This window comes from Rutidosis leptorrhynchoides, chromosome 1 (genome assembly GCF_046630445.1).
Source record: "Rutidosis leptorrhynchoides isolate AG116_Rl617_1_P2 chromosome 1, CSIRO_AGI_Rlap_v1, whole genome shotgun sequence".
Classification (NCBI taxonomy): domain Eukaryota; kingdom Viridiplantae; phylum Streptophyta; class Magnoliopsida; order Asterales; family Asteraceae; genus Rutidosis; species Rutidosis leptorrhynchoides.
In genome coordinates, this window is record NC_092333.1 from 514,333,299 (window position 1) to 514,477,477 (window position 144,179).

Below are 144,179 nucleotides of genomic sequence, written 5' to 3' on the forward strand. Positions count from 1 at the left end.
CATAACACTAAGGTCCTTAGATATAAGGTTTCTATCGCTCTAGTAATAAACAACCTCGAGAAAATAAAACGTTGTGACGAATCGTCCCCTAACTATAATCAGGATCCATACGAGTCTCCATAACGATTTCTCTACCGCAAGTAAGTCCAAAGTTTTTCCTATTTGGGAACTTTTTCCTAAGTGTCCTGGATGTCTATATCTATAACAGATTTTTGGGTTATCAACTCTGCAATCAAGGCCCTTCTTGTATAGTATCTAGGCTAAGTGGTTTCCTCTAACAGACCATAATGCGTATACTCAAGTGGTTCCTGCCAAAATTTCCTTTGAATCACTTCATATTCCTTATATAGTAGCATTGGGACTTCTGCATGATTTACTTCAATATAATCATGCTGGCCTGGCGTCATTATATTGTACTAAATCGTACGTTCATTCCAATATCACTCCATATGGTCAATGTAACGTGATCACTCCAAGTTCTACTCAATTTCATCTAACGGTGCTTTATATATGCTATCTCAAAACAAAATCTACGAAATTAATCTCACGGTTTCTCGGTGTGGGTGCGTAAGTTCCGTAGGTCATGCATCAATGCCTAAATGTCCTGAAATTTCTTTAAAATGTTAGGGTTCGGGTAACATCGTTAGGTTCCTTTCTAGAAATTCAATATGGGTCTCGTGTCGAGCTGTACGTGTAACAAGTAGTAATACGATATGTTCTTGAGGCGACTCACAAGTCTTTGCGTATGGCTGGGCATCAGTGGAAGGCACTCTGACCTTGTGAAAGGAGATGTCCTCCCGACTTCTCCAATGCCTAAGAGTGTTAGGGACCTAAGTCCAGAAGTGTCGTTAGATTGTCGAGTAGTGGTGAAGAATTAAAGAGATAAGTGACGGTCATGAAAGCGTACGGGATACGAGTCAGCTTGCGGAAACTGAACAACCTTCTAATGTTCATACATCATACGTGGCTAACTAGGGTGAGCTTGGGGTGCGGTTACTCCGAAAAGTCCTCGCATATTTCCTCCTCCGAGGATTAACTTTAACGGGCGTGTAATCCGAGGGGTATTCCTTCTAGATTGCGTGAAGTAATGTTTTGACCTCTGGAACGGTGGAACAGTAGTAACAGGTGGATTAGATTACTAGTTCTTAGGGTTAGACGAGTGGGAAAGTAGTTCAGAAAAACATCTGAACTAGGAAGGATAAGTTCTCCAAGTCGGTACAGCGAAAAGCAGACGGGCAGCAAGCACGTGATCAAGCATAGTAACTACAGCAGCCTAGGTCGTCTACAGCAGTACATAGCATGACATAATAACAGTATTGAGCATGCAATCAAAAGCAGATAGTAGCATGCAGTAGCGAGAATAAGCAAAGCATACAGCGGGTTTACATAGCAGTAAAAGGAAACGGTAGCATGCAGCAAGTTCATACGGTAGTATAAGTAAGCAGTAACATGCAGCAGTAGTAAGCAGTAACACGCAGTAAAATAACACAGTAGCATGCTGCAGGTTCCTCAGAAACAAGTAAACAAGCAAGTTGTAGATTAGTCCTATTAGTGAATCCTACTCGGTCCGGTCTAGACTCACTAATGTAACCTAATTCCCTACAACCAATGCTCTGATACCAAATGTGACACCTCGTACAAAACCATCGTGTCCGGTTCATCAACAATAGGATCATTACAAGGTCAAACACTATATGCTGTTTGAAAACCAGTTTTCATTCATAAAAAGATAGCATTTTACAAAAGATAACGTGCTTCTTATGAATAGAAGCGTTAACATAAGTATGCGACCCAAAGGTCGATACAAAGCCATTGTTTGAAAAATAACGTAAGTTACGAATGCAAAAGAAAAGTTCCATGATTGAGACATCTCTAAGTAATGCAGCGGAAATCTAACACAGCAGGTCCGTAACAGAAAGTCTATAACACCAAGACAGCAAGTCTAATAGCGGAAGCAACAACGTCTAAGCACCTGAGAAATACATGCTTAAAAAGTCAACACGAATGTTGGTGAGCTATAGTTTGTAATCAGTAAAGTAATGTAGACCACAAGATTTCAGTGCTTCAACCAGCAGTTTAAGTCAGTATTTCAAATCAGTATGATAAAGTATATGCTTATCCGTGGGCACCCGATAACTAACTTAACGTAATAGTAATACCCCCTAAAAGTACACTTGGCTAGTGCGTATGTCCTCAAAGTATCAAACACCCATTAAATGCTAGCGCGACTAACCCGAGTGGGGATGTCAAACCCTACGGATCCATATCTAATATTCACGTTCACCGGTTCAAAACCAATGATTAAACGTTACCGTGCTAAGGGGAATGTTTATGCCGTTATATAACCCACACATACAATAAGTTTAAGTACTCGTGTCAAGTATCTAAAACATAAAAAGCGCATGTATTCTCAGTCCCAAAAATAGTATAAGTAAAGAGGGAAGCTATAACTCACAGTGAATAAGCAGTAAAAGTCGATACGAAACGTATGCAGGTAGTAAGTCGGTCCGAAAGGTCGTCAACCTAAGTCAAAGGTCACTAGGTCAGTATGTTGTCCCAAAAGGTTAAAAGTGAATAAATTAAGTTAAAGTGTCATCATCGACATCATCATTATCATCATCATTCATCAATACTAAGGTAAGTTTAACAAGAATAGAGATCGAAACAAAAGGCTGACTTCGGACAGCTGTTACGACCTCTATACAAATCGAAAAGATGCGTAGTCAGTGGCTCTGGCTCCATATGTGAGTCCTCTAACCGCTGACCAATTTTCAGAACCTGACTCATCTTCGTTTGACCGTGGGGACGGTTTAAGTGCGAGTAGGTCAGAAATTTCAGCACAACGTTACAAGGGCGTAGTGACTTTCGTAAGGTCATAAATCCTAAACCGTATATCGGATTAAGTCGAGGCCTAAACGAAAGGTCATATAATCGAAACGAACTATCTGAAAATCAATTTTCCAGAATCCCAGGAGTCTGATCAGACCCCGAAAAACAGCAAACAAGTGCTCCGGTGAGGTTCATGGTGCTTGATGCTCATCACGGTTCTCATCCTTGATGCTTGTAAGCTTTAAGTGTACAACTCTTTGATGTTTTAGCATCACTTTGACCAAGGTTCAACCATCAACACACAACTAAAAGTAAAATCTATCATTCTACAAGGTTTGAACATCAAGGTTGCCTCTTTATTGCATGAATCCAATAAAGCTTCAACCTTTGTCCATTTCACACAAGTTCATGCATCTATATCATATGTGATGATGAAGACTTGATCTTTATCATCACAACAAACACAAAAAGGTTCCAAGTAAGTGAGATCTACAATGATAACTTAGATCTCATGTATTAAGAAAACCCTAAGCTAGAAAGCTTGGATCTTTACAAGATTAATGAGACCATAAGCTAGAAAGCTAAGATCTTTAACAAAATAATGAAAGTAATGAGACCATAAGCTAAAAAGCTAAGATCTTTAACAAAATAATGAAATCCTAAGCTAAAAAGCTTGGATCTTTAGTGTTCTTGAAGATCTTGAAGCATAAAGCTTGGATCTTTAAGATACATGAAGATTACAAACACAAGTTTGAATCTTTATAACAAAATAACAAGATTAAAGCTAAAAAGATTTAGATCTACAAAATAAGTGAAGATTCAAAGCTAGAAAGCTTGAATCTTCCATGATCTTGAAGGATTCAAACCCAAGTTTGAATCTTTAAGATATAACAAGATCAAAAGCTAAAGGCTAGATCCATACATGATGATGATGATGATGTCGTGGGTGATGAAGGGAGAAGAAGAATAAAAATCTAATACTTACACTTTTTAGAGAGAGAAGAACTAGAGAAAGAATTAGAGAGTAAGTGTGTGTAAATTACAAATGAAATCAAGTGTGAAATGGGTGAAATAAGACTTGTATTTATAGGAGGATGGGGAGGTGGCAAGGTGATGGTGGCCGTGGGTTTCCAAGGGGACAAGGGGGCACCTTTTTCACTTTTTGGTTGGTGGTTGTCTAAAGTTGGTGCTTATGTTAGGATCCCATGCAACAATTGTGATTATGATTAACAAAAATGCTAGTATGTTCCCTCTAATAAATGGGCATTTGTCTTACATATTATTGGGTCACTAGTTATTAATAATTGGGCTAATTAAATAGTCCATTAGCTAGAGTAAGGTGGGCTAAAGTCCAACAAGGTAGAAAGTCCAACAAGACTAACTAGTGTGTTCTAGTAAATTACTAAGCGTAATTAAGCGTCCAAAAAACCCAAGTAATTGTTATTATAAAATAACAATTAGTATTATGTAGTCATAATATTCCGATTATGACCAAAGTTAAACGTGTACCAAGTACGTAGCTCGTTTCAAACGTCAAGTGAAACCAACGGTCGTAAAAGCATTCAGGGATCAAGATAAGTGATTACACACTTAATAGCATGTTGTAAGATATTAATGAAAGTAATTAATCATTAAATAAGATCCCAGAGCATAAACTTGATCAGTACGCACATATACGCAGTTTCGTGAAGGCACAAAGCACAAAAGCAAGTCGAAAAAGCCGGGTCATTACATTGTTCCATGTAAATCTCTTCTTCTAGATTTCCATTTAGGAAAGCGGTTTTCACATCCATTTGATGTACTTCCAAGTTTCTAATGGCGGGAATGGCAAGTACTAACCTGATTGAGGTTATTCGCGTTACCGGCAAATATGTATCAAAGTAATCTAGACCTTCTCGTTGTCTATAACCTTGCCTTAATCTAGACCGGCAAATATGTACCAACCTTGCCTTATACTTATCATTGGTACCATATGGCTTTAACTTCTTCTTGAAGATCCATCGATAACCTAGTGTTTTGCATCCCAGAGGAAGATCCACTATCTCCCAAGTATGATTTTGTAAAATAGAATCTATTTCACTTTTAATTGCCTCCTTCCATTGAGGTCCTTCCGAGGACGACACCGCTTCACGGTAAGTTGTAGGTTCATTTTCAACCATGTAAGTGTGAAAATCAGGACCGAACGATTTTTCTGTCCTTGCTCTTTTTCTTCATCTCAGCTCAAGCTCTTCTTCCTCAGATTCTAGTAGTTCATCTTGAACTCGTTCATGAGATGTCTCAACTTCAACACCTTCATCATCTATTCTAGACGAACTTCTATGTTCATTTGCAATGCATAGAAATACATTTTCAAAGAACGAAACATTTCTTGATTCCATGATCGAACCTTTGTGTATATCCGAAATCTTGGATTCATGCACAAGGAATCGATAAGCCGTACTGTGTTCAGCATATCCAATAAATATGCAGTCAACAGTCTTTGACCCTATCTTTTGTTCCTTAGGTAGTGGAACAGCTACCTTTGCTAGGCACCCCTACACTTTGAGGTACTCATAGGATGGTTTTCTTTTCCACCATAACTCGTATGAGGTTTCATCCCTTTTCTTTTGGGGTATCTTATTTAAAAGATAGTTTGCCGATAGGATGGCATCCCCCCACATTGACTGGCTTACACCCGAATTCACCAACATGGCATTCACCATTTCTTTCAAGGTTCTATTCTTTCTTTCAGCAGTGCCATTTGATTGAGGTGAGTAAGGTGCAATAAATTCATGTCTAATGCCATTTTGCGCACAAAAATCAGCAAAAGGTGCAACATATTCACCACCTCTATCACTGCGGAGAACCTTGATTTTCCGTTCAAGTTGATTCTCAACTTCATTTTTATAAGCAATAAATTTCTCAATTGCTTCATCTTTACTTTTCAATAAGTAAACATAACAGTACTTCGTGCTATCATCAATAAACGTAATGAAGTACTTGTTACCATTCCTTGTGGGAATGGATTTCAAATCACACACATCAGTGTGAATCATATCAAGGGGTTCGGTTATTCGTTCAACTGATTTGAAGGATAATCTTGTTAATTTGGCTTCAACACATGTTTTACGTTTATAGTTTGAGTCAATGTGTAAAGTTGGTATGCAATTCAATTTAATTAAGCGACGAATGGAATTAAAATTAACATGACCTAGTCTACCATGCCACACATTAGAAGACTCAAGCAAATAAACAGAACTAGTACTTGTTTTATTAGCTTCAGTGTTAATAACCATTGCATTTAGCTTAAACATGTCATTAAGGGCATAACCCTAAGGGCATAACCCTTACCAACATAAACACCATTTTTGGTCAACACAACCTTATCAGACTCAAACACTAGTCTAAAGCCAAACTTATTCAATAACCACCCAGACACAAGATTCTTACGAATCTCAGGAACATACAACACAATAGTTAAAGTAAGTTCCTTTCCAGAGGTCATCTTCAGGATCACATTTCCTTCACCCTTGATATCAGCTATAGCAGAGTTTCCCATAAACAACTTATCTCCACTAGTAACCTCTTTGAAAATGTTAAAGAAGCTCTTATCAGCACACACATGACGGGTAGCCCCAGTATCAACCCACCATTCTCTGGTATTAGAACCAACCAGATTAACCTCGGAAATCATAATAGTGAGGTCAGAAACCATAGCAACCATGTTTTCAGCATCATCAACCATGTTAGCTTGCCGAGTAGTCTCTTTCTTTTGCTTCTTGCACTCATCAGCACGATGACCAGGCTGGCTACAATTAAAGCATTCACCAAAGAAACCTTTCTTCTTGGCAACACCATCTTTAGGTCCAAGCTTGAACCATTTCCCCTTGTTACTTTTCTCAGTCTTTCCTTTACTTTTGCTACTTTTTGAGAAGTGACCATGTTCAACAATATTAACCTTTGCCGAACTAGGGGTAATGCTCTTTTTAAGAGCAACTTTGTTGTCTTCCTCAATGTGAAGACGGACCACCAGGTCTTCAACAGTCATCTCCTTTCGCTTATGTTTCAAGTAATTCTTGAAATTAAACCAGCTTGGTGGTAACTTCTCAATTATTGCTGCAACTTGGAAACTCTCACTGATTACCATTTTTTCAGCATGTATGTCATGAATAATAACTTGCAATTCTTGGACTTGACTCATACCAGTCTTTGAGTCAACCATTTTAAAATCCAAGAATTTAACCACTACCCATTTCTTGGTACCAACATCTTCAGTCTTGTACTTTTTCTCCAAAGACTCCCATAATTCTTTGGCAGTCTCTGTTGTGCAGTACACGTTATAGAAAGAATTCTCCAAACCATTCAAGACATAATTGTGGCACAGATAATCTGAATGTTTCCACGCCTCAACCGCGCTCACAGTTTGAGCATCCCCTTCAACAAGTTGGGGAGCGGTTTTAGTTAAGACCCTCGCAAGGTTCAACGTGGTCAGATAAAAACGCATCTTTTTCTGCCAACGTTTAAAGTCCACACCAGTGAACTTTTCAGGTTTCTCAGCATGAGAAACAACCGTATTAGGTAGCGGTGCAACAATTCCACCATTATTTGGGGTAGCATCCGACTGAGACATTCTGAAAAAGAGACCGAAAACATTAGTGAACTTAAATAATAATTAAAGTTCGTATACCAAACTTGTAAATATCATATCTCATTATAGAATGACATTAAAAATCCACAAAACATGAATACAAGATTATACGTGTAATCTCGAACAAGTTTAAAGATAGCAAATACAAGCAATCAATTAACCAATTTAATCGCCAAGAAAATATCTTAAGCAGTAGAACATCAATGCATCAATAACAAACGAATGCAAACACAATATCAATCAATTACAACATAAAAAGGCCCTACCATTACTTTGAACAAATTAATAAAGATATTTAATTTGATAAACACTACAAGGGATCCAAAGTCAGTGGATATAAAATCTCTACGAATAATGCATAAAGTCCATAAAGGAATATAACTACATTATAAAATTACTGGGTTCTCAAATAATGCATATACCTTTTATACTTCTTAATCAGTTTTAAAGCCATCCACTAATATTTGCCTAGACTTATCAAATAATTAGATGCATACATAACACAAGTTGAGGGACCCATCACATAGAAAATAAGGATTCCTTAGCTACTTTTCATTCATAATATATAGCATCCAAACCACCCGCATATTGAAAACAAACAATAGCAAAAACTACACAATTCAATATAAAAACAGAGTAGCATAATTGACCAATACACACAGGGGTCTTGATCAGAATTTCAAGGCGAACAAAATTTCAGAAACCGGCGGCTAACGTTGGCGGCCGGTGGTTATTGACAGAAGCAGACAGTTGTGAACGGCGACCGGCGATGGTGAGATTATAAGCATATTAGCAAAGGTTCTACTGTTTGAAGTTTAAAAAAAAAAATAGATGCATACACATATTCAACTCTATTTACCAGGTCAGTTTCGCAGAGAATCTGTTTAAGTTTGTAGGAAAAATATACATACGAAACTGAAAATTACAAGTAACATACAAACATGCTATGTAAAACGTAATCATAAATAGAAAATATGAATATAGATATGCAATATTTAAGGATAAACATAAGCGTAAAACGATCAAACCGAATAGAAAGGTTGAACCGGGCTTGTGTTCGACACAATTCTCTTAAACAGATTCGACGTCTGTTCCCAGGGTACACCGGTTCGAAGCAGCGTGTAGTGCCGGACGAGAGCACTTGCCTGAAAAAGAGACCGGAAGCGGGGTGGCCGAAGTTGTAAAAGAAGAAGCTGAAAAATCAATGTAAGAGGGTTATGATTTTTGTTTATGTGTTAGTTGATACTTATTTTCTCAATACCAAACTTTGGTATTTATCGTGCAAACAAGATCTCAAAAGGTAAGAAAACATTTACGAAATCACACATAATATATTTACAAAATCCTTGATTGATAAATCAAATCTTTTAGGATTTGAAAAGGAAAATATCACACCAAATATATTTACAAAATCCTTTGTTGATAAATCAAATCTTTTAGGATTTGAAAAGGATTTACAAAATCTTTTAATTTCTTACTTTGCACTTAAACTAACAACTGTGAGACGCGATATCTCATTCACCATTAACCCGTTTTGGACACGCTTTAGTTCGTTTTAAAGCTCTCATTAGTGGCTACAAATCCCACTAAATAGTCGTTAATATATATCACTTTATTATATTTAATTTGTTCCAAAAATTGGTGGAACATACTTTTCCAACCAAAATTTCCAACAATAAGGAACCGAAATATGAAAATTCTAACCAGTGGTTTTCTTGAATTAAACAAACTGTTTAGCAACTTTACATCCATAGGTACTTAACAAAAAAAAATCACTAAAATATATGCAGATGTTCTAAAAATTAACCAGACATGTTCGTCTTCCATCAAACAAAACACTCCTATCTGTAGGTGCTGAGCTCCTTCTTTTTCCTTAGCAGCAAACGCAAAATAGAATAAATTTAAAAAAAAAATTCAACAAACTAAAGAAAGAGATCAAAGCAAATAAAAAATCACGCTAAAAACTACATTAAGAGTAGGCACAGAAATAATAGTTATAAGGAAAGTTGAAAAAAATGGTTACTTGGCTGCTGTGGCCACACTTCTTCTTCCTGCAGTTTACAGCCCTTGGGGGCAAGCGAGCAAAACACCTAATTCAGCCATAAAAAGGCATTCATTAACTTTAACATAACAGATAATTTAGATAAATTATGGACCGCCTCAGTAACGAAATAGCATAAATAACAATAGAATTTAGATAAAACAAATCCAACTACATACAACACAATTCAACAAAATAAGCGAAGATCATGTAAACAAGTCTTCGAACAAAATAAAGGGCCATGAAACATTAGATGTACAATATGTAAAAGGTATATCCGACATACATCTGTTAGACGATGATAAGGCCCGAGTCCGTTGGGCTTAGGGTCCATTAGGGTTTACTCAGGTTTAAAGATGATTAAACTTGAGTAAACCCTAATGGACCCTAAGCCCAACGGACTCGGGCCTTATTATCGTCTAACAACATCAACACATATTGATGATGAATAAATAAACTTACTTGCGGCAAACTTTCTTGTCCTGATTGTATTTCCTGGCCAACTCCTTCAAATAGGGTTCAATACATATAAATCCTCCCCTCAGCCTCAACACTAAATGAAGAGTTGATTCTGAACAAAAAGCAGAACATTAATTTACTCTGTCTAAACTCAAATAATACTAGCATATTACATGAATTTCAATAAACATTATTTTCGTAAAACACAATCATAAGCGCATTAAGGTCACAATTCAGATCAAACCATTCTAAACTGATACTCGAATTTAATAACACATACTAATTCCTTTAAACTGCTGATTCTTTTATGCAATTAAATATACGGGCAAATTCACAAAAATAACTAATATGTACACAGAATCATGGTAATAAATGCACTAAATGCATAATAACTTTATAACGTTTATTTCGGCTAATATAATTAAACTAGTAGTTAAATAAACAAACACAAATTACATATGAAAAAACAAACCTTTCTAGATGTTGTAATCAGCAAGTGTTCGGCCATCTTCATGCTGCTTTCCGGCAAAGATTAAACGCTGCTGGTCCGGAGGAATACCTACAAAGTATACAAAATCTTATCCATACAAGTTACATAATTATATAGATATATGTGTATTTACGCAAAATTAAAATAAACCTATTAAAACTAAACATATATCAATTAGCATCGTAAAAGTATTTATACCTTCCTTGTCCTGAATCTTGGCCTTAACATTGACGATAGTATCGCTGCTTTCAACCTCTAGGGTTACGGTTTTACCGGTTAAGGTTTTCACGAAGATCTGCATGTTTTTCTTTTTGAGGACTCTGAAATTTTGAAAGGTTTTTTATTCTGTTTTATGCGATTATAAATTTATAATAAGGGTTTCGAGTATTCAGGCCTTTTGTTGGGAAATATAGCACTCACTTTCCAATTTCAACTTTCACCAAGTTTAACTTGGTCACCAAGTTCAACTCATATTGTCCTCCAAATTTATCTTGGTCTCTAAGTTTACCTAGGTGATAAGGCTAAAAAGGAACATATATTTCATAGCATTATCCCCCAAGAAAGACAGGATTTTAGTTGTAATTGTTCCATATTCAAGTAATATTCGTTTATATTTAATAAGTGCGAAGACAAAAGGCGAAAACAAAGAATTGAAGACGGAAAGGTCCAAAATGCTCAAATGTACAAGATACAATTAAAGTGGTTCAAATTATTGATGAAGAACGTCTAAAAATGACAAGAGTACAAGTTGCGGAACGCAAAGTACACGATATAAAATAATACGCGAAGACGTCCGAAAATCCGGAACCGGGACCCGAGCCAAGAAGAAACGCCCGACGCAACGGACCAAAAATATCTAGTCTACTATGCACAAGAATAAAATATAATATATAAATAATTATATTAATTATTTATATATTTATATTTATTTTAAATTATGTCGACGAACAAGAAAACAAAAATGATTGAGCTGGATTCTGATGGCCATGCGACTCGCATGGATTTATGCCTATTTCCCATGCGAGTCGCATGAGGATCAGAATCAGGCCTGGTCTATAAATTTGCCAGTTTTCGTTCGTTTTAAAAACACACCACACACAAATACATAATAATACTCCCTAGTATAATATAAATAAATATATATATGTATATATAGTATAGATTAGTGTTATATTAGATTAGTTCGGGTTATGTAAAGGTTATTTTACGGGTTTTAAAGTCGGAGCTCTGTCCGTGTAACACTACGCGATAAATAATCAATGTAAGCTATGTTCTTCTTTTTAAATTAATGTCTCGTACTTAAGTTGTTATTATGCTTATTTGAACCGAAGTAATCATGATGTTGGGCTAAAATACTAAAATTGGGTAATTGGGCTTTGTACCATAATTGGGGTTTGGACAAAAGAACGACACTTGTGGAAATTAGACTATGGGCTATTAATGGGCTTTATATTTGTTTAACTAAATGATAGTTTGTTAATGTTAATATAAAGATTTACAATTGGGCGTCCCTATAAATTACCATATACACTCGATCGAACACGATGGGCGGGGTATTTATATGTACGAATAATCGTTCATTTAACCGGACACGGGAATGGATTAATAGCCACTAGAATAATTAAAACAGGGGTGAAATTACATTCAAGGGTAATTGGTGTAATTGTTAACAAAGTAGTAAAACCTTGGTTTACACGCAGTCGATAACCTGGTGTATTCATTAAACAAAGTATTAAAACCTTGTTACAATTCGAATCCCCAATTAGTTGGAATATTTAACTTCGGGTATAATAATAATTTGACGAGGACACTCGCACTTTATATTTATGACTGATGGACTGTTATGGACAAAAACCAGACGGACAGATTAAATAATCCAGGACAAAGGACAATTAACCCATGGGCATAAAATTAAAATCGATACGCCAATATCATGATTATGGAAGTTTAAATAACCATAATAATTATTTTATTTTATTTATTTTACGCACTTTAATTTTTGTCATTTATATTTTTGCATTAGACTTTAATTGTGACTTTAAGATATAAAATCGACAAACCGGTCATTAAACGGTAAAACCCCCACTTTTATATATTATTATATATATATTTATATATTTTTGTACAAATATAATTATATAAAAATAAGTGTTTCATAAGCCCGTCTCCCTGTGGAACGAACCGGACTTACTAAAAACTATACTACTCCGCGACTAGGTACACTGCCTATTGTGTTGTAGCAAGGTTTTGGTATATCCATTTTGTAAATATTTAATTAAAACTTGTTAAATTTTGTAGCATTCTGTATTAAAAATATAGTATATTTCGTAACCCCACGCTACGACATCAAGTTTTTGGCGCCGCTGCCGGGGACTCGGCGAAACTATCTATTTTTCATTTTTGTATATATATATTTATTATTTTTAGAAAAACAATATAAAATCCTAAAAATTTAAAAATCTAAAAATTTAAAAAAATTAAAACCGAAAAGAAAAAAAAAATATATATGTTTATATAATTTTAAGATTTTTATTTATAAAATTATCAAATATTTCTATTTTTAGTTTTATAAAAATATTAAGTTTTTATTTAAATTATATATATATTTTATTTAATATATTAAAACAGAAAATATAATATAAATATAAAATAAAACGAATTGAACCTTTATTTGAACTATCATCTGAACTGGCCAAACAGGTCATGCGACTCGCATGACCCCCTGCCTAAACCCATGCGAGTCGCATGAGGTCAACTGACAGGCCAGGTTTTACCCTATTTTCGCATTTAATACGGTGTATTATATTATTATTATTTATAAACCCTAGTTTATTATTATTATTATATTTAAGTTTTAAGTTTATTTAATTTATATTTACTTATATTTAGTTTTATTATATATAAAACTTAAATATAATATAATATAAAAATAATATTTTTATAAAAATTATATTTTTATCAATTTTAAACTTATTTCTATTTTTGTACCTTTTAATCGTTTTTAGCGTAATTTTCGTATTTTTATCGTTCGTACTTAGTTTTTAGTCATAGTTTTTGCTGTTGTTATTTTTATTTTTAGATTTTTAGGCTTTGCCGTAAAATCTCTTAAGTGCTTTTTCTTTAGATTAAGATTTAGTTGCTTTAGAATTTTGCGACGCCGTTTTTCGCTTTAGTTTTAAATAGATTTTAGTGCCTAAATAACGTAATTGCCGTTTTTCCTTTAGAATTGCATTTACCTTTAAACTTTTAGGCGCAACTTTTTAGATTTAGTTTTTAGACTTTTAAGTTTCGACGTTTTTCTTTCTTATTTTTATTTTTCGACGTTTTTCGACGCGCAATCTATTTCTTTCTTATTTCTCGACGCTCTAGTTTTTAGGACCTAGAATTTTCTCTACTTCTTATCTAATTCTCAAAACGGAAAGAAAAATTATTTAAGCGGTTAAATTAATGGACGTTGACATTTTTCTGGTTCGTAGTAATAGTTGGATTTGTTAGTGGCTAGTTGTGGGCTTCCGATTTAAAGGGTCCTGGCTACCTGCTGCATCTTTTGGCTATTCGAAACGTGGGCAAAAGCAGAAAAGTCTATTAATTGGATAACTTATATAAGTTTTTCTAAATTTTATAACTAATAGGATAATTCGTGATTGTACCACATTGTAGCTAAAATTTGGCCATCGCAATAAAATGGAAAATTTTGAAAGCAAGGCCTTGGAAACTCTTTTTGAACTCCAAAATCAATTAAATCAATACTCTCAACCGAGTGTTGATGACAATTCATTCAGTCAATCTTGGATCGCGAACGATGAAACAATAACTGGTTGTGAAATCTGTGGAGATTATCACTCAACATGGGAATGTTACTATTACGTTCCTATGGAAAATTACGCACCCACAGAACCTGCATGGAACGATTATGAAGAACGCAATTCAAACTGGGATTATTCCCAAGAATATATCCAAACTCAACAACCAGAAGACGAGGAAAATTACGTGTCCGAAAATTCTTTAGACAATATGAAAATCAAACTCGAAGAACTTGATGCTCAAAAGGAACAAATGAGAGAGTTTGTAAACCGGCAAGCTGAAACTCTATCAGATTACACACCTGTTGATCTGAGGAGTCGTGTGCAAGAAAATCTCAAATCAACGAATTTTGATGAATTCGAGAGCTCCGAAATCACCAACTATCCCGATGATAATTCTTATTCAGCCTTACCAATTTCACAACATATCGACACATTAGCCTCTACCGACGAAGAAGATGTAAGGGTAACAAATTGGTACTCTTGGGAAAACGATAACGTTGAAAATTTTACCCCCGAGACCAAAACGAAATTCACCATTCCACAACCTTCCAACCCAATATTCTCAATAGACGAGTTATCTACCCAAGATGAACTACGAGCTGTAATAGATAATGACACTTCGGATATCACCCAATTGGGTAATAGAGGTGAAAACTTTGATCCCGAGAATAAAAGGAAGAAAATATTAGGAATTGTCCGCCCTATAGAATGTATGTCGGTGTATATCGATCCATTTGACCAAGAAACAGAAAAGAGACATATCCATTTACTAAAAGCTACACTTAAAAAAGAATTAAGTAGTGACGTTCGGGTGAGTCTAAACTTTAAACCCATTGATATATTATACACCACCCGAGATATAAATAACTGGCTCACTATTTTAATTCATGGAACTTATTCCACCGACTTCACATATCGTCAGCTAAAGTGTAGGGAAGTCTAACCCCACTTAACGTTAAATTAGGGGTTCGGGTTAGTGCATAACTCGTTAATAAACATGCATGATAAGTTAGGGTAAAATACGCATTTTCAAAAATTAGCAAACAGTTCAGAAAAGCAACCATTTTTGAAGAAAAACATGTATGATAATACAAGAAGGAATGAACGATGAGGCGCGCCATCTATCATTCGTCGAGCTTTGTAAGTACAAACTAGGTATTCTTAATCACTTTTCTACACTAATCACCCTCATGAATTTATAATTAGAGTCTGATTTCATGCAAATGAGGGCATTGCATGATCTCAAGTGTGGGGAAGGGTTATAAATTCTCTCGGGTTTACACTTGGTTTATTTGCCAAATTTTGTGAAAATTTGAAAAAAATTTCAACTAAATGAATTTAAAATCATGTTTATACATATTTATGAACGATGAAAACTAGGTGTTAATACCGAAATTATCGTTACCTTAAAAAGGACATAAATTGAGAAACAACCCAAAACGCTTGAATTCATTTAAGAATGGAATAGAAGAGAATAAAAAGGCAAAGAAATAAACTAAGTGTGGGGAGAATGTACCAAGTTATTCAATTAAAAATTATCTATCACATGTTTCTGTAAAGTTATTGCAGGTGCTTTTGTTTTGAACTAAATTAATAGTTTTACCCGGTTTATTGTGATACTTTTGAAAGAAAGATGGATCTACACGATGAATCAATTACATCATTAAAAGGAAGTAAAGTCTTCCGAAAAAGACACGCGCTTCTTGATTTAGGTCATGAAGTTGTCGTCCAGACCAGCTGTAGGTTGACGAAAAATCTAGAAAAGTCATCACTAAAATCGGCTGGAAATCCACGGACCTCAGCATCAAAAAGGGTCGCCATGTGGTCAGATTTATCCTAACCATGAGAAGGATTTATCTCGTACAATGGGGAGGCACCGTGCAAATTAGCTTGATAAGACTAATGAATCAGATCCCCAGAAAGGATAATCTCCTTAAAGATTAAAAATCAGCTTTTAAGACTGATATTACTCAATCCTTGAGATTGACCTTAAAGATTGAGAATTCAAACTCATGGAATTCAATGATATCTAAACTCGAGCATGAACGAGAAAATATTTTGATCAAAAATACAAACCGATTTGTTTTCTGAAAATCCATTTTCAATGCGTTCATTACCATTGAACGTAAAATCCTAGGAATTCACCTGGAATTCATTAGGTCACCTGAACCAAATCGGGTGTCAACCGTAAGAACGGTGGTTGCATAGCATGGTCAGAGACAGGACCTTGTGCCAGACCGAAAAATCATAAGATGATCTTTACTATTGCTCCTACCAAGGATAGTTCTAGCATCCGACACGTTTTTAGACCATGAACAAATGCATGTCATTAGACATTGCCTTAACAGTTTCTTGTTCATCGCTTTCCTTTACAACCGGACGGTAGTTTACCGAAAGGTAATATACGGAACAAGTAAACTGGATGTGTGCTTTCCGATACCAGGATAGCAGTGGATTACACGAACCTAAAAGTTTTAAGCCAAAATATTGATCCACAAATATATTTTGCAACACCAAAGAATGGATTAAATCAGAAAACTTGTCTAGGGTAAAATCTAGCTTGAATTTTCAAAAGATCAAATGTTTTCATAAAGATCCAATTTCCTTAAAGATCTACATTTTTATAGTCATGTGGGACTGTAAACCGCCTTTCAAATGTGCACTTTGCTTTGGAAACCGAAAGTAAATCGGCTATTTGATTGTAAGTGTCGTTGACCTAAACCCAAGGCAACTGTGGATGACACACCCACCTTTAACCATGGTTCTATCATTACTATCATTGTTTATACCGCTCTATCAAAATCACTGATGTACAAAGTGTGAAGAATAAAGAAGTGATTCATGTGATGTATTATATTATTTCAAGACTGTATTGCTTGAGGACAAGCAACGTTCAAGTGTGGGGATATTGATAAGGCTAAAAAGGAACATATATTTCATAGCATTATCCCCCAAGAAAGACAGGATTTTAGTTGTAATTGTTCCATATTCAAGTAATATTCGTTTATATTTAATAAGTGCGAAGACAAAAGGCGAAAACAAAGAATTGAAGACGGAAAGGTCCAAAATGCTCAAATGTACAAGATACAATTAAAGTGGTTCAAATTATAGGGTTATAAATTCTCTCGGGTTTACACTTGGTTTATTTGCCAAATTTTGTGAAAATTTGAAAAAAAATTTCAACTAAATGAATTTAAAATCATGTTTATACATATTTATGAACGATGAAAACTAGGTGTTAATACCGAAATTATCGTTACCTTAAAAAGGACATAAATTGAGAAACAACCCAAAACGCTTGAATTCATTTAAGAATGGAATAGAAGAGAATAAAAAGGCAAAGAAATAAACTAAGTGTGGGGAGAATGTACCAAGTTATTCAATTAAAAATTATCTATCACATGTTTCTGTAAAGTTATTGCAGGTGCTTTTGTTTTGAACTAAATTAATAGTTTTACCCGGTTTATTATGATACTTTTGAAAGAAAGATGGATCTACACGATGAATCAATTCCATCATTAAAAGGAAGTAAAGTCTTCCGAAAAAGACACGCGCTTCTTGATTTAGGTCATGAAGTTGTCGTCCAGACCAGCTGTAGGTTGACGAAAAATCTAGAAAAGTCATCACTAAAATCGGCTGGAAATCCACGGACCTCAGCATCAAAAAGGGTCGCCATGTGGTCAGATTTATCCTAACCATGAGAAGGATTTATCTCGTACAATGGGGAGGCACCGTGCAAATTAGCTTGATAAGACTAATGAATCAGATCCCCAGAAAGGATAATCTCCTTAAAGATTAAAAATCAGCTTTTAAGACTGATATTACTCAATCCTTGAGATTGACCTTAAAGATTGAGAATTCAAACTCATGGAATTCAATGATATCTAAACTCGAGCATGAACGAGAAAATATTTTGATCAAAAATACAAACCGATTTGTTTTCTGAAAATCCATTTTCAATGCGTTCATTACCATTGAACGTAAAATCCTAGGAATTCACCTGGAATTCATTAGGTCACCTGAACCAAATCGGGTGTCAACCGTAAGAACGGTGGTTGCATAGCATGGTCAGAGACAGGACCTTGTGCCAGACCGAAAAATCATAAGATGATCTTTACTATTGCTCCTACCAAGGATAGTTCTAGCATCCGACACGTTTTTAGACCATGAACAAATGCATGTCATTAGACATTGCCTTAACAGTTTCTTGTTCATCGCTTTCCTTTACAACCGGACGGTAGTTTACCGAAAGGTAATATACGGAACAAGTAAACTGGATGTGTGCTTTCCGATACCAGGATAGCAGTGGATTACACGAACCTAAAAGTTTTAAGCCAAAATATTGATCCACAAATATATTTTGCAACACCAAAGAATGGATTAAATCAGAAAACTTGTCTAGGGTAAAATCTAGCTTGAATTTTCAAAAGATCAAATGTTTTCATAAAGATCCAATTTCCTTAAAGATCTACATTTTTATAGTCATGTGGGACTGTAAACCGCCTTTCAAATGTGCACTTTGCTTTGGAAACCGAAAGTAAATCGGCTATTTGATTGTAAGTGTCGTTGACCTAAACCCAAGGTAACTGTGGATGACACACCCACCTTTAACCATGGTTCTATCATTACTATCATTGTTTATACCGCTCTATCAAAATCACTGATGTACAAAGTGTGAAGAATAAAGAAGTGATTCATGTGATGTATTATATTATTTCAAGACTGTATTGCTTGAGGACAAGCAACGTTCAAGTGTGGGGATATTGATAAGGCTAAAAAGGAACATATATTTCATAGCATTATCCCCCAAGAAAGACAGGATTTTAGTTGTAATTGTTCCATATTCAAGTAATATTCGTTTATATTTAATAAGTGCGAAGACAAAAGGCGAAAACAAAGAATTGAAGACGGAAAGGTCCAAAATGCTCAAATGTACAAGATACAATTAAAGTGGTTCAAATTATTGATGAAGAACGTCTAAAAATGACAAGAGTACAAGTTGCGGAACGCAAAGTACACGATATAAAATAATACGCGAAGACGTCCGAAAATCCGGAACCGGGACCCGAGCCAAGAAGAAACGCCCGACGCAACGGACCAAAAATATCTAGTCTACTATGCACAAGAATAAAATATAATATATAAATAATTATATTAATTATTTATATATTTATATTTATTTTAAATTATGTCGACGAACAAGAAAACAAAAATGATTGAGCTGGATTCTGATGGCCATGCGACTCGCATGGATTTATGCCTATTTCCCATGCGAGTCGCATGAGGATCAGAATCAGGCCTGGTCTATAAATTTGCCAGTTTTCGTTCGTTTTAAAAACACACCACACACAAATACATAATAATACTCCCTAGTATAATATAAATAAATATATATATGTATATATAGTATAGATTAGTGTTATATTAGATTAGTTCGGGTTATGTAAAGGTTATTTTACGGGTTTTAAAGTCGGAGCTCTGTCCGTGTAACACTACGCGATAAATAATCAATGTAAGCTATGTTCTTCTTTTTAAATTAATGTCTCGTACTTAAGTTGTTATTATGCTTATTTGAACCGAAGTAATCATGATGTTGGGCTAAAATACTAAAATTGGGTAATTGGGCTTTGTACCATAATTGGGGTTTGGACAAAAGAACGACACTTGTGGAAATTAGACTATGGGCTATTAATGGGCTTTATATTTGTTTAACTAAATGATAGTTTGTTAATGTTAATATAAAGATTTACAATTGGGCGTCCCTATAAATTACCATATACACTCGATCGGACACGATGGGCGGGGTATTTATATGTACGAATAATCGTTCATTTAACCGGACACGGGAATGGATTAATAGCCACTAGAATAATTAAAACAGGGGTGAAATTACATTCAAGGGTAATTGGTGTAATTGTTAATAAAGTAGTAAAACCTTGGTTTACACGCAGTCGATAACCTGGTGTATTCATTAAACAAAGTATTAAAACCTTGTTACAATTCGAATCCCCAATTAGTTGGAATATTTAACTTCGGGTATAATAATAATTTGACGAGGACACTCGCACTTTATATTTATGACTGATGGACTGTTATGGACAAAAACCAGACGGACAGATTAAATAATCCAGGACAAAGGACAATTAACCCATGGGCATAAAATTAAAATCGATATGCCAATATCATGATTATGGAAGTTTAAATAACCATAATAATTATTTTATTTTATTTATTTTACGCACTTTAATTTTTGTCATTTATATTTTTGCATTAGACTTTAATTGTGACTTTAAGATATAAAATCGACAAACCGGTCATTAAACGGTAAAACCCCCACTTTTATATATTATTATATATATATTTATATATTTTTGTACAAATATAATTATATAAAAATAAGTGTTTCATAAGCCCGTCTCCCTGTGGAACGAACCGGACTTACTAAAAACTATACTACTCCGCGACTAGGTACACTGCCTATTGTGTTGTAGCAAGGTTTTGGTATATCCATTTTGTAAATATTTAATTAAAACTTGTTAAATTTTGTAGCATTCTGTATTAAAAATATAGTATATTTCGTAACCCCACGCTACGACATCACTAGGTCTCCAAATTCACAATCTGAAACCTTCCACACAATTTAGAAAATTGGAGTTAATATCTAACAGCTTTTATTTCACATTCCGAAAATTAAAGAAAACGTTAATTTTTCAACAAAATATAATGATTTATTATTAAAAGAATGTAATTGTCAAAAATATCCCACAAGTTGCAAGGCTTCCTTGCGCCCTTGCGAAATACTTTTTTTTTTTTTTGAAAGGCAAGATATTTTATTAGAATAACTCAAAGTACAAAGTACAAATATCATTTGGGAATTTATCCCAATACACACGATGAAAACGCAATATGTACGATGAAAACGAAATACTAGTAACAGGTCAAAACTGATAAATTATAGATGGCGACCTAAAATTTATCGGTCATGACCGAAAACCTTCGGTCAAACACACCTTGAGACAGGCTCTGTCTGATCGAATGTTTTTGTTCATGATCGATAAATTTCAAGTCCAAATTATACTATTATAATATGGAGTACGATTTTTGTAGTATATGATTCAAAGGTACCAATCAAAAAACACATATCATGAACCATCACATAAACACAAGAAGTTGAATGTTACATGGACAAATTACATAAGAAAGATGATGATTAGAATGAGCACGTATTGGAATGTGATGATAATTTATAAATGGTTAAATTTTGTTCCGGTTATGCGAAGAAAGTAAGTTATTATTTTTACCCATATGTACATGTCTAACAAGATTATTAGCGTTTTACTCATATATATGTAGTCTACCATATCCTTTTTACCAGTGGTGAATGCAAAATGAAATCCCAATGGGGTCTCAAAAAAGTTTTCGAAACTAATTATATTTCAGTGGTACTTAATTTCCGTCAAAAAACCTTAATAAAATTTAAAATATATGGGGTCGTTTAATTTAGTTAAGTTTAGTGGTGTCATATATAATTTATATATAATTTGAAGTATACATCGCGTAAAAAAATTTTAGAAGTAATGGGGTCTTAGGGCTCCACGCCCCTAAGAGTGTAATAGCCACTGCTTTTTTACCCTTTCAATCTGTGTATAAATTATATAACTGTATCATATATGTTTTATAACTTGTATAGTTGATTTCTCGTATGGTATGGCTGGATCCTAGTGGACAGCAAATGTTGGAATGACTAAATCAGGAACTGGTCATGTGAGGCTTGATAGTGCTCCAAATGAACATATATTTAGTATCAATATCCCTCCGATATGTAAAGATTTCAGTTGCAATTGTTCCATTTTCATGTAATATTCATTTATATTAAATAAGTGCGAAGACAAAAGGCGAAAACAACGAATTGAAGACGCAAAGGTCCAAAAAGCTCAAAAGTACAAGATACAATTAAAAAGGTTCAATTTATTGATAAGGAACGTCTAAAAATGACAAGAGTACAAGTTACGAAACGCAAAGTACAAAATATCTCAGCGTACGCAAGGACGTTCGAAAATCCGGAACCGGTACATGAACCAACTCTCAACGCTCGACGCAACGGAAAAAAAAAATTACGAGTCTACTATGTATATAAATATAATATAATATATAAATAATTATAAAAATTATTTATATATTATATATATTTAAATAAAAACCGTCGGCAGCCTTGGATCTTGAACTTGTGGGCTGGTTTTGGAACCTCCGCGACTTGCGGAGCTGGAAGGCCAAAATGGCCGCGACTCGCGGAGCAGTGAATTTCAGTTCTGGCTATAAAAGCTCTCGAGTTCTGCATGTAAAATATATAAAAAATAAATAATAATAATAATACTCCCTAGTATAATATAAATAAATATATATATGTATATATAGTATAGATTAGTGTTATATTAGATTAGTTTGGGTTATGTAAAAGTTATTTTTACGGGTTTTTAAAGTCGAAGCTCTGTCCGTGTAACACTACGCGATAAATAATCAATGTAAGCTATGTTCTCCTTTTTAAATTAATGTCTCGTAGCTAAGTTATTATTATGCTTATTTAAAACGAAGTAATCATGATGTTAGGCTAATTACTAAAATTGGGTAATTGGGCTTTGTACCATAATTGGGGTTTGGACAAAAGAACGACACTTGTGGAAATTAGACTATGGGCTATTAATGGGCTTTATATTTGTTTAACTAAATGAAAGTTTGTTAATGTTAATATAAAGATTTACAATTGGGCGTCCCTATAAATTACCATATACACTCGATCGGACACGATGGGCGGGGTATTTATATGTACGAATAATCGTTCATTTAACCGGACACGGGAATGGATTAATAGCCACTAGAATAATTAAAACAGGGGTGAAATTACATTCAAGGGTAATTGGTGTAATTGTTAACAAAGTAGTAAAACCTTGGTTTACACGCAGTCGATAACCTGGTGTATTCATTAAACAAAGTATTAAAACCTTGTTACAATTCGAATCCCCAATTAGTTGGAATATTTATCTTCGGGTATAATAATAATTTGACAAGGACACTTGCAATTTATATTTATGACTGATGGACTGTTATGGACAAAAACCAGACGGACATATTAAATAATCCAGGACAAAGGACAATTAACCCATGGGCATAAAACTAAAATCAACACGTCAAACATCATGATTACGGAAGTTTAAATAAGCATAATTCTTTTATTTCATATTTAATTTCCTTTATTTTATATTTAATTGCACTTCTAATTATCGTACTTTTTAATTATCGCAATTTTATTTTATCGCATTTTTATTATTCGCAATTTCATTATCGTTATTTACTTTACGCTTTAATTTAAGTCTTGTATTTATTTTATATTTTACATTAGGTTTTAACTGCGACTAAAGTTTTAAAATCGACAAACCGGTCATTAAACGGTAAAAACCCCCCTTTATAATAATAATATTACTTATATATATATTTGTATTTTTATAAAAGTAAACTAATATAGCGTTGAGCTTTGTTTAAAGATTTCCCTGTGGAACGAACCGGACTTACTAAAAACTACACTACTGTACGATTAGGTACACTGCCTATAAGTGTTGTAGCAAGGTTTAAGTATATCCATTCTATAAATAAATAAATATCTTGTGTAAAATTGTATCGTATTTAATAGTATTTCCTTCTAAAAAAATAATACTATTTTATATACACCTCGCTTTGACATCAAGTATTTTTGGCGCCGCTGCCGGGGACTTGGCGAAACGCTATATTTGTAATATATATTTGTATAAATATATTTTTAGAAAAACAATATCAAATTTAAAAAATAAAAAATAAAAAATAAAAAATAAAAAAAAAACCGAAAAAAAAATAAAAAAATAAAAAATATATATAAATCTAGTTTTACGATTTTTATTTATAAAATTATAAAGTAGTTCTATTTTTATTTTAGTTTTTAAAATATAAGTTTTTATTATATAAATATTTAGATTTTAAAATATAAAAACAGAAAATAAAAATAAAAAAATAAAAAAAAAATAATAAAAACGTCAAATTTTGAACTGCACCCGAGTTGAAATTTGGAACCCCGCGACTCGCGGGGTTTGCTGCCTTGAATACCGCGACTCGCGGAGATACTCTGACACGGGTACACAGAACCCTAATCTGCATTAATTACGGAGTATTATTAATTATTATTAATTAATTTTTATTAGGGTTAAATATTTAATTAATTTAGTATTTAATTTAAGTTTTAATTAATTTGTATATTTAGTTTATTAAGTTTAATTAAATTGTAAAATTAATAGTTTTAATAAATAAATAATATAAAAATAATATTTTTATAAAAATTGTACTTTTTACAACTTTTTGTATATTTTTATATTTTGTCCCTTTTTAATCGTTTTAGCGTAATATTTGTATTTTTTTGCTCATATTTAGTTTTAAACTTAGTTTTTGCCATAGTTATTTTTACTTCTAGATTTTTAGGCTTTGCCGTAAAATCCCTTAAGTGCTATTTCTTTAGACTAAGATTTAGGTGCTTTAGAATTTTGCGACGATTTTAAAATTTTAGTGCCTTTTAAGTCACGACGCTCTATTTTCTTATTTTTATTTTTCGACGTTTTTCGACGCGCATTCTTTTTCTTTCTTATTTCTCGACGCTTTAGTTTTTAGGACTTAGAAATTTTCTCTATTTCTTATCTAATATCTCAAACGGAAAGAAAAATTATTTAAGTTGTTAAATTAATGGACGTTGACAATTTTCTGCTTCGTAGTAATAGTTGGATTTGTTAGTGGCTGAGTTGTGAGCTTCCGATTTAAAGGGTTCTGGCTCCCTGCTGCATCTTTTGGCTATTCGAAACGTGGACAAAAGCAGAAAAGTCTATTAATTGGACAACTTATATAAGTTTTTCTATTTTTATAACTAATAGGATAATTAGTAAATGCACCACATTGTAGCTAAAATTTGGCCATCGCAATAAAATGGAAAATTTTGAAAACAAGGCTATGGAAACTCTTTTTGATATCCGAAATCAATTAAATCAATACTCTCAAACGAGTGTTGATAAAAATTCATTCGGTCAATCTTGGATCACGAACGACGAAACAATAAATGGTTGTGAAATTTGTGGAGATTATCACTCAACATGGGAATGTTACTATTACGTTCCTATGAAAAATTACGCACCCACGGAACCTGAATGGAACGATTACGAAGAATACAATTCAAATTGGGATTATCCCCAAGAATATATCCAAACTCAACAACCAGAAGACGAGGAAAATTATGTGCCTGAAAATTCTTTAGATTATATGAAAATCAAACTCGAAGAACTCAATGCTCAAAATGAACAAATGAGAGAGTTTGTAAACCGGCAAGCTGAAACTCTATCAGACTACACACCTGTTGATCTGAGGAGTATTGTACAAGAAAATCTCATATCATCGAATTTTGATGAATTCGAGAGCTCCGAAATCACCAACTATCCCGATGATACTTTTTATTCAGCTTTACCAATTTCACAACATATTGACACATTAGCCTCTACCGACGAAATCATCAATCCATCAATGGATGATGAAGAAGAAGTAAGGGTGACAAATTGGTACTCTTGGGAATACGATAACGTTGAAAATTTTACCCCCGAGGCCAAACCTAACTTCACCATTCCACAACCTTCCAACCCAATATTCTCAATAGACGAGTCATCTACCAAAGATGAACTACAAGCTGTAATAGATAATGACACCTCGGATTTCACCCAATCGGGTAATAGAGGTGAAAACTTTAATCCCGAGAATAAAAGGAAGGAAATGTTAGGAATTGTCCACCCTATAATATGTATGTCGGTGTATATCGATCCATTTGACCAAGAACCAGAAAAGAGACATATCCATTTACTAAAAGCTACACTTAAAAAAGAATTAAGTAGTGACGATCGGGTGAGTCTAAACTTTAAACCCATTGATATATTATACACCACCCGAGATGTAAATAACTGGCTCACTATTCTAATTCGTGGAACTTATTCTACCGACTTCACATGTTGTCAGCTAAGTGTGGGGAAGTCTAACCCCACTTAACGTTAAATTAGAGGTTCGGGTTAGTGCATAACTCGTTAATAAACATGCATAATAAGTTAGGGTAAAAGACGCATTTTCAAAAATTATCAAACAGTTCAGAAAAGCAACCGTTTTTGAAGAAAAACATGTGTGATAAAACAAGAAGGAATGAAAGATGAGGCGCGCCATCTATCATTCGACGAGTTTTGTAATTACAAACTGGGTATTTTCAATCACTTTTCTACACTAATCACCCTCATGAATTTATAATTATAGTCTGATTTCATGCAAATGAGGGCATTGCATGATCTTAAGTGTGGGGAAGGGTTATAAATTCTCTCGGGTTTGCACTTAGTTTATTTGCCAAATTTTGTGAAAATTTTAAAAAAAATTTCAATTAAATGAATTCAAAATCATGTTTATACATATTTATGAACGATGAAAATTAGGTGTTAATACCGAAATTATCGTTACCTCGGAAAGGACATAAATTGAGAAACAACTAAAACGCTTGAATTTATTTATTAGGATATAAAAAGACGCATGAAAAAAGCCAAGTGTGGGGAGAATATACCAAGTTATTCAATAAAAAATTATCTATCACATGTTTCTGTAAAGTTTATTGCAGGTGCTTTTGTTTTGGACTAAATTAACTGTTTTACCCGATTTACTGTAATGAAAGATGGATCTACACGATGAATCAATTCCATCATTAAAAGGAAGTAAAGTCTTCCGAAAAAGACACGCGCTTCTTGATTTAGGTCATGAAGTTGTCGTCCAGACCAGCTGTAGGTTGACGAAAAATCTAGAAAAGTCATCTCTAAAATCAGCAGGAAATCCACGGACCTCAGCATCAAACAGGGTCGCCAAGTGGTTAGATTTATCCTAACCATGAGAAGGATTTATCTCGTAAAATGGGGAGGGCGCCGTGCAAATTAGCTTGATAAGACTAATGAATCAGACCCCCAGAAAGGATAATCTCCTTAAATATCAAAAATCAGCTTTTAAGCCTGATATTACTCAATCCTTGAGATTGACTTTAAAGATTGAGAATTACAACTCATGGAATTCGATGATATCTAAACTCGAGCTTGAACGAGAAAATATTTTGATCAAAAATAAAACCGATTTGTTTTCTAAAAACCCATTTTCAATGCGTTCATTGAACGTAAAATCCTAGGAATTCACCTGGAATTCATTAGGTCACCTGAACCAAATCGGGTGTCAAACGTAAGAACGGTGGTTGCATATTGGTCGAAGACAGGACCTTTTGCCAAGACCGAAAAACTATAGGGTGATCTTTACTATTGCTCCTACAAAGGATAGTATTGCATCCGACACGTTAAAGACCATAATCAAAAGCATGTCACGGGACATTGCCTTAACAGTTGCTTGTTCATCGCTTTCCTTTACAACCGGACGGTAGTTTACCGAAAGGTAATATACGGGACAAGTAAACTGGACGTGTTGCTTTCCTAATACAACGTTAGCAAGTGGGTGACACAAAACGATAAGTTTTGAGCTAAAATTTTCAAATCTGAAACCCACCAACCCACAAAAATATTTTGCAAACACCGGTGAAGGGTTATTCCGGAAAACCTGTCTAGGGTAAAATCTAGCATGAATTTTCAAAAGATCAAATGTTTTCATAAAGATCAAATTTCCTAACAGATCTAAATTTTCATAGTCATGTGGGACTGTAAACCACAAATGCTACTATCATTGTTTATACCGCCGTATCAAAATCACTGATGTACAAAGTGTGAAGAATAAAGAAGTGATTCTAGTGTGTTTTATTTCAAGACTGTATTGCTTGAGGACAAGCAACGTTCAAGTGTGGGGATATTTGATAGTGCTCCAAATGAACATATATTTAGTATCAATATCCCTCCGATATGTAAAGATTTCAGTTGCAATTGTTCCATTTTCATGTAATATTCATTTATATTAAATAAGTGCGAAGACAAAAGGCGAAAACAACGAATTGAAGACGCAAAGGTCCAAAAAGCTCAAAAGTACAAGATACAATTAAAAAGGTTCAATTTATTGATAAGGGACGTCTAAAAATGACAAGAGTACAAGTTACGAAACGCAAAGTACAAAATATCTCAGCGTACGCAAGGACGTTCGAAAATCCGGAACCGGTACATGAACCAACTCTCAATGCTCGACGCAACGGAAAAAAAAAATTACGAGTCTACTATGTATATAAATATAATATAATATATAAATAATTATAAAAATTATTTATATATTATATATATTTAAATAAAAACCGTCGGCAGCCTTGGATCTTGAACTTGTGGGCTGGTTTTGGAACCTCCGCGACTTGCGGAGCTGGAAGGCCAAAATGGCCGCGACTCGCGGAGCAGTGAATTTCAGTTCTGGCTATAAAAGCTCTCGAGTTCTGCATGTAAAATATATAAAAAATAAATAATAATAATAATACTCCCTAGTATAATATAAATAAATATATATATGTATATATAGTATAGATTAGTGTTATATTAGATTAGTTTGGGTTATGTAAAAGTTATTTTTACGGGTTTTTAAAGTCGAAGCTCTGTCCGTGTAACACTACGCGATAAATAATCAATGTAAGCTATGTTCTCCTTTTTAAATTAATGTCTCGTAGCTAAGTTATTATTATGCTTATTTAAAACGAAGTAATCATGATGTTAGGCTAATTACTAAAATTGGGTAATTGGGCTTTGTACCATAATTGGGGTTTGGACAAAAGAACGACACTTGTGGAAATTAGACTATGGGCTATTAATGGGCTTTATATTTGTTTAACTAAATGAAAGTTTGTTAATGTTAATATAAAGATTTACAATTGGGCGTCCCTATAAATTACCATATACACTCGATCGGACACGATGGGCGGGGTATTTATATGTACGAATAATCGTTCATTTAACCGGACACGGGAATGGATTAATAGCCACTAGAATAATTAAAACAGGGGTGAAATTACATTCAAGGGTAATTGGTGTAATTGTTAACAAAGTAGTAAAACCTTGGTTTACACGCAGTCGATAACCTGGTGTATTCATTAAACAAAGTATTAAAACCTTGTTACAATTCGAATCCCCAATTAGTTGGAATATTTATCTTCGGGTATAATAATAATTTGACAAGGACACTTGCAATTTATATTTATGACTGATGGACTGTTATGGACAAAAACCAGACGGACATATTAAATAATCCAGGACAAAGGACAATTAACCCATGGGCATAAAATTAAAATCAACACGTCAAACATCATGATTACGGAAGTTTAAATAAGCATAATTCTTTTATTTCATATTTAATTTCCTTTATTTTATATTTAATTGCACTTCTAATTATCGTACTTTTTAATTATCGCAATTTTATTTTATCGCATTTTTATTATTCACAATTTCATTATCGTTATTTACTTTACGCTTTAATTTAAGTCTTGTATTTATTTTATATTTTACATTAGGTTTTAACTGCGACTAAAGTTTTAAAATCGACAAACCGGTCATTAAACGGTAAAAACCCCCCTTTATAATAATAATATTACTTATATATATATTTGTATTTTTATAAAAGTAAACTAATATAGCGTTGAGCTTTGTTTAAAGATTTCCCTGTGGAACGAACCGGACTTACTAAAAACTACACTACTGTACGATTAGGTACACTGCCTATAAGTGTTGTAGCAAGGTTTAAGTATATCCATTCTATAAATAAATAAATATCTTGTGTAAAATTGTATCGTATTTAATAGTATTTCCTTCTAAAAAAATAATACTATTTTATATACACCTCGCTTTGACATCAAGGCTCAACAAGGGTGATGTGGTTGCGATCAAAGGAATTACTGTTGTACAGGTAGAGGCGATACACGTATATTGTAGCGAATCATAATTAAACTATATGCTAGATGATTGATTAAATCTGATTGATATGATACAGGCTGGTGTTGAAGTTACATTTAAGTTTGCTAATTTCGATAAGGCCGAAACTTTAGACCCCGATTTGTACCAATTGCCCTCAGAAAATCTCGCGATGAAGATTTGTGAGATAAAGGCCTCAAGGGTACTCAAGCAGGCGGTTTAGGACCTTTTGGTCTTTTAACTTTGACTTCAGCCAAGCTTGAAGAATACACACATGTTTTCTTTAGGGTGTTCAAGACTATTGACAACAACAAACATAAAGTCCTAATGTGCTCTGATGCTTCAACGTACTCCATCTATATATCTCTCAACTATTCAATGATGATTTTAATCATTACATATCCGTTATTATACGATTTTAATATTTTTCTCTATTTCTGAATACAGTTTATTTTTGGCTGTGGATGTTGATCATACCGAAATGAAGCTTTCACTTAGGAGCCTGATTGATCACTCATTTGTTGAAAGCTTCGGGGAGGGCGGACAGTTTATCCAACATTTGCAGCTTTCGAAGAATCACAATTATATCTATTGAACAATGGTACTGAGTGTTAAAATGTTAGTGCAAACTGCAAATAATCAAAGTTAAGTTGCTACACCAAATTGTCAAAAGAGAGCTTGAATTCTTTAGATTAATTTGTTCTATAATTGGTTTGTTAGCCAACTTTTATGTATTTTATTTGGTTTGCTTTTGTGATTTAATTGTTAATTTGCTTCACATCCGTTGTTTTTGTTGGTAACTTTGATCATTATGTTTCTACTTTAATCTTGTATTTAAACAAGGGTTGTAACCATTTGGAAATCAATCCAACACATTCTACTTTCACTTGTTCATTCTTTTAGTTTACTAAACTTACATTTCCACCAAGATATCTAGTTGTTTTATGGTATCTAGAGCTTGGTTTTAAAATTAATCTTTGTGTGCAAATACTCAAAGTTATAAAGCTAAATTCTTGCTATCAAAAATGGAAGTTTCAAATGTAAACAACGGTGGTATGATCAACGGCATGGAAAGACTTGTAGGCAACAACTACAAGTATTGGAAGATGTGTATGGAAGCTTATCTCCAAGGTCAAGACCTATGGGAACTTGTGGCCGGAAGTGATGCCATAATTTCCGTAGAAACTCTTGAGCAAGACGAGTCACGAAGAAAATGGAAGATCAAGTGTGGGAAGGCTCTCTTTGCATTGAGGACATCAATTAGCAAAGAGTTCATAGAACACGTTCGTGATCTTAACTCGCCAAAGGAGGTTTGGGATACTCTTGAGAGACTCTTTAGCAAGAAGAATACCACACGGTTACAATTCTTGGAAAATGAGTTAGCAATCTCAAGACAAGAAGGTATGTCAGTTTCTGAATATTTTTTTACGGGTCAAAAATCTTTGTTCTGAAATTTCAGAGATTGATACAAACGAGAAAATCAGTGAATCTCAGCTGCGAAGATATTTAATTCGCGGTTTGAAGAAAGAGTACCTTCCGTTCATAACCTCTATTCAGGGGTGGGCTACTCAACCTTCGGTTGAAGAATTGGAAAATTTACTCTCTAATCAAGAAGCTTTGGCCAAGCAAATGGCTAAAGGATTTGAAAATGATGCGGTATTATTTTCAAAAGGGAAGAACTTTAAGAAAGGTTCTTCTAGCAAAGAAAAAGAAGAAGAGCAAACTAGTTACAAAAGTAACTATGAGAAGAAACCTCCCACATGTTACAAGTGCGAGAAGGTTGGTCACATCAAGAGATATTGTCATTCTAAAGTCACAAAAGTAAACGTGGCTTGTTCAAGCAACGATGATGATGAAGTCAAATGGGAGCAATGTTTTACCGTTGATACGGTTGTTAAGAAGAATCAATGGATTGTTGATTCGGGTTGCTCTCATCACGTAACCGGTGATGGAACTCTTCTTCATGACGTTAGAGATCACAATCAAAATTGAGTTGTAATCATGGCTGACAACTCAACTCATCTGGTTAAAAAGGAAGGTAATGCTATTATTGATGTTAATAATAATACTTTTACTTTGGAAGATGTTTATCTTGTTCCTAAATTGACCAAGAATCTAGTTTCGGTACCTCAAATTACCGAATCTGGAAAACATGTTCTTTTTGGTCCAACGAATGTGAAAGTCCTTGAGAATGTCAAGGAGATTGTGGGTGATGTTCTTTTCACGGGAGAAAAGAAAGGTTCTTTGTTTGTGTTGTCCGCAGGTGAGGCTTATGTGAAGAAAACAAGTCAAACCAACAACGGAGCTATTTGGCATGCTAGACTAGGCCATGTGGGATATCAAATGTTGCAAAAGATATTCTCACATAAGCTAGTTGATGGAATTCCTCAATTAAAGAATGTTCGTGAGGAAGTAATATGCCAAGATGTCAATATGGAAAATCACACCGACTTCCATATAAGAAGTCAACAAATTGAAAACAAGGTTTGCTTGACTTAATTCATACGAACTTGATGTGGCCAACAAAAACACCAAGTTATAGTAGTCATTGCTATGTCATGGTGTTAATTGATGACTATTCTCAGTTTACTTGGGTGAAATTCCTAAAGGAGAAAAGTGAAGCCTTATCAAAGTTCATAGAGTTCAAAGAAGCGGTAGAATCAGAATTTGGGAGAAATGTAAAAGCTCTTAGGAGTGATAATGGTGGAGAATTCATGTCAAATGATTTCTTTACTTATTGTAAAACAAATGGTATTTCTCGCCAAATGACTTTTTCCGGATACTCCACAAAAAAATGGGGTTTCAGAAAGAAAGATTGCTTACCTTGTTTCAATATGCTTATCTTGGTTACATGACAAAAGGTTGCCTAGGGAGCTATGGGCAGAAACACTTCAATGTGCTTGTTATGTGTCTAATCGGTTACCATCTTGGTCAGGTACACAAAAATTAGCTTTTGAGCTAGCTTATGGTCAAAAGCCAAATGTAAGCTATTTTAGGGTGTTTGATTCTATTTGTTATGTTAATATTCCAAAAGCTAACCGAACCAAACTTGACCCAAAAGCTCGAAAGTGTATTTTTGTTGGTTATGATTCTCACAGGAAAGGTTGGAGGTGTATGGATCAAGAAACAAAGAAGTTTACCACTTCAAGAGATGTGGTATTTGATGAAGTGTCTTCTCAATTTTTTGAATCAAGCAAAAATGGTGAAGAAAATAGAGATTACAAATTTATGTTTCCTAGCTTCGACACTCAAGAAGAAAGTGAGAATGATGGTGTTTCTCAAACTCAAGAAGAGGTACCTAGTTAAGAAGTACCAACTCAAGTTAGAAGGTCAACAAGAGAAAAGAGACAACCAAGACATCTAAGTGACTATGAGGTGAACACAGTCACAACTTGTTTCTTTTCAGGTGGCTTAACTAAAGAACCAACATGTTATGAAGAAGCTAAAGATTCTTCGGATTGGAGAAAAGCAATGCAAGAGGAGATTGATGCATTGAAAAAGAATGAAACTTGGGAGCTTGTCAAGAAACCGGAAGCATGTAAACCGGTTACTTGCAAATGGGTCTACCGTTTGAAGAAGAACTCGGATGGAACCATTAATAGGTTCAAGGCTCGGACGGTGGCTCGTGACTTTTGTCAAAGTTATGGGCTTGATTATGAGGAAACTTTTAGCCCCGTGGCTAAAATGGTAACGGTGAGAACAATAATCTCACTAGCGGCTTAAAAATGGTGGAAATTATGGCAACTTGATGTGAAGAATGCTTTTCTATATGGAGAGCTTGATCGTGAGGTGTTCATGGAACAACCTATTAGGTTCATTTCAAATAAATTTCCAGAATATGTGTGCCGGTTGAAGAAAGCTCTTTATGGCTTGAAACAAGCTCCGAGAGCTTGGTATGGTAAGGTTGCACAATACCTTGTCTTTTGTGGTTTTAAGATTTCTGATGCAGATCCTAGTTTGTGTCACACCCCCAAATAGGGCCGGGGGTATTTGTGAGTAATTATATCAAATCAAGCAATTGTATAACGAGAACGACTCTATATGAGACGTTTTATATAACTTTTATTGTGTGTTTTTTGCAGCGGAAGATAAATAGTCATTACATTTTATTAAATGAACAAAGCATTAAATGTTTTTAAATGGAATGATAAGTAATGCATGAAGACTCCAAACATAGCAAGCAATCATCATTAAAGCAGCACATCAACAGTGTGACGACCCAGAAATTTCCGACCAAATTTAAACTTAAACTTTATATGATTTCGACACGATAAGCAAAGTCTGTTAGGTTGAGTCTCAAAAATTTTGAACTGTTTTATATGTTCAACTGACCTTCGACTGTTCCCAACGATTCACGAACAATTGTTTGTAAATAAATATGTATATATATGTATATGTAAATGTAAGGATATATGATAATTAGAAATAATAAAATATAATTTAAAAATAAATATGTAAAACAAGAATATAAAATAATTATGTTGTAATATATAGATATAATTTCTATGTATAATTATTATTAAATGAAGGTTGTAATATATATAAAATATAATGTATAAATAATAAACATTCAATAAAAGTTATCATATAATATATTATATGATTATGAACATATTTATTTATTATTAATATTTATTAGAAAATAATACATCTTATTAATATAAACATTAATAATATTATTATCATCTTTATTATTAATAGTATCATTATTATTTATTATTATTAATATAATTATTTTTATTACTAATATATTTAATAATTATTAGTATTAATTATATTAACCATAAAATTAATAAATTCGTAAGATCTTGTTACAAGTACCAATCAAACTGTATTACATTGTTGATTCTGTCTCCAATCTGAATTACATAACAAGAAGTGATTCAACAAGCAAACAAAATCAGTTGCACTTAGCTATCTGTTTTATTTTTTTTGATACATAATGCATGTACTATCTATATGCTAGTATCTGATTCCATCTAATGAATCAAACAGAACAATCCAAAAATCCGTTAGCCATCAGTTTCATCTTTTGTTTTTCTTCCAGTTCTTGATTGAATTGAATCAGACAACATCAATCAATCCTTGTTAAACTGAATCCATTGTATACTCACTTTATATAAGTTAACCACTGCAATACAAGAACGAAAAACCAAAAGAATCAGAAAAAGGATCAATTCTGTTTCACGTTTCCATCAAGCTTTATATATTTTGTCTCAATTTTGTTATACGTCCAAATCAATTTACAATACAAACAATCAAGTTTACTGCATCAAATATTCGATTACTATCTATATGTAATTCTATATTCACAATGCAATTCAAATAAATAAATAAAACAGAAAAACACATAAACAACTCACCACCCTTGCACTCTTTTAAATCATTTTGTGCTTCCTTCTTATTGTCCGAGAACCACTCATTGTCACCATAAAACCATCACCCAATATAAATGACATCGATCATTTAGGCAAATATACAGTTTCTTTCTTCAACAAGAGATCACCACCATAGAATCCCTATTATCGACCATCACACTCGAACACTTAGAACTCCATCATCACCTTTGGCCTTTATCACTACCCAAATTAAACTCAAACCGCCACCTTTATCATACACACTTGTAAAATATTATTTTCTGTAAGCCATCTGTTTTCCTATCGAGTTAAATAAATTGTCTGCTACAGCTTTTGTGATTTTATGTTGAAAACCGCCTGTTTTATTTTTTTCTTCTTCTACATGACAACCAAAACCGCCACCATCAAGGACCCATTTTACCACACCATCGTGAGCTAGTATTCGCTATAACTGTGTATGTGTTTCTTCTATTTTAAAATACTACAATGACAAGTTATAGAGAGTGATAATGAAGGCGATAAAGAGGTGATAATTTATGAACCGTCACTAGCTGTATTACTTCCTGTTTTGTTTATGTGGACCGAAAATAACCACTTGTTTATATATAATGATTTTATGCATGATATAAAAGGACCCATTGGAGAAAGTGGTAGACAAAAGAGGGTTGTTTTCTTGAAATCATACGAGTAATATATTCAATTTATCATCGTGATTTAGTAGCAAAAACCAAACAAATCACATTCCTTTGGTCCCCACTCCACTCTTTTGTTTTCTGCTTTTCCTTTTCTATCGTGAACCACCAACTAAAGTGAAGGAATACATCCAAGTTTAATCCAACCGTTCCAGATCATTTCATTTATTTAAAATGAATGGAAGGGTGAGATGGTGAATATGGATTACCATTTAAAGTTGGTCGATTGATTTCATATTATAATCATAATTAACGAATAATGGTGGGTCGATACTAAGGTTAAAGTTAAGAATGATAATGATGGATGATAATGATATCGATATGGATATGGTAAATATAATAAAGATGGCGATATTTTGATGATACAATGAGAGATTGAGATGTGACCATTTGCTGCTACACTTGTTGACGTCTCTTCTGCAATTGCCAAACCCCACTTGAATTCCTATTAGGTGATTAGATTCCAATTACACACATATAACTTGCCTTTTTTATTTGAGTTATGGCCGATAACTAAATCAAAGGTTCAGTAATTTAAGCTTTGCTGGATTCCACGATGTATACAGCAACTTAATAAACCTATTTGGTATAATTGATGTAACGGTTATGATATGTCGGGGAGGTCCACAGAGGCCATAAATAAGTGCTAGTGGATTAATATAATAATCGTGGGCTTCTAAATCATTGTTGGGCCTGTGTTTCATTTCTTTTAGTTGGGCCGTGATTCGATTAAATTGGGCTGGAAGGTGACAAACGATGATGAGCCACTGCTATCTAATTTTCGTTGTTCCTATTTTGGTTTTAAAAGAGGGACGGATTAAATAGATTAAATCTAAGAGTTTAATCAGAATTGAAGTAACAGAGGCTTGGTTAAGGGGTGTTATGTGTTAGCAAGAGGTCGGGGGTTCGAGCCTGGTCTAGTGCATTCTTTTTAGAAAAGCTTCTTAGAGGGTATACATTCTTATTTTACTTCTATTATTATTATTATTATTATTATTATTATTATTATTATTATTATTATTATTATTATTATTATTATTATCACTATGTTTATTATGTTTATTGATATCGTGATTTTTATTATTATTATTATTATTAACAAAGTTTACAATATTATCACTTATATAAGTATTATAAGTATTATTATTATCATCATAGTTATTATTATTATTAGTATTATTAATATGAATATTATTGTTACAAAATATTACAACACTTTATTCATTATTATTATTAATATTATTTTATCAAATAAATACTTATATAAAAAGTATATATATAAATATATAACAATTGAAATAATATATGTTATTAATATATAACCTGTTCGATTACGATTATATGTTTTAATATATATATATGAATGATATAGGTTCGTGAATCTGAGGCCAACCCTGCACTGTTCAATATCGTCATATGTATTTTTACTACAAAATACAGTATAGTGAGTTTCATTTGCTCCCTTTTTAAATGCTTTTGCAATATATATTTTTGGGACTGAGAATACATGCGCTTTTTAAATGTTTTACGAAATAGACACAAGTAATCGAAACTACATTCTATGGTTGAATGATCGAAGCCGAATATGCCCCTTTTTGCTTGGTAACCTAAGAATTAGTAAACCAGTCTACTAATTGACGCGAATCCTAAAGATAGATCTATTGGGCCTAACAAACCCCATCCGTTGTAGCGGATGCTTTAGTACTTCGATGTTGTTTTATCATGTCCGATGGATGTCCCGGAATGATAGGGGATATTCTTATATGCATCTTGTTAATGTCGGTTTCCAGGTGTTCAATCCATATGAATGATTTTTGTCTCTATGCATGGGACGTATATTTATGAGAAAAGAAAATGAAAATCTTGTGATCTATTAAAATGATGGAAATGATTATTTATGTTAAACTAATGAACTCACCAACCTTTTGGTTGACACTTTAAAGCATGTTTATTCTCAGGTATGAAAGAAATCTTTCGCTGTACATTTGCTCATTTTAGAGATATTACTTGGAGTCATTCATGACATATTTCAAAAGACGTTGCATTCGAGTCGTTGAGTTCACCAAGATTATTATTAAGTCAATTATAGTTGGATATATTATGAAATGGTATGCATGCCGTCAACTTTCGTTGTAAAGAAAGCTTGTCTTTTAAAAACGAATGCAATGTTTGTAAAATGTATCATATAGAGGTCAAATACCTCGCGATGTAATCAGCTATTATGAATCGTTTATAAAGTATATGAACGGGTCCTTTCAAACAGCTTCTAATTACCTGAGACAAACATGCTTAAAAAGTCAACACGAGGTTGAGTGAATAACATAGGTTTAATTTTGAGTAAGTTTGTTAGACCACAAGATTTTAATAAAGTCGATATATCATGTATATCAAAAGTGTGCCATGAGCGTATAATATCAAAACTAAATGATTTTACCCCGTAACAATACATATGTAATTGTCGAGATCATTATTATACCACCAATTGACCTAAGGTCAACAGTGCGGAACGTTACTCCCAATAGCGCTATCTATAATAATTTCGTTTGCACTTTAATTCATCTAGCAATTAATGATATTATAAAGCAGGGATTTGTATGTTTCAAATGAACATAATAAAATACTCATGTTGGTCGCATAATAAGTTTGTACTTGTGTCTAGCATGTCAAAGCATTTAAAATAAAGCATGTATCTCACCCCAATGTAAAAACATAAAAATGTAAAAACGGGGCTATGAAATTCACCTTAAATAGCAGTTGAAGTATTCCAAGCAAAAGGAAAGTAAAGCAAGTAAGTGATCTGGATATCAACCTAGAGTTATAACGTTTGATTAGTTAATGTCTAACTTGACATAAAGTATGTTTATAAATATAGCAACTATATTGACAGTGACGGTTTTCGAGAAAAGTTCTTATTTCTCAAAAGTTTCTATTTTTGGAAACCTACTATTTATGGAAAGCTTCCACTTATAGTAAGCTTCTAGTTTAAGAATGTTCGGGTTATAATTCTTAACAAAGATGTTGTACAATCTCGCCCAAACTTCGTTGCTAACATGCAAGTCACTCGAATGATCTATTGTTACCGAGCGGCCCAGGATCTCTTGACCAGAATCTAAGTCTTGGCATTCGAGATCCACAAGCGTTCCATAATGGTAACAAGGATCACCCTAGGCCACAAGTAGCGGTGATGTTTGTAGTCTTTATACGCTATCTTTAAGTATAACCTTCACGTTAGGTGCGTATATACATATATATATTCATTAATTCGATTTTAATTATAATTCCTATATATTAATTCATAAAAATACTTTTATAATTTTTAGTAACATATATTACTAATTATAACATGTTATTTATTTTAATTTTAATTGCATATAATTTATAACATTATTTACATGTTTCGGTAAAAAAATAATAAACCGAAGTAAATAGTAAAAAGTAAAAAGTAAAAAGTAAGAAAATAATACTTACTATTAGTAATTCTTCTAAGAGAGAATGAGAGAAATTTTGGTGTGAGTTTGAATAAGAAATGAGGTGTATTTATACTTGAAAAAATTAGGTAAAAAGAATAAAATAATTAAAAGAAAAAGAAATATTTTAATTTTTAATGGAATTTTAAAATTCAAAAGTATTAAATGTTAGGTTATGGGAAAATGCACAAAATAAAATAATAAAAGTAGTTTTCCATTATAATTTTTAATTAAAAAGTAATTTATTTATTTATTTATTTTTAAAAATTCATTTATTTTAAGGATTATATATATATATATATATATATATATATATATATATATATATATATATATATATATATATATATATATATATATATATATATTTTAAATAAACAAATTGATTTAGTACTTTTCTAAGAATATTTGTCAATATTTTTTTATTTAATTAATAAATACGAATTTTGCATAAAAATAATAAATAATTCGGTATTTTGTATTTTTAATAATAATTATGATTTTAATTATTAAACTATAGTTTTAGTAAGTTTGTAAATATTATTACATTTATATATAATTGGATTTATTATATAGTTAAATATATAATATATTAACTAAATAATAAAAGTGATACAAAGTTTATATACTTAGTTAAATTATGTCAAATTATATAAATTAATAATATATTATTTATTTAAGCGTACGTTGTTGACTAAAAATTACTATTCGATCAATATTTAATTGTATATAACAACCCTTAATACATATAGTCAGGCAGATAACCCTAGGGTTAATTCAGTAAATTTAGAAGTCGAAAAGTGAGGGTTGTTATAGTTTGTTTGTAAAGAAAGAATCAGGTTTTCATGTTTTGGTGTTATTATACGTTGATGACATGATTATCACCGGAGGAAACGTGTCAGAAATCTCTCGTTTAAGTGATGATCTTTTGGTTCATTTTGAAATGAAGAATCTGGGGGAGATTGGATGTTTTCTTGGCTTGAAAGTTGATAAATTAGAAAACGGGTACTTTATCTCTCAAAGGGTTATGCAAGAAGTCTCTTGGAATGTTTCAACATGGGGGAGTCAAAGCCTATGACTACTCCAATGGAACCAAACCTAAAAATGAAGAAAGATCAAGGAAAAGAGCTCAAGGATGTGAAGTTGTTTCAACAAATGGTTGGAAGTTTGATCTATCTAACCATCACAAGGCCGGAAATTGCTTACTCGGTTGGCATTGTTTCACAATTTATGCAATGTCCAACTAATGTTCATCTTGATGCAACAAAAAGAATCCTTCGTTATGTGAAAGGATCAATAGGCCACTGCTTGTGGTATAAGAAGTGTGACAATGTTTTGGTAGAATAACTTCGTTGATGCAGATTGGATGGGAAACCCAAATGATCGCCATTCAACTTCGGGTTACTGTTTTAACATGGGTTCCGCTGTTATTTCATGGTGTAGCAAGAAGCAAGAAGTTTTTGCTTTGTCTAGCACGGAAGCGGAATACATAGCTGCAACAATGGCGGCTCAAGAATGTACTTGGTTAAGAAGACTGATTGGTGACATACTTGAAAAGGTAGATTATGTTGTCAAATTGAAATGTGACAACGAAAGTGCAATCAAGCTTGCTTCGAATCCTGTGTTTCATGCCCGTACTAAACATATAGAAATGAGATATCATTTTATTCGTGAAAGGTTTCTTAGCGAGGAGATCGAGCTAGCAAATATAAAAATGGATGCTCAAGTAGCCGACATATTTACTAAAGCTTTGATGAAGACCAAGTTCATGGAGTTTCGAGAGGCATTGGGAGTGTTTGATAGAGAGTTTGCACTAAGCGGGAGTGTTAAAATGTTAGTGCAAACTGCAAATAATCAAAGTGAAGTTGCTACACAAATTGTCAAAAGAGAGCTTGAATTCTTTAGATTAATTTGTTCTATAATTGGTTTGTTAGCTAACTTTTATGTATTTTATTTGGTTTGCTTTTGTGATTTAGTTGTTGATATTGCTTTAAACATACATATATTTCGACGCAATATCATTTATATTTCATCGACTTTTACCGAAACGAAGACATTCAATTGTATATTTCACGAGAAAAACAACTAAAGTAAACACAAGAGTAAAGACCGAAGAAAAGAGAATAAACGTCGATTTAAACCAAATATTTATCGAGAAAACGTTTATCCGAATTTAAGAACGAAGAAGACCGAAGAAAAAGAGTTAAAACAAATGTTCAAGTCAGCATAAACGTCTACAAGGGATCAACAGAGAACAAAAATTAAAATAAAAATAAATAAAAACTACCGTTTATTCTTACGCGGATCGCGTAAATCATTACGCGAAACGCGTAATGTTGTAACAAAATTTCAGATTTCAGTTTACTCTTACGCGGACCGTGTGAAGAACTACGCGAAACGCGTAATGTTCTATCCAAATTCAGATTTAACTTTCACATGGGACGGCTGCTTTTGAAGTATATTAATACTTCTTTTATGCTGGAACAAACCTTTACACCAAGTGAGATGTGCTTTTGGAATATTACATCAAAAAGGAATACAGTTCAAGCTAAACACTCTACCTACTACCTACTACTTCATATATATGATAAATACGCATTACTATGCATTGAAAGAGGGTGGTCAACAGAGAGAGTTAGAAAACATCACACTCACAAATTAATTTCAAGATACTGTCATTATTTTCTATTTTACTCCGTATCAATTATTTTAAATTCCGTATTAATTTTCAAGTTCAAGATTTAGGATAGTTTCAATATTAAAGGTGTATTGTTCGTGTGTACGGGTGCTTTCATTTCCATTTTCTACCATTTGTAATCATTAAATTGAAGACCTTTTGTAAGTTTGTTACTTTCATTTTTATTATTGTCATTGTTACTTATTATTATGTTTATGTTTATGTATTATTATTTTTACTCCCGTATCATTATCATGATTAGTTAGTAAATTCCCATAATGTTTGCTTAGATGTAGAGCCCTAGTGAAAGGGATTGTTATCATTCGTAAATATTAAAATGTAACTTAAGTATTTTTAACATTGAGCCTAGCTAAAAGAACCATTGTTATATGAATAGATATTTAATCCTTATCACTTAATTTGTTAGATATAAATAGCGAAGGTTATTTCTATTGATATAAATTAAGCTTCAACACTACAAGTGATTTAGACGAACTTATGAATAAGTTATTAACGCTAATTTAGAAATAAGGTTCGGTGGTTTGGGTAATATCATTAGTTATATAATAGTGAAAATTGTAAAAAGGGAAACCGTTATGATTTGAGTTTTGGCGAAAGTCAAAACTAGGTTAGGTCTCAATTTAAATACTTGAGGAATAGTAAACTATCTAAATAAGATCAAATGAAAATTAGATTTAATTTAGTTAGTTGAAACTTTATATATTCGAAAGAAAATATAAAGTTGTATACTAAAACATTTTAATAGGACTTAAATTTAAAACAATCCATGGATCTAGAGGTGAAATATTTAAGTAAACACTCCCAATTATATATTGCAAATTATTATTATTATTTTTACGTATTATTATTCAGAAAAATTAAAATATAAATCAATCTCCTTCAGTCTTAATACGTACTGTTTTGTCACATCGAATATAACATACGCGGAACGCGTAAGTGTAGATACAGTACTGTATGATTATAGTCTAAATTTTAAGTTTTAATTAAATCTTTTAATATTACTTTAAATTCGTTTAATCCATAATTATTATAATATTGAAATCTCATTTGATTCACTATTAAACTTAATGAATTAATCTTGTAATGTTGTAATTTTTATTAATAAGTAGTTCAATTAATTTAAGATTAAGTTATATTTTATTATTATTTTGCTAAATATAAATTCTTAATCCAAAACCCCAATTTTTTAGTATAATTAATTGTTGTTAGATTCTTGAATACGCTTCTCCCTGTAGAACGAACTTGACTTGCCAGTATCTATTGCTGCACGATCTGGACCAGTTGCCCATAGTGTGATAATATGTATTAGTTAGTTTAGTTGTAAAATTTAAAGGTCGGTTTTATCACATCAGTTGTTAACCTGCTTCACATCCGTTGATTTAGTTGGTAACTTTAATCATTATGTTTCTACTTTAATCTTGTATTTAAACAAGGGTTGTAACCATTTGGAAATCAATCCAACACATTCTACTTTCACTTGTTCATTCTTTTAGTTTACTAAACTTACATTTCCAGCAAGATATCTAGTTGTTTTACTGAGAATGTCATTGTTGAGAGTTATGTCATTGTTGAGAGTTTGAATGCTTGGTCCATGAAGAATCCTCTTTTAATGAACTGATGTACAGGTTACTGAATCAGGGGAGCCTCATTTTTTCAATTCCTTGTTATTGTTGATTTTCTTAATCTATGAAATTTGTCTTTTTCGCTTTTTAAGATGTAATTAATTAATTTTAAATTCTGTTTCAATAATATGCTTTAAAAGAATCTTTTTCCTATATATTTTTTTTGTCTTAACTAAGAAATCTTCGTAAGTTATTTACCAAAATAGTTAAACCTAAACGTTCGTTACCTTCATTTGATGGGCAATCATACTTGATGGAAAATCGTGTGTACTTTTACCAAAACAGATTAACACAGCGGATAGTTAAAATAATAATCTTTTATTATTTTATGAATAAAATTTAACAAGATTAAATTTTCACTTATTTAATGAAACATGCACACGATTAATCTTTCCCAATGATCCAGTTACACCATAATAATTGTCATGAATATAAAACAACAAAGGAGGAGTTGACGATATACCTTTCTTGGAGAAATTGATGAGACGGAGAGAAACTTACGATCAAAAGTATGACCGTCTCTTTGGATAGTCCACACTACACTTCAAACGACCGTCAATGGATGCTAGTCCAAACCCAAGTAATATTAATCAACCTTTGGTTAATATTATGAAATCAAAATTTTTAGTTCATCGAAAGAAGAATGAGAGATCAATTACTCCGTAATATGGTACAATATATATAGATATTTTATTTTAATATTTTGCCCGTGAACCTTTTAAAAGAACCCGTGAATTCAAATTATGTATCATAAAGTCGTATTTCTCAAATACTTCAGGGGTATGTTATGTAACTTATAATTAATAATTTCTATCATGTCGCTTTCATGTGAATAGTAAATTAATTAATTTCTATTCATTTACTATTCATATGAATAGTAAATGAATTAATTTCGATTTACCATTTTGTTACTTGAGTAATATATATACATCATATATATATTTTATTTGACGTCTCGGTGTATATGTGTGTGACCCCGAAGGCTCAAATGATGTTGGCCATATAGTTATATGTTGTACCTTGCACATTAATCCTACAGACTCCCACTTGTGCATGGCACAACACCAAGTAACTATACAAACAATGGTAAGCGTCTAGCAACACGTCATTGTCCCCAAATTCATGTGAGGGTAGTTTCTCGAAACTGTTTATGGTAAGTTTTAAATGTCATTCATCCTTTTGTTCCAGATACTTTAGTTAAACTTGAGATATGGATCATCGGTCATTCTCATTTGTTTAACAATTTTGTTTCTCGATCTTAGAACTGAATTAGATCACCAAACTAATTAAGTATCATCTTAATTACATTTGGGTGCGGCCACACAAATATCTTATTCATTCATCGGGGAGCTCAAAAAGTATCTAACTCCAAACATTTTAGAGGAACAAATCCTATATTGCATACACGTGTCTATCACGAGCTTTACATTATACCCAATAATGACCTTTATAACAGCCTTATTCAGGACAGCGTTTAACCATATCAAAGTACAATGTTCCACACATCAAAACTGGCGTGCATCTCAAGTCTAAGGACATAAAGACATAATCACTAAAAGATTCACTACTGACAATGATCCATGTAGTGACATCTCGGATGGGTCATTCCAACATTCATCATCAATGAATACATATGAATTTTGGTCTCAACAAGTTAACTATTTATCATCAATAAATATAACCAAAACTTCATATTAATCTTAATTCATGTTATTCCCATAACATAACCGATTATGGAGATTTTGAATAATCAACAATTATTCATGGGTTAAACATGCTAATATAGAACACAGTGATATAAATGAAACTGATCATACCAACTATATATCAATTCATTAAGATAAAACTGCTTAATGTTTCAAAATATCCAAATACTAAATTACAAATTAAAAAGATCAGCAGCATAACGAAGTCCAATACTACTAGCATGATCATCATGCTTGTTGTGTGTCATGGGCTTCATGAACGGGTCAGCCACATTATCATCTGTATGAATCTTAAGAATACTAATATCATTCCTCTCAACGACTTCTTGAATGTAGTCAAACTTTCGAAGAATGTGTCTGCTACCTTTACGTACACGTGATTCTTTTGCAAGTATAATAGCACTTGAATTATCACAGTATATTTCCATAGGGGATTCAATGCTGGGAACTATTCTGAGTTCAGCAATAAACTTCCTAATCCAGACAGCTTCTTGAGCAGCTTCTGAGGCAGCAATGTATTCTGCTTTCGTTGTAGACTGTGCAACTGTGCTCTGCTTTGAGCTTCTCCAATCAACTGCTCCGCCATTCATGACAAAGACATACCCTGACTGGGATCGAGAATCATCTCGATCAGTTTGGAAACTAGCATCTGTATAATATCTAATACTCAACTCTTCTTTCAAACCACCGTAAACCAAGAACATATCTTTAGTTCTCCGCAAATATTTAAGAATGCTCTTAACAGCAATCCAATGTTCTTCACCTGGATTCTGTTGATAACGACCCGTCAAACTCAAAGCTAACGAGACATCAGGTCTAGTACATAACATGGCATACATAATGGATCCTATAACCGAAGCATACGGAACACATTTCATTCGTCTTATCTCATCAGGTGTGATAGGACTTTGAGACTTGCTCAAGGTTATGCCCTTTTGCATGGGCAATGCTCCGCGCTTGGAGTTTTGCATGTTAAATCTTCGCAAGATTTTGTCAATGTATATACTTTGACTCAAACCAATAAGCCTTTTGGATCTATTTCTATAGATCACGATTCCTAGAATATACTTAGCTTCTCCAAGATCTTTCATGGCAAAACATTTTCCAAGCCAAGATTTGACATCTTGCATAGTTGGAATGTCATTTCCAATAAGTAGTATGTCATCAATATACAAGATCAAGAAGACAACTTTGCTCCCACTAGCTCTAATGTAAACACAAGGCTCATCTTGGTTTTGAGAAAAACCAAACTCTTTGATTTTCTGATCAAACTTAAGATTCCAGCTCCTGGATGCTTGCTTTAATCCATAAATGGATTTTAGAAGCTTGCATACTTTAGTAGGATGCTTAGGATTCACAAACCCTTCCGGCTAAACCATATATACATCCTCGCTTAGGTCACCATTTAGGAAAGCGGTTTTGACATCCATTTGCCATATTTCATAATCATGAAAAGCAGCTATGGCAATAAGTATCCTAATTGATTTAATGCTCGCGACTGGTGAAAAAGTTTCCTCATAATCAATTCCTTGAGTTTGAGTATAACCTTTTACCACCAACCGAGCCTTAAAAGTTTTTACATTACCGTCCATATCAGCCTTCTTCTTAAAGACCCATTTACACCCCACTGTCTTGCAATTGGGTGGAAGATCAATCAAGTCCCATACTTGATTATCTTTCATGGATTGCATCTCTGCCTTCATAGCATCTCCCCATTTGTCAGATTGTGGATCTGACATGGCTTCACCATAGCTAGAGGGTTCATCATAATCCCCTAGATGAGGTTCATTTGAATTAATCGAAAGATTTAACCTCTCAGGTTGATGAAGAGTTCTATTAGATCTACGAAGTATAGGTGCAACACGTTCTGGCTCACCAACAGTATGTTCAGCTTCAACGTGTGGTTGGCTAGTGCCTTCATAAGGTATGTTACTTTGTGATTCTTAAATTTCTTCAAGATCTACTTTACTCCCACTGACTTCTTGTAAGATAAGATCTCTTTCAACGAATTCAGCAAACCGAGCAGTAAACACTTTGTTTTCAGCTTGGTAGTAAAAGTAGTAACCCATTGTTTCCTTTGGGTATCCCACAAAGTGACATTTGATACCTCTGGGTTCTAACTTGTTTGAAGTGTCACGTTTCACATACGCTTCACAACCCCAGACATTCAAATAAGACAACTTAGGACTCTTTCCATACCATAATTCATATGGTGTCTTTTCTACCTTCTTGGTTGGAACCATATTTAGTATGCGTGCAGCAGACTCTAATGCATAACCCCAAAAAGACATCGGCAGAGTAGTTAGACTCATCATAGATCGAACCATATCAAGTAAAGTTCGATTCCTCCGCTCCGACACACCATTGTGTTGTGGTGTGTAAGGTGGAGTGAACTGTGAGACAATTCCATGATTCTTTAGGTAGTCCAAAAACTCTTGACTCATATATTCCCCTCCCCGATCAGAGTGAAGGGCTTTAATGGTCTTTCCAAGTTGATTCTCTACTTCATTTTGGAAGATTTTGAATGTTTCAAAAACTTCATGTTTATGTTTCAGCAAGTAAACATAACCATATCTACTATAATCATCAGTAAATTTAATGAAGTATGATTCACCATTTCTAGACATAGTTCTAAAAGGGCCACATACATCAGTATGTATTAGTCCTAAAAGATCTTTAGCTCTTTCCCCTAAACCGGAGAAAGGAGCCTTTGTCATCTTTCCACATAAACATGACTCGCATACATCAAATGACTCAGAGCCAGTTGATTCCAAAAGCCCATCAGATTGGAGTTTTGAAATGCATTGTTTGTTTATATGACCAAGACGACAATGCCATAGATAGGTATTATTCAAGTCTTTCTTGACTCATTTGGCAGTACAGGTATATACAGAATTATTATTTGAAATCACACCATGCATATCAATTTCAAAAATACCATCATGTGGAATAGCATTAAAATAAAATACATTATTATTAGAAACTGAAATACCAAGGTGCGTAAAAGTAAGTTTAAAACCAACATCTTTCAAAAGAGAAACTGAAATTACATTGCTCGTAATACTAGGAGCATAATGACATTGTTCCAACAAAACAATAAGACCACTAGGTAGAGTAAGCGCATAGGTGCCAATAGCTTCGACGGCAGCTCGAGCCCCATTCCCCACTCTTAAGTCTAGTGTGTTGTTCTTCAGTCTCTTACTTCTTCTCATTCCCTGCATATTGTTACAGATGTGAGTACCACAACCAGTATCAAAAATCCAGGAATCACTAGAAAAAGTATATAACTGTATATGAAATATACCTGATTTGCTGGTCTGGCCAGCTTTGCCTTTTCTCAACTCAGATAGGTAGGAAGGACAGTTCCTCCTCCAGTGGCCAACTTTTTCACAGTGGAAACATTCGGCATCTTTCGCTGGGTTTTCTTTCTGGGGAGGTGGTGGAATCTTTTTCTTAGCAATTGACTTGCCTTTTCCTTTTCCCCAAGTTTTCGGCTTATTCTTTCTCACCTTACCATCCCTAATCATCAGGACACCTGGATTGGAAACCTTATATGGAATATCCTGTTTAGCAGTTTTGAGCATCGAGTGCACCTCTGCCAGAGATTTCTCTCAACCTTGCATATTGTAATTCATTACAAATTGGTGATACGATTTTGGTAGTGAAACCAAAACCGTGTTCACAGCCAAGTTAGGCGGCAAGGTAGTTCCAAGTTTTTCCAATCGGTCAATGTAGCTTTTCATTTTCAAGACATAAGAGCTCACTGATTGACCCTCCTCCATTTTGCATGTTTGAAGAAGCTTATAAGTTTCATATAACTCTTGACTAGCCTGTTTTTGAAACATATTTTTCAGCTCAGTCATCATATCATATGCTGTACGATCTTCCATTTCCTTTTGGAGGTCAGAAGTCATACTAGCAAGCATAATTAAAGCTATCTTCTCTTGCTCATCAAATAACTTCTGATAAGCATTCTTTTGAGTAGCAGTAGCTGTCTCAGGAGGAGCTTCGGGTAAGGGTTCTTCAATTTTGTTCAACTTCCCTTCATATTTGAGAACAATTCTCAGGTTGCGGTACCAATCGAGGAAGTTTGAACCATTGAGTTTCTCCTTCTCCAACAAAGAACGGAGGGTGTTTTGGTTTACGTTTTGATTGTTTGACATCTACAAAAGAACAAGGTTCAATTTTAGTATTTTCGATATAATACTTTAATAAGTTAATTACCCAAGTTTTAATATATTTAAAAACAATTAATTTACGAAAGCCTAAGATCCACATAGAGGTTCCATAACTACATCTGTTGATCAGCTAGCAGTTATAGAGTCTACTAGTAGGTAGCGAGTACCAATTACATCACAGGTGCAACTCTTAGATCTTTATGGGACCTTGAGATATGTGTAGTCTAACAAACCACTATTATCTATTGGCATGTTTGTCCCATCCTTGCCTCGAACTCATATCTCATCGTGAATACGATTAAGTCGTCCAATTTGGAAACAATGGAAATTCAGCCTAGTCTCACTCGTAACTAAAAATCCACCTCGTGGCTATAATTCGATTAGGTCTCACCGTAATCAAAAAATAACGAGGAGTGTTTGCAAGCTCATTGGATGGCATGACTTAAATTTGACGGGTATTTTGAAAATGTTTGTGTTAACGAATAATGCATGCACACAAGATTCGCTACACTATTTGTTAAAAAATTATTTTAACCAATTCTATATATGTCGATCGTGTTTATGCGTCTAGTTTGTTATTTTATTTTATATAAAAAAATAACAAATACACATTGCGTATCATTTTAAAACATTTTTAAAAGATGTCGCTCATATATATTATTTGAGTTTCAAAAAAAAATATTTAACTTTAAACTCGTTAGAGTTTAACTTTTTTTAAAATCATCAATTTTAACCTTTGAAACTCGTTACTAGTTTTATTTGATGTTTTCATCAAAAACATTTAGCATATATTATAATCAACAATTAAATATAAATGCATAAAAATAAAACACGACTCATACCATGCATCACACACACATAGCCTATCCCAAAAAATCCTATGCTTGATCCCATGAGCCGACATGGGATCAAGAGGTCAAACTAAGGGTAATATCGTAGCTCCTACTTGATTCAAGAATCAAGTGAAAACTTGACAAATGCCATCGTTGTCAACTTGACCTGTTCGCCATCTTCTAAGCCAAAAACACGTTGTATTTTATCTTCAATCTTCATCTTGTTACATTTATTTAAATTTAAAAATACAACTAAACTAGTACTTTTACAAATTGAAATAAACTTAAATACAATACTATGAAAATGAAAAATAAATATAATACAACTTTGGCTTCAAAATTGGCCTTTCTAATAATACAAATAATCAACATGACATAATATAGCCGTAATTAACAATCACAACAATCATACATAGGTCGGGACATTATGGGCTATGATTGCAATCACAATTTTAATAACTACATTATTAATACTTAAATATGGCTTGTCCATGGTTACAATGCATGTGTATAACCATGGAATAAAACAATCAACAATTATAATAAATATTCAAGCCATAACAATTAAATCTACAATTTAAAATAGTGATATTCTTTCAATCATATTTGTGCATCATGAGGTTAAGTTTAGATCAACCGAGTTGACTTTAAAAACTAAAAAGGTTTTGATTTTCACCAATATACCATAAAGCTAAATCTAAAGAATAATCACAAGACAATTAAGATGATGTAAAAGCGGCTCTGATACCACTGATGGAAAATCGTGTGTACTTTTACCAAAACAGATTAACGCAGCAGATAGTTAAAATAATAATCTTTTATTATTTTATGAACAAAATTTAACAAGATTAAATTTTCACTTATTTAATGAAACATGCACACGATTAATCTTTCCCAATGATCCAGTTACACCATAATAATTGTCATGAATATAAAACAACAAAGGAGGAGTTGACGATATACCTTTCTTGGAGAAATTGATGAGACTGAGAGAAACTTACGATCAAAAGTATGATCGTCTCTTTGGATAGTCCACACTACACTTCAAACGACCGTCAATGGATGCTAGTCCAAACCTAAGTAATAATAATCAACCTTTGGTTAATATTATGAAATCAAAATTTTTAGTTCATCGAAAGAAGAATGAGAGATAAATTACTCCGTAATATGGTACAATATATATAGATATTTTATTTTAATATTTCACCCGTGAACCTTTTAAAAGAACCCGTGAATTCAAATTACGTATCATAAAGTCGTATTTCTCAAATACTTCAGGGGTATGTTATGTAACTTATAATTAATAATTTCTATCATGTCGCTTTCATGCGAATAGTAAATTAATTAATTTCGATTCATTTACTATTCATATGAATAGTAAATTAATTAATTTCGATTTACTATTTTGTTACTTGAGTAATATATATACATCATATATATATTTTATTTGACATCTCGGTGTATATGTGTGTGACCCCGAAGGCTCAAATGATGTTGGCCATATAGTTATATGTTGTACCTTGCACATTAATTCTACAATACTGATACTAACCACAATTTGCGCTTGATGTACTGAAAACTGGTCAAGTGGTTTAGTTACTCACCTTCTCACTTCTGTACGCTACGCTGAAATTTTTGGATCACACACACATACACCCATTAATTAGTTTACGACGGGACTCGAACTCACAACCTCAATGCTGATGAGTTACCTCGATACCTCCAGGCATAAGCCCTTTGATGGATTGTACTATATTGTTCGAACTTTATGATTCTTTTGGTTTTTTTTTCTTATTTATGAAACTAGATTTCTGACATTATCCTCTGTTATGAGACAAATGCATGCTCTTAAGTTCATAACCAAAAGAATGATTGATTTGTAGCCACTGCACGATTATAAAACTTATTAAACCTGCTACATGCATAATTGCTTTAAAGGTTCATGTGTGTAGTAAATAAGGAAAAGATATGTATATGTGTATCGAATTCTGTGAAAACGAACAAACACAAGAAAAATATATTATGATAGTGTTGATCAAAAGAGACACCGAATTATAGCAAACCGCTAGTAATAATTGAAATAACAACAAAATAGGACACCGAGATTTAACGTGGAAAACCCCAAAAGGGTAAAAAATCACGGGCAAGGAAAGAAACTTTTCACTAATAAGAATAATAGGAATTACACTTCTCTCTAATTACAAGGATAAACATTAATCTTTATATCTCTTGTAATTAGGAGATTATTCACTAACTCTCTATTTATCTATTAGTATACAAGATTACATCTTGAATTTGGGATGCAATGAATGAACAATCTGATGGATCTATTTATAGAGAGAAGAATGTGGTTGGTGTAGTAGGAAACCAAAGACAAGTCTTCTCAAAAATGTAGGCACCAAACAATTATCAAATACCATAATAAACATGTGGTGTTTGACTATATCTTGCATCAGCCATCCACCAACCATCCTTTGTTCACATTATTATTTCAACAATCTCCCACTTGAAGATTCGATTGAAACTCAATCAATCTTCACACGATAATCCTTCCTTGCCTATGATATTGCTTACGTTTCCGCTAGGCCGCATGAGGAACGGCACCAAACAAACTTGTCACGGTTGATTGACTTTTTAGAAAATCGGCTACATTGTCGTCAGTATGTATTTTCTGCACATCCACGATTCCTTCTTCCACTTTCTCACGGACGAAGTGATACTGAACTCGTATATGCTTTGTCTTTGAATGAACATACCTTTTGACAATAAATTCCAGTTCCCCATAACATAATGCAACATCCGAGGTACCCTTAATGTATCTTAGGATCCTCTTTACCGCATTCCAATGCTCTTTACCAGGATTCGCCATGTACCGACTAACTACTCTCACTGCATGTGCAATATCTGGTCTTGTACATATCATTGCGAACATTAAACTTCCCACTTCTGATGCATACGGTACTCGAGACATCTCCTTCCTCTCATATTCACTGCTAGGACACATAACGGAGGATAACTTGAGATTAGTAGGAAGTGGGGTTGAGACTGGCTTACTATCTTGCATATTGAAACGCTCCAAGATTTTCTTCAAATAATTCTTTTGAGAAAGCCAAATCTTCCTATTATCTCTGTCTCGATGAATTTGCATCCCTAGAATCTTGTTTGCGGCACCCAAGTCTTTCATTTCAAACTCCCTAGCCAATTGAGCCTTCAGCTTATTAATACGATCTTTGTTGGGGCCTGCAACCAACATGTCGTCTACATATAACAGCAAAATGACAAAATCATTGTCCCCAAACCTCTTGAAATATGCACAAGGGTCTGTATAAAGTCTGTTATATTCAAGGCTCATTATGAAAGAATCAAATCTCTTGTACTAACATCTCGGCGCCTGTTTGAGACCATAAAGAGATTTCTTTAACCTGCAAACCAAGTTCCTTTTTTCTTGTAGTTCAAAACCTTCTGGTTGAAGCATATAAATTTCTTCTTCAAGATTTTCATGAAGAAATGCAGTTTTCACATCTAGCTGCTCTAGATGCAAATAAAATGTAGCACACATCACTAGAACTACTCGAATTGTTGTAAGTCGAACCACAGGAGAAAATATTTCATTAAAGTCTTTACCTTCTTTCTGAGCATATCCTTTAACCACCAGTCTTGCATGATACCGCTCCACTTGATCATCACCATTTCGCTTGATCTTATACACCCATTTATTTCCAATAGGTTTTCTACCTTTCGGCAATGGCACAAGTTTCCATGTTTGATTTTTATGAAGAGCTTCAATTTCTTCCTGCATAGCTGTCATCCACTGAGATGCATCTGAATGATTCAGGGCCTCGCGAAAAGTTGTTGGCTCTCCTTCCTCTGTTAGAAGACAATATGCAACATTGTTTTCCATAATATAATCTGAGTGCCACCCTGGACGTTTCCTTTCTCGATTAGAAATACGAGTCGCTGGAGCTTCATCAACGACTACTTGATTTTCATCGTGCTCTGGTACTGCTTCAGAAGAATCTTTATAAAATTCATTTATAACCTGTATCGGTGTAGTTTCTTTTGAAGTGCTAACATCTTTAAGATCTTTGTCTTCCGTAAAGACAACATCTCTGCTGATGACTACTTTGTGGGCAGTGGGGTCCCACAAGCGATACCCCTTAACTCCATCAGCATACCCCAAGAACAAACACTTTCTGGACTTCGGATCCAACTTTGTCATTTCTTGAGAATTGTACATTACGTACACAAGACTTCCAAATACATGAAGGTCAGAATAATTAACTGGTTTTCCAGTCCATATTTCCATCGGCGATTTCCACTCAATTACAGTTGATGGTGACCGATTTATCACGTAATCAGGCAGTACTTACTGCTTCTGCCCAGAATGATTTTCCCAAACTTGCAGTTGCTAACATCACCCTTGTTCTATCTAACAAGGTTCGGTTCTTTCGCTCTGCCACTCCGTTTTGTTGAGAAGTGTATGCTGTTGTGAACTTCCTTTTGATACCTTCTTGTTTGCAGAACTTATCAAATTCCTCACCAGTGTATTCTCGTCCATTATCTGTCCTGAAACACTTGATCTTTTTACCAGATTCAAGTTCAACCCGCGCTTTGTAAACTTTGAAAACTTCAAACACATCTGCCTTCCTCTTGATTGGGTACACCCAACATCTCCTAGTGTAATCATCAATAAATGATACAAAATACTTTGCTCCTCCTAGGGATTGAACTGGTGCTTGCCACACATCAGAGTGAACCAATTTCAGAACCAATTTACTTCTAGAATTTGATGCGTTAAACTTCAGGCGATGCTACTTGCTGATTACACAATGCTCACAGAAAGGTAGCGACACCTTTGTAAGACCAGGAATAAGATTTCTTTCAACAAGAATCTTCATACCTTGCTCAGACATGTTTTCAAGCTTTTGATGCCATGTCATAGTAACTTTATCACTTGAACTATTCGAAGCAACAGATGCTTCCGATTCCTGTACCATCTCGCCTTTCAGAATGTATAAATTAGCACCCACCTTTTCTCCTTTCATAAGTACAACCGCGCCGTTCTTCATTATCATGATCTTCTCATGTATCACCATCTTACAACCAAGATCATCCAATTGTCCTAAAGACAATAAGTTCTTCTTCAAACCCTCCACGTGTATCACACCTTGAATAGTACGAACTGTACCATCATGCATCTTCAAAACGATATCTCCAATTCCAATGATCTTTAGTTCATGATCATTGAAACTGTATACAGATCCTCCTGAGATACGTTCATATTGTTGGAACCATTCTCCTCTAGGGGTCATGTGAAAAGTAGCTCCCGAGTTAAATAACCAGACATCAACAAATGTCTTTCTGCCTTCATTTGCTACCACTGCCTCACTAACCAAAGCAGTCACATCATCTGAAGTGCTTGCAATATTTCCTTGAGGATTTGAGTTATTTAAACTTAGACAATCCTTCTTCAGGTGACCTTTCTTGCCACAATCGTAGCATGTATAGGTCTTCTTCTTTTTAGACTTCGGTTTACCATGATTGTGACTCCCACTTGGGCCACGTTCTGTTGATCTCCCTCCTGATACCACCAAGGCCTCCATTTGTCGTGAACCGGCCTGTTTGTCCTCCTTGTTATTGCACCGATTTTCTTCTTCTAGAATAGCAGCCGCAACTTCATCATAGACTAGATACTCCGAGAGAACATTATTGGTTAAGTTAATAATGAGTTGATCATACGAGTCAGGTAGACTCTGAAGTAAAAGTTCAGCACGTTCTTTTGGCTCTATATTGCAACTTAATGAAGCGAGTTGAGAAAATAGAGTATTCAAAGAATTAATGTGCTCATTAACTGAAGTAGATTCATTCATGCGTAGCGCATAAAGTTTCCTCTTAAGGAATATCTTTTTGTGGAGGGATTTGGTCTCGTACAATTTTACGAGGTGATCCCAAATCTCTTTCATCGTCTTCTTTTCTTCAATGCTAGACAAAACGCCATCTGCTAGTGCCAGATGAAGATTTGCGATAGCCTGTCCGTCCATCTCTTCCCATTTTTCATCAATGACTTCGGCGGAACGTCCACTGATGGCCGCCAAACACTTGTCCTTTCTCATGATAGCTTTCATCTTTAGTTTCCATAATGAGAAGTTACTCCCGTTGAACTTTTCAATTTCAAATTTCGTAGACATTGCTATAATCACAATCTTCTTTTCGACAATACTATTTTTTCGAGAAATAGTACCCGAGAACTTTTATCGAGTGAAATTAATCTTACTTATTTTCTGATGTGGACGATCCACTCCCGTGGCAACCACAGAGCATACGATAAGTAGATTAATACACACTAGATATTAGAACCTTAGTTCTTGATACCACTTGTTGAGAAAAGGCGACACCGAATTATAGCAAACCGCTAGTAATAATTGAAATAACAACAAAATAGGACACCGAGATTTAACGTGGAAAACCCCAAAAGGGTAAAAAACCACAGGCAAGGAAAGAAATATTTCACTAATAAGAATAATAGGAATTACACTTCTCTCTAATTACAAGGATAAACATTAGTCTTTATATCTCTTGTAATTAGGAGATTATTCACTAACTCTCTATTTATCTATTAGTATACAAGATTACATCTTAAATTTGGGATGCACTGAATGAACAATCTGATGGATCTATTTATAGAGAGAAGAATGTGGTTGGTGTAGTAGGAAACCAAAGACAAGTCTTCTCAAAAATGTGGGCACCAAACAATTATCAAATACCATAATAAACATGTGGTTTTTGACTATATCTTGCATCAGCCATCCACCAACCATCCTTTGTTCATATTATTATTTCAACAATCTCCCACTTGAAGATTCGATTGAAACTCAATCAATCTTCACACGATAATCCTTCCTTGCCTATGATGTTGCTTACGTTTTCGCTAGGCCGCATGAGGAACGGCACCAAACAAACTTGTCACGGTTGATTGACTTTTTAGAAAATTGGCTACATTGTTGTCAGTATGTATTTTCTGCACATCCACGATTCCTTCTTCCACTTTCTCACGGACGAAGTGATACTGAACTCGTATATGCTTTGTCTTTGAATGAACATACCTTTTGACAATAAATTCCAGTTCCCCATAACATAATGCAACATCCGAGGTACCCTTAATGTATCTTAGGATCCTCTTTACCGCATTCCAATGCTCTTTACCAGGATTCGCCATGTACCGACTAACTACTCTCACTGCATGTGCAATATCTGGTCTTGTACATATCATTGCGAACATTAAACTTCCCACTGCTGATGCATACGGTACTCGAGACATCTCCTTCCTCTCATATTCACTGCTAGGACACATAACGGAGGATAACTTGAGACTAGTAGGAAGTGGGGTTGAGACTGGCTTACTATCTTGCATATTGAAACGCTCCAAGATTTTCTTCAAATAATTCTTTTGAGAAAGCCAAATCTTCCTATTATCTCTGTCTCGGTGAATTTGCATCCCTAGAATCTTGTTTGCGGCACCCAAGTCTTTCATTTCAAACTCCCTAGCCAATTGAGCCTTCAACTTATTAATACGATCTTTGTTGGGGCCTGCAACCAACATGTCGTCTACATATAACAGCAAAATGACAAAATCAGTGTCCCCAAACCTCTTGAAATATGCACAAGGGTCTGTATAAAGTCTGTTATATTCAAGGCTCATTATGAAAGAATCAAATCTCTTGTACTAACATCTCGGCGCCTGTTTGAGACCATAAAGAGATTTCTTTAACCTGCAAACCAAGTTCCTTTTTTCTTGTAGTTCAAAACCTTCTGGTTGAAGCATATAAATTTCTTCTTCAAGATTTTCATGAAGAAATACAGTTTTCACATCTAGCTGCTCTAAATGCAAATAAAATGTAGCACACATCGCTAGAACTACTCGAATTGTTGTAAGTCGAACCACAGGAGAAAATATTTCATTAAAGTCTTTACCTTCTTTCTGAGCATATCCTTTAACCACCAGTCTTGCACGATACCGCTCCACTTGATCATCGCCATTTCACTTGATCTTATACACCCATTTATTTCTAATAGGTTTTCTACCTTTCGGCAATGGCACAAGTTCCCATGTTTGATTTTTATGAAGAGCTTCAATTTCTTCCTGCATAGCTGTCATCCACTGAGATGCATCTGAATGATTCAGTGCCTCACAAAAAGTTGTTGGCTCTCCTTCCTCTGTTAGAAGACAATATGCAACATTGTTTTCCATAATGTAATCTGAGTGCCACCCTGGACATTTCCTTTCTCGATTAGAAATACGAGTCGCTGGAGCTTCATCAACGACTACTTGATTTTCATCGTGCTCTGGAACTGCTTCAGAAGAATCTTTATAAAATTCATTTATAACCTGTATCGGTGTAGTTTCTTTTGAAGTGCTAACATCTTTAAGATCTTTGTCTTCCGTAAAGACAACATCTCTGCTGATGACTACTTTGTGGGTAGTGAGGTCCCACAAGCGATACCCCTTAACTCCATCAGCATACCCCAAGAACAAACACTTTCTGGACTTCGGATCCAACTTTGTCGTTTCTTGAGAATTGTACATTACGTACACAAGACTTCCAAATACATGAAGGTCAGAATAATTAACTGGTTTTCCAGTCCATATTTCCATCGGCGATTTTAACTCAATTGCAGTTGATGGTGACCGATTTATCATGTAACAGGCAGTACTTACTGCTTCTGCCCAGAATGATTTTCCCAAACTTGCAGTTGCTAACATCGCCCTTGTTCTATCTAACAAGGTTCGGTTCATCCGCTCTGCCACTCCATTTTGTTGAGGAGTGTATGCTGTTGTGAACTTCCTTTTGATACCTTCTTGTTTGCAGAACTTATCAAATTCCTCACCAGTGTATTCTTGTCCATTATCTGTCCTGAAACACTTGATCTTATTACCAGTTTCAAGTTCAACCCTCACTTTGTAAACTTTGAAAACTTCAAACACATCTGCCTTCCTCTTGATTGGGTACACCCAACATCTCCTAGTGTAATCATCAATAAATGATACAAAATACTTTGCTCCTCCTAGGGATTGAACTGATGCTTGCCACACATCAGAGTGAACCAATTCCAGAAGCAATTTACTTCTAGAATTTGATGCGTTAAACTTCAGGCGATGCTGCTTTCTGATTACACAATGCTCACAGAAAGGTAGCGACACCTTTGTAAGACCAGGAATAAGATTTCTTTCAACAAGAATCTTCATACCTTGCTCAGACATGTGTCCAAGCTTTTGATGCCATGTCATAGTAACTTTATCACTTGAACTATTCGAAGCAACAGATGCTTCCGATTCCTGTACCATCTCGCCTTTCAGAATGTATAAATTAGCACCCACCTTTTCTCCTTTCATAAGTACAACCGCGCCTTTCTTGATTATCATGATCTTCTCATGTATCACCATCTTACAACCAAGATCATCCAATTGTCCTAAAGACAATAAGTTCTTCTTCAAACCCTCCACGTGTCGCACACCTTGAATAGTACGAACTGTACCATCATGCATCTTCAAAACGATATCTCCAATTCCAATGATCTTTAGTTCATGATCATTGCAACTGTATACAGATCCTCCTGAGATACGTTCATATTGTTTGAACCATTCTCTTCTAGGAGTCATGTGAAAAGTAGCTCCCGAGTCAAATAACCAGACATCAACAAATGTCTTTCTGCCTTCATTTGCTACCACTGCCTCACTAACCAAAGCAGTCACATCATCTGAGGTGCTTGCAATATTTCCTTGAGGATTTGAGTTATTTAAACTTCGACAATCCTTCTTCAGGTGACCTTTCTTGCCACAATTGTAGCATGTATAGGTCTTCTTCTTTTTAGACTTCGGTTTACCATGATTGTGACTCCCACTTGGGCCACGTTCTGTTGATCTCCCTCCTGATACCACCAAGGCCTCCATTTGTCGTGAACCGGCCTGTTTGTCCTCCTTGTTATTGCACCGATTTTCTTCTTCTAGAATATCAGCCGCAACTTCATCATAGACTAGATACTCCGAGAGAACATTATTGGTTAAGTTAATAATGAGTTGATCATACGAGTCAGGTAGACTCTGAAGTAAAAGTTCAGCACGTTCTTGTGGCTCTATATTGCAACTTAATGAAGCGAGTTGAGAAAATAGAGTATTCAAAGAATTAATGTGCTCATTAACTGAAGTAGATTCATTCATACGTAGCGCATAAAGTTTCCTCTTAAGGAATATCTTGTTGTGGAGTAATTTGGTCTCGTACAATTTTACGAGGTGATCCCAAATCTCTTTCATCGTCTTCTTTTCTTCAATGCTAGACAAAACGCCATCTGCTAGTGCCAGATGAAGATTTGCGATAGCATGTCCGTCCATCTCTTCCCATTTTTCATCAGTGACTTCGGCGGAACGTCCACTGATGGCCGCCAAACACTTGTCCTTTCTCATGATAGCTTTCATCTTTAGTTTCCATAATGAGAAGTTACTCCCGTTGAACTTTTCAATTTCAAATTTAGTAGACATTGCTATAATCACAATCTTCTTTTCGACAATACTATTTTTTCGAGAAATAGTACCCGAGAACTTTTATCGAGTGAAATTAATCTTACTTATTTTCTGATGTGGACGATCCACTCCCGTGACAACCACAGAGCATACGATAAGTAGATTAATACACACTAGAAATTAGAACCTTAGTTCTTGATACCACTTGTTGAGAAAAGACGATACCGAATTATAGCAAACCGCTAGTAATAATTGAAATAACAACAAAATAGGACACCGAGATTTAACGTGGAAAACCCCAAAAGGGTAAAAAACCACGGGCAAGGAAAGAAACATTTCACTAATAAGAATAATAGGAATTACACTTCTCTCTAATTACAAGGATAAACATTAATCTTTATATCTCTTGTAATTAGGAGATTATTCACTAACTCTCTATTTATCTATTAGTATACAAGATTACATCTTGAATTTGGGATGCACTGAATGAACAATCTGATGGATCTATTTATAGAGAGAAGAATGTGGTTGGTGTAGTAGGAAACCAAAGACAAGTCTTCTCAAAAATGTAGGCACCAAACAATTATCAAATACCATAATAAACATGTGGTGTTTGACTATATCTTGCATCAGCCATCCACCAACCATCCTTTATTCACATTATTATTTCAACAGATAGGAAACTGAAAAGTGTTCACAATGACTGGTAATTTGATACTCTTTTATTGAGCGACAAACATCTGCAATAAAAGTTTAGCTGCTAATGTACTCGCTTTAGTATTTCGGCATTTCACCTAACTAGAACCAAAATATAAACTTTTGGACTATGCACTCTGTACATACCAGATATGCACTATGTATGACATTTCATACAGGTTTATAATTTTTTGTTCTTGCGAAGGCGATTTGATGGAGATTTGAAGGGAACTATACTTTGGAGAAACTGAACTGTAAAGCTCATGGTAATAGTGCAATCAGAGACCGATAATAATATTAAAGGAGACGAAAGGTTAATATGGTAACTGGTAAGTTCATCTAACCAACGGTTTTCTTGAATTAAACAAACAGTTTAGCAAGTTCACATTCATAGGTACTTAATAGCAAAAATCACTAAAAATAGATGCAGATATTCCAGAATTAACCAGACATGTTCCTTTTCCAACAAACAAAACACTTGTATGTCAATTGTACTTGCTTTTCTTTTTTTGCCTTAGCTGCAAACACAAAATAGGAAAAAGAAAAAAAAAAGTCAACAAACTGAAGAAAAAGATCAAATTAAGCAAATAAAAAATCACAATAGAAGGAAAAATATAAGGAAAGTTGAAAAAATGATTACTTGTTTGCTGTGGCCACACTTTTTCTTCCTGCAGTTTACAGCCCTTGGCGGCAAGCGAGCATAACACCTAATAATAACACAATTCAGCCATAAAAGGCATTAATTAACTTTAACATAACAGATAGTCTAGATAAATTTTAATTTCGACTGCCTTAATAAAGAAATAATATAAATAAAGATGGAATTCAGATAAGCTCAAGAACATATCCAACTACATACAACACATAATTCAACAAGATAAACAACATCAATGGCAAACAAGATCATGTAAACAAGTCTTTGAACAAAATAAAGGAGCATTAAACGTTAGATGTAAATAAAAACTTAGAAGTTTGATAGGCAATATGGTTGTGAAGCAGATTAGAATTTCTCAGTAGAAAAGAAAAACCGAATCCGCCGATCTTTTCAATGATTCAGTTACTGAGTAAAAGGTATATCTGACATACATCAACACATCTTGAAGATGAATAAATAAACTTACTTGCGGCAAACTTTCTTGTCCTGATTGTATTTCTGGGCCAACGCCTTCAAAGTGGGTTCGAAAATGTTAAGTCCTCCCCTCAGCCTCAACACTAAATGAAGAGTCGATTCTGAACAAAAAGCAGAACATTAATTAATACTCTGTCTAAACTCAAACAATAGTACAATACTAGCATTTTACATAAATTTCACTAAACATTATTTTCCTATAACACACTCATAAGTGCATTAATGTCACAATTTAGATCAAGCCATTTAAAATGGTAATCAATATCACATACTATCCTTAAATTAAATTATTAAATTATACAATCATTTAAAATCACGCCAAATTCACAAAATAACTAATATGAAAACAGTATCATGATAAGAAATAATAGTATTAAAAAGGCACGATCATAAACTTTATAACGTTCATTTCCACGAAAAGTAATAAAACTAGTTGTTAAATATATGCACAAATTCCATATGAAAAAAACGAACCTTTCTGTACGTTGTAATCAGCGAGAGTTCGGCCATCTTCAAGCTGCTTTCCGGCAAAGATTAAACGCTGCTGGTCCGGAGGAATACCTACAAGTTACATAATAGATATATATGTATCTATGAAAAGTTAAAATGAATCAATTACGTTTAAAATATTAATTAGCTTCGTAAAATTATTCATACCTTCCTTGTCCTGAATCTTGGCCTTAACATTGTCGATGGTATCGCTGCTTTCAACCTCTAGGGTTATGGTTTTACCGGTTAAGGTTTTCACGAAGATCTGCATGTTTTCTATTTTTAGGCCCGTTAAATTTTTAGACGTTCTTTATTCTGTTTTATACGATCATTATAAGGGTTTTGAATTGGGCCCAGTCAGGCTCAACTTTTACATCATATTCTGGATATTAACAAAAACTATAATTTTCCGAAAAAAAATATAACGATTCGACCTCAAAAGAACGTAATTGCCAAAATGCTTCCTTAATTACGTCCTTTTGAGGACAAATCGTAATATTTTGACATTTAAGTTATTTTGAGTGTGAATCGTTATATTTTGTTTGAAAAATGGGCGTTTTCGTTAATCAATTCATGGAATACTCAACCAGGTGGTGTTCAGGACCTTTTGGTGATTTGACTTTGGCTTCAACCAAGCTTGCAGTATACACACCTGTTTTCTTTTTGGGTGTTCAAGACTATTGATGACAACAAATATAAAGTCCTAATGTGCTCTGACGCTTCAACGTATCTATCTCTCTGTTGATTGTTTATTATTGTATTTGTTCTTATAAGACCATGATGTTTGTCTATCGTTTTTTATACAACAACAAAACCCACTACCACATAAGTGGTGTATGGAGGAGGTGAGATGTAGACAATCCTTCCCCTATCCGAGAATAAAGACAAGTCATTTCTCTACCCAGAGTAACTCAAAAGTAGAGAAAGTCATCTCTCTCTCTATTCGACGGATAGAGAGATTGCTTCCGAGTGGACCTCATTTTTTATGAATACAGTTAATCCTTGAACCAAGACGCGTACACACCATAACTTGCAGGCTTTGTGGATGTTGGTCTTATTAAAAAGAAGCTTGTAGTTGAAGTTGTGATGTGGTCCAGCGGTTGGTGGCCTGACTCCTTTAGGGGGAGGTCAGGAGTTCGACCCCCGTTAGTTACATATTAAAAACACAATTTTATCCCTGCCATGAAGTATCCACCGATGGCACCTTTCCCATATCGTTTGTGGGGTAAAGGGGAGGGGGGTTTTACTTGGTCGTGCCCTTGGATCGGTTTCAGGGTTTCCTCTCGGGCAGCGATGGGGGCGGGGTTATTATCGTTGCATTGGCATAGTCAAAACGGGAGATGATCGCAACGGGTGGTTTAGTCCTCCTCGGGTGATCCCAATCGTTGTTCAAAAAAAAAAGAAGCTTTTAGTTAGGAGCGTGTTTGATCACTCGGTTGTTGAATGCTTCAGGGAGGGCTGAACGGTAGTCATTAACGTCGAGAGTTTATCCAACATTTGCAGCTTTCGAAGAACCGCATTTATATCTGTTTAACAATGATATTGAGAATGTTGTTGAGAGTTTGAATGCTTGGTCCATGAAAAACGCTCTTTTAATGGACTAAAGTACAGCTTGGAGATTCATTAAGCAATTCCTCGTTATAATTGATTTTCTTATACTACGAAATTCCTTTTTCTTCTCTCTCTTTTTTATTTTTCTTTTTTTTTTTTTTGAAAAGCAAGATTCCCCCCCCCCCTCTGATGTGCGCAGAGGTGTATATGAAATAGCTTATATTTTACTAGAAAAACTATTAAATACGATACAATTTTACACAAGATATTTATTTATTTATAGAATGGATATACTTAAACCTTGCTACAACACTTATAGGCAGTGTACCTAATCGTACAGTAGTGTAGTTTTTAGTAAGTCCGGTTCATTCCACAGGGAATCTTTTAAACAAAGCTTAACGCTATATTAGTTTTAATTTATAAAAATACAAATATATATATAAGTAATATTATTATTATAAAGGGGGGATTTTTACCGTTTAATGACCGGTTTGTCGATTTTAAAACTTTAGTCGCAGTTAAAACCTAATGTAAAATATTAAAAATAAATACAACTTAATTTAAAGCGTAAAGTAAATAACGATAATGAAATTGCGATAAATAAAAGTGCGATAAAATAAACTTGCGATAATTAAAAAGTATGATAATTAAAAATGCAATTAATAACAATAAATAAAAGTGCGATAATTAAAAATGCAATTAAATATAAAATAAAGGAAATTAAATATGAAATAAAAGAATTATGCTTATTTAAACTTCCGTAATCATGATGTTTGACGTGTTGATTTTTAGTTTTATGCCTATGGGTTAATTGTCCTTTCTCCTGGATTATTCAATATGTCCGTCTGGTTTTTATCCATAACAGTCCATCAGTCATAAATATAAAGTGCGAGTATCCTCGTCAAATTATCCTTATACCCGAAGTTAAATATTCCAACTAATTGGGGACTTAAACTGTAACAAGATTTTAATACTTTGTTTAATAATTACACCAGGTTATCGACTGCGTGTAACCCAAGGTTTTAATACTTTGTTATCAATTATGCCAAGTGACCTTGTACATAATTTCACTCCTGTTTTAATAATTCCATAGACTATTAATCCATTCCCGTATCCAGTTAAATGAACGATTATTCGTACATATAAATATCCCGCCCATCGTGTCCGATCGAGTGTATATGGTTATTTATAGGGACGTCCAATTGCAAATCTTTATATTAAAATTAACAAACTATCATTTAGTTAAACAAATATAAAGCCCATTAATAGCCCATAGTCTAATTTCCACAAGTGTCGTTCTTTTGTCCAAATCCCAATTATGGTACAAAGCCCAATTACCCAATTTTAGTAATTAGTCCAACTTCATGATTACTTCGATTTAAATAAGCATAATAATAATTTAGCTACGAGACATTAAATTAAAAAGGTTGAACGTAACTTACAATGATTAAAAATAGCGTAGCGTTACACGGACAGAATTTCGACTTACACCCTTACAACATTTGCTAACATACCCTTATTATTAGGATTTAAAATTAAAATTAAAATTAAAATATAAATATATATATATATATATATATATATATATATATATATATATATATATATACACACACGTTTACGTAGGATGGAAAGAAAGATAGAATTAGGATATATAAAACGTTCAGAATGCGTTGCCTTTTATAGGCATTTTCGAATTTGGCTATTCCGCGAGTCGCGGCACTCTTGCTCTTCAAACTCCGTAAGTCACGGAGTTCGTAAATCCAGCTCACACAAGTTTGGATCCTAGTCTGCCGACGGATTTTAATAATATAAATATATAATTTATATAATTAATTATATATTATATTATATTTATATACATAATTAATTTGTAACTTTCGGTCCGTTGCGTCGAGCGTTGAGAGTTGACTCATGTCCCGGTTCCGGATTTTCGAACGTCCTTGCGTACAATTTAATATCTTGTACTTTGCGTTTTGAATCTTGTACTCTTGTAATTCTGAGACATTTCTTATCAACATGTCGTCTACATATAACAGCAAAATGACAAAATCAGTGTCCCCAAACCTCTTGAAATATGCACAAGGGTCTGTATAAAGTCTGTTATATTCAAGGCTCATTATGAAAGAATCAAATCTCTTGTACTAACATCTCGGCGCCTGTTTGAGACCATAAAGAGATTTCTTTAACCTGCAAACCAAGTTCCTTTTTTCTTGTAGTTCAAAACCTTCTGGTTGAAGCATATAAATTTCTTCTTCAAGATTTTCATGAAGAAATGCAGTTTTCACATCTAGCTGCTCTAGATGCAAATAAAATGTAGCACACATCACTAGAACTACTCGAATTGTTGTAAGTCGAACCACAGGAGAAAATATTTCATTAAAGTCTTTACCTTCTTTCTGAGCATATCCTTTAACCACCAGTCTTGCATGATACCGCTCCACTTGATCATCACCATTTCGCTTGATCTTATACACCCATTTATTTCCAATAGGTTTTCTACCTTTCGGCAATGGCACAAGTTTCCATGTTTGATTTTTATGAAGAGCTTCAATTTCTTCCTGCATAGCTGTCATCCACTGAGATGCATCTGAATAATTCAGGGCCTCGCGAAAAGTTGTTGGCTCTCCTTCCTCTGTTAGAAGACAATATGCAACATTGTTTTCCATAATATAATCTGAGTGCCACCCTGGACGTTTCCTTTCTCGATTAGAAATACGAGTCGCTGGAGCTTCATCAACGACTACTTGATTTTCATCGTGCTCTGGTACTGCTTCAGAAGAATCTTTATAAAATTCATTTATAACCTGTATCGGTGTAGTTTCTTTTGAAGTGCTAACATCTTTAAGATCTTTGTCTTCCGTAAAGACAACATCTCTGCTGATGACTACTTTGTGGGCAGTGGGGTCCCACAAGCGATACCCCTTAACTCCATCAGCATACCCCAAGAACAAACACTTTCTGGACTTCGGATCCAACTTTGTCATTTCTTGAGAATTGTACATTACGTACACAAGACTTCCAAATACATGAAGGTCAGAATAATTAACTGGTTTTCCAGTCCATATTTCCATCGGCGATTTCCACTCAATTACAGTTGATGGTGACCGATTTATCACGTAATCAGGCAGTACTTACTGCTTCTACCCAGAATGATTTTCCCAAACTTGCAGTTGCTAACATCACCCTTGTTCTATCTAACAAGGTTCGGTTCTTTCGCTCTGCCACTCCGTTTTGTTGAGAAGTGTATGCTGTTGTGAACTTCCTTTTGATACCTTCTTGTTTGCAGAACTTATCAAATTCCTCACCAGTGTATTCTCGTCCATTATCTGTCCTGAAACACTTGATCTTTTTACCAGATTCAAGTTCAACCCGCGCTTTGTAAACTTTGAAAACTTCAAACACATCTGCCTTCCTCTTGATTGGGTACACCCAACATCTCCTAGTGTAATCATCAATAAATGATACAAAATACTTTGCTCCTCCTAGGGATTGAACTGGTGCTTGCCACACATCAGAGTGAACCAATTTCAGAACCAATTTACTTCTAGAATTTGATGCGTTAAACTTCAGGCGATGCTGCTTGCTGATTACACAATGCTCACAGAAAGGTAGCGACACCTTTGTAAGACCAGGAATAAGATTTCTTTCAACAAGAATCTTCATACCTTGCTCAGACATGTTTTCAAGCTTTTGATGCCATGTCATAGTAACTTTATCACTTGAACTATTCGAAGCAACAGATGCTTCCGATTCCTGTACCATCTCGCCTTTCAGAATGTATAAATTAGCACCCACCTTTTCTCCTTTCATAAGTACAACCGCGCCTTTCTTGATTATCATGATCTTCTCATGTATCACCATCTTACAACCAAGATCATCCAATTGTCCTAAAGACAATAAGTTCTTCTTCAAACCCTCCACGTGTCGCACACCTTGAATAGTACGAACTGTACCATCATGCATCTTCAAAACGATATCTCCAATTCCAATGATCTTTAGTTCATGATCATTGAAACTGTATACAGATCCTCCTGAGATACGTTCATATTGTTTGAACCATTCTCCTCTAGGGGTCATGTGAAAAGTAGCTCCCGAGTCAAATAACCAGACATCAACAAATGTCTTTCTGCCTTTATTTGCTACCACTGCCTCACTAACCAAAGCAGTCACATCATCTGAAGTGCTTGCAATATTTCCTTGAGGATTTGAGTTATTTAAACTTCAACAATCCTTCTTCAGGTGACCTTTCTTGCCACAATTGTAGCATGTATAGGTCTTCTTCTTTTTAGACTTCGGTTTACCATGATTGTGACTCCCACTTGGGCCACGTTATGTTGATCTCCCTCCTGATACCACCAAGGCCTCCATTTGTCGTGAACCGGCCTGTTTGTCCTCCTTGTTATTGCACCGATTTTCTTCTTCTAGAATAGCAGCCGCAACTTCATCATAGACTAGATACTCCGAGAGAACATTATTGGTTAAGTTAATAATGAGTTGATCATACGAGTCAGGTAGACTCTGAAGTAAAAGTTCAGCACGTTCTTTTGGCTCTATATTGCAACTTAATGAAGCGAGTTGAGAAAATAGAGTATTCAAAGAATTAATGTGCTCATTAACTGAAGTAGATTCATTCATGCGTAGCGCATAAAGTTTCCTCTTAAGGAATATCTTTTTGTGGAGGGATTTGGTCTCGTACAATTTTACGAGGTGATCCCAAATCTCTTTCATCGTCTTCTTTTCTTCAATGCTAGACAAAACGCCATCTGCTAGTGCCAGATGAAGATTTGCGATAGCCTGTCCGTCCATCTCTTCCCATTTTTCATCAATGACTTCGGCGGAACGTCCACTGATGGCCGCCAAACACTTGTCCTTTCTCATGATAGCTTTCATCTTTAGTTTCCATAATGAGAAGTTACTCCCGTTGAACTTTTCAATTTCAAATTTCGTAGACATTGCTATAATCACAATCTTCTTTTCGACAATACTATTTTTTCGAGAAATAGTACCCGAGAACTTTTATCGAGTGAAATTAATCTTACTTATTTTCTGATGTGGACGATCCACTCCCGTGGCAACCACAGAGCATACGATAAGTAGATTAATACACACTAGATATTAGAACCTTAGTTCTTGATACCACTTGTTGAGAAAAGGCGACACCGAATTATAGCAAACCGCTAGTAATAATTGAAATAACAACAAAATAGGACACCGAGATTTAACGTGGAAAACCCCAAAAGGGTAAAAAACCACCGGCAAGGAAAGAAATATTTCACTAATAAGAATAATAGCAATTACACTTCTCTCTAATTACAAGGATAAACATTAGTCTTTATATCTCTTGTAATTAGGAGATTATTCACTAACTCTCTATTTATCTATTAGTATACAAGATTACATCTTAAATTTGGGATGCACTGAATGAACAATCTGATGGATCTATTTATAGAGAGAAGAATGTGGTTGGTGTAGTAGGAAACCAAAGACAAGTCTTCTCAAAAATGTGGGCACCAAACAATTATCAAATACCATAATAAACATGTGGTTTTTGACTATATCTTGCATCAGCCATCCACCAACCATCCTTTGTTCATATTATTATTTCAACAATCTCCCACTTGAAGATTCGATTGAAACTCAATCAATCTTCACACGATAATCCTTCCTTGCCTATGATGTTGCTTACGTTTTCGCTAGGCCGCATGAGGAACGGCACCAAACAAACTTGTCACGGTTGATTGACTTTTTAGAAAATTGGCTACATTGTTGTCAGTATGTATTTTCTGCACATCCACGATTCCTTCTTCCACTTTCTCACGGACGAAGTGATACTGAACTCGTATATGCTTTGTCTTTGAATGAACATACCTTTTGACAATAAATTCCAGTTCCCCATAACATAATGCAACATCCGAGGTACCCTTAATGTATCTTAGGATCCTCTTTACAGCATTCCAATGCTCTTTACCAGGATTCGCCATGTACCGACTAACTACTCTCACTGCATGTGCAATATCTGGTCTTGTACATATCATTGCGAACATTAAACTTCCCACTGCTGATGCATACGGTACTCGAGACATCTCCTTCCTCTCATATTCACTGCTAGGACACATAACGGAGGATAACTTGAGACTAGTAGGAAGTGGGGTTGAGACTGGCTTACTATCTTGCATATTGAAACGCTCCAAGATTTTCTTCAAATAATTCTTTTGAGAAAGCCAAATCTTCCTATTATCTCTGTCTCGGTGAATTTGCATCCCTAGAATCTTGTTTGCGGCACCCAAGTCTTTCATTTTAAACTCCCTAGCCAATTGAGCCTTCAACTTATTAATACGATCTTTGTTGGGGCCTGCAACCAACATGTCGTCTACATATAACAGCAAAATGACAAAATCAGTGTCCCCAAACTTCTTGAAATATGCACAAGGGTCTGTATAAAGTCTGTTATATTCAAGGCTCATTATGAAAGAATCAAATCTCTTGTACTAACATCTCGGCGCCTGTTTGAGACCATAAAGAGATTTCTTTAACCTGCAAACCAAGTTCCTTTTTTCTTGTAGTTCAAAACCTTCTGGTTGAAGCATATAAATTTCTTCTTCAAGATTTTCATGAAGAAATACAGTTTTCACATCTAGCTGCTCTAAATGCAAATAAAATGTAGCACACATCGCTAGAACTACTCGAATTGTTGTAAGTCGAACCACAGGAGAAAATATTTCATTAAAGTCTTTACCTTCTTTCTAAGCATATCCTTTAACCACCAGTCTTGCACGATACCGCTCCACTTGATCATCGCCATTTCGCTTGATCTTATACACCCATTTATTTCTAATAGGTTTTCTACCTTTCGGCAATGGCACAAGTTCCCATGTTTGATTTTTATGAAGAGCTTCAATTTCTTCCTGCATAGCTGTCATCCACTGAGATGCATCTGAATGATTCAGTGCCTCACAAAAAGTTGTTGGCTCTCCTTCCTCTGTTAGAAGACAATATGCAACATTGTTTTCCATAATGTAATCTGAGTGCCACCCTGGACATTTCCTTTCTCGATTAGAAATACGAGTCGCTGGAGCTTCATCAACGACTACTTGATTTTCATCGTGCTCTGTAACTGCTTCAGAAGAATCTTTATAAAATTCATTTATAACCTGTATCGGTGTAGTTTCTTTTGAAGTGCTAACATCTTTAAGATCTTTGTCTTCCGTAAAGACAACATCTCTGCTGATGACTACTTTGTGGGTAGTGGGGTCCCACAAGCGATACCCCTTAACTCCATCAGCATACCCCAAGAACAAACACTTTCTGGACTTCGGATCCAACTTTGTCGTTTCTTGAGAATTGTACATTACGTACACAAGACTTCCAAATACATGAAGGTCAGAATAATTAACTGGTTTTCCAGTCCATATTTCCATCGGCGATTTCAACTCAATTGCAGTTGATGGTGACCGATTTATCATGTAACAGGCAGTACTTACTGCTTCTGCCCAGAATGATTTTCCCAAACTTGCAGTTGCTAACATCGCCCTTGTTCTATCTAACAAGGTTCGGTTCATCCGCTCTGCCACTCCATTTTGTTGAGGAGTGTATGCTGTTGTGAACTTCCTTTTGATACCTTCTTGTTTGCAGAACTTATCAAATTCCTCACCAGTGTATTCTTGTCCATCATCTGTCCTGAAACACTTGATCTTATTACCAGTTTCAAGTTCAACCCTCACTTTGTAAACTTTGAAAACTTCAAACACATCTGCCTTCCTCTTGATTGGGTACACCCAACATCTCCTAGTGTAATCATCAATAAATGATACAAAATACTTTGCTCCTCCTAGGGATTGAACTGATGCTTGCCACACATCAGAGTGAACCAATTCCAGAAGCAATTTACTTCTAGAATTTGATGCGTTAAACTTCAGGCGATGCTGCTTTCTGATTACACAATGCTCACAGAAAGGTAGCGACACCTTTGTAAGACCAGGAATAAGATTTCTTTCAACAAGAATCTTCATACCTTGCTCAGACATGTGTCCAAGCTTTTGATGCCATGTCATAGTAACTTTATCACTTGAACTATTCGAAGCAACAGATGCTTCCGATTCCTGTACCATCTCGCCTTTCAGAATGTATAAATTAGCACCCACCTTTTCTCCTTTCATAAGTATAACCGCGCCTTTCTTGATTATCATGATCTTCTCATGTATCACCATCTTACAACCAAGATCATCCAATTGTCCTAAAGACAATAAGTTCTTCTTCAAACCCTCCACGTGTCGCACACCTTGAATAGTACGAACTGTACCATCATGTATCTTCAAAACGATATCTCCAATTCCAATGATCTTTAGTTCATGATCATTGCAACTGTATACAGATCCTCCTGAGATACGTTCATATTGTTTGAACCATTCTCTTCTAGGAGTCATGTGAAAAGTAGCTCCCGAGTCAAATAACCAGACATCAACAAATGTCTTTCTGCCTTCATTTGCTACCACTGCCTCACTAACCAAAGCAGTCACATCATCTGAGGTGCTTGCAATATTTCCTTGAGGATTTGAGTTATTTAAACTTCGACAATCCTTCTTCAGGTGACCTTTCTTGCCACAATTGTAGCATGTATAGGTCTTCTTCTTTTTAGACTTCGGTTTACCATGATTGTGACTCCCACTTGCGCCACGTTCTGTTGATCTCCCTCCTGATACCACCAAGGCCTCCATTTGTCGTGAACCGGCCTGTTTGTCCTCCTTGTTATTGCACCGATTTTCTTCTTCTAGAATATCAGCCGCAACTTCATCATAGACTAGATACTCCGAGAGAACATTATTGGTTAAGTTAATAATGAGTTGATCATACGAGTCAGGTAGACTCTGAAGTAAAAGTTCAGCACGTTCTTGTGGCTCTATATTGCAACTTAATGAAGCGAGTTGAGAAAATAGAGTATTCAAAGAATTAATGTGCTCATTAACTGAAGTAGATTCATTCATACGTAGCGCATAAAGTTTCCTCTTAAGGAATATCTTGTTGTGGAGTAATTTGGTCTCGTACAATTTTACGAGGTGATCCCAAATCTCTTTCATCGTCTTCTTTTCTTCAATGCTAGACAAAACGCCATCTGCTAGTGCCAGATGAAGATTTGCGATAGCATGTCCGTCCATCTCTTCCCATTTTTCATCAGTGACTTCGGCGGAACGTCCACTGATGGCCGCCAAACACTTGTCCTTTCTCATGATAGCTTTCATCTTTAGTTTCCATAATGAGAAGTTACTCCCGTTGAACTTTTCAATTTCAAATTTAGTAGACATTGCTATAATCACAATCTTCTTTTCGACAATACTATTTTTTCGAGAAATAGTACCCGAGAACTTTTATCGAGTGAAATTAATCTTACTTATTTTCTGATGTGGACGATCCACTCCCGTGACAACCACAGAGCATACGATAAGTAGATTAATACACACTAGAAATTAGAACCTTAGTTCTTGATACCACTTGTTGAGAAAAGACGATACCGAATTATAGCAAACCGCTAGTAATAATTGAAATAACAACAAAATAGGACACCGAGATTTAACGTGGAAAACCCCAAAAGGGTAAAAAACCACGGGCAAGGAAAGAAACATTTCACTAATAAGAATAATAGGAATTACACTTCTCTCTAATTACAAGGATAAACATTAATCTTTATATCTCTTGTAATTAGGAGATTATTCACTAACTCTCTATTTATCTATTAGTATACAAGATTACATCTTGAATTTGGGATGCACTGAATGAACAATCTGATGGATCTATTTATAGAGAGAAGAATGTGGTTGGTGTAGTAGGAAACCAAAGACAAGTCTTCTCAAAAATGTAGGCACCAAACAATTATCAAATACCATAATAAACATGTGGTGTTTGACTATATCTTGCATCAGCCATCCACCAACCATCCTTTATTCACATTATTATTTCAACAGATAGGAAACTGAAAAGTGTTCACAATGACTGGTAATTTGATACTCTTTTATTGAGCGACAAACATCTGCAATAAAAGTTTAGCTGCTAATGTACTCGCTTTAGTATTTCGGCATTTCACCTAACTAGAACCAAAATATAAACTTTTGGACTATGCACTCTGTACATACCAGATATGCACTATGTATGACATTTCATACAGGTTTATAATTTTTTGTTCTTGCGAAGGCGATTTGATGGAGATTTGAAGGGAACTATACTTTGGAGAAACTGAACTGTAAAGCTCATGGTAATAGTGCAATCAGAGACCGATAATAATATTAAAGGAGACGAAAGGTTAATATGGTAACTGGTAAGTTCATCTAACCAACGGTTTTCTTGAATTAAACAAACAGTTTAGCAAGTTCACATTCATAGGTACTTAATAGCAAAAATCACTAAAAATAGATGCAGATATTCCAGAATTAACCAGACATGTTCCTTTTCCAACAAACAAAACACTTGTATGTCAATTGTACTTGCTTTTCTTTTTTTGCCTTAGCTGCAAACACAAAATAGGAAAAAGAAAAAAAAAAAGTCAACAAACTGAAGAAAAAGATCAAATTAAGCAAATAAAAAATCACAATAGAAGGAAAAATATAAGGAAAGTTGAAAAAATGATTACTTGTTTGCTGTGGCCACACTTTTTCTTCCTGCAGTTTACAGCCCTTGGCGGCAAGCGAGCATAACACCTAATAATAACACAATTCAGCCATAAAAGGCATTAATTAACTTTAACATAACAGATAGTCTAGATAAATTTTAATTTCGACTGCCTTAATAAAGAAATAATATAAATAAAGATGGAATTCAGATAAGCTCAAGAACATATCCAACTACATACAACACATAATTCAACAAGATAAACAACATCAATGGCAAACAAGATCATGTAAACAAGTCTTTGAACAAAATAAAGGAGCATTAAACGTTAGATGTAAATAAAAACTTAGAAGTTTGATAGGCAATATGGTTGTGAAGCAGATTAGAATTTCTCAGTAGAAAAGAAAAACCGAATCCGCCGATCTTTTCAATGATTCAGTTACTGAGTAAAAGGTATATCTGACATACATCAACACATCTTGAAGATGAATAAATAAACTTACTTGCGGCAAACTTTCTTGTCCTGATTGTATTTCTGGGCCAACGCCTTCAAAGTGGGTTCGAAAATGTTAAGTCCTCCCCTCAGCCTCAACACTAAATGAAGAGTCGATTCTGAACAAAAAGCAGAACATTAATTAATACTCTGTCTAAACTCAAACAATAGTACAATACTAGCATTTTACATAAATTTCACTAAACATTATTTTCCTATAACACACTCATAAGTGCATTAATGTCACAATTTAGATCAAGCCATTTAAAATGGTAATCAATATCACATACTATCCTTAAATTAAATTATTAAATTATACAATCATTTAAAATCACGCCAAATTCACAAAATAACTAATATGAAAACAGTATCATGATAAGAAATAATAGTATTAAAAAGGCACGATCATAAACTTTATAACGTTCATTTCCACGAAAAGTAATAAAACTAGTTGTTAAATATATGCACAAATTCCATATGAAAAAAACGAACCTTTCTGTACGTTGTAATCAGCGAGAGTTCGGCCATCTTCAAGCTGCTTTCCGGCAAAGATTAAACGCTGCTGGTCCGGAGGAATACCTACAAGTTACATAATAGATATATATGTATCTATGAAAAGTTAAAATGAATCAATTACGTTTAAAATATTAATTAGCTTCGTAAAATTATTCATACCTTCCTTGTCCTGAATCTTGGCCTTAACATTGTCGATGGTATCGCTGCTTTCAACCTCTAGGGTTATGGTTTTACCGGTTAAGGTTTTCACGAAGATCTGCATGTTTTCTATTTTTAGGCCCGTTAAATTTTTAGACGTTCTTTATTCTGTTTTATACGATCATTATAAGGGTTTTGAATTGGGCCCAGTCAGGCTCAACTTTTACATCATATTCTGGATATTAACAAAAACTATAATTTTCCGAAAAAAAATATAACGATTCGACCTCAAAAGAACGTAATTGCCAAAATGCTTCCTTAATTACGTCCTTTTGAGGACAAATCGTAATATTTTGACATTTAAGTTATTTTGAGTGTGAATCGTTATATTTTGTTTGAAAAATGGGCGTTTTCGTTAATCAATTCATGGAATACTCAACCAGGTGGTGTTCAGGACCTTTTGGTGATTTGACTTTGGCTTCAACCAAGCTTGCAGTATACACACCTGTTTCCTTTTTGGGTGTTCAAGACTATTGATGACAACAAATATAAAGTCCTAATGTGCTCTGACGCTTCAACGTATCTATCTCTCTGTTGATTGTTTATTATTGTATTTGTTCTTATAAGACCATGATGTTTGTCTATCGTTTTTTATACAACAACAAAACCCACTACCACATAAGTGGTGTATGGAGGAGGTGAGATGTAGACAATCCTTCCCCTATCCGAGAATAAAGACAAGTCATTTCTCTACCCAGAGTAACTCAAAAGTAGAGAAAGTCATCTCTCTCTCTATTCGACGGATAGAGAGATTGCTTCCGAGTGGACCTCATTTTTTATGAATACAGTTAATCCTTGAACCAAGACGCGTACACACCATAACTTGCAGGCTTTGTGGATGTTGGTCTTATTAAAAAGAAGCTTGTAGTTGAAGTTGTGATGTGGTCCAGCGGTTGGTGGCCTGACTCCTTTAGGGGGAGGTCAGGAGTTCGACCCCCGTTAGTTACATATTAAAAACACAATTTTATCCCTGCCATGAAGTATCCACCGATGGCACCTTTCCCATATCGTTTGTGGGGTAAAGGGGAGGGGGGTTTTACTTGGTCGTGCCCTTGGATCGGTTTCAGGGTTTCCTCTCGGGCAGCGATGGGGGCGGGGTTATTATCGTTGCATTGGCATAGTCAAAACGGGAGATGATCGCAACGGGTGGTTTAGTCCTCCTCGGGTGATCCCAATCGTTGTTCAAAAAAAAAAGAAGCTTTTAGTTAGGAGCGTGTTTGATCACTCGGTTGTTGAATGCTTCAGGGAGGGCTGAACGGTAGTCATTAACGTCGAGAGTTTATCCAACATTTGCAGCTTTCGAAGAACCGCATTTATATCTGTTTAACAATGATATTGAGAATGTTGTTGAGAGTTTGAATGCTTGGTCCATGAAAAACGCTCTTTTAATGGACTAAAGTACAGCTTGGAGATTCATTAAGCAATTCCTCGTTATAATTGATTTTCTTATACTACGAAATTCCTTTTTCTTCTCTCTCTTTTTTATTTTTCTTTTTTTTTTTTTTTGAAAAGCAAGATTCCCCCCCCCCCTCTGATGTGCGCAGAGGTGTATATGAAATAGCTTATATTTTACTAGAAAAACTATTAAATACGATACAATTTTACACAAGATATTTATTTATTTATAGAATGGATATACTTAAACCTTGCTACAACACTTATAGGCAGTGTACCTAATCGTACAGTAGTGTAGTTTTTAGTAAGTCCGGTTCATTCCACAGGGAATCTTTTAAACAAAGCTTAACGCTATATTAGTTTTAATTTATAAAAATACAAATATATATATAAGTAATATTATTATTATAAAGGGGGGATTTTTACCGTTTAATGACCGGTTTGTCGATTTTAAAACTTTAGTCGCAGTTAAAACCTAATGTAAAATATTAAAAATAAATACAACTTAATTTAAAGCGTAAAGTAAATAACGATAATGAAATTGCGATAAATAAAAGTGCGATAAAATAAACTTGCGATAATTAAAAAGTATGATAATTAAAAATGCAATTAATAACAATAAATAAAAGTGCGATAATTAAAAATGCAATTAAATATAAAATAAAGGAAATTAAATATGAAATAAAAGAATTATGCTTATTTAAACTTCCGTAATCATGATGTTTGACGTGTTGATTTTTAGTTTTATGCCCATGGGTTAATTGTCCTTTCTCCTGGATTATTCAATATGTCCGTCTGGTTTTTATCCATAACAGTCCATCAGTCATAAATATAAAGTGCGAGTATCCTCGTCAAATTATCCTTATACCCAAAGTTAAATATTCCAACTAATTGGGGACTTAAACTGTAACAAGATTTTAATACTTTGTTTAATAATTACACCAGGTTATCGACTGCGTGTAACCCAAGGTTTTAATACTTTGTTATCAATTATGCCAAGTGACCTTGTACATAATTTCACTCTTGTTTTAATAATTCCATAGACTATTAATCCATTCCCGTATCCAGTTAAATGAACGATTATTCGTACATATAAATATCCCGCCCATCGTGTCCGATCGAGTGTATATGGTTATTTATAGGGACGTCCAATTGCAAATCTTTATATTAAAATTAACAAACTATCATTTAGTTAAACAAATATAAAGCCCATTAATAGCCCATAGTCTAATTTCCACAAGTGTCGTTCTTTTGTCCAAATCCCAATTATGGTACAAAGCCCAATTACCCAATTTTAGTAATTAGTCCAACTTCATGATTACTTCGATTTAAATAAGCATAATAATAATTTAGCTACGAGACATTAAATTAAAAAGGTTGAACGTAACTTACAAGGATTAAAAATAGCGTAGCGTTACACGGACAGAATTTCGACTTACACCCTTACAACATTTGCTAACATACCCTTATTATTAGGATTTAAAATTAAAATTAAAATTAAAATATAAATATATATATATATATATATATATATATATATATATATATATATATATATATATATACACACGTTTACGTAGGATGGAAAGAAAGATAGAATTAGGATATATAAAACGTTCAGAATGCGTTGCCTTTTATAGGCATTTTCGAATTTGGCTGTTCCGCGAGTCGCGGCACTCTTGCTCTTCAAACTCCGCAAGTCGCGGAGTTCGTAAATCCAGCTCACACAAGTTTGGATCCTAGTCTGCCGACGGATTTTAATAATATAAATATATAATTTATATAATTAATTATATATTATATTATATTTATATACATAATTAATTTGTAACTTTCGGTCCGTTGCGTCGAGCGTTGAGAGTTGACTCATGTCCCGGTTCCGGATTTTCGAACGTCCTTGCGTACAATTTAATATCTTGTACTTTGCGTTTTGAATCTTGTACTCTTGTAATTCTGAGACATTTCTTATCAATAATTGGAACCTCTTTGATTGTATTTTGTACTTTTGAGCTTTTTGGTCGTTTGCGTCTTCAATTCGTCGGATCTGACTTTTATCTTCACCTTTTATTATTTAAACGAATATCACTTGTAAATAGGACAATTGCAACTAAAATATTGTCTTTCTTGAGGGATAATGCTATGAAATATATGTTCGTTTTTAGCATTATCAAATATTCTCACACTTGAGCGTTGCTTGTCCTCAAGCAATATAGTCTTGAAATACTAGAATCACTTCTTTATTCTTCACACTTTGTACATCAGTGATTTCTATATGGCGGTATAAACAATGGTAGTAACGATATGGTTTACAGTCCCACATGACTATAAAAATTTAGATCCATTAAGGAAATTGGATCTTTATGAAAACATTTGATCTTTTTGAAAATTCAATCTAGTTTTGTTACCCTAGATAAGTTTTCCGGAAAAACCCTTCACCGGTGTTTGCAAAATATTTTTGTGGGTTTGGTGGGTTTCAGATTTGAAAATTTTAGCTCAAAACTTGTGGTTTTGTGTTACCCACTTGCTAACCTTGTATTAGGAAAGCAACACGTCCAGTATACTTGCCCCGTATATTACCTTCCGGTAAACTACCGTCCGGTTGTAAAGGAAAGCGTTGAACAAGCAACTGTTAAGGCAATGTCCCCTGACATACTTTTAATTATGGTCTATAACGTGTCGGACACAATTACTATCCTTTGTAGGAGCAATAGTAAAGCTCACCCTTATAATTTTCCGGTCTGGCACAAGGTCCTGTCTTTGACCATGCTATGCAACCACCGTTCTTACGGTTGACACCCGATTTGGTTCAGGTGACCTAATGAATTCCAGGTGAATTCCTAGGATTTTACGTTCAATGGTAATGAACGCATTGAAAATGGGTTTTTAGAAAACAAATCGGTTTAAAATTTTGATCAAAATATTTTCTCGTTCAAGCTCGAGTTTAGATATCATTGAATTCCATGAGTTTGTAATTCTCAATCTTTAAGGTCAATCTCTAGGATTGAGTAATATCAGTCTTAAAAGCTGATTTTTAATCTTCAAGGAGATTATCCTTTCTGGGGATCTAATTCATTAGTTTTATCAAGCTAATTTGCACGGCGTCCTCCCAATTTTACAAGACAGATCCTCTCATGGTTAGGATAAGTCTGACCACTTGGCGACCCTGTTTTATGCTGAGGTCCGTGGATTTCCTGCTGATTTTAGAGATGACTTTTCTAGGTTTTTCGTCAACCTACAGCTGGTCTGGACGACAACTTCATGACCTAAATCTAGAAGCGCGTTTCTTTTTCGGAAGACTTTACTTCCTTTTAATGATGGAATTGATTCATCGTGTAGATCCATCTTTTCTTTCAAATATATTACAGTAAATTAGGTAAAACTGTTTAGTTTAGTCCAAAACAAAAGTATCTTCAATTATTTGTTACAGAAATATGTGACTTATGTTTTAAATAACTTGGTAAATTTTCCCACACTTGGCTTTTATTTTCCTTTTTATTGTCCTCTATTCCATTTTAAATAAATTCTAACATTTTGGTTTGTTTCTCAATTTATGTCCTTTCCAAGGTAACAATAATTTCGGTGTTAACACCTAGTTTTATCGTTCATAAATATGTATAAACATGATTTTGAGTTCATTTAATTGAAAATTTTGAAAAATTTTACTAGAATTGGGTAGTCGGTATATAAGACTAGAGCTGTTCTTTATTATCAGAGAGCACTAGATTCTAATACAACTACTGCTTTACTAGTATTTTTAATGGTAACCAAGTGTTTAAATAAAAAAATTTTAAAATATGAAAGAATTTAACCCTTCCCACACTTAAGATCTTGCAATGCCGTCATTTGCAAGAAATCAGTAAAAATTTAAATTATTGAGGGTGATTAGCGTAGAAAAATGATTAAATTTTACCAAAGTTTCTAAACATATTGTTGTTTGTGTTGAATGGTAAATGGTGCATATCATTTGTTCATTCCGTCTTGTTGTTACATCACATTTATTTTTCATCTTGTCGTCAAAATTAGTTGCTTTTGCTGAACTTAATGCCAGTCTTTGAAAATGCGTTATTTTACCCTGTTGTGTACATAAGATAAACTGCAAACATATATACATATTTTTGAAGTTTGGTATATTACCCCACATTCAAAAATTATTAAAATCTAATAATAAAAGTTAAAAAATCATAAAAACTATTACAATATCAACATAAGTGTTAAATGTAGTAACATTACAAAAATAAAATAAATAAAACTAAATAAACTAGAGTTGATACTGATACCAGTAGGGGTTCCATGCATAACCGTATGTGTTATAAAATGCTTCAGCTGGGTTATAAGTAGGATACGGTGGTTGGATCTCTATAGACCAGGGAGGAAATACGGGCTTTGGAGTAGGAATATAGTTTCTACCTACATGTTGGCAATGAGCTATGATGTGGTTTTGATGAACTTTCCAATCTTCAAATGCTCGATGTCTAGCATTTTCATACTCTTGTGAAGCTATAAACCTTTGCATTTCTGTCATTTCATTTCCCCCTCCCACATTACCTGGCTGTTGATTTCTTTCAACCTGTGGATGTCTTCCATTATATTGTACTGCGGCGTTATTTCGCCTCTTCAAAACCTTAGCACCATGATATACATTTAAACCAATTGTATCGTGGGGTTCTGGTTCTTCGATTAATAATCCCCCCCCGACTTATATCCACATCGAGATACTCAGCAATTAATGTAATAAATATACCACCTCCTATTATACTGTGCGGTCTCATCCCCCTAACCATAGCCGATAAATAATAACCCACACAATAAGGTATACTTACAGCGCTTTGTGGGTCTCGAATACATATGTGGTAAAATAAATCTTGCTCATTTACCTTTTCCTTATTTTTACCTCGCTGTGTAATCGAGTTCGCTAGAAACCTATAGATTACTCTTAATTCAGCTCTATCAATATCAAAATAAGAGTAATTTCCCCCTTTAAATCGGTGATGGCTAGTCATTTGACTCCATACACCATGCGTATCAAAATTTTCATCAATCTTCCTACCATTTAATATCAACCCTTGACAATCGGCAGATGCTAGCTCCTCAGGCGTATATATACGTAAGGCCTGAGCCATGTCTAGTAGAGACATGTGGCGCATCGAACCTCCTAACAAAAATCTAATAAAAGTTCGATCGGTTAAAGTAGCTACCCGATCATTTATTTCTATACTACACAATAATTCTTCACAACATACTTTATATACAGGTCTACGCATGTTGAATAATCGTACCCAATCGTTAAAAGTAGAATTACCATACCTCTGTGTAAGTAATTCTCTAATTGGCTCGGCCAATTGCACTACCTCTAATGGTTCCCATTCTATTACCCTAGGTACTTCAACAGCTTTAGAATGAAGAGTGTGCAAGCCCCTTTGGTATTTTGGATAATCTATCCAACGTCTGTCTAATCTCAAGTTCGGGTGCAAATCTTCCACGTGCATATCTGAAAATGTCATAACTGGATGAGGTATATCTTGTTTGTAATAGTTATCAACATCCTGTTGTTCCGCATTCTCAGGAGGAGCAATGCGAGCTTGGGATGAAGATTCACCCCTTTCAGTCTGTAAAACACATCAAACACAATTTTTGTGCATCCAAATATGCATTAGTGTCAGCAAAATCATCAATTAAAATAATTACAATGACATGTTCAATTTATATCAAACTTATGCCCATTTTCATATTTTTATCAAATCTACACTTTTTCAAATAAGCATATACGAAAATGTTCCAAGTTCATAAGCATTCAACTCAAATAACATGTCAAAATAATCATTATTAGCAATTAAACAAGTTTCAAATGGCATTATCTCTTAAAAATCAAGTTCATCAATTTTAGACTTGAAAAAGTCCACTTTAATTCTCAAAAATCATGTTTAGGCTCAAAGTTTGGATCATTTAACTACCTAAACATGTTACACTACTTAATTTAGCAATAATTCATGACAAAAATCGGTCATAACCTGTTTATATCAAAAAGCCCCAAATTACTCAAGAACACAAACCCTAGATTATCAAAATTTGAAGTTTAAGGCTTCTAATCATGTTAAATAGCATCAATCTAGGTTATACAAGCATAATACATAAGCAATTTAAGCATAATTACACTAAAAAGCATCAAAATCGAATCGGGTATAAATTTACTCAAGAACACTAAATATTCGGATTAAAGGGTGTTTTGATGTAGAAATTTACCGTTTTTCTTGAGTAATTCCTTGATAGCATTCTTCTCAACATGATTTTGTGAAAGATTTGATGAAAAATGGTGAAAAAATTCGATTTTGTGTGTGTTTTTCGTGTTTGTTTTCGCAGTTTTGTGGGGTGTTTGTGTGGATACTGATCTGTTCGACCGTTTTTATTTTTTTCTGGATTTTGCAAACTCCGCGAGTCGCGGTGTTTACCCATTACAAACTCCGCGAGTCGCGGTATTTGTATTTTTTTTTTTTTAAAAAAACCTTAACTTATAAAACAATTAATTAATTAATTTTAAAATTTTGTTTCCCTTGTTATTTAGGACGAGGTCGTTTCGAAACGATGTCCTAGTCCGTCCCTCGACAAAATTTTAAAATTTGTCAATTTAAAGCGCGGTTTTAAAAGCAAAGATTTTTTTTGGGTTTTTTAATGTTTTTAGCATACTTTAATTCAATAAGATTAAAAAATAATAATAATAAAAGTTCTCGTCCCTCCCTTGGGTAAAGCAATTTCGGTTCAACGACCTAGTCTTCAACTCACGACGAATTTTAAAAATCATATTTTTAACTTAATGAGATAAAGTAAATTTTTGTTTTTAAATTCACACAACTTAAATTTAAAATGCATAAAATTCAAAATTAATATAAAAAATTCACACCAAACTTAAATTTAATTTTTGTTTTTATACATACAAACTTATATTAATTTTTCAAATATTTACAATTTTAAATAAGTTTACAATATTAAATTAATATTTATATATTAATTTTAAAAAAAAAAACATGGTAAAAATAAAATTAAAAATCTTTTTAGTCTTTTATCCCACTTTAATCAATCAAATATTATCAAAAATATACACCCCTCTTTTCGGTAAAGTAATTTCGGTTTCATGACCTAATTTAACTCATGACGAATTTTTAAAATATTTTGAGTTGATTGATCAAAGATATTTATACCTTAAGAATAAACGTTAAATTTCGCAGTGATGTAATAAATTTTTGTATGATATCAATAATTTCGGTTGCAAGACCTAATTTTATCGAAAATCAATTTAATACTTTATAGTGAACAAATTAGCGTTTATTATCAAAAGGTTAAAAATAAAAATAAAAATAAAAACTGTACAAACTTACCTGTGAAATAGATTTCTTAGTGATATGCTCTAGCCCACTCATAAGATAGTCGGACTAATTGATTTTCCATGGCTACATAGGCGTAACCTCGAGCATTCAATGTTTTTTCTTCTAAACATATGAACGGTCCATCTCTGCATAAAGTAACAAATTCGGTGTTTGAATAGGTTTGACTATTTGAACATTTACCTTCGTGTGACCATTTTCCGCATTTGTGACATCTTTCAAGGTGTCGTGCTCTTCTTTTCGCTGTGGATTTTGATTTTCCTTTACCAAATTGTAACTTATTATTTTCGCATCTGGATTCTTTTCTTACTCCGTCCAATTTTTCTCTGATTACTGATACCAGTTCACTCGGAAGTGTGTCATTATTACGTTTAGTAATCAAAGCGTGTAACATTAGACCATGGTTTAGTTCACAGGAAGTCTTCATTTCGTAAAAACCTAAAAAAATAAAAATTCAGAATGGGGGGAGAAGACTAGTTCTTTAGGGTCTGCTAGGGAAAGACCATTCGGGTTCCATTTTCGAGAACTACACGAAAACAGAAAATCTAACTCTAACAGAAATACATATTATCCTTTAAAGACTTGATTCTCCCCACACTTAGTTAGCTGTGGTGTTGAAATTGTGATTAACTTCGTTGTCAACTTCCATCGGACTATCTATGTAATGTTTAACTCTGTGACCATTAACCTTAAATTCAATCCCATTTGAATTTATTAACTCTACTGTTCCGTATGGGAAAACTCTTTTGACTATAAATGGTCCAGACCATCTTGATTTCAATTTTCCAGGAAATAGCTTGAATCGTGAATTGAAAAGAAGAACTCTGTCTCCTTCTTTAAATTCTTTTGAACTTCTGATTCTTTTATCATGCCATTTCTTTGTTCTTTCCTTATAGATTAACGAATTTTCGTATGCTTCTTGTCTTAATTCTTCTAATTCGTTTAGTTGACTTAATCGTAGACGTCCGGCTTCATGTAAATCAAGATTACATGTCTTCGAAGCCCAAAATGCTTTGTGTTCAATTTCTACTGGAAGATGACATGCTTTTCCATAAACGAGTCTGAAAGGTGTGGTTCCAATTGGAGTTTTGTAGGCTGTTCTAAAAGCCCAGAGTGCATCCTCCAACTTAATGGACCATTCCTTCGGATTTGATCCTACGGTTTTTTCTAGAATACGTTTTAAAGCTCGGTTGGTATTTTCAACTTGTCCACTCGTCTGTGGATGATAAGCGGTAGAGATTTTATGAGTTACTCCATATCTTTTGAGAACTTTCTCAAGTTGATTATTACAAAAATGAGTTCCCCGATCACTTATTAAAGCTTTCGGTGTTCCAAACCTTGCAAAAAGACGTTTTAAAAAGTTGACTACAACTCGTGCATCGTTAGTTGGGAGAGCTTGTGCTTCCGCCCATTTAGATACATAATCAATGGCTACGAGAATGTAGAGATTATTATGAGATTTCAGAAATGGACCCATAAAGTCAATACCCCAAATGTCAAATACTTCACATACTTGAATGACATTTTGTGGCATTTCATCACGTTGACTTATTTTTCCGGCCCTTTGACAAGCATCACAGGATTTACAAAGAAGGTGTGCGTCTTTGTAAATTGTAGGCCAATAGAATCCAGCATCATAAACTTTTCTTGCTGTTAGTTGAGGCCCATAATGCCCTCCTGTTGGTCCTGTGTGACAATGGTTTAAGATTTGATTGGCTTCATCTCCGAATACACATCGGCGTATTATTCCATCGGGATAACTTTTAAACAGATGTGGATCTTCCCAGAAATAGTGTTTTATATCACTGAAGAATTTTTTTCATTTTTGGTACGACAATCCTTTTTCAAGGAATCCACATACTAAGTAGTTTGCATAGTCTGCAAACCATGGTATTTCATTATAATCTATCTTCAATAGATATTCATCAGGAAAGTTTTCTTGTATGGCCGATTCATTTAGAACTTCTAATTCAGGATTTTCAAGACGAGAAAGATGATCAGCGGCGAGATTTTCTGCTCCTCTTTTATCTCGAATTTCAATATCAAACTCTTGTAAGAGTAAGATCCAACGGATTAATCTTGGTTTAGCATCTTGTTTCGAAAATAGGTATCTAAGAGCAGAATGGTCGGTATAGACCACCGTTTTAGCTAGAACGAGATATGAACGAAATTTGTCAAAAGCAAAAACAATAGCAAGAAGTTCTTTTTCAGTAGTTGTGTAGTTCGTTTGTGCTACTTGTAACGTCTTACTAGCATAATATATAGGTTGAAATCGTTTTTCAATCCTTTGTCCTAAAACGGCTCCCATTGCAAAATCACTTGCATCGCACATTAGTTCAAACGGTAGATTCCAATTTGGTGTTATCATGATCGGCGCATTAGTGAGTTTTTCTTTAAGAATATTAAAAGATTTGATACATTCATCTGAAAAGATGAATGGTGCATCCTTTTCTAGGAGTTTATTCATTGGAGTGGAAATTTTAGAAAAAACTTTAATGAAACGTCGGTAAAAACCGGCATGCCCTAGAAAACTCCTAACTCCTCTAACATTGGTGGGATGTGAAAGTTTAGCAATTACATCTACTTTAGCTCTATCCACTTCAATTCCTTCCTTTGAAATTTTATGACCAAGAACGATGCCTTCTTTAAACATGAAATGGCATTTCTCTCAATTAAATACTAGATTTGATTGTTCGCATCTAATAAGCATTCGTTCAAGATTAGCTAGACATGTTTCAAAAGTATCACCGAAGACTGAAAAGTCATCCATGAAAACTTCCATGCATTCTTCTATCATGTCGTGAAAAATCACCATCATGCACCTTTGAAAGGTTGCAGGGGCGTTGCAAAGTCCAAATGGCATGCGTTTGTAAGCAAAAGTACCATAAGGGCACGTGAATGTGGTTTTCTCTTGGTCTTCGGGTGCTATTGGAATTTGAAAATATCCGAAAAATCCATCAAGAAAACAATAGTAACTATTTCCGGCTAATCTTTCCAACATTTTATCAATGAAAGGTAAGGGAAAGTGATCTTTTCTGGTGGCGTCATTTAATTTTCTATAATCAATACATACACGCCATCATGTTACAGTCCTAGTCGGAATAAGCTCATTTTTCTCATTTGTAATGACAGTCATGCCACCCTTCTTAGGTACGCATTGAACTGGGCTTACCCATGGACTATCAGAAATTGGATAAATTAAACCTGCATCAAGCAGTTTAATAATTTCTTTCTTAACTACATCTTGCATATTAGGATTTAGTCTTCGTTGGCGTTGCACATACGTTTTATGACCTTCTTCCATAAGGATTTTATGTGTGCAATACGAAGGACTTATTCCTTTAATATCATGAATCTTCCATGCAATGGCTGGTTTATGAGCTTTCAACACAAAAATGAGTTGAGATTTTTCATTTTCAGTAAGAGAAGACGATATTATTACAGGTAATTCAGATTTACCATGTAAATAAGTGTATTCCAAATGGTTTGGAAGTGACTTTAACTCTAATGTCGGTGGTTCTTCTATCGATGATTTATATCGATATCTGTCTTCTTCTTTTAGCATTTGAATTTCTTCTGTTATTGATTCATATCTATTAGCTATTAGTGTAGCTAACATTTCAGTTTCATCAATTGGTTCAGTTTCTTCTCCTAAAGAACATTCTCCTGTTCCTTGTAATTCTGGAAATTCTTCTAATAATTCTGCATGTGAATCTATAGTTTGAATATAATAACATGTATCATCTGCAGATTGCGGTTGTTGCATTGCTTTATCAACTGAAAAGGTAACACTCTCATCCTCTATACTTAGGGTCAATTTCTTACCAAACACGTCTATCATTGCTTTAGCTGTATTTAAGAATGGTCTTCCTAATATGAGAGGAACTTGAGAATCTTCTTCCATATCCAGAACAACAAAATCTACTGGAAATACTAAAGTATCAACTTTAACTAGCATGTTCTCCATTAGCCTTCTAGGATATTTTATTGATCTATCGGCTAGTTGTATACTTATTCTTGTTGGTTTCAATTTTCTAAGGTCTAGTTTAGCGTATAGTGAATACGGCATTAGATTTATACTAGCACCTAAGTCTGCCAATGCTTCTATTGAACTAAGACTACCCAGAAAACATGGAATTGTGAAACTTCCTGGATCGGATAGTTTTTCTGGTATCTTATTCAACAGCACTGCTGAACAATTAGCATTCATAGTAACAGCCGAGAGTTCTTCCATTTTCTTTCTATTTGTGATTAGATCTTTCAGAAATTTAGCATATCTAGGCATTCCTGAAATTACATCAATGAAAGGAAGATTTACATTTATCTGTTTAAACATATCCAAGAATTTGGATTGCTCGGCTTCAAGTCTCTCTTTTTTCATTTTACTCGGGTAAGGAAGTGGTGGTTGGTATGGTTTAACATAAGGTTTAGTCTTAACCGTGTTATCTTCATTATCCTTTTCAACTACCGGTTCTTTTTCCTTATCTTGTTCAGGTTGTGGTTCTTGTGGAGTAGGAATAGCTTCATCAGAAATTACAGGTATTTTAGGTGGTTTAAGTGTTGTACCACTTCTTGTGGTAATGGCTTTAGCTGTTTCATTTCGGGGGTTAGCATTTGTATCACTAGGTAGACTTCCCGGTTTTCTTTCTCCTATTAACCTTGCTAGGTTACTTACTTCTTGTTCCAAATTTTGAATAGAAGCTTGTTGATTTCTAAATGCTTGAGCATTTTGTTCATTAGTTTGTTTCTGAGATGTGAAAAACTGCGTTTGAGTTTCAACTAGCTTCGTCATCATATCTTCTAAATTCGGCTTTTTATTATCGGTTTGTGGTGGTTTGTTTTGAAAATTAGGTCTTTGCTGGTTGTAAGTATTATTGGATACTTGTTGATTACTAGGACCTTGTTGATTGTTGTATGGAACATTTCGGTTATAATTCTGGTTTTGATTGTAAATCGGTCTTGGCGGTTGATAATTATTCTGATAATTATTTTCAGGCCTTTGGTTTATATATGAAATATTCTCTCTTTGTTCCATAGTTAGTTCAATACTGAGACAATCTTTTGTCAAATGTGGTCCTCCACACTGCTCACAACTAATTCGTATTGAGTGTATATCCTTAGTCATCTTTTCCATTCGTCTCTCGACAGCATCTATCTTTGCAGAAATGGAATCTAAGTCATGGCTAGAATCGGCTCTAGCTGCTTTAGATGATCTAACGATATCTTTTTCTTGGTGCCACTCATGTGAGTGGGAAGCAGTGTTATCAATAATTTTATAAGCATCAGTTTCGGTTTTCTTCATAATAGAACCACCAGCTGCTATATCGATGTCTTTCCTTGTAGTGATGTTGCATCCTTGGTAGAATATTTGTACTATTTGACAAGTGTCTAAACCATGTTGCGGACATCCTCTCAATAACTTTCCAAATCTTGTCCACGCCTCATATAGAGTTTCATTCGGTTTCTGTGTGAACGTAACAATTTCTCCTTGAAGTCTTACGGCTTTAGATGCCGGAAAGAATTGTTTAAGAAATTTTTCAACTAAAACGTCCCATGTATCAATCGCCCCTTCAGGTAACGATTCCAACCAAACTTTGGCTTCTCCCTTTAAAGTCCAGGGAAATAACATGAGATATATCTGTTCATCTTCAACTTCTCTTATTTTAAGTAGTGTGCAGATTCTATTAAAGGTACGAAGATGTTCATTTGGATCTTCCTTCGGCGCACCACTAAATTGGCATTGATTAGTCACCATATGTAGAATTTGTCCTTTGATTTCATAATCTGACGCATTAATGTCTGGATGAGTAATTGCGTGACCTTGGCCAGTGCATTTAGCTCTCATTCGGTCTTCCATACTTAAAGGTTCTAGATTCTCCATGATTGAATTTGTTGAATCTGAATCACTAGAGAATTCTGATTTAATGGTTCGTTCCTCAACAATCTCTGTTTGAATGATTGGTGGTTCCGGAGGAAAAATTAATGGTTCAGGATCTATGAATCGTCCCTGAATATTCTCCGGATTCTCAATTGTGAGGTCGGGTTCAAAAAATGGATTATCGAAAATTTGAATTGGAGTACTTGGTCGACTGGATGACGATTCTAAAGGAAAATCAACGGCGACAATATTTGCTAGATGTCTTGATCGAGTTACAGGTGGTGAACGTACAAAATGTGGTGAACGTCTTGCTCGGTGCATTCACTGAATATCCTATTAGTTTTTAAAAAGAAAGAAAAATTATATAAGTTATCCAATTAATAGACTTTTCTGATTTTGCCCACGTTTCGAATAGCCAAAAGATGCAGCAGAGGGGCAGGATTCATTTGGTCTCAATATAATTGAGTACTGTTTGGCTCCAATAACCCGGTCCACGTATAAATCCAACTATTACTACGAACCAGAAATTTTGATGTCTATCAATTTAAACACTTAAAATAAATTTTCGTAATTTTAAGAAGTTTTAGATAAGAAATAGAGAAAATTCTAAGTCCTAAAAACTAGAATGACGAGAAATAAGAAAGAAAAAGAGCGCGTCGAAAAAGGTCGAAAAAGAAAAGGGTTGAAAAAAAATAAATAAATAAAAGGCGTCGAAAAATAAGAAAGAAAAAGAGTGACTTATAAAACTTTAAAATACTCGACTAACCCAACCTTATTACTATCACTAACTTAAAATTAAAATTGCAAATTGAGATTACTAATTGGAGTGATAATTGATACATGGGTAAAAGGCGTCGAAAAATTCTAAAGCACCTAAATCTTAGTCTAAAGAAAAAGCACTTAAGGGATTTTACGGCAAAACCTAAAAATCTAGAAATAAAAATAACTATGGCAAAAACTATATTTAAAACTAAATACGAGCGAAAAATACAAAAAATTACGCTAAAACAATTAAAAAGAACAAAATATAAAAATAAACTAAAAGTTGTAAAAATTACAATTTTTATAAAAATATTATTTTTATATTATTTATTTTATAAAACTATTAAGTTTATATAAATTAAATAACTAATTAAAACTAAATAATACAAAATAATAATAAAAACTAAATTAAAAATTAAATTAAAACACTAACCTAATTAGGGTTATAATTAAAAAAATAAAAATAATAATTACTCCGTATTTAATGCAGAATAGGGTTTCTGTTCGTGTCAGGGTGGCTCCGCGAGTTGCGGTGCCACGTACCAGAAAAACTCCGTGAGTTGCGGGGTTTGAAAATTCAAATGAGGTGCAGGTATAAATTCGATAGTTTCAGTTTTTTTTATATTTTTTTCTTTTCTGTTTTTAATTTAATTAAAATATTTATATAAATTAAATAAAAGTTATATTTTAAAAACTAAAATAGAAATAAAATACTTTATAATTTTAAAAATCTTAAAAATAAATTTATATATTTATTTTTTTTATTCGGTTTTTTTTTATATTTTTGATATTTAAAAAAATGTATTTTTACAAAAACTAAATAAAACTTAATAAAAATCTTTTTTTTTATGTGTGTGGCGTTTCGTTTCGGCGTTCCCCAGCAGCGGCGCCAAAAATACTTGATGTGCGCAGAGGTGTATATGAAATAGCTTATATTTTACTAGAAAAAACTATTAAATACGATACAATTTTACACAAGATATTTATTTATTTATAGAATGGATATACTTAAACCTTGCTACAACACTTATAGGCAGTGTACCTAATCGTACAGTAGTGTAGTTTTTAGTAAGTCCGGTTCGTTCCACAGGGAATCTTTTAAACAAAGCTTAACGCTATATTAGTTTTAATTTATAAAAATACAAATATATATATAAGTAATATTATTATTATAAAGGGGGGATTTTTACCGTTTAATGACCGGTTTGTCGATTTTAAAACTTTAGTCGCAGTTAAAACCTAATGTAAAATATTAAAAATAAATACAACTTAATTTAAAGCGTAAAGTAAATAACGATAATGAAATTGCGATAAATAAAAGTGCGATAAAATAAACTTGCGATAATTAAAAAGTATGATAATTAAAAATGCAATTAATAACAATAAATAAAAGTGCGATAATTAAAAGTGCAATTAAATATAAAATAAAGGAAATTAAATATGAAATAAAAGAATTATGCTTATTTAAACTTCCGTAATCATGATGTTTGACGTGTTGATTTTTAGTTTTATGCCCATGGGTTAATTGTCCTTTGTCCTGGATTATTCAATATGTCCGTCTGGTTTTTGTCCATAACAGTCCATCAGTCATAAATATAAAGTGCGAGTATCCTCGTCAAATTATCCTTATACCCGAAGTTAAATATTCCAACTAATTGGAGACTTAAACTGTAACAAGATTTTAATACTTTGTTTAATAATTACACCGGGTTATCGACTGCGTGTAACCCAAGGTTTTAATACTTTGTTATCAATTATGCCAAGTGTCCTTGTACATAATTTCACCCCTGTTTTAATAATTCCATAGACTATTAATCCATTCCCGTGTCCGGTTAAATGAACAATTATTCGTACATATAAATATCCCGCCCATCGTGTCCGATCGAGTGTATATGGTTATTTATAGGGACGTCCAATTGCAAATCTTTATATTAAAATTAACAAACTATCATTTAGTTAAAAAAAATATAAAGCCCATTAATAGCCCATAGTCTAATTTCCACAAGTGTCGTTCTTTTGTCCAAACCTCAATTATGGTACAAAGCCCAATTACTCAATTTTAGTAATTAGTCCAACATCATGATTACTTCGATTTAAATAAGCATAATAATAATTTAGCTACGAGACATTAAATTAAAAAGGTTGAACATAACTTACAATGATTAAAAATAGCGTAGCGTTACACGGACAGAATTTCGGCTTACACCCTTACAACATTTGCTAACATACCCTTATTATTAGGATTTAAAATTAAAATTAAAATTAAAATATAAATATATATATATATACGTTTACGTAGGATGGAAAGAAAGATAGAATTAGGATATATAAAACGTTCAGAATGCGTTGCCTTTTATAGGCATTTTCGAATTTGGCTGCTCCGCGAGTCGCGGCACTCTTGCTCTTCAAACTCCGCAAGTCGCGGAGTTCGTAAATCCAGCTCACACAAGTTTGGATCCTAGTCTGCCGACGGATTTTAATAATATAAATATAATATAAATATATAATTTATATAATTAATTATATATTATATTATATTTATATACATAATTAATGTAACACCGGCCTCTTTTTTTTTTTTTTTTTTTTAAATACACAGCGGAAGACTTTATTAACAAACACAATATAAGTCACGTCATTACATTTAAGTTTACACAACGGTGTTACGTTATCACAAAACATTATTTATACAAAAGTCCACATCTGAGTTGGGTTGTCAAACATGTCTTCTGCAATAGCACCCTTCCCGACTAGCAGTACCTAAACCTGCAAGGGGAGAATATGTGGGGGATTAGCGCACCGCTAAGTGAATGGAATCTATCTAACAGATATAGCTTAAGTCACACACAAGCTATATACTAACAACAACACATGCTAACTATCAACTAGCATACAATAAGACAATACGAGGATCGGCGGCTTGTACGAGCACACGACTCCCAGCTGATCGGGCCTGAGTCTACCGATAGTCCCTGCTACTCAATTAACAGTATAGTTATCCAGATGCAGGGGATGCATCATTCACACTATACTCCACAATTAGTAGCCTATGGACCCAACCTCCCCTAGGCACGGTTGACCTCATACGGACTCTAACCTCTCCTAGGCGCGGTCTCGAGTCCCCAGTCTCCCTAGGCCCGACTGGTGCCATTCACACAGTGTACACATATTTCACATACAGCATCAGGCAAACGATATTATTCTATCATGGCAATTCCTACACTATGCATGGTAAAAGAGTCAACCACAGTAGCATGATATGCTACTTAAACTCTATCCGTAGATAGACCCACTCACCAATTACCAGCCACTGCTCAGTTACTATTTCTGAGCTTCTTCCTTGTCCTTATCTCCTGAGAACAACAAAAACCAAGTTAGAATAGTGTTCCCATCAAGATTAGACACACTGACAGCGAATTATAGCAAATTCATAAAAAAAAAATGCGTCCGCTAAAATTTTCATGCTTAACACTTATGCACTTTCAAAATTTACATCCTGAACACCAAAATATAAACGGGCAGCATAACGGCTAGAAAAAGGCACTTTGGTAAAACATTCTGCCCTGTACACACAGTCGGTCGACTGTCTCCTCAATCGGTCGACTGACATAGACAGTCGGTCGACTTTTGACACAACCGTTCGACTGACTTTCCCAATCGGTCGACTTATTTGGTATCACCACAATCGGCCGAAAGTCGAACTCAGTCGGTCGGTTCACTAGACAGTCGGTCGACTGTCAACCGACAGTCGGCCGACTGTGTTCATCATCTGCAGATTCTGAACACAACCTACGGACTTCAAGCTAAATTCACCAAAACTCGATCTAGAGCTCGTTTTCGACACCAAAACTTACCACAACTCAATTACTACATGTTATAGACTATAAACCCATAAAGTTTTGACCATAACAACATCAAATCCATGGATTTTGACACAAAATCAAGCTTATGAACAAATACACTTAAAAACACCATTTTAACACTAAATTGATCATGAAAGCTCATGATTCATACCTTAAAAGAATCAGTAGAGTGTAAAGAACGTGATTTCAAGACCAATTCGAGCTCAAGATCAACAATGGAGAATTAGGGTTTGGTTAGGTGGGAGGGATGAAGGTACGGGTGTGTGTGGGAAAATTCTAGAAATGGAAAGAAGAAGGCAGTACACTAGTCACATATTTGGGATTAATTCCCACACTGTGCAACACACGGGTATTTACCAGTTATCAGATATCTTTCGCACAAGATTAGGTAACCCAAACGAGGTCCAAATAAAATAAACAAACCTGTTCTGGGACCCTTGTCACAAACTGGACACAACACAAATATAATAAAACACTAATTAAATAATTAAAATAAAAGCACTTAAGACTAAGCACAAACCCTTAGGGAAAAAATGGACAACTTACAACTAGCCCGGGTGTCAGTCTGTTACAATTAATTTGTAACTTTCGGTCCGTTGAGTCGAGCGTTGAGAGTTGACTCATGTCCCGGTTCTGGATTTTCGAACGTCCTTGCATACAATTTAATATCTTGTACTTTGCGTTTTGAATCTTGTACTCTTGTAATTCTGAGACGTTTCTTATCAATAATTGGAACCTCTTTGATTGTATTTTGTACTTTTGAGCTTTTTGGTCGTTTGCGTCTTCAATTCGTCGAATCTGTCTTTTGTCTTCACCTTTTATTATTTAAACGAATATCACTTGTAAATAGGACAATTGCAACTAAAAGCTTGTCTTTCTCGAGGGATAATGCTATGAAATATATGTTCATTTTTAGCATTATCACCCCCCTCCCCCTTTTTAAGATGTACTTAATTTATTTTAAATTCTGTTTCAATAATGCATGAAATAAATCTTTTACCTCTTTTTTTGTCTTAACTAAGAAACCTTCGTAACATATTTACCCAAATAGTTACACTTCATCGTTCGTTGCCTTCATTTGATGGGCAATCATACTGAGAATAACCACAATTTGCGCCTGATTCACTAAAAACTGGGCAAGTGGTTTAGCTACGCTGAAATTTTTGGATTGTACTATGTTTTTTCAGAACGGCAAACACACATGCATTAATTAGTCCATAATGTGTATGACAACCCGGATATTTCCGGCAAAAATTTAAACAAAATCTTTAACTTCGAACTAATTCCGACGATTCACGAACCATTATTTGTAAATAATTATGTATTAATATTAATTTATTATATTAATATTATTATTATCACTCATCATTATCATTTACTAGTATTACAACTATTACTAATGTTATTATTATTAATAAATAACATTAATATTATTAGTATTATCACTTTTACTAAAAATGATAAGATTACTATAAATATCATTATTATTAATACAACTTATTATTAATAATATTATTATTATTAATAGTATTATCATTATTATGATTAAATAACATTAAGTATCATTATTATTAATATTAGTATTAGAATTATTATTTAACATTAATTTTAGTGTTATTATTAATAAGATTATTGAAATTACTATTAACCTATCATTTTTATTAAAATTAACATTTTTATTATTACTATTATTATTTTATTTTTATTATTATTATCATAACTATAATTACAATTATGATTATTATAATTATTATTATTATTATTATTATTATTATTATTATTGTTATTACTAATATTATTATTATAAGTATTATTATTTATATTATAATGAGTATTATTATTATGTAATTACTAAAATCATTATCATAACTAACATTAATAGTAAAATTAATATTTTTACAATTATTATTATTAATATCATTATTTTTATCACTAATAGATTTATTAACATTGTTATCATAAACATTAAGTATTATCATTGTTATTTTTATCATTACTAATATTATTTTAGTATTATTACAATTACTATTTTAACAAACAAATGATATATATATATATATATATATATATATATATATATATATATATATATATATATATATATATATATATATATATATATATATATATATATATATTTTACACATAACATAATAAAATTTATATTCTTAAATATATAAAATGAATATGAGAAACTTATATATAAAACTGGCATAACTAATAAATTTATATATATATATATATATATATATATATATATATATATATATACATAAACTTATTCGATTACAAGTATATGTGTTAATATATACTTGATATAGGTTCGTGATTTCGAGGACAACTCTGCACTTGTTTAGTGCCATCATACACATGTTTACTACAAACTATCGTATCGTGAGTTTTCATAGCTCCCTTTATATATATTTTTGGGCTGAGAATACATGCGCAACTTTTATAACTGATTTATACGTTAGACACAAGTACCAACTATTAAACTGTGTTATATCTGGCTATGTCCTGCAAGTCCCCACTGTGATATTTTTAATTGCTTTTACATAACGCATTCTTAATTATTGGGGGTAGGCCTATCGGGAGTAACGTCCCCGATACATTTGACCAAGTCATTGTATTACTTAATAATGATTCAAACCGACAAGGACAGTACAACTTATCACGGGGCAAACTTTGAAACTGTTTAGTCTAAATATCACAAACTTGACACTACTCTTAGATCCCTGCGAGATCTACTTTTTAAAAATCTTGTGGTCTATATCTATTACTGAAATCATTATTTATGACAAACCTATGAACTCACTCAACCTCGTGTTGACTTTTTAAAGCATGTTTATTCTCATGTACTTAAATATTGTTTTCGCTGTATATCTGCTGCTTTGATGATGATTTCTTGCAATGCTTGGAGTCTTCATGCATACTTACCAATTCATTTAAAAACATTTAATGCTCTAAATACAATGTAATCTATTTATCTTCCGCTGCAAAACTCAATAGAACGTCTTATATAGAGTCGTTCTCGTTTATACAAATGTGATTTGATATAATTAGTCACAAATACCCCAGGCCCTATTTGGGGGTGTGACAATGTGACTCTAACTCACCACCTCAGGTCGATGAGTTACTTACGGCCACACAATAAGCCCTTTGGTGGATTGTACTATGTTGTTCAAAACTTTTTGTTTTATAAAACTAGATTTCTGACATTTGACTATTTTTTTGAAAGGCAACAGTCGGCATCGAATACTCTCATTTGCCACGCACGCACAGACTTTCGAAATTTACACCCGAATCGCATTGCAGGAACCCGATCCTTAAACCATCCCGAGGGACAGGCAGACCGGGTTTGAATCCTGAATGGATCCGGTAGAAAACCTCCCCGAGGTCAATCTGGAGCTCCATGCTAATGTACTCGCTTTACTATTTCGGCATTTCGCCTAACTAGAACCAAAATATAAACTTTTGGACTATGCACTCTGTACAGACAAGATATGTATATTCAAATCAGAAAGCTAACAGTTCTTATCAGATTGCATATGACATACATGTTTATAAGTTTTGTTCTTGCGAAGGCGATTGATGGAGATTTGAAAGGAATTATATTTTAGAGAAATTGAACTGTAAAGCTCATGGTAATAGTGAAATCAGAGAGAGATAAAAAAAATTATAGAAGCCACAAGGTTAATATGGTAACTGGTAAATTCATCTAACCAACGATTTTCTTGAATTAAACAAACACTTTAGGAAGTTCATATTCATAGGTACTTAACAACAAAAATCACTAGAATAGATGCAGATATTCTAAAATTAACCAGACATGTTCCTCTTCCAACAAACAAAACACTCCTATTTCACCAACAGTACCTGCCTTTCTTCTTTTGCCTTAGCTGCAAACACAAAATAGAAAAATAAAAATAAAAAATTAACAAACTAAAGAGAAAGATCAAAGCAAATAAAAAATCACGATAGAACACGTAAAAACTATCCTAAGAGTAGGCACATAAATGATAGTTATATAGAAAAGTTGAAAAAATGATTACTTGATTGCTGTGACCACACTTCTTCTTCCTGCAATTCATAGCCCTTGGGGGCAAGCGAGCATAACACCTAACGAAACACAATTTAGCAATAAAAAGGCACTAATTAACTTTAACATAGCATAAAATTTAGATAAATTATGGACCGCCTCAATAAAGTGGAATTCAGATAAGCTCAAGAAAAAGCCCAACTACATACAACAGATAATTCAACAATATAAACCAAGATCATGTAAACAAGACTTTTTACAAAATAAAGGGTCATGAAATGTTAGATGTAAATTAAAACTTAGAAGTTTGAAAGGCCTCCCAGTAGAGAAGAAAAACCGAACCCGCTAATCTTTTCAACAAAAAAGCTAATGTCAAGGAACCAATTCAAGTAGCACAAAATGCAATCTCCATCCACAATGAGTAAAAGGTACAGTATATCCGACATCAACACATAATGATGATGAATAAATAAACTTACTTGCGGCAAACTTTCTTGTCCTGATTGTATTTCCTGGCCAATGTTATCATAGAGGCTTCGAATCTCATAAATCCTCCCCTCAGCCTCAATACTAAATGAAGAGTTGATTCTGAACAAAAAGCAGAATATTAATTAATACTCTGTCTAATCTCAAACAATACGAGCATTTTACATGAATTTCACTAAACATTATTTTCCTAAAACACAATCATAAGTGCATTAAGGTCACAATTCAAATCAAGCCATTTCCAAATTGGTACTGTATTTAATTTAATAACACGTACTAACCTTAAAAGCTGCTGACTCTTTTATGCAATTAAATTATACAATCATTTAAAATCACTCCAAATTAACAAAAATAACTAACATGATACAGAATCATGGTATGAAATTCCTTAATAATACTATTAAAAAGGCACGATTATGAACTTCATAACAATTTAATTCCGCTAAAATAATTAAACTACTAGTTGTTATATAAACAAACACAAATTCCATATAAAAAACGAACCTTTCTGGATATTGTAATCAGCAAGTGTTCGGCCATCTTCGAGCTGTTTTCCGGCAAAGATTAAACGCTGCTGGTCCGGAGGAATACCCACAAATTATACAGCATCTTATTCGTACGGAGCATGTATCTATGTAAAATTAAAGCGTTTTATTTTGTTTAAACACATTAATTAGCATCGTAAAAGTATTTATACCAACCTTGTCCTGAATCTTGGCCTTAACATTGTCGATAGTATCGCTGCTTTCGACCTCTAGGGTTATGGTTTTACCGGTTAGGGTTTTCACGAATATCTGCATGTTTTTCGTTTTGAGGCCGGGTTGATTTTGAGAGGTTCTAGATTCTTCTGTTTTTATACGATTATTATAAGGGTTTCAAGTTGGGCCGAGGCCCAGACCCAACTTTGACATCGTATATTCTGAAGGGAAATTATTCAAAATACATTTTTTTTTAAGGCTTCAAACAAAATACAATTTTTTAAAAAAAATTGTCTTTTTACACCATTCGATAGACGGAATTTCTGTCTACTACCTTTATCTGTCGTCTACTACCATTTTTACAAAGTAGCAGACAGTAACAACAAGGTAGTAGACAGTGAGAACAAAGCAGTAGACAACCAATTACAAGGTAGCTGACCGTCTACTGCCTTGTTGTTATTGTCTACTACCTTGTTGTAGGTGTCGACACCAATAATACATATCAGTCGACACCTACAACAAGTTAGTAGACAGTAACAACAAGGCAGTAGACGGTCAGCTACCTTGAAATTGGCTGTCTACTGCTTTGTTCTCACTGTCTACTACCTTATTGTTACTGTCTACTACTTTGTAAAAATGGTAGTAGACGACAGATAAAGGTGGTAGACAGAAATCCCGTCTACCGAATGGTGTAAAAAGGCAATTTTTTTTAAAAAAAAATGTATTTTGTTTGAAGCCTTAAAAAAAGTGTATTTTCATCAATTTCCTATTCTGAATATATTAACAAAAACCAAAGACGTTAATTTTCCAACAAAATATAACGATTCATCCTCAAAATAATATAATTGTCAAAATGAGTCCCTGATGTGCAAAAGTGTATACAGTTGAGGTGTTTATTTGCAATAACTTGTATACTTATAAATTATAAGTTACTATTGACTGAAGCACACTATCGAGCAACAAAACTTGATAAATGTAGTATAGTAAACAGTAAGTCAGGTATCGTCCCAAAAGAGAGGTGTTTTCAATTTAATTATTATTAGAGATTTTTGAGTTTGTTTATGTAAACCAAATAAAGACAATAATAATATTAATCACAAAAGATAGAAGTAACTAAGAACAATAAATAGCAATGATATAATAGCGAAATAAACAATGATAATTAAATTAACATACTTAAATGTTTTCATACCCTATTTCAAATTGCATTTTTATAGTCTATATTAACTTCGATAAATGGACTTCACAATATCTTAAATTGAGACTAAGTGATCAGGTTAATTATAAATAAGATGTCTAAATTAACAATCTTAAGGCTTAAGACTCAATAAATAGTTTAAACCTAATTATGGTGATTAACTATAATTCTCACCATTATTTCAATTGTATTTAAGTACTAATTTATCCTTTTAACATGGCTAATTAAGTCATATCAATCAATAATTCAGTTCTAATTAAATAATAAGAGTGTTCCAAGTGATGTGATATTCAAAACTCTAATTACATAATTAATTATAAATTCAATTGATCAAACATTGGTAAATAATTAAGCTTAAGACCTTAATAGTATCCAAAATCTAACTCAACAGCTAAGTCAGAAATTTTGTCGAATTTCATTTTTGTAATCACAATAGTCGGTGGCTACTTTTACTACAGCCGGCGGCTGTAACAAACAAAATACACCGAATACGTTTTAAATTCAAATTATCAATATTGATTAATAAACTGTTATAATTTAAAGATAAAACCGGCGGCTTTAGTCTTCATAGCCGGCGACTATGAATACCAAAAAACGAATCTGATTTCAGTTAAAGTCAGTTTTTTAAGGTTATTTGCAATTATCATCAGGGTATTACATTGTTCAAGGATTCCTTTTTAAGTTTTAGCCCATTATTAAGCAATTAAAACTAAATAAAATAGATGAAAGTAATAAATAAACATACCTTTAAAAATTAAATAACACAAAGTAAAGAATTGTATCGATAAATCTTGAATAGACTTGAAAACAAAGTAGACTAATCTTCAATCTTAAACTAATATTAAACCTAACTAAAATAATAGAAAGGTTAAGAAAACGAATTCGTTTTAAGCTGTAACTCTCTTTTTTCTCTCTCTTTCTCTGCCAAAATACAAATAAAACTCGTCTTTAAATAGTATGGGTTAGTCGGTTGGATAGCTAGCAGCTGTTATTGACATAGTCGGCAGCTCTGGTGCCTTCTGGATAAATTTTGATCTTCTAAGAATTGCAACCTTGTGGTGTTATTCTTAGAAAAGAGTTTCTCAAGAGTATCACATACTTTTTTTTGGAGAAGTAATATCACGAGCGTGTTCTATGAACTATTTAATTTGCTAATTGAAGTTCTTAATGCCAAGAGAGCCTTTCCACACCTACCTTCCATTTTCTTCTTGACTCTACATTCTCTAGAGTTTCTTCGGGAATTATGGCATCACCTCCCGTCACAAGTTCTCACAGATCATGACCTTGAAGAAAAGCCTCCATACACATCTTCCAATACTTGTAGTTGTTGCCTACAGGTTTCTTCATTCTATTGATCATACCACCATTGTTTCCATTTGTGTCTTCCATTTTTAATAGCAAGATAACTAGTTTGGAACTCTGAGTGAACTTTGAGTATTTGCACACAAGGGTTTAACTTAGAACCAAACTCTGGATACCATAAAACAACAAGTTATTTGCTATGAATGAAAGGTTAAGAAAATAATATGAACAAGAATATGAAAAACCAAATGTGTTGGATTGATTTCAAATGGTTACAATCAAATACTTATATAGAGGATTAAAGCAAAACATAATCATAACACACCAACTAGACCCACTAGTAAAGCTAGATGACAACTAGCATACATGTGAACACACCAACAACAAGACCTAATAAAACAAGATAAAAGACAACTTAATTATGCAAGTATGTCATAAAAGATAATGTCAAGTTGGCCACTAAACACCTTAACCATTAATTCGGTCAATAATATCATAAACTCATTTGGACAAGTTGAGCAACTTGAGCGAAAAAGTCCGGAATCAAGTTGAGCAAGTTGAGCAACTTGAGTTGTGCACTAATATTTTAACACAAGTTACATTTAAGTTTTGCTGGTTTGGATAAGGCCGAAACTTTAGACCCCAAGTGGTAGAAATTGCCCTCGGAAAATCTTGCGATAGAGATGTGTGATCAAGGGTACTCAAGCAAGCGGTTTAGGAGCTTTTGGTGTTTTAATTTTGGCTTCAAACATAAAATCCTAATGTGCTCTGATGCTTCAACGTAATTTTCTCTCACTCAATTTATCTACACATTTTATTTTTAGCTTTAGTTCTTATATGATTTTTATATTTTTTTACCCTTTTATGGATACAGTTCATTCTTAAACCAAGACGCGTACAAGCCATGATTTGCAAGCTTTATGGATGTTGGTCTCACTAAAATGAAAGCTTTAACTTAGGAGCCTTATATTAATAAGTAGAACCAAAATATAAACCTTCGGAGAATAGCCTTATATCACACTACTATGTACTCAATTAGTTAAAAGGATGGGACTCAATTCCCTGATAGTAGACAACAACGACAGACCAAATATGTATATTGAAATCAGAAAGCTATCTCTGTTCTTATCAGATTTTATGACTTATTATACAGATTTGTAAATTTTCATGCATACTTACCAATTCATTTAAAAACATTTAATGCTCTAAATACAATGTAATCTATTTATCTTCCGCTGCAAAACTCAATAGAACGTCTTATATAGAGTCGTTCTCATTTATACAACTGTGATTTGATATAATTAGTCACAAATACCCCAGGCCCTATTTGGGGGTGTGAAAATGTGACTCTAACTCACCACCTCAGGTCGATGAGTTGCTTACGGCCACACAATAAGCCTTTTGGTGGATTGTACTATGTTGTTCAAAACTTTTTGTTTTATAAAACTAGATTTCTGACATTTGACTATTTTTTTGAAAGGCAACAGTCGGCATCGAATACTCTCATTTGCCACGCACGCACAGACTTTCGAGAGGAAACCCGAATCGCATTGTAGGAACCCGATCCTTAAACCATCCCGAGGGACAGGCAGACCGGGTTTGAATCCTGAATGGATCCGGTAGAAAACCTCCCCGAGGTCAATCTGGAGCTCCATGCTAATGTACTCGCTTTACTATTTCGGCATTTCGCCTAACTAGAACCAAAATATAAACTTTTGGACTATGCACTCTGTACTGTTGAGAAAAGCGATACCGAATTATAGCAAACCGCTAGTAATACTCGAAATAATGACAATAATAGGACACCGAGATTTAACGTGGAAAACCCCAAAAGGATAAAAACCACGGGCAAGGAAAAAAACGTTTCACTAATAAGAATAATAGGAATTACACTTCTCTCTAATTACAAGGATAAGTACAAATCTTTTATATCTCTTGTAATTAGGAGACTAAACTCACAAACTCTCTATTTAACTCTTTTAGTATACAAGTAAACTTGTAATTTTGGGATGATTAAATGAGCATAAGTTGAGCTCTATTTATACTACTCAAATGAAGGTTGGTGAGATTGTGAATGCATGATCCAAAAGTCTAATTTGTATTCCTCAAATTGTAGGCACCAAACACATAGCAAATTGATTCAAACTTGGTTGGTGTAGTTGCTAAATAAAAGTCTTCACAAGTTAGCTACCTACCATCCACCACTTGCTCACTTGAATATTTCAACAATCTCCCACTTGAAGATTCGATTGAAGCTTAATCAATCTTCACACGATAATCCTTCGTTGCCAATGATGTTGCTTACGTTTCCGCTAGGCCGCATGAGGAACGGCACCAAATAAACTTGTCACGGTTGATTGACTTTGTTAGAAAATCGGCCACATTGTCGTCAGTATGAATTTTCTGCATATCCACGGTTCCTTCTTCCACTTTCTCACGAATGAAGTGATACTGAACTCGTATATGCTTTGTCTTTGAATGAAATGCCGGATTCCTTGCAAGATGCAAGGCACTCTGGTTGTCACAAAATAGAGTGATATTCTTTTGTTTGTGTCCGAGTTCCTCCAACAACATCTTCAACCATACTGCCTGTTTAGTAGCTTGAGTAGCTGCTACATATTCTGCCTCTGTTGTTGACGTCGCCACAACTGACTGCAGTTTTGAAACCCAGCTTACTATTCCACCACAAAGTGTGAAAACATATGCAGTGGTAGATTTACTTTTATCGATATCACCTGCATAATCTGAATCAACATACCCTTTGACAATAAATTTCGGTTCCCCATAACATAATGCAACATCTAAGGTTCCCTTGATATATTTAAGGATCCTTTTTACCGCATTCCAATGCTCTTTACCAGGATTCGCCATGTACCGACTAACTACTCCCACTGCATGTGCAATGTCTGGTCTTGTACATATCATTGCGAACATTAAACTTCCCACTGCTGATGCATACGGTACGCGAGACATCTCTTTCCTCTCGTATTCACTGCTAGGACACATAACGGAGGATAACTTGAGATTAATAGGAAGTGGGGTTGAGATTGGCTTACTATCTTGCATATTGAAGCGCTGCAAGACTTTCTTCAAATAATTCTTTTGAGAAAGCCAAATCTTCCTATTATCTATGTCTCGGTGAGTTTGCATCCCTAGAATCTTGTTTGCGGCACCCAAGTCTTTCATTTCAAACTCCCTAGCCAATTGAGCCTTCAGCTTATTAATACGATCTTTGTTGGGGCCTGCAACCAACATGTCGTCTACATATAACAGCAAAATGACAAAATCATTGTCCCCAAACCTCTTGAAATATGCACAAGGGTCTGCATAAAGTCTGTTATATTCAAGGCTCATTATGAAAGAATCAAATCTCTTGTACCAACATCTCGGCGCCTGTTTGAGACCATACAGAGATTTCTTTAACCTGCAAACCAAGTTCTTTTTTCCTTGTAGTTCAAAACCTTCTGGTTGAAGCATATAAATTTCTTCATCAAGATTTCCATGAAGAAATGCAGTTTTCACATCTAGCTGCTCTAGATGCAAATCAAATGTAGCACACATCGCTAGAACTACTCGAATTGTTGTAAGTCGAACCACGGGAGAAAATATTTCATTAAAGTCCGTACCTTCTTTCTGAGCATATCCTTTAACCACCAGTCTTGCACGATACCGCTCCACTTGATCATCGCCATTTCGCTTGATCTTATATACCCATTTATTTCCAATAGGTTTTCTACCTTTCGGCAATGGCACAAGTTCCCATGTTTTATTTTTATGAAGAGCTTCAATTTCTTCCTGCATAGCCGTCATCCACTGAGATCCATCTGAATGATTCAGTGCCTCGCGAAGAGTTGTTGGCTCTCCTTCCTCTGTTAGAAGACAATATGCAACATTGCTTTCCATAATATAATTCGAGTGCCACCCTGGACGTTTCCGTTCCCGATTAGAAATACGAGTCGCTGGAGTTTCATCAACGACTACTTGATTTTCATCGTGCTCTGGTACTGCTTCAGAAGAATCTTTATGAAATTCATTTCCAACCTGTATAGGTATAGTTTCTTTTGAAGTGCTAACATCTTCAAGATCTTTGTCTTCTGTAAAGACAACATCTCTGCTGATGACTACTTTGTAGGCAGTGGGGTCCCACAAGCGATACCCCTTAACTCCATCAGCATACCTCAAGAACAAACACTTTCTGGACTTCGGATCCAACTTTGTCGTTTCTTGAGAATTGTACATTGCGTACACAGGACTTCCAAATATATGAAGGTCAGAATAATTAACTGGTTTTCCAGTCCACATTTCCATCGGCGATTTCAACTCAATTGCAGTTGATGGTGACCGATTTATCACGTAACAGGCAGTACTTACTGCTTCTGCCCAGAATGATTTTCCCAAGCTTGCAGTTGCCAACATTGCCCTTGTTCTATCTAATAAGGTTCTGTTCATCCGCTCTGCCACTCCGTTTTGTTGAGGAGTGTATGCCGTCGTGAACTGCCTTTTGATACCTTCTTGTTTGCAGAACTTATTAAATTCATCACCAGTGTATTCTCCTCCATTATCAGTCCTTAAACACTTGATCTTTTTACCAGATTCAATTTCAACCCGCGCTTTGTAAATTTTGAAAACTTCAAACACATCCGCCTTTCTCTTGATTGGGTACACCCAACATCTCCTAGTGTAATCATCAATACATGATACAAAATACTTTGCTCCTCCTAGGGATTGAACTGGTGCTTGCCACACATCAGAGTGAACCAATTCTAGAATCAATTTACTTCTAGAATTTGATGTGTTAAACTTCAGGCGATGCTGCTTGCTGATTACACAATGCTCACAGAAAGGTAGTGATACCTTTGTAAGACCAGGAATAAGATTTCTTTCAACAAGAATCTTCATACCTTGTTCAGACATGTGTCCAAGCTTTTGATGCCATGTCATAGCAACTTTATCACTTGAACTATTCGAAGCAACAGATGCTTCCGATTCCTGTACCGTCTCGCCTTTCAGAATGTATAAATTAGCACCCACCTTTTCTCCTTTCATAAGTACAACCGCGCCTTTCTTGATTATCATGATCTTCTCATGTATCACCATCTTACAACCAAGATCATCCAATTGTCCTAAAGACAATAAGTTCTTCTTCAAACCCTCCACGTGTCGCACACCTTGAATGGTACGAACTGTACCATCATGCATTTTCAAAACGATATCTCCAATTCCAATGATCTTTAGTTCATGATCATTGCAACTGTATACAGATCCTCCTGAGATACGTTCATATTGTTTGAACCATTCTCTTCTAGGGGTCATGTGAAAAGTAGCTCCTGAGTCAAATAACCAGACATCAACAAATGTCTTTCTGCCTTCATTTGCTACCACTGCCTCACTAACCAAAGCAGTCCCATCATCTGAAGTGCTTGCAATATTTCCTTGAGGATTTGAGTTATTTAAACTCCGACAATCCTTCTTCAGGTGACCTTTCTTGCCACAATTGTAGCATGTATAGGTCTTCTTCTTTTTAGACTTTGGTTTACCGTGATTGTCACTCCCACTTGGGCCACGTTCCGTTGATCTCCCTCCTGACACCAATAAGGCCTCCACTTGTCGTGAACCGGCCTGTTTGTCCTCCTTGTTATTGCGTCGATTTTCTTCTTCTAGAATAGCAGCCGCAACTTCATCATAGACTAGATACTCCGAGAGAACATTATTGGTTAAGTTAATAATGAGTTGATCATACGAATCAGGTAAACTCTGAAGTAAAAGTTCAGCACGTTCTTTTGGCTCTATATTGCAACTTAATGATGCGAGTTGAGAAAATAGAGTATTCAAAGAATTAATATGCTCATTAACTGAAGTAGATTCATTCATGAGTAGCGCATAAAGTTTTCTCTTAAGGAATATCTTGTTGTGGAGTGATTTGGTCTCGTACAATTTTACGAGGTGATTCCAAATCTCTTTCGCCGTCTTCTTTTCTTCTATGCTAGACAAAACGCCATCTGCTAGTGCCAGATGAAGATTTGCGATAGTCTGGACGTCCATCTCTTCCCATTTTTCATCAGTGACTTCGGCGGAACGTCCACTGATGGCCGCCAAACACTTATCATTTCTCAGGATAGCTTTCATCTTTAGTTTCCATAACGAGAAGTTACTCCCGTTGAACTTTTCAATTTCGAATTTTGTAGACATTGCTATAATTACAATCTTCTTTTCGACAATACTACTTTTCGAGAAATAGTACTTGAGAACTTTTATCGAGTGAAAATAACCTTACTTATTTTCTGATGTGAAAGTCCACCAGTGTGGAAACCACAGAGCATACGATAAGTAGATTAATACACACAAGATATTAGACCTTAGCTCTGATACCACTTGTTGAGAAAAGCGATACCGAATTATAGCAAACCGCTAGTAATACTCGAAATAATGACAATAATAGGACACTGAGATTTAACGTGGAAAACCCCAAAAGGGTAAAAACTACGGGCAAGGAAAAAAACGTTTCACTAATAAGAATAATAATAATTACACTTCTCTCTAATTACAAGGATAAGTACAAATCTTTTATATCTCTTGTAATTAGGAGACTAAACTCACAAACTCTCTATTTAACTCTTTTAGTATACAAGTAAACTTGTAATTTTGGGATGATTAAATGAGCATAAGTTGAGCTCTATTTATACTACTCAAATGAAGGTTGGTGAGATTGTGAATGCATGATCCAAAAGTCTAATTTGTATTCCTCAAATTGTAGGCACCAAACACATAGCAAATTGATTCAAACTTGGTTAGTGTAGTTGCCAAATAAAAGTCTTCACAAGTTAGCCACCTACCATCCACCACTTGTTCACTTGAATATTTCAACATGTACAGACAAGATATGTATATTCAAATCAGAAAGCTAACAGTTCTTATCAGATTGCATATGACATACATGTTTATAAGTTTTGTTCTTGCGAAGGCGATTGATGGAGATTTGAAAGGAATTATATTTTAGAGAAATTGAACTGTAAAGCTCATGGTAATAGTGAAATCAGAGAGAGATAAAAAAAATTATAGAAGCCACAAGGTTAATATGGTAACTGGTAAATTCATCTAACCAACGGTTTTCTTGAATTAAACAAACACTTTAGGAAGTTCATATTCATAGGTACTTAACAACAAAAATCACTAGAATAGATGCAGATATTCTAAAATTAACCAGACATGTTCCTCTTCCAACAAACAAAACACTCCTATTTCACCAACAGTACCTGCCTTTCTTCTTTTGCCTTAGCTGCAAACACAAAATAGAAAAATAAAAATAAAAAATTAACAAACTAAAGAGAAAGATCAAAGCAAATAAAAAATCACGATAGAACACGTAAAAACTATCCTAAGAGTAGGCACATAAATGATAGTTATATAGAAAAGTTGAAAAAATGATTACTTGATTGCTGTGACCACACTTCTTCTTCCTGCAATTCATAGCCCTTGGGGGCAAGCGAGCATAACACCTAACGAAACACAATTTAGCAATAAAAAGGCACTAATTAACTTTAACATAGCATAAAATTTAGATAAATTATGGACCGCCTCAATAAAGTGGAATTCAGATAAGCTCAAGAAAAAGCCCAACTACATACAACAGATAATTCAACAATATAAACCAAGATCATGTAAACAAGACTTTTTACAAAATAAAGGGTCATGAAATGTTAGATGTAAATTAAAACTTAGAAGTTTGAAAGGCCTCCCAGTAGAGAAGAAAAACCGAACCCGCTAATCTTTTCAACAAAAAAGCTAATGTCAAGGAACCAATTCAAGTAGCACAAAATGCAATCTCCATCCACAATGAGTAAAAGGTACAGTATATCCGACATCAACACATAATGATGATGAATAAATAAACTTACTTGCGGCAAACTTTCTTGTCCTGATTGTATTTCCTGGCCAATGTTATCATAGAGGCTTCGAATCTCATAAATCCTCCCCTCAGCCTCAATACTAAATGAAGAGTTGATTCTGAACAAAAAGCAGAATATTAATTAATACTCTGTCTAATCTCAAACAATACGAGCATTTTACATGAATTTCACTAAACATTATTTTCCTAAAACACAATCATAAGTGCATTAAGGTCACAATTCAAATCAAGCCATTTCCAAATTGGTACTGTATTTAATTTAATAACACGTACTAACCTTAAAAGCTGCTGACTCTTTTATGCAATTAAATTATACAATCATTTAAAATCACTCCAAATTAACAAAAATAACTAACATGATACAGAATCATGGTATGAAATTCCTTAATAATACTATTAAAAAGGCACGATTATGAACTTCATAACAATTTAATTCCGCTAAAATAATTAAACTACTAGTTGTTATATAAACAAACACAAATTCCATATAAAAAACGAACCTTTCTGGATATTGTAATCAGCAAGTGTTCGGCCATCTTCGAGCTGTTTTCCGGCAAAGATTAAACGCTGCTGGTCCGGAGGAATACCCACAAATTATACAGCATCTTATTCGTACGGAGCATGTATCTATGTAAAATTAAAGCGTTTTATTTTGTTTAAACACATTAATTAGCATCGTAAAAGTATTTATACCTTCCTTGTCCTGAATCTTGGCCTTAACATTGTCGATAGTATCGCTGCTTTCGACCTCTAGGGTTATGGTTTTACCGGTTAGGGTTTTCACGAAGATCTGCATGTTTTTCGTTTTGAGGCCGGGTTGATTTTGAGAGGTTCTAGATTCTTCTGTTTTTATACGATTATTATAAGGGTTTCAAGTTGGGCCGAGGCCCAGACCCAACTTTGACATCGTATATTCTGAAGGGAAATTGTTCAAAATACACTTTTTTTTTAAGGCTTCAAACAAAATACAATTTTTAAAAAAAAATTGTCTTTTTACACCATTCGATAGACGGAATTTCTGTCTACTACCTTTATCTGTCGTCTACTACCATTTTTACAAAGTAGCAGACAGTAACAACAAGGTAGTAGACAGTGAGAACAAAGCAGTAGACAACCAATTACAAGGTAGCTGACCGTCTACTGCCTTGTTGTTATTGTCTACTACCTTGTTGTAGGTGTCGACACCAATAATACATATCAGTCGACACCTACAACAAGTTAGTAGACAGTAACAACAAGGCAGTAGACGGTCAGCTACCTTGAAATTGGCTGTCTACTGCTTTGTTCTCACTGTCTACTACCTTATTGTTACTGTCTACTACTTTGTAAAAATGGTAGTAGACGACAGATAAAGGTGGTAGACAGAAATCCCGTCTACCGAATGGTGTAAAAAGGCAATTTTTTTAAAAAAAAGTGTATTTTGTTTGAAGCCTTAAAAAAAGTGTATTTTCATCAATTTCCCTATTCCGAATATATTAACAAAAACCAAAGACGTTAATTTTCCAACAAAATATAACGATTCATCCTCAAAATAATATAATTGTCAAAATGAGTCCCTGATGTGCAAAAGTGTATACAGTTGAGGTGTTTATTTGCAATAACTTGTATAATTATAAATTATAAGTTACTATTGACTGAAGCACACTATCGAGCAACAAAACTTGATAAATGTAGTATAGTAAACAGTAAGTCAGGTATCGTCCCAAAAGAGAGGTGTTTTCAATTTAATTATTATTAGAGATTTTTGAGTTTGTTTACGTAAACCAAATAAAGACAATAATAATATTAATCACAAAAGATAGAAGTGACTAAGAACAATAAATAGCAATGATATAATAGCGAAATAAACAATGATAATTAAATTAACATACTTAAATGTTTTCATACCCTATTTCAAATTGCATTTTTATAGTCTATATTAACTTCGATAAATGGACTTCACAATATCTTAAATTGAGACTAAGTGATCAGGTTAATTATAAATAAGATGTCTAAATTAACAATCTTAAGGCTTATGACTCAATAAATAGTTTAGATCAAGGGTAGAAATTGCACTCGGAAAATCTTGCGAGAGATATGTGTGATCAAGGGTACTCAAGCAGGCGGTTTAGGAGCTTTTGGTGTTTTAACTTTGGCTTTAAACATAAAATCCTAATGTGCTCTGATGCTTCAACGTAATTTTCTCTCACTCAATTTATCTACACATTTTATTTTTAGCTTTAGTTCTTATATGATATTTATATTTTTTTACCCTTCCATGGATACAGTTCATTCTTGAACCAAGACGCGTACAAGCCATCATTTGCAAGCTTTATGGATGTTGGTCTCACTAAAATGAAAGCTTTAACTTAGGAGCCTTATATTACTTAATAAGTAGAACCAAAATATAAACCTTTGGAGAATAGCCTTATATCACACTACTATGTACTCAATTAGTTGAATAGGATGGGACTCAATTCCCTGATAGTAGACAACAACGACAGACCAAATATGTATTTTGAAATCAGAAAGCTCTCTCTGTTCTTATCAGATTTTATGACTTATTATACAGATTTGTAAATTTTTGCTCTTGCGAAGGCGATTGACGGAGAATTGAAAGGAATTATACTTTGGCGAAATTGAACAGTAAAACTCATGAAAATAGTGCAATCAGGTACCTGAAAGTGTCAAGTGGTGCAATTACTGAAGCACGAGTTTGGACCGGTAGAGTCTGATTTAGCTAACAAAGCCGATGTTGATGATCCGTTTCAACAGCAGAAATTTCATTAGGTCAACGAAACTCTTCTACTATAGTATTCTGCATTGTATGATGCGTGGTTTTTTAAGCATGAAGTTGTAATGCATGACCATGTCAGTATCAGTATGAATTTTGTTTCTGAGAATGAACAGTGGATGGTGATTCAAGAATAAGCTGGTGTTTAATACAAGCAGACTTAGACTTGAAGCAGATGATAATGGTAGGCATAAGTGAATTGGAAAGTAGGTTTGGTAACATATTTCGGCGGATAAAATTACAGCAAACCTATGTGATTATGCTAATACAGATTATGCATATAGTATTGAGATCAGCTAAAGGAATGAAAGGCTAAAAAAAACATCTGTAAAACATTCAAGGGTTGCATATATGTCGAAACCCCATGTCAAAAGCTAGTGCACACACGTGACAATTGAATTTGCAAGAACATCTGTTTCAATGGTACAAAAGATATGTCTGATTAATGGTAGACGGTAGTTGTTGAAATAAACAAACAGTACAACAAGTTTACACTCATAAGTACTTAACAGAAATCACTAAAATAGACAAAGATGTTCTAAAAATAACGATACGAGTTCCTCTTACAACAAACAACACACTCATAGGTCTTCACTTGATCTTCTTCTTTGGCCTTAGCTGCAAACGCAAAATTGAAAAATATATTAAAAACAAACTTAAAAAAAGAACAGGCAAATAAAGAATCATGATAGAACTTGTAAAACAATTCTAACAGCAGGCAACATAAATGACAGTTACAAGGAAAGTTGAAAAAATGATTACTTGGTTGCTGTGGCCACACTTCTTCTTCCTGCAGTTTACAGCCCTTGGGTGCAAGCGAGCATAACACCTAACAAAATACAATGTGGCCATAAAAGCCATTGATTAACTTTAACATAACAGATAATTCAGTTAATATATCGACCACCTCACTAAAAAAATAGCATAAATAACGATGGTACTCAAATATACTTGAGAACAAAACGGTCAAAACCAACAGCATACAAAACATAATTAAATAATAAACAACAATAATCGCAAGCAAAATTTTGAAAATTCATGTAAACCTGCCTTTAAGGTGTACTCATTGAAGAAAATTTTGGAAATACAAATTCAGGAAATAGACATCAACATATAGTGATGAGTGATAATGAACATATAAACTTAAGCTTACTTGCGGCAAATGGTCTTGTCCTGATTGTATTTCCTGGCCAACGCCATCAAAGAGGGTTCGATGATTCCTCCCCTCAGTCTCAACACCAAATGAAGAGTTGATTCTGAACAAAAAAAAAACATAAAATTTAAAACTCTATCTAAGCTCAAACAAAACTAGCATTTCACACAAATTTCATTACGCATTATTTTTTCTAAAACAAAACCACAACTGATTTTAGTTTACAGTAATAGTAATGCTGATAAAAAAAATTACTGAAAAATTAACAGCAGTCACAGTTCACATCAACCAAATCTAAAATGGTACTACGTATTTTTAACACCTACTAATCTTAACAATAAAAAAAAAAATTATGCTAATTAAACTATAAAATCATTTTAAATCGCGCCTAATAAACAACTATAAAAAATATAAACCCAGAATCATGGTAAAAAAATCCCTAAATACTGTACATTTAAAAGGCACGATTTTTAACTTTATAACGTTCATTTCTACTGAAATACAGTAAATCTAGTTAAAAATTACACAAATTTCATATGAAAAAAACGAACCTTTCTGGATGTTGTAATCAGCAAGAGTTCGGCCATCTTCAAGCTGCTTTCCGGCAAAGATTAGTCGCTGCTGGTCCGGAGGAATACCTACAAGTTACATAATTGATATATATGTATTTGTGTAAAATTAAAATGAATCAATTAAGTTTAAACATATTAATTAGCATCGTAAAAGTATTTATACCTTCCTTGTCCTGAATCTTGGCCTTAACATTGTCGATAGTATCGCTGCTTTCAACCTCTAAGGTTATGGTTTTACCGGTTAAGGTTTTCACGAAGATCTGCATCTTTCTTTAGCGGCCGGCGAAGATTTGAGAGGATCTATTTTCAGGAACATCTGCATCTTTCTGTTTTATACGAGCGATTATTAGGGTTGTGAGTTGGGCCAGGCCCAACTCTTTTTTACATACTCAAAATCGAATCATGGAAGTCCAAATGTGATGATACTAAAAGTCTAAAACACGTTTTGTAAAGTAGTTGATGTATGTAAAGGTTGAATAGTATATGCATGTTTTTCGGTTAAAGAAGGGAAAAATAATAAAAATTGAGAGTGAAAAATCACACAGAGTAAAGTGTGTAAATCAGTAAATGAATGAGATTTTTCTTTTTTAGGCTACGCAAGAAAAAGTAGTGTACTTTTATTCAAATTTACGTGACTTAAGCAGGTTATTCCATTATTATTTTCGACCCTTTTCTCAAACACGTCACAACATACTGCTAATGAAATTTGAACCATTAAACTTTTGTGAAGTAAATTGTTGAATAATACAAATTATGTGAGCATTCATCATCTTGGACATATCTTTTAATACGGATAATGATTTAATTGATTCTAAAGTTCAAATAACTGTAACTCAAAAGTATGTAAATTCTCTACTTACGCAAGTTTTAAGAGGTGGGGGTAGGACCCCTCTTAGCCCTAAATCCCTAATTAGGGATAGGTATGTGTTAAAGAACCATGGGGTGTTGGTGAAGTGGTTAGGGTCTACCATTTTAAAGTGGATGTCATGGGTTCGAATTTATGGAGTTGAAAAAATTAGTTCTCCTTGTGGCCACGGTGGCTCACCTTGTTGACTCCGGGTGACACGTAAAACAGGTAGTGGTCCAGAGATTAACCGGCTCACAAAACCCAAGTATACCAAATAGAATACGTGTTGAAGCAAAATCGTAAGAATTGTAGAGGAAATCAACAATAGATAGACTATATAACTTTTTTTTTTTTTTATAGCAGCAGTTCGAGATCTTCTACAAAGGATTATAAAATCATATTTCAGGCATAAATTGATTATTAATTTAAGATCAACATTTTTTATACAACCAAATAAACCATCACGATAAGAGGGAAGGGTGGTTTTTGGTTGGGGGATGTGTGTGGAGAGTTGACGACAACGATCTTATACCAATCAAAACACACAGCGTGTTGTCTAATCGTTAAACGGACACTTACATATGAAAAGTGACGATATGAATGAGCATGTTTTTTTCTTTTTTGAGCATGTATTGGAATGTATGAACAAATGGGTTTCCACTGTTCAGATTACTCAAAAAGGCAAGTACTTTTACTCGAATGTATGCAATTTAACAATGTTATTTCGCGACAATTTTCGAACCTTTACCCAGCTACCCAAGATGTGCTATCCGAGACATCTCGTGATCTTCTGATTTGGTAAAACATCTTCATTCATAAGTCATAACAAGTTAATGCACAACAATGGAATATATAATATCTTTTGTAGTTCGAAAAATGTACATCATATATCAAATTTTATGTACCGACAGTTTAATCAACAATTCATTACGGAGAACTACTTATAATTGTAAGGAGTATATAATTACGAAAGATTCAACATAGTGAGTACACAACTTCTGTTCATCTCTAATTATTTTATCTGAAATTTTCAAAATGAAATACAACCATGACAATAAATCAATAATAAGTGTTAATTGTTACGTATACACAAGCCACTTTGGTTTTTAATTAACTAAGGGAAGCCATTTTGGGTGTCACAATCTCCAAAAGTCCCTTTGGGTTGTCCACATGAACCCAATGCCCAGATTTTGGAAGAACCACATACGAAAACTTACCCTCAGACTCATCAGCTATCCGATTGTCAAGACTTTCAAGCTTCTCAATTATATGGGGGTCCCACCTGTCACTATCTTCTGCTCGAACAATCACTATCTCCGTCCCCTTAGGTGGGTGTTCTAGAAGCGGCCAATAATCCATCTTCCTGTATGAATCAAACATCTGAACAATTCCGTCAAGATCAAACGCCCATGTCTGGTGTTCTCCTGAACTTTTAAGATTAGTTCCTATCCATTCTGACAATGAACTTGTAAATCCTTGATTAATCAAGTTATCCACGAGCCACCTGAAGCCAAACAACATGAGTCGTTCACAAGGGCATGTATATAAATCGAGTGCACTAAAACATGGAATAAATTAAGAGAAACTTACTTGCGTGATGGGATTGTTTTTGGTAAACTTTGCAAGGTTTCCAAAACTTTTTCGACCTCCCCGCTAGTTTCTTCAGGGTTGACTATGCCAGGTACAGAATCCAGTACCCACAACTGTTCTGCATCATGTTTACTTCTTGATGAGTTATTTTTACATTATAATAATAATAAAGCGATTTGTTAGAAACATTAAGAAAAAACTCTATATCGGAGTAGTGAAACCTAACTAACTACAAAAAACACATCTAATCCCGCAGACCTTTTTAAGAATGTAAAAGCATAAAACCATGAATAACAGATGGCTGATGTATCTATTCAGACTTATTACAAGTTCAACCCCGATGATATCTGGGTGAGAATACATTGGTGATGGGCGTATATCATGCATTCATGCTCTATAAATTTTACACAAAATTAGAGGGTAGAGTTTTTTCTGATAAACAGAACATAACAATTTACCCATTTACCCATCTTCAACAAATTATACAATTTAAGAAGCAAAATACTGAATGTATGCGTGATTAATTATCACATAAAATGCTATAACAATGAGAGATCTAAACTAAACATGACGAATTGCTCATTGGAAATTTTCAGCCAGGTAATCATTTACTGAACCACGCAAAGACGACTATTTTATCTTGAAGAAAATATAAATAAAATCAAGCAACGACAACAGCTCTGAAGCACTAGATTGATGCCAAAAGATCGCATAGACAGGACTGATGACAACAAATCAAGATGCCTAAGAAGAAACGGAAAATTTAACTAGAAAATAATGAAGAATTATATCAGGTGATATCATAATTAGCCAAATCCTTGATGAGAGACGCACAACAATCCTGCTCACTGATAGATTTTGCTAAAGTTTTTGCCTAACATTTCAAGGTTGCACTTTTCTTTACTTTGGGTGTACATTTCATGCAACTAACAAATAGTCCAAATTCTTTTAACTGTTTAACATTATTTATACAAATTAAGATTTCTTTAATCTTCAATCAAACAAATTCAATCATATCATATAACACCCAACAGAAACGACTTACAGTGTTAAGCATAATGGTTTTGGCAATAACTCATGAACATTATTCAAGGGGTACATCGTACGAATTATACGGTAGGTTGCACCAAAGAGCTAACTAAAAGAAACCTAACCTACCCCTTCGTATCGGATTCACGGAACCTAGCGAATCCGATCTGCGTTTTTGAATCAAAGTGCACCCCGGTTCGGGCAACTATGCCTCATACCACCAAGACAACATGGTATCTCCACTTTAATTTCCATCCAAAGAAAATTAATGGGAACTAACCAACCATCAAAAGATCTTGCAAATAGGAGGATATTTGTAAACAGCTTGAACCACATAACTTCAGCGTATATTATTAAGAAGACAAGAGATGGATATAAAGGTTTATTACTACCTTCGTCCCAAAATAACTCTACTGTCAAAAAACTTATCAAGTTTCCCAATTCTCATTATACTTTTAGTAATACATTTTCAGAGATATACATTCCAAAATATGTGTATCATATAAGTGTAAAATTGACATTTGACTACCCAAAAATCCAATGATTGTATACTTCAAAACTGCGAGTCGTTTCTATAGTTCAAACATAATGTAACAAGTGAAAATGAATACAAACTTTGTATCTAACAAGTGAAAAAAATTAGAAGCACAAGATAAAATATCATTATAGCTTAATCATACATCAACTACAAATTCAAACTGCATTTCATACATTAATTAATGAAAGTTTTGTATGAAAATACAAACCTGTTTAGGCAACTTAGCTGAAGTTCCATAATCACCACTTGCACAGCTCATGGCATACTGTAATGCCACCTTACCTCCCATTGAATGCCCTAAAACGACATCAGGCCAATTCCAATCTTTTGATTTAACTAAATTAGCAACATCATTAGCAGCATTAATCATGTCATGAGGTGGTTGTAAACCAGATACACCCGCTGATCTTCCATGGTTCCTCAAATCCAAAAGAGTCATCTTCCAATCTAAAAATTAATAAAAAAAAGTTTTTAGGGTTTGAAATGAGAGTCAAAATTAAGGATTTTGGAATAGATACCTGAAGATGGAGAGAGCGAAGAAGCCAAATTGCGAGAAAATGATCTCCAATTTCGTGCAGACCCCATTAATCCATGAAGAACAAATGCGGAATGATCGGGTGTGGGTTTGTGAGAAGGAGATCGGATCTCTTCAAAAGCTAGGGTTTCGACTGACCTTCTAGACGTAGTAATACATGGCTGAATAATGGATGAGGGCGAATAATTAAATTGGGTAGATAATAATCTGGTTGTCTTCTTCATTATTGACGCCATTGTTAGGGTTATACGTAACTAGTTAGGTCGTCTTTGGCTATATACATAAAAGTCGCTTTTTTCAAGCAATCGGCTACAAAAAGAAATCAGGGGACCTAGGGATCATGCAATTTAAACCGGAGGTATAGGCAGTGTTGCAAACACGGATTAATTCCGATTAATTATTTTTAAGAGCAATTCATTTCGATTTTATAAAATCCGTTTAATTAATCGGTGAATGTCAATTGATGGATCAAAATCGAATTTGGTAATCAAAGTCAGTCAAACTCAAAATTGATCAGAATTTTAACATGTATTTATGCTAGAAATGTATAGTTTTTGAACAAAATGAACAAATTTAGACAATTATGTTGAATTTTATGTTTATGTTTATGATTTTTATCTGTATTTCACATATAGTTTCTGAATTTTAATATAAAAATACATAAAGTGCAATCCGATTAAATCCCTGAATTGCCGATTAATCCTTTCAAAGTGCTGACCGATTAATCCCCGAATAACGAATTTTGCAACCTTGGGTATAGGTATGGCCAAAAATGGGTACCCGTCTCGCGGACGGATCGCAATACAATATCCGTCACGGTAATACACACGCAATTATTAAATGGGTAATGAGCAATTAACTTTTCCTTTTCTTTTATTTTTGGCAAAAAGAAAAAATAAATAAAACTTTAACTTCAAAAAAACTCGGGGCATTCATTGAAAAGACGAACCACGAAACTAATACAACTCAAAGTCATCAAAGGCCAAACAAAGGAAACGAGTAACTACAAAAGAAACAACATTAAAAAATGAACTGAAATAACGACAAACAACAAACCAAACGATACACCAAAAACCAATAGAGAAACTCGGATCACAAACGAACGTACACGCCATCACCAATTTCCCTCGACTTTAAACTTCCTCAACTCCTCCATACGAACATTACGGACTCTAGGTTTTTTCTTTACTTTTTTCCTGCTTTTGTTTTGAAACCGCACTTGAGCCAATAAACCCAGATATCCTTTAACTCGTTCCTAACCTCATTGAAAAAGTTAGCATTGTTGCTCGACGAAGAAGCGTCAACATATGAACTTTTACAACCCATCGCAGACTAAACTAAACAAGCACTCGAACTCGATTCACCTTCCCAAACAGCAATAGCCTTCGATGGATCACATCTTCCTGAATGGGCCTTCAGACCCATAACTACACTCACATACATCATATCCAATTTTTGAAGGCTCCACAAATAGAACTGTATGGGCTGAGTTTGCAACATTAAGTCCTAACCTCAAACCTAACTCAATATCCGATGGATTAGTCTCCCAACCATCGTCATCTTAACAACTTTGCAAAACCAACGAATGAACCCCAATGTCAGTATTATCGACCTTAAAAACTAGTCCCTTCAAACCATTATGATAAGTCGTGTAATGTTTATCATATTTTGCATCTGAAAAGGTAAGAATAGAGGGAACAATTGGCTTCTCCACTTGAAAAGATTAACATTAGCGGCATCAACCGAAACAAAACCAGAGGGGTCACTCGGTTCCACCTCATCAAAACTAGAAGGGACACCCAGTTCCACCTGCATTAATATTGTTAGCCTCAACATCGACAAATTACTTGAGGACAAAATCATTCGATAAAAAAACGAAGTCTGATTGAAAAGCTTCCGCCTTCAATCTCTCAACAACCGCCACATCTGAAACCTCATTAACCCATATGTGCACGTGACTAATGGAGTCGGAGATCAACATCGCCGAAAATAACTCGTGTAAATGTTTTACAGATTTGGTTTCAACGAACCCAAATGCTAATTAACTAATTTGTCCAAATTTTTTGAAGTTAATTGTTGGTGATTTTAGTGTCATCAGCCATTTTGTGTGATAATGTGATTTACTCGAGACAAATGGATTTCTAGTTAAGCTTTATAACAAGTTAGGAGAGTGTGGAGTACACGCTTGTTTAAGCTAAGTAGAGTCATTTAATTGAAAGGTTGTGTTTGTTAGTTGGTGTCTTTTTTGCCAAAAAACATAACTCTTCATGAATTGGTGACACTTTTAATGAAATGGTGTAACTTCATGAAATGGTGTAACCATGGTACCTTTACACCAAGAGGTGTGACATTTCATTGAAAGTTTTACATCAAAAGATGCAATTTTTCATGGTGACCTTTCATATTCTATAAATAAGAGTATTTGTCTCACTTTTCAAGAGGATGGAAAAAAAAATTGATCATTCACAATATACAAATTATCTATGTTCTTGACTTCCAATTTTAATTGCCTATATTGGAGTTGTGCCTTTGTCTTATCCCGAATAAAGATTTCGTGTAACCCTAAGGCAGTATATGTATAGAGTCGAAATACTTTATCGCGAAAGTGACTACACGATTCAAAGATTTATCCGGTATTCAAACCCTATCATCCAACAAAGCAATAAAGTATTTTCGTGTGATAAACCTTTGATGGAATCGGTTAGAGAATTATGAGATTTGACGTGGAGTTCAAAAGTTGAAAACTTTTGATGATTTTGGTGGATGTACAAGTTTGTGGGCTATCATAAATCACGTGTCATCTCTGATGGATAGAGAACAAAGGAACATTAGGGGTCGGTAGTGATCATTTGACATATCATATGGTTTGGTTTCAATAATAAGTGGGATAAGTTTGCGGATTCTTTGATACAAGAAGATACAATTACTGGAATAATCAACGTACGAGTACGCAATTTCTATTCATCTTATTTAATTTTATGTTATAATTGACATTAGTTTGGTTCCACAATTATATATGTGCGATGATCCAAACGGTTGGATATGAGAAACAAGGAAAAAGAAACGTTAATCAACATTCGTGTTTATTACTGTATATGGGGTGTGATATTATATATAATAATAAAATAATACTCCGTGATATTTGTTTCTTTTCATGTTGGTGTCTTTCGTAAAGGCACAAAAACAAAGAAATAAGTTTATTTCGTGCTTTGAATGTTGGCGAATGAAAGAGGCAAATTCAAATTTGTCATAACGTTTGACTTTTTCTTTTTTGTTCCAAACGTTTAATTAAAATTTTATAACCATGACTACAAAATTTTGTGTTTTGCCACAACATTCAATTTAATTCAACCTTTGACTGTTGTAGCCATGATACAACGTGTAATCAAATTCGCAAATATTGGTTCAGTATTTGACTTTTGGTTATAAACTAAAATGATACCAACTTTGGTTCAGTGTATGAAACTTTGAACCAAGTTAACCGTCCATTTTCTTTATCAATGGAAAGCTTCAGTTATTTTCATTGAAGTTTGGGTTTTATTAATGGGTATTTGATGAAATGAAAGTGAAAAATATTTCATTTGTGTCTCATTAAGTTCTTTAAATCCCCATGAAAATTACTGAGTTTAATACCCATTATGTCAGTGATATATGGATTATGTATATGTATTAATATATGTTTTCAACATTCGTAAATTATTTATTTATGTTTTCAAAATAAAATGGATTGGTATTTCTGTTTTCAAGAGAAAAGAAGACGGGTATGGCAGTTCAAACGAATATGTCAGTTAATGAATACACATATCACATATGTGTTGTTGTCTTTAATTATTTTGGTATCTTAAAAGTTTTTCTTGATTTGAATAAAACAGTACCATGATATGTTTTTTATTTTGGCCATGGAATCCCCTGATATATGGGATATAAATACATCGCTGAAATTTTGTCATGGAGTTGATATCTGTAGTGCCTAGCATTGGGATCGGGGAGGCCATTGTTTACATGGTGCACCCATGTACGATTCGGCTAGTGTGTGGGTTGTATAAATAAAAAGGAGTGTGTTTACATATTCTTTTTGCAATTTCACGTGTACATTCCCTTGCTTTCATGTTGTTCAACAACTACAATATAAAACTTATTTTGGTAGTAATCCAAAATGTGTTGAACCTTCTGTGATGGCAAATGGTAAGAGATTCTTGTGTAATTGATTAAACTTTCTATCAAGAAGATAATCATGTTAGAAATATGTTCTCGGGTTGGCTACGGTTCGATCGTGGTTTGACCGTGGTACATATATTCCGAAGATATGCCCATGACATTAAATAATAAAAGTCCATTTATCCTATTCGGTCACACACAAAGGCCAATCGTAAATTGTTTGATATACCTTCTAATTGGAAATTAATTTATTAATCATTAGTTAATGGTTTAATAAATTAAGTAAGTTTTTTTTATGTGTGTACATATACTTACAAATCTAAATATATAAGATTTGATTTGATATAAATAAGATTTGATTTGATTTGTAAATCTTATTTTATATAAAGATTTGTACTATAATCATATTTTATATAATATATAAGATTTGATTTGATATAAATAAGATTTGATTTGATTTGTAAATCTTATTTTATATAAAGATTTGTACTATAATCATATTTTATATAATATATAAGATTTGATTTGATATAAATAAGATTTGATTTGATTTGTAAATCTTATTTTATATAAAGATTTGATTTTGTAAATCTTTTAAAATCTTTCCAAATCTTTATATTTGTATTATATGTATCAATTTTATTCTATATAATATCAAGTCTTGGTATTGAAAATATATATGTAACTTGAGATACAAAAACACACATACAAAATGCTATTTCTCTTTCTCATTTTCAAGTAACCAAAATACTTTATAATTGGGTTCGGGTTTTGGTGGAAATAAGGAAAAGAAAAGATCCGTTAAGTAGAAGGTATAGATCGAAGCAAGGTTGGAACTTTGGGTGTCTACCGTTTAGAGGAACTCTTCTTTGGGTTTTCAAATTCGATCTTCAAAAGGGCTACAAAGGTTGTATTATAATCTTCTCTTGTTCAGTTTCGTTAATTTGTTTTGTTTACTAAAGTTTTGTACAATGATCCGTGGAAGAGTATGATTTTGTAAAGTTTTAAAAATGCTTCCGCTCGCTTTGAATTTGTATCATACTCCAACAGTGATATCCGAGCCATCTTGTACAAGTTTTAGCAAACTTTTCTTATGATATTTAGTTTTGATGGATGCGTTGTGCATGATTCTTGGAGATGATCATGCATAACAAACATGCAAAACAAGTATCATGATTTATGTTTTATGTTTCCTAAATACTAATTTAATCTTAGATTTTGGCAAAATGTAAAATGGGTTAAATTCATTTTTTTTCATTTAAGAATTTTTTTTCAGCCTGGACAGTCCGTATTTGATGGACTGTTTCGGGGCTTTAAACTCAATATTATTGTATGAGACCAATTGCATTTGAAAGCTAACTGAAAGAACTTAAATTTGAAAAAAAAAAATTCATCGAAAACGGATTAGAAATGAGTAAGATATGACCATTTAAAGTTACATGTATGAATCTGCCAAAATCCGAAAATTTTAATGGTAACTTGCATGTTGACTATTAAAGATTCAATGTTTAGGAAAATAAAGTACATGAATTCTTTTCTTGTTTTACATGAAATGAGAAAATTAAAATTATTAATTTTAGACTTTATGCTTTGGTAAAGTGAATAAATCTTCAACATGTTTTGATTCACTTAATATGTTTATTTGGATGGTTTTGGCATGAAAACCATACTTACAAAATATGAAGTGAGTTTACATACATATGTTATGTAAACAAGGATTGAATATTATAAGTGCCATTAAGTGTTGTTTAAATCAATCCTTATCGAAACATGTTATATGAAAATGGACGGTTGGCACTACATTTGTTATGTATGTGATTGTTGTATGAAATCGGTAGTATTTGCCTCAATAAGACCCTTGTGTGGATGTTTGGTTGTATGATTTAATTTATTATTTATTCGGGATGAATGTAATAATTTATTAAACGACTTGCATGTCGTCTTTCTATTTATATTGTATTTGTAATAGTATAGAAAATAGAATAGTTATTTTGTAAGATAATGCAACCAAGATTGAAATCAAGAAGGCGATGTTCACAAGGCGGCTCATCCGAGCATATAATGGAGATGGCGGTTTTAGTGAGAGCCAATTCTCACACAAGGTTATGTCCCTAGTTGACCATGTTTTTCCGTGTGTTGGCTCACCGAAAAAACGCATAGGACTCGAGGCATACTACCGATAATTGCGTGTCATGATTATTATTGTTTTATTATTTGTCTAAGCCATGCTAGCTAGAAAATGTTTATAAAAAAAAACAAAAGGGACAATAATCATATAAAACGGTTTGGTTAAAATTAGTTTAACAAACGCAACACGCAATACATAATTAGCAAATGTTTTAAAATGGTGTAAACTACTTTTGCTAAAAGAAAACAAAAACCCGTTTTAAATGTAAACTTTACGCTATCCATGAGTAGTACACACATCCGAACCTTCTACCTGTTAGAGTTCGCGATACCCGAGAGTCTTGGGCCGGACTTTAATTGGGTGTTGGGAAGGGTGAGGTGAATTTCGCGATACCCGAGAGTCTTGGGCCGGATTTCACGTGTATCTATCACGGACGGTTTACAATCTGAAATCGTGGTTTGCGGCAAACCCGCCACGAGGAAGGATTAGCGTAGAAGGGATTAAACATGCCAAGTGAAATAATTGATTATCACTAAATCCCGCAGAACCTAAGAATTTCATAATGGATGAAATTGGTAATATAGTTACCTACCTAAATAGCTTATGGTTGGCGATCCGCGGCGAACCCGTCGTTAACATAAGTGAAATATGGATCTTAGCCTTGTTAATTATAATTGTTTGAATATTAAACACACTTGGGTAATTATCTTAACAAGGTTTAAACATATCAAACTAACTAATACAACTTACTTTAAAAATAAAATATGACAGATGTCTGCAACAAACACAAATCCTACTCCGTCATCAATCACTAATTTCTGCCTTAAAGGGCTCCTCGAAAAGGACAAGCTTACGGGCTTGAACTACATGGAATGGCTTCGCAACCTAAGAATTGCTCTTAGGATGGAAGGAAAGATCAGGGCAATTGAGGAACCCTTACCGGCAGAACCCGGATCGAGAGCTACTCAAGCGGCTAGGGACGAGTTTGAAAAACGGCGTTCCGAGTCTAATGAGGTAGCATGCTTGATGTTGGCGACCATGTCTCCAGAGCTCCAAAAGGGCATGGGGAGCTTAGGGTCGTATGACATGCTTAACCAACTCAAGGACATGTTCCAACAACAACCAAAGCAAGAAAGGTTTGACACCGTGAAAGCTCTCGTATCTTGCAAAATGGCAACGGGAAGTAGCGTTAGTGTCCATGTACTACAAATGAAAGGGTACATAGACCGGTTGGAGCACCTTGGTTTTTCCATAAGTCAGGAGCTTGCAACGGATTTTATCCTGAACTCGCTGACTAGTGCATATGAAGGATTCATTATGAACTATAATATGAACAATATGGAGAAAACAATCATGGAGCTCCATGGCATGTTGAAAACCGCTGAGGCTAACATGGCCAAAGCTAAACCCGCAACTACCGTTCTAGCCATTCGTGAAGGTGGGATTAAGAAGAAGAAAAACAAAGCAAAGGGCAAGAACAAGAACAAGGGCAAGGGTAAGGTTGGCACGTCCAACTTCAAACCTAAACCTAAGGGCATTGCTAACTCTTCTACTTCAAAGATCCCGCAAACCAAGTCTTCTGAAGAAGCAATATGCTTTCATTGTGGGGATAAAGGACATTGGAGGCGCAATTTGAAATGTCCCGTTCTTATTGATTAAAAACGTTCCATATTAATTGATTTCGTTGCGAGGTTTTGACCTCTATATGAGACGTTTTTCAAAGACTGCATTCATTTTTTAAAAAAATCATAACCTTTATTTCATAAATAAAGGTTTAAAAAGCTTTACGTAGATTATCAAATAATGATAATCTAAAATATCCTGTTTACACACGACCATTACATAATGGTTTACAATACAAATATGTTACATCGAAATCAGTTTCTTGAATGCAGTTTTTACACAATATCATACAAACATGGACTCCAAATCTTGTCCTTATTTTAGTATGCAACAGCGGAAGCTCTTAATATTCACCTGAGAATAAACATGCTTTAAACGTCAACAAAAATGTTGGTGAGTTATAGGTTTAACCTATATATATCAAATCGTAACAATAGACCACAAGATTTCATATTTCAATACACATCCCATACATAGAGATAAAAATCATTCATATGGTGAACACCTGGTAACCGACATTAACAAGATGCATATATAAGAATATCCCCATCATTCCGGGACACCCTTCGGATATGATATAAATTTCGAAGTACTAAAGCATCCGGTACTTTGGATAGGGTTTGTTAGACCCAATAGATCTATCTTTAGGATTCGCGTCAATTAGGGTGTCTGTTCCCTAATTCTTAGATTACCAGACTTAATAAAAAGGGTCATATTCGATTTCGATAATTCAACCATAGAATGTAGTTTCACGTACTTGTGTCTATTTTGTAAATCATTTATAAAACCTGCATGTATTCTCATCCCAAAAATATTAGATTTTAAAAGTGGGACTATAACTCACTTTCACAGATTTTTACTTCGTCGGAAAGTAAGACTTGGCCACTGGTTGATTCACGAACCTATAACAATATATACATATATATCAAAGTATGTTCAAAATATATTTACAACACTTTTAATATATTTTGATGTTTTAAGTTTATTAAGTCAGCTGTCCTCGTTAGTAACCTACAACTAGTTGTCCACAGTTAGATATACAGAAATAAATCGATAAATATTATCTTGAATCAATCCACGACCCAGTGTATACGTATCTCAGTATTGATCACAACTCAAACTATACATATTTTGGAATCAACCTCAATCCTGTATAGCTAACTCCAACATTCACATATAGAGTGTCTATGGTTGTTCCGAAATATATATAGATGTGTCGACATGATAGGTTGAAATATTGTATACGTGTCTATGGTATCTCAAGATTATATAATATACAATACAAGTTGATTAAGTTATGGTTGGAATAGATTTGTTACCAATTTTCACGTAGCTAAAATGAGAAAAATTATCCAATCTTGTTTTACCCATAACTTCTTCATTTTAAATCCGTTTTGAGTGAATCAAATTGCTATGGTTTCATATTGAACTCTATTTTATGAATATAAACATAAAAAGTATAGGTTTATAGTCGGAAAAATAAGTTACAAGTCGTTTCTGTAAAGGTAGTCATTTCAGTCGAAAGAACGACGTCTAGATGACCATTTTAGAAAACATACTTTCACTTTGAGTTTAACCATAATTTTTGGATATAGTTTCATGTTCATAATAAAAATCATTTTCTCAGAATAAAAACTTTTAAATCAAAGTTTATCATAGTTTTTAATTAACTAACCCAAAACAGCCCGCGGTGTTACTACGACGGCGTAAATCCGGTTTTACGGTGTTTTTCGTGTTTCCAGGTTTTAAATCATTAAGTTAGCATATAATATATATATAGAACATGTGTTTAGTTGATTTTAAAAGTCAAGTTAGAAGGATTAACTTTTGTTTGCGAACAAGTTTAGAATTAACTAAACTATGTTCTAGTAATTACGAGTTTAAACCTTCGAATAAGATAGTTTTATATATATGAATCGAATGATGTTATGAACATCATTACTACCTCAATTTTAGTAGGTAAACCTACTGGAAGTGACAAGAAATGATCTAGCTTCAAAGGATCTTGGATGGCTTGAAAGTTCTTGAAGTAGGATCATGACACAAAAACAAGTTCAAGTAAGATTTTTACTCGAATTAAGATAGTTTATAGTTATAGAAATTGAATCAAAGTTTGAATATGAATATTACCTTGAATAAGAAAGATAACCTAATGTATATAACAAAGGTTTCTTGATCTTAGATGATTACTTGGAATGGATTAGAAAGCTTGGAAGTAAATTAGTAAACTTAAAGGGATTTTTGAAGTGTTCTTGAAGTGTTCTTCCTATGATGATTATAGCTTGATGCTTGAAGTGATTTTTGATGAAGATGATGATTAACTACTGGAAAAATACGTTCATAATAGTGTGGGTGTGTTGAGAGAGAATTAGAAAGAGAATTGGAAGTGAAATGGAGTGAATGATGAGTGGTAATTGGTGAGTGGTGAGTGGGGTTAAAAGGAGTTCTAGTTAGTTGACTAGCTCATGGTAGAAGTTAAAATTGATTAGTCATACATGACATAATCAAGAGTGGAATCCCATGCTAGTTCCTATTGGTATATACCCATAGTAAGTACGTTTTGAAGCTGTGTATAATACGGGTAAGAATACGACTAGAATTCTTGATGAAAGAAAAGAATGGGAAAGTAACTGTAACCATTTTCGTTAGGTATGAGTGTTTTGATATATGTCTTGAAGTCTTCCAAAAGTATTTTAATACATCTAAATACACTACATGTATATACATTTTAACTGAGTCGTTAAGTCATCGTTAGTCATTACATGTAAGTGTTGTTTTGAAACCTTTAAGTTAACGATCTCAATTAATGTTGTTAACCCGTTGTTTATTATATCTAATGAGATGTTAAATTATTATATTATCATGATATTATGATATATTAATATATCTTAATATGATATATATACATTTAAATGTCGTTACAACGATAATCGTTACATATATGTCTCGTTTCGAAATCCTTAAGTTAGTAGTCTTGTTTATATGTATATAACTCATTGTTAATATACTTATGGAGATACTTACTTATCATAATCTCATGTTAACCATATGTATATCCATATATATATCTTCATGTCATTCTTACAAGTTTTAACGTTCGTGAATCGCCGGTCAACTTGGGTGGTCAATTGTCTATATGAAACATATTTTAATTAATCAAGCCTTAACAAGTTTGATTGCTTAACATGTTGGAAACATTTAATCATGTAAATATCAATCTCAATTAATATATATAAACATGGAAAAGTTCGGGTCACTACAGTACCTACCCGTTAAATAAATTTCGTCCCGAAATTTTAAGTTGTTGAAGGTGTTGACGAATCTTCTGGAAATAGATGCGGGTATTTCTTCTTCATCTGATCTTCACGCTCCCAGGTGAACTCGGGTCCTCTACGAGCATTCCATCGAACCTTAACAATTGGTATCTTGTTTTGCTTAAGTCTTTTAACCTCACGATCCATTATTTCGACGGGTTCTTCGATGAATTGGAGTTTTTCGTTGATTTGGATTTCATCTAACGGAATAGTGAGATCTTCTTTAGTAAAACATTTCTTCAAATTTGAGACGTGGAAAGTGTTATGTACAGTCGCGAGTTGTTGAGGTAACTCAAGTCGGTAAGCTACTGGTCCGACACGATCAATAATCTTGAATGGTCCAATATACCTTGGATTTAATTTCCCTCGTTTACCAAATTGAACAACGCCTTTCCAAGGTGCAACTTTAAGCATGACCATCTCTCCAATTTCAAATTCTATATCTTTTCTTTTAATGTCAGCATAGCTCTTTTGTCGACTTTGGGCGGTTTTCAACCGTTGTTGAATTTGGATGATCTTCTCGGTAGTTTCTTGTATAATCTCCGGACCCGTAATCTGTCTATCCCCCACTTCACTCCAACAAATTGGAGACCTGCACTTTCTACCATAAAGTGCTTCAAACGGCGCCATCTCAATGCTTGAATGGTAGCTGTTGTTGTAGGAAAATTCTGCTAATGGTAGATGTCGATCCCAACTGTTTCCGAAATCAATAACACATGCTCGTAGCATGTATTCAAGCGTTTGTATCGTCCTTTCGCTCTGCCCATCAGTTTGTGGATGATAGGCAGTACTCATGTCTAGACGAGTTCCTAATGCTTGCTGTAATGTCTGCCAGAATCTTGAAATAAATCTGCCGTCCCTATCAGAGATAATAGAGATTGGTATTCCATGTCTGGAGATGACTTCCTTCAAATACAGTCGTGCTAACTTCTCCATCTTGTCATCTTCTCTTATTGGCAGGAAGTGTGCTGATTTGGTGAGACGATCAACTATTACCCAAATAGTATCAAAACCACTTGCAGTCCTTGGCAATTTAGTGATGAAATCCATGGTAATGTTTTCCCATTTCCATTCTGGGATTTCGGGTTGTTGAAGTAGACCTGATGGTTTCTGATGCTCAGCTTTGACCTTAGAACACGTCAAACATTCTCCTACGTATTTAGCAACATCGGCTTTCATACCCGGCCACCAAAAATGTTTCTTGAGATCCTTGTACATCTTCCCCGTTCCAGGATGTATTGAGTATCTAGTTTTATGAGCTTCTCTAAGTACCATTTCTCTCATATCTCCAAATTTTGGTACCCAAATCCTTTCAGCCCTATACCGGGTTCCGTCTTCCCGAATATTAAGATGCTTCTCCGATCCTTTGGGTATTTCATCCTTTAAATTTTCTTCTTTTAAAACTCCTTGTTGCGCCTCCTTTATTTGAGTAGTAAGGTTATTATGAATCATTATATTCATAGATTTTACTCGAATGGGTTCTCTGTCCTTCCTGCTCAAGGCATCGGCTACCACATTTGCCTTCCCCGGGTGGTAACGAATATCAAAGTCGTAATCATTCAATAATTCAATCCACCTACGCTGCCTCATATTCAGTTGTTTCTGATTAAATATGTGTTGAAGACTTTTGTGGTCGGTATATATAATACTTTTGACCCCATATAAGTAGTGCCTCCAAGTCTTTAATGCAAAAACAACCGCGCCTAATTCCAAATCATGCGTCGTATAATTTTGTTCGTGAATCTTCAATTGTCTAGACGCATAAGCAATCACCTTCGTTCGTTGCATTAATACACAACCGAGACCTTGCTTTGATGCGTCACAATAAATCACAAAATCATCATTCCCTTCAGGCAATGACAATATAGGTGCCGTGGTTAGCTTTTTCTTCAATAACTGAAACGCTTTCTCTTGTTCATCATTCCATTCAAATTTCTTCCCTTTATGCGTTAATGCAGTCAAGGGTTTTGCTATTCTGGAAAAGTCTTGGATGAACCTTCTGTAGTAACCAGCTAGTCCTAAAAACTGGCGTATGTGTTTCGGAGTTTTCGGGGTTTCCCACTTTTCAACAGTTTCTATCTTTGCCGGATCCACCTTAATACCTTCTTTGTTCACTATGTGACCGAGGAATTGAACTTCTTCCAACCAAAATGCACACTTTGAAAACTTAGCGTACAATTCTTCCTTCCTCAATACTTCTAACACCTTTCTCAAATGTTCACCGTGTTCTTGGTCATTCTTTGAGTAAATAAGTATGTCATCAATGAAAACAATGACAAACTTGTCAAGGTATGGTCCACACACTCGGTTCATAAGGTCCATGAACACAGCTGGTGCATTAGTTAAACCAAACGGCATGACCATAAACTCGTAATGACCGTAACGTGTTCTGAAAGCAGTCTTTGGAATATCATCTTCTTTCACCCGCATTTGATGATACCCGGAACGTAAGTCAATCTTTGAATAAATAAACGAGCCTTGTAGTTGATCAAATAAGTCGTCGATTCTCGGTAGTGGGTAGCGGTTCTTGATGGTAAGTTTGTTCAACTCTCGGTAGTCGATACACAACCTGAATGTACCATCTTTCTTCTTGACAAACAAAACAGGAGCTCCCCACGGTGATGTGCTTGGTCGAATGAAACCACGCTCTAAAAGTTCTTGTAATTGGCTTTGCAGTTCTTTCATCTCGCTGGGTGCGAGTCTGTAAGGAGCACGAGCTATTGGTGCAGCTCCTGGTACAAGATCTATTTGAAATTCAACGGATCGCTGTGGGGGTAATCCCGGTAATTCTTTCGGAAATACATCGGGAAATTCTTTTGCAATGGGAACATCATTGATGCTCTTTTATTCAGTTTGTACTTTCTCGACGTGTGCTAGAACAGCATAGCAACCTTTTCTTATTAGTTTTTATGCCTTCAAATTACTAATAAGATGTAGCTTCGTGTTGCCCTTTTCTACGTACACCATTAATGGTTTTCCTTTTTCTAGTATAATGCGAATTGCATTTTTGTAACAAACGATCTCTGCTTTCACTTCTTTCAACCAGTCCATACCGATTATCACATCAAAACTCCCTAACTCTATAGGTATCAAATCAATCTTAAATGTTTCGCTAACCAGTTTAATTTCTCGATTCCGACATATATTATCTGCTGAAATTAATTTACCATTTGCTAATTCGAGTAAAAATTTACTATCCAAAGGCATCAATGGACAACTTAATTTAGCACAAAAATCTCTACTCATATAGCTTCTATCCGCACCCGAATCAAATAAAACGTAAGCAGATTTATTGTCAATAAGAAACGTACCCGTAACAAGCTCCGGGTCTTCCTGTACCTCTGCCGCATTAATATTGAAAACTCTACCGCAGCCTTGTCCATTCGTGTTCTCCTGGTTCGGGAAATTTCTAATAATGTGGCCCGGTTTTCCACATTTATAACAAACTACATTGGCATAACTTGCTCCGACACTACTTGCTCCGCCATTACTCGTTCCGACACCATTTGTTCCTTTCGTTCTATTAACCCCTGGTCCATAGACCTCACACTTCACCGCGCTATGACCATTTCTTTTACACTTGTTGCAAAATTTGGTGCAGAACCCCGAGTGATACTTTTCACACCTTTGGCATAGTTGTTTCTGATTGTTGTTGTTGTTGCGGTTATTATTGTTGTTGGGATGATTGTTGTAGTTGCTGCTATTGTTGTTGTTGGGCCGTTTGTTGTAGTTGTGATTGATGTTGCGATTGTTGGGATAATTGTTGCGATTATTGTTGTAATTGCTGTTGTTGTTGTATTGGTGATTCTTATCACCGTTTTCCTCCCACTTTCTTTTGACTTGCTTCACATTGGCCTCTTCAGCAGTCTGTTCTTTAATTCTTTCTTCAATCTGGTTCACTAGTTTGTGAGCCATTCTACATGCCTGTTGTATGGAGGCGGGCTCGTGTGAACTTATATCTTCTTGGATTCTTTCCGGTAATCCTTTCACAAACGCGTCGATCTTCTCTTCCTCATCTTCGAATGCTCCCGGACACAATAGGCACAATTCTGTGAATCGTCTTTCGTACGTGGTAATATCAAATCCTTGGGTTCGTAACCCTCTAAGTTCTGTCTTGAGCTTATTGACCTCGGTTCTGGGACGGTACTTCTCGTTCATCAAGTGCTTGAATACTGACCACGGTAGTGCGTACGCATCATCTTGTCCCACTTGCTCTAGATAGGTATTCCACCATGTTAACGCAGAACCTGTGAAGGTATGTGTAGCGTACTTCACTTTGTCCTCTTCAGTACACTTACTTATGGCAAACACCGATTCGACCTTCTCGGTCCACCGTTTCAATCCGATCGGTCCTTCGGTTCCATCAAATTCCAAAGGTTTGCAGGCAGTGAATTCTTTGTAGGTGCATCCTACACGATTTCCTGTACTGCTAGATCCAAGGTTATTGTTGGTATGTAGCGCAGCCTGTACTGCGGCTATGTTTGAAGCTAGAAAAGTACGGAATTCCTCTTCATTCATATTCACGGTGTGTCGAGTAGTCGGTGCCATTTCCTTCAAAATAGTCAAATGGAACAAGTTAATCATACAGAATATTAAGAGTAGTTAATAGTATTTCGTAGCATAATATGAACTCATTTATAAAAGCTTTTTCTTCATATTAGCGTTTTATAAGTTTAAATTCGGGTAGTACCTACCCGTTAAGTTCATACTTAGTAGCTAATATACAATTCAACTACTACAATTCTATATGAAAAACTGATTATAATAATATTTCGCGTTCAAACTTTTATACAATATTTTACAAACTTACAATACCGCTTATTTTACATAAAGCATGAAATATAGCACACAATAACTTTGATACAAGATAGTTGTGAAGATAATTCTAGCTAGTACACAAGTCGTTCAGCAAAGGCAATAAAGACACGTAATTCATACGTCCAGAAACAAGTCATGCATTCTGGTTTTACTAGGACTACTTCCCATCCTTGGTCTTGTGGAACATAACCGTTATGGCCGTTGATAAGACAGCGTGTTGTAACGTCGTCAAAGGGATGAGGGTTACGTAATGTCCAACAGTCCCGTAACAATCTAAAAACCTCATTTCTTACCCCAATTACCGACTCCGTCACTTGTGGGAACGTTTTGTTTAATAGTTGTAGGCCGATGTTCTTGTTCTCACTTTGGTGAGAAGCGAACATTACTAATCCGTAAGCATAACATGCTTCTCTATGTTGCATGTTAGCCGCTTTTTCCAAATCACGAAGTCCAATATTCGGATATATTGAGTCAAAATAATTTCTTAACCCATTGCGTAAAATAGCATTTGGATTCCCCGCAATATATGCGTCAAAGTAAACACATCGTAACTTATGGATTTCCCAATGTGATATCCCCCATCTTTTGAACGAAAGCCTTTTATAAACCAAGGCATTCTTGGAACGTTCTTCGAATGTCTTACAAACTGATCTCGCCTTAAATAGTTGTGCCGAAGAATTCTGACCGACTCTAGACAAGATTTCATCAATCATGTCTCCGGGTAGGTCTCTTAAAATATTGGGTTGTCTATCCATTTTGTGTTTTTATACTGTAAAATAGACAAGAGTTAGATTCATAAAAAAATACTTATTAATACAAGCAATTTTTACATATATCATAAAGCATAAGCACACTATATTACATATATTACACCACACGAATACAACTATCTTATTCCGACTCGCTTGTTTCTTCTTCTTCGGTTTTGGTTCGTTTTGCCAAGTTTCTAGGGATATATGATGTTCCCCTAATACGAGCCGTCGTTATCCACATTGGTTTAGAAAAACCCGGTGGTTTAGAGGTTCCCGGGTCATTGTTACAACTTAAGGACTTCGGGGGTTGACGATACATATAAAGTTCATCGGGGTTGGAATTAGATTTCTCTATTTTTATGCCCTTTCCCTTATTATTTTCTTTTGCCTTTTTAAATTCAGTTGGGGTAATTTCTATAACATCATCGGAATTCTCGTCAGAATCCGATTCATCGGAGAATTGGTAATCCTCCCAATATTTTGCTTCCTTAGCGGAAACACCATTGACCATAATTAACCTTGGTCGGTTGGTTGAGGATTTTCTTTTACTTAACCGTTTTATTATTTCCCCCACCGGTTCTATTTCTTCATCCGGTTCCGATTCTTCTTCCGGTTCCGATTCTTCTTCCGGTTCCGACTCTTCTTCCGGTTCCTCTTCGGGAACTTGTGAATCAGTCCACGAATCATTCCAATTTACATTTGACTCTTCATTATTATTAGGTGAGTCAATGGGACTTGTTCTAGAGGTAGACATCTATCATATAATATCAAACGCATTAAGAGATTAATATATCACATAATATTCACATGTTAAAAATATATGGTTTCCAACAAAATTTGTTAAGCAATCATTTTTCAAGTAAACACGGTCGAAGTCCAGACTCACTAATGCATCCTAACAAACTAGATAAGGCACACTAATGCAAAATTCTGGTTCTCTAAGACCAACGCTCGGATACCAACTGAAATGTCCCGTTCTTATTGATAAAAACGTTCCATATTAATTGATTTCGTTGCGAGGTTTTGACCTCTATATGAGACGTTTTTCAAAGACTGCATTCATTTTTAAAAAAAACCATAACCTTTATTTCATAAATAAAGGTTTAAAAAGCTTTACGTAGATTATCAAATAATGATAATCTAAAATATCCTGTTTACACACGACCATTACATAATGGTTTACAATACAAATATGTTACATCGAAATCAGTTTCTTGAATGCAGTTTTTACACAATATCATACAAACATGGACTCCAAATCTTGTCCTTATTTTAGTATGCAACAGCGGAAGCTCTTAATATTCACCTGAGAATAAACATGCTTTAAATGTCAACAAAAATGTTGGTGAGTTATAGGTTTAACCTATATATATCAAATCGTAACAATAGCCCACAAGATTTCATATTTCAATACACATCCCATACATAGAGATAAAAATCATTCATATGGTGAACACCTGGTAACCGACATTAACAAGATGCATATATAAGAATATCCCCATCATTCCGGGACACCCTTCGGATATGATATAAATTTCGAAGTACTAAAGCATCCGGTACTTTGGATGGGGTTTGTTAGACCCAATAGATCTATCTTTAGGATTCGCATCAATTAGGGTGTCTGTTCCCTAATTCTTAGATTACCAGACTTAATAAAAAGGGGCATATTCGATTTCGATAATTCAACCATAGAATGTAGTTTCACGTACTTGTGTCTATTTTGTAAATCATTTATAAAACCTGCATGTATTCTCATCCAAAAAATATTAGATTTTAAAAGTGGGACTATAACTCACTTTCACAGATTTTTACTTCGTCAGGAAGTAAGACTTGGCCACTGGTTGATTCACGAACCTATAACAATATATACATATATATCAAAGTATGTTCAAAATATATTTACAACACTTTTAATATATTTTGATGTTTTAAGTTTATTAAGTCAGCTGTCCTCGTTAGTAACCTACAACTAGTTGTCCACAGTTAGATATACAGAAATAAATCGATAAATATTATCTTGAATCAATCCACGACCCAGTGTATACGTATCTCAGTATTGATCACAACTCAAACTATACATATTTTGGAATCAACCTCAACCCTGTATAGCTAACTCCAACATTCACATATAGAGTGTCTATGGTTGTTCCGAAATATATATAGATGTGTCGACATGATAGGTCGAAACATTGTATACGTGTCTATGGTATCTCAAGATTATATAATATACAATACAAGTTGATTAAGTTATGGTTGGAATAGATTTGTTACCAATTTTCACGTAGCTAAAATGAGAAAAATTATCCAATCTTGTTTTACCCATAACTTCTTCATTTTAAATCCGTTTTGAGTGAATCAAATTGCTATGGTTTCATATTGAACTCTACTTTATGAATCTAAACAGAAAAAGTATAGGTTTATAGTCGAAAAAATAAGTTACAAGTCGTTTTTGTAAAGGTAGTCATTTCAGTCGAAAGAACGACGTCTAGATGACCATTTTAGAAAACATACTTTCACTTTGAGTTTAACCATAATTTTTGGATATAGTTTCATGTTCATAATAAAAATCATTTTCTCAGAATAACAACTTTTAAATCAAAGTTTATCATAGTTTTTAATTAACTAACACAAAACAGCCCGCGGTGTTACGACGGCGTAAATTCGGTTTTACGGTGTTTTTCGTGTTTCCAGATTTTAAATCATTAAGTTAGCATATCATATAGATATATAACATGTTTTTAGTTGATTTTAAAAGTCAAGTTATAAGGATTAACTTTTGTTTGCGAACAAGTTTAGAATTAACTAAACTATGTTCTAGTGATTACGAGTTTAAACCTTCGAATAAGATAGTTTTATATATATGAATCGAATGATTTTATGAACATCATTACTACCTCAAGTTTAGTAGGTAAACCTACTGGAAGTGACAAAAAATGATCTAGCTTCAAAGGATCTTGGATGGCTTGAAAGTTCTTGAAGTAGGATCATGACACAAAAACAAGTTCAAGTAAGATTTTTACTCGAATTAAGATAGTTTATAGTTATAGAAATTGAATCAAAGTTTGAATATGAATATTACCTTGAATAAGAAAGATAACCTACTGTATATAACAAAGGTTTCTTGATCTTAGATGATTACTTGGAATGGATTAGAAAGCTTGGAAGTAAATTAGTAAACTTGAAGGGATTTTTGAAGTGTTCTTGAAGTGTTCTTCCTATGATGATTATAGCTTGATGTTTGAAGTGATTTTTGATGAAGATGATGATTAACTACTGGAAAAATACGTTCATAATAGTGTGGGTGTGTTGAGAGAGAATTAGAAAGAGAATTAGAAGTGAAATGGAGTGAATGATGAGTGGTAATTGGTGAGTGGTGAGTGGGGTTAAAAGGAGTTCTAGTTAGTTGACTAGCTCATGGTAGAAGTTAAAATTGATTAGTCATACATGACATAATCAAGAGTGGAATCCCATGCTAGTTCCTATTGGTATATACCCATAGTAAGTACGTTTTGAAGCTGTGTATAATACGGGTAAGAATACGACTAGAATTCTTGATGAAAGAAAAGAATGGGAAAGTAACTGTAACCATTTTCGTTAGGTATGAGTGTTTTGATATATGTCTTGAATTCTTCCAAAAGTATTTTAATACATCTAAATACACTACATGTATATACATTTTAACTGAGTCGTTAAGTCATCGTTAGTCGTTACATGTAAGTGTTGTTTTGAAACCTTTAAGTTAACGATCTCAATTAATGTTGTTAACCCATTGTTTATTATATCTAATGAGATGTTAAATTATTATATTATCATGATATTATGATATATTAATATATCTTAATATGATATATATATACATTTAAATGTCGTTACAACGATAATCGTTACATATATGTCTCGTTTCGAAATCCTTAAGTTAGTAGTCTTGTTTATATGTATATAACTCATTGTTAATATACTTATGGAGATACTTACTTATCATAATCTCATGTTAACCATATGTATATCCATATATATATCGTCATGTCGTTTTTACAAGTTTTAACGTTCGTGAATCGCCGGTCAACTTGGGTGGTCAATTGTCTATATGAAACATATTTCAATTAATCAAGCCTTAACAAGTTTGATTGCTTAACATGTTGGAAACATTTAATCATGTAAATATCAATCTCAATTAATATATATATAAACATGGAAAAGTTCGGGTCACTACACAATTGTACTAAGTACTTGAAGGAACTTAATGAACTACGGGCTAAGGGAGTCGCCGTACCTTCAGGTTTGTTCATGATTGAACTAAACAATACTACTATTTCTAATTCCTGGGTATTGGACACGGGATGTGGTACTCACATTTGTACAAATGTGCAGGGACTCACAAGAAGTAGGAAGCTGAAGACCGGGGAGCTTAATCTAATCATGGGGAATAAGAATGTTGCCTCTGTTGACATGATTAGAGAATACAAGCTTTCTTTTAATTCTGGTTTATGTATTGTTTTATCTAATGTTTGCTACAGTGCCGAAATGGCAAGAAACATTATATCTTTTGATGCTTTATTTAATGATGGTTTTAATTTTAGTTTTGATAATGGATCAATACTTGTTCACAAAAATGGGATGTTTTATTTCAAGGCTAGTCCTTGTAAAGGCATCTTAGAAACCACATCAAAGCTAAATGATAGTTCAATCTACAATGTTGATTCATCCAAAGATGTTTTGGATAAAACGTATCTATGGCATTGTCGTTTAGGCCACATAAAGAAGAAACGCATAGCCAAACTCCAGTCAGATGGAATTCTAGAATCATTTGATATAATATCGTATGATGAATGCGAATCTTGCTTATTAGGAAAAATGACAAAGGCACCTTTCACAGGAAACTGTGAACGGGCAAAGGATCTGTTGGGGTTGGTACACACTGATGTGTGCGGTCCGTTCAGATCGCCTACTAGACACCAGGAACGATACTTCGTTACATTTACTGATGACTTCAGTAGATATGGCTATGTTTATTTAATTAAACAAAAGTCTGAAACTTTTGGAGTGTTCAAGGCTGATGTTTTAGCAGATATTTATTTATTTATAAATGGGATATACCTAAACCTTGCTACAACACTATAGGCAGTGTACCTAATCGTAGAGTAGTATAGTTTTTAGTAAGTCCGGTTCGTTCCACAGGGAGCGGGCTTATTGCACACTATATTTTTAAACAACTATATTTGTACAAAATATATATAATTATATATAATAATATATAAAAGGGGAGTTTACCGTTTAATGACCGGTTTGTCGATTTTATATTTTAAGCGAAGCGTAAAGTAAATGACGATATTTAACTAACAATATAAAATAAATAACAATAATTAAAATGACAATAAATAAAAGTACGAGGAAAAATGAAATAAAATATATTATGCTTATTTAAACTTCCGTAATTATGATGTTTGACGTGTTGATTTTTAGTTTATTCCCATGTGTTAATTGTTCTTTGTCCTGGATTATTTAATATGCCCGTCTGGTTTTTGTCCATAACAGTCCATCAGTCATAAATATAATGTGCGAGTGTCCTCGTCAAATTATCCTTATATCCGAAGTCAAATATTCCAACTAATTGGGGACTTAAACTGTAACAAGGTTTTAATACTTTGTTTAATAATTACACCAGGATATCGACCGCGTGTAACCCAAGGTTTTAATACTTTGTTATCAATTATGCCAAGTGTCCTTGTACATAATTTCACCCCTGTTTTAATAATTCCATAGACTATTAATCCATTCCCGTGTCCGGTTAAATGAACGATTATTCGTACATATAAATATCCCGCCCATCGTGTCCGATCGAGTGTATATGGTAATTTATGGGTACGTCCAATTATAAATCTTTATATTAACATTAAAAAACTATCATTTAGTTAAACAAATATAAAGCCCATTAATAGCCCATTGTCTAATTTTCACAAGTGTCGTTCTTTTGTCCAAACCCCAATTATGGTACAAAGCCCAATTACCCAATTTTAGTAATTAGCCCAACATCATGATTACTTCGGATTAAATAAGCATAATAATAACTTAAGTACGAGACATTAATTTAAAAAGGAGAACATAACTTACATTGAGTATTTATCGCGTAGTGTTACACGGACAGAATTTCGACTTTAAAAACCCGTAAAAATAACTTTTACATAACTCAAACTAATCTAATATAACACTAATCTATACTATATATATATATATATATATATATATATATATATATATATATATATATATTATACTACGGAGTATTATTATTATTATTATGTTTTTTTACTCGGCCAAATGCTCGAGCCTTTTATAGGCATTTCTGAAATCTTGTGCTCCGCGAGTCGCGATAGAAAAAGGCTGGGATCTCCATGAGTCGCGGAGATCGTGAATACAGCTCATCCAAGTTTGGAACTTTGCTTTGCCGACATATTATTTATATAATTATAATATTTAAATAATTAATATAATTATTTAAATATTATATTA

The 144,179-nt window shown here is 34.0% G+C and overlaps 1 protein-coding gene and 1 pseudogene across 1 annotated transcript; both read right to left on the reverse strand.

Moving 5' to 3' along the window:
* Positions 1 to 10,432: 10,432 nt before the first annotated feature.
* On the reverse strand, positions 10,433 to 116,682 carry LOC139876539 (polyubiquitin-like; annotated as a pseudogene).
* A 1,408-nt stretch (positions 116,683 to 118,090) lies between these two features.
* Positions 118,091 to 121,169, reverse strand: LOC139876541 (uncharacterized). The gene is made up of 4 exons (XM_071863877.1): positions 120,860 to 121,169; positions 120,550 to 120,788; positions 118,775 to 118,887; positions 118,091 to 118,688 (listed from the first exon to the last, which is right to left on the reverse strand). Exons 1-4 carry the CDS (start codon positions 121,110 to 121,112, stop codon positions 118,295 to 118,297), a joined length of 999 nt encoding a protein of 332 aa, XP_071719978.1. The 5' UTR covers positions 121,113 to 121,169; the 3' UTR covers positions 118,091 to 118,294.
* Positions 121,170 to 144,179: the final 23,010 nt, after the last annotated feature.

Bases quoted from the DNA above. Each gene is read 5' to 3' on its own strand.
- LOC139876541 (XM_071863877.1), bottom strand. From the start codon at position 121,112: ATGGCGTCAATAATGAAGAAGACAACCAGATTATTATCTACCCAATTT. The intron at 118,888-120,549 runs GTTTGTATTTTC...GATGCAGAACAG, and splicing joins CAGCTAAGTTGCCTAAACAG to TTGTGGGTACTGGATTCTGT. The intron at 118,689-118,774 runs GTAAGTTTCTCT...GTTTGGCTTCAG, and splicing joins AAAACAATCCCATCACGCAA to GTGGCTCGTGGATAACTTGA.